General features: G+C 39.4%; 1 protein-coding gene across 1 annotated transcript; it reads left to right on the plus strand.

Moving 5' to 3' along the window:
* Positions 1-11,005: 11,005 nt before the first annotated feature.
* On the plus strand, positions 11,006-73,464 carry AKAIN1 (A-kinase anchor inhibitor 1). Its single transcript, XM_055127384.1, has 2 exons — positions 11,006-11,268; positions 71,516-73,464. Exons 1-2 carry the CDS (start codon positions 11,253-11,255, stop codon positions 71,707-71,709), a joined length of 210 nt encoding a protein of 69 aa, XP_054983359.1. The 5' UTR covers positions 11,006-11,252; the 3' UTR covers positions 71,710-73,464.
* The last annotated feature ends 70,715 nt before the right edge of the window (positions 73,465-144,179 follow it).

Here is a 144,179-nt window from a genome sequence, read left to right on the forward strand (position 1 = left end):
ACTCATAAAGCAAAAAAAAAAAAAAAAAAAAGAGAAAAGAAAAAACCATAAAATTCAGGATTTTATTTTATTTTATTTTTATTTTATTTAATTTATTCTTTTGTTGAATCACCATGTGGAAAGTTACAAAGCTTTCAGATTTAAGTTTCAGTTATACAATGCTTGAACACCCATCCCTTCACCAGTGCACATATTCCACCACCAAGAATCATAGTATACCTCCCCCCTCCCCCCCACTTCCCCAGCCCCCCACCCGGCATGTGTAACTGGTAAATTTCACTTTACTTTCACTTTACTTTGATTACATTCAATATTTCAACAAAAAACTCACTATTATTGATTTGGAGTTTCTCCCCCCTAAAGTCGATCTACTGAAAAGAAAGCATTTGATAATTTGTTTTCCATTGCCGAGAATGAAGAGATATGAGGTCGAGAGGCCGCACTAGCAGCCACACGGTTTTGGATTTCTGTATTTTAGTAACTAAGTCCAGAGAAATATCTGTCAGAAATTGCAACATTGTAAGCTTGTACCTCTCAGCTACTTTATATTCCACATATGAGTGTGATCTTTCTATGTCTGTCTCTTTCTTTCTGACTCATTTCACTCAGCATGATACTTTCCATGTTGATCCACTTATATGCAAATTTCATGACTTCATGTTTTCTGACAGCTACGTAGTATTCCATTGTGTAAATATACCAGAGTTTCTTTAGCCAGTCATCTGTTTTTGGGCACTCTGTTTTTTTTCCATATTGTGGCTATTGTAAACAGTGCAGCAATGAACATAGAAATGCAGATGTCATCTCTACTATACCTTTTTGCCTCTCCGGGATATATTCCCAGGAGTGATATTGCTGGGTCAAATGGAAGCTCTATTTCTAACTTTTTGAGAATCATCCATATTGTTTTCCAAAAGGGCTGAACCAGCCGGCATTCCCACCAGCAGTGAAGGAGAGTCCCTTTCTCCCCACATCCACGCCAACACCGGTTGCTTTTGTTTTTTGGGATGTGGGCTAGTCTCTGTGGTGTGAGATGATATCTCATTGTTGTTTTGATCTGCATCTTCCTGATGATTAGTGATGTGGAGCATTTTCTCATATGTCTCTCAGCCATTCGGATTTCTTCTTTGGGAAAGTTTCTGTTCATTTCATCACCCCATTTTTTGATCGGGTTGGCAGTTTTCTTCTTGTGAAGTTCAACCAGTGCATTGTATATCCTTGTTATCAACCCTTTATCGGATGGGTACTGCATAAATATCCTTTCCCATTCTGTAGATTGTCTTTGTATTTTGGTCACTGTTTCTTTTGAGGTGCAGAAGCTTCTTAGTTTGAGATAGTCCCATTTATTTATCTCTGTTTTCACTTACTTGACCAGTGGCGTGTCAGCTTTGAAGATAACTTTGGCTTCAAAGTCGTGGAGGGTTTTACCGACCTTGTCTTCAATGTACCTTAGGGATTCTGGTCTGATGTTGAGCTCTTTAATCCATTTTGATCTGACTTTTGTACATGGTGATAGGTGGAGGTCTAAGCCCATTTTTTTGCATGTAGCTGTCCAGTTTTGCCAGCACAATTTGTTAAACATGCTTTCCTTGCTCCACTTCACATTTCCTGCTCCCTTATCAAAGATTAGATGATCATATATTTGGGTGTGTGTGTCAGAGTATTCAACCCTGTTCCACTGGTCTGCAGGTCTGCCTTTGTTCCAGTACCATGCTGTTTTAATGACTACCGCTTTGTAGTAGAGTTGGAAGCTGGGGAGGTTGATTCCTCCCATTTTCTTTTCCACAAGAATTGCTTTAGCTATATGTGGGGGCTTATTGTTCCATATGAAATTCAGGATTTTAAATTTGCTAATATAGGACTTTTTACTTGGATCAGAGCTTGAGGGGATTGAGTTTCTCTTGGCAGGTACCAGAAGGTACTGATATGACTTTCTTCTTTGCTTGTGGGACTTAATTCTTTATCCATTATCTTAGGTGGCTATGTATTCCCATAGCCTCTGATCTCTTTGGAGTCTTCCTTGTTCTAATAATTCTATTGGTTGCATATTCAAGACTTCTCACATGAAGGATAGGCCTCTTCAAAATGTTCAAGGCTAGCATTCCTATAATGTATCATTTTGGCATATAGATTTTTTTAAATGTCTGACTGAGGCCCTTCAGGCTCACCAGAAACTTTTAATACTCCCTTAACTATCTCAGAGAGTGAAAATTGGTGTTATTATCCCACATTAGGATGTTTACCAGAAATGATCTTTCTATCGGAGAAATATATCTACCTGGCAGGACTAACGTGAAATTACAGTGAGTCTAGTTTCTTCATGAGCTAGTCACTTCATCATGTGAGCCTTCTTTCGACAAACCCGTCTCCTCTCATATTTCTTTAATCAGAATGAATAGATCAAGATACATACCCTCATTTACTATGGGACCTGCATCATTGTAGATTCCCAGTATGAATATACATTTGTTATTTTACTAATATTTCTGATGTTTATTCAATGTAATTTTTGAGAACCTGGAGGAGTTGGATGGTAAATTTCCTCTTTCCCTACACACCAATGCCTGAGTTTTTTGGAATTGGGAAGGACCTATAAGATGACTCTCAATTTTATCCACTCCAGCAACTTATTCTGTTATTGGTATTTTACCATCTTCAACATTAGCATGGAAAGTGACCAGTGGCTTTCCTGAGCTGTTAATACACTTGTGATCTAGGTGAAGTTTTGGGAGTTCTCTGAATTCATCTGTGTTCTCTGTGATTTCCTCTGTGAGAATCCATTATCCGTGGACAGACCATGGTTGGGACATAATCATGGGACACAGTCTCTTTTTGAGACCCTACTTAATCTATAGCTCTTTTAAAGAATTTATTCTCACAAAAAATTCTTGACCCAAAGCCCAGAATGATTTTTCAAATATGATAAAATGGATTCAAAAGATTTTCCTTGAGGAATGGGTAGACAAGCAAGATTTGCTTGATTTTTCTTGATGCAAGTCTAATATTCATAGGAACATTTTTGAGCTCTTGAGGCTAGAGCTCAAATAATAAGTTTTCCTCTCTGAGGTGGTAATGAATGGAAAACTTGGACTTTTTGGAATATCAGTTTCTTCTTTGCATTTCAAATGTTTATTTTAAAATCGAATGCTAAGAACTTATATTTCCTAAATTCAGTTCAGTAGAAGCAGTAAGATTCAGTCTAAGTGTCTACTATTGTTACTTAAAGTGACATCAACAGGAATTACTGATTATGAAAATTATTAATTTCAATTTCTAAGTGTTATGCTATAAACATTATCAGCATATTCAAAGATGTTTGTATTATTCTATCAGATTATCTGGCAATAGTGCACTGTTTCTAACTATACATCTCCCTACCCCCACCGGTGGAAAGCAGGCCCTGTAATTCATCCACCTTCCCTCTCACATCTATCTCCACCCAACGTGATGGATCACTTGGATATCTCTTCCCAGGGTTCTGTCAATGACAAATCCACACTCCAGAATTGTTGGCACCAGCAAATACTTACAGTGGATCTTTAGCTCAGAGATTCTGATTCTAGTTCTGCCAACTTTCTAACTCTTACCATTTCAGCATCCCAATTTCTAGTCTAGAATGACCTATTTCCTTTTATCTTAGAGAGATTTTTGCTATTGTTGCAGAATTTGCTCTGAATAGGTCTCCCTAAATATGTCACTTTGGCACGTGGTTGTTTCCAATGCTGTAATCTTCACAGCATTCATTAGTGTAGGATATATACCCTCATGCCTTATTCCCTATGCGTTTCTTCTGTAGGTATATGACTAAGTCATCTTCATTGAATTCATCTTTTTCTAATTTTCCTGATGTCTTGATTCATTGGTTAGTTCGAGAGCCTGGGATGGAAGCTTTGTAGCCCGAGAACCCAGGATGTAGGCTCCGTAGACTGAGAGCCCAGGATGGAGGCCCTGTCCTCTGCCCCTACTTGACTTTGTTTCTTTTCCTTCTACATTTGAATACCGTAGGTTTAGTTCCTTTCTCATATGTACCCTGATTTCACATGATTTGTAAAATCCTGTACCACCTGATACCTATGCACATATATATTTGCCTAACTCAACTGGGGCTCTGTGTTCTTCTCTCCCTTTCCCTCTATCTATAGCTTTTCCTTATCTCTTCTCTTCTGGGATACTGGGGAATATGCCGCTCTCTTCTCTGACTCTCCTGTATCCAACTGTTCTTACTATATAATAGGACACTGATCGATCTCTTCAAGATGTGACAAAGGGCTTGTGGAGTATATTTTTAGGGGTCTCCCCAGTAGTGCTCAGGAATCTGGGCCACTCCCTAGTGACACTCAGCCTGACAGTGCAGGGTCTGAGATTTAGGTGATTGCCCCAGACATGGTACTGCTCAAGTCCAGGAGTGCTGGGGGCCATTCAGTTTACCCTGGCACTAATTGGGGTCCAAGCATTGCCAAGGATTGAATTTGTGACCTGGCACATGTGCCAACTGTCAGCCTTTTTAATTATCTCAAAACAATTCATACTTTGGGGCTGGAGCAATAGCATAGCGGGTAGGGCATTTGCCTTGCATGCGGCTGACCCGGGTTCGATTCCCAGCATCCCATATGGTCCCCTGAGCACCTCCGAGGGTGATTCCTGAGTGCAGAGCCAGAAATGACCCCTGTGCATCGCCAGGTGTGACCCAAAGAGCAAAATAAAAAAACCCATAAAACAACAACAAAAAAAAACAATTCATACTTCGTGTGAATTGTTTTGAACTTAGAGTAATCAAGGCCCTTCAGACTCAGGAAACTTTTCACCACTCCCTTCATTGTCTTAAAGAATTAAAACTGGGGCCTCACATTATTAGGACTTTTTTTTTCTTTTTGGGTCACACCCGATGATGCTCAGGGATTACTCCTGGCTCTGCACTTAGGAATTACTCCTGGTGGTGCTTGGGGGACCATATGGGATGCTGGATTGGTTGCGTGAAAGGCAAATGCCCTACTCGCTGTGCTATCACTCCAGTCCTTATTAGGACTTTTTTTTTTTTTTACCAGAAATGACCTTTCAGGGGCTGGAGTGATAGCACAGCGGGTAGGGTGTTTGCCTTGCACGCGACCGACCCGGGTTCAAATCCCAGCATCCCATATGGTCCCCTGAGCACCGCCAGGGATGATTCCTGAGTGCATGAGCCAGGAGTGACCCCTGTGCATTGCTGGGTGTGACCCAAAAAGCAAAAAAAAAAAAAAAAAGAAAAAAAAGAAATGACCTTTCAGTCTGAGAAGTCTATCAGTGGCAGGGAAGGTATCTAATTAAAGAGCGTTTTGTCTTCATCCTATGAATCATCTATCTCCTTGAGGTTCCAGACCTACTTCTCTTCAGTCCACTAGAGCATGCATATGTCAATTGTTTGAATGTCCCGAGGCCCCTCATACAGAGCATTTCTGTATTTGTATCATTGTATTTTTATTCTGTTTAATGTCATTTTAATAATTTGACCAATGAAATTAATTAGAAGAGTAGAAGGAAATTTGAGGGCAGAGGGTCACCTCTGGCAGTTTCAGGAGGCTACTTCTGTGTTTGTGCTCAGGAGACCAACTGGTGCTAACCTCTTATTCCTCCTCACAAAACATGTACTTCAGACCTTTGAATCATCTCTCGAAAATATTTTTCTGCCCTACATATTCCTTTTACTCAGTCCTTATGTTTTAGACAATCTCTGATCTGCTTTCTGTCACTATAGCTGGAACTTCACAGATTAGATTTCAGTGTTGTTGACTCTATGGTTTGGATATTTAGCTCTCTCATTCCTTAACATCACCAATTTATGGGTCTTCTTAACCCCAACCCCAATTCTTTCCTATCTCTCTCTCTCCCCTTTCCCCTTTACTCCTTTTTTCCCACTTAAATCATTGCATTTCCTCATGCAGTTACTCTCATTACTACATATAAGTGATATCATCCTGTGTTTGTCCTCTTCTTCTGGATTACTTCATTTAACATGATTCTGTGCCTTTCTTTAGGGCTCACTCAATACTTTTTAGCATTTCTCAGTTGAAGAGTTGTAGCATTTTCTTTAGTCATTTGAAACTAGTAAGCCAAAACATTGAAATCCTTTAATACTTCATAACAAAAATTCTTCTTTTCAATCTACCTGTAACTGTCCTCCAGGCTTCTAAAATATGTTGAGATTTTTTATTGATTTGACAATATACTTAAAATAAGTACAGAATGGGAAGAATCAGGATATGGCTGGGATGAAATGATTAGCAAATATTAGAAGTGGTGGCAATACTTTAGAACCAGTTTTCAAACTTTTATGTTTGCTAAAGTTGTAAAGACAAAATAGGATAAATAAATGCCTATATAAAGAGGAAATGGATAGGGACTTTCTGGCACTTAAGAATTATGACTCTAATTTGAGTATGGAAATTTGGGGGAAGTTTTCAATTTAATATTTATATGACATTTCACAGTGTATCCATGTTACTTTTTCTTTCCCTTTTCAGTTTTTGAGTCCTCAGGCTTTACTCCTGGGTCTGGTCTCAGGGATCACTGCTGGTGGGCTCAGGGGACCATGGGAGGTGCTGGGGATTTAACCTGTGTTGGCTGCTTGCAAGGCAAGTGTCCTGCCCACTGTGCTATCACTCAGGGTGCCTATCTCTGTTCTTTTTAATAAAAAACTCTTCCAGATTTCTGAGTAAAATAGTTAATATAGTTGGTTCTATTAAGTGCCGTTCCCCCACCCACCACCCCTGCAGCCTCCTCCCTTTATACCCTGCCCTGCGCTTTCTGGGTCATTAGCATCCTGATGAGTCTCTCTAAGGATAGGAGTGTCCAGTTTGATAAGATCTGCACCACAACATGAAAGCTAGGCCATCTAGTCTAATTGCCTGCTCTCTCACTTCCTATTACTAATCTCATAATTGATAAGAAAGTTCTAGAATGAGTGACAGTGGCAGTGGCATTGCTATCTCTTTGATAAACATCTTTCTCATAAGGCAATGAATTGCTTGAGTAGAGTTGAGATGAAAAAGAGACAAAATGAGACTTTAATGAGAATTTTTTTAAAATAATTTGGGGATGGTGTTTGGAGTCTTACCTATTGGTGTTCAGGGACTATTCCTTGTTCTGGGCTCAGGAAATGGCTGACAGCTGATTGTATTCAACGGACCATATGTGCTCCTGGGAATTCCAGGCAGGATTGGTCAGATGCAAGGCAAGCATCGTAACCTTTGTGCTATCTCTGTCGCCCCTACATTGAAAATTTAAGTCTCAGGTGTAGGTAAGATTTAATAACTGGTCTTAAGGTAGTGTAAAGGGAAGACATAATTTTTATATCAGATATGTGATTATTAAATTTATAACAAAATAAAATAATGATAGGGGGCTAGAGCAATAGTACAGCGGGTAGGGCATTTGCCTTGCATGTGACCGACCCGGGTTCAATCCCCAGCATCCTATATGGTCCCCTGAACACTGCTAGGAGTAATTCCTGAGTGCAGAGCCAGAAGTAACCCTTGTTCACCACCGGGTGTGACCCAAAAAAACAAAAAAAAATGATATACAAATCTAGTAGCATCATTAAGGCATTTCAGCAAACCAATGGAATTTACTCTGGAAGTAGTAAAAATTGGAAATAATTGTATATTGTTCTCTGGCAGAGAGTCTCTTGCCCATGGCCTCTTGGAGGGGATGTGCTCCAGCTTCCCTCCCCGCCCCAAGCAGAGCCCCCGGCAGCTGAAGACCTCCGGAACCTAGCTACAGCCATGCTCAAGGCCCCTCTACACACGTTTGGACAAGCCTCATGCATGATGGTATCGGCAGAGGAACCCAGGTGTGTGTAATCCCATCAACGGCCAACATCCGGAGACTTAAAAGCAAGCTCCCAGAAGTGCACAGCCGCAAAGCGGCCACACTATCTTATAACCTACTTCTCCCTCTGGGAGAAACTGGGAAGCTACTGAGACTTTCCTGCCCACATGGGAGAGCCTCGCAAGCTTCCCATGGTGTATTCATATGCCAAAGCCAGTAACAAGCTGGGTTTCATTTCCCTGACCCTAAAAGAGCCTCCAATGTGGCATTGTTAGGAAGGCCGAGTAGAGAGAGGCTTCTAAAATCTCAGGGATAGGATGAATGGAGAGGTTACTAAGACTGCTTGAGAAATTTGACAATCAATGGGATGATGATGATGATGATGATGATGATGATGATGATGATGATGATGATGTTCTCTGGCTAGGTAGGAGTAGTGTATAGGGTAGCAAAAGTAAAGAAATGATAGAAGAGAAAAGGAGAGCTGAAGAAGACCCAGGAAGAATTTTTCCATTTGTCTTTGACCTGTGTCATTGGTTTCTACTAAATCAAGTTACCATATATTACTACAGCAAGTAAATCCAAGGAGCTATGAGACTATTTACAGATATTTTTAACTTTTCTATTTCTATCTTGGCCTCTGTCTAGTTTGAAAGCCTATAAGAATCCATCTTGGTGCACTCCTTATTTAATATATAGAAAGATATGCTCTGTTATTGAAGGAGTAAAGAGAGGCTTCTAAAATCTCAGGGCTAGGACGAATAGAGACGTTACTGAGACCGCTTGAAAAATTCGAAGATTAATGGGATGATGATGATGATGATGATGATGATTGAAGGAGTTATAGTGGTTTATTTATTTTTCAAATAGTGATACATCTAGTAGCATGCCACTCAAGTATTGTTTGAGAGCTAGTAGCACCAAAGGCTACTTGTTAGAAATTTGTTAGAAATCTCAGGCAGTGCCTTGATGTGCAGAATTAGAATCTGCTTTCAAGAAGATCTCCATAAGATTCATGTGCACATTAGAATTTGAGAGTACCAAGTTAACTTCTTAAGTTGGCATTCCTTTGGAACATCATCTATTCCCAGATGACAGATTTCCTAAAATTTGTTTAATTGGGGGTAGTGCTGTTGTTTCACTGTTAATCCACTATCATTTAATCCTCACAAGAAATCTTTGAGAAACCTTATACTTCTATTGCAGCTGACATTAGTTAAGTAAAATATCCAGGGTCACACAGCTGGTAAATGGTGAAGACTTTCTACTTCAGTTTGTCCATTCCAAAATCTGTTTTATGTTTTGCCCTGCCCTTCTTGGTGGTGGGGATACACTTGGCAGTGTTCACATTTTCTAGGCTGGTGTGTATGGGTTGCTCCCAGTAGTGCTTAGGGGACCATGTGGCACTTCAACCTAGGTCTCCTGCACACAAAGCATGTACTCCAGCTCACTGAACTGTCACTGACCCCAAAGTCTTTTTTTCTCTACCTTTGTTATTATTTCTTTTTTCTTGAGTTTCATCACGAGCAATTGTCTAAGCATTAAATGAGTAAAACATATTTTTAAAAAGTAAGGCTGTGAGGCCAGAAAGATAGTACAGTAGGTAGGACTCATGCAGCTGACCGGGGTTCGACACTTTGCATCCCATATATTCTCTTCCACCTTCCCTCCAACCCACCAGGAGTAATTCCTGAGTGCAGAGTCAGGAGTAACCCCTGGGCTTACTTCTGAGTGTGAACCAAAGCAAACAAACAAACAAACAAAAGTAAGGTTGTAAAAGAGAACCTTTTTGGATTATTTTAAGAGAAAGAAGTTTTCCTATAATTTTTTCAGATAATCTTTAATGCTTGATGAAAAAGGCAAGATGACAGAGTCCAGTTTTATTGGTTCTTGACTTTTGGTGTAGCTGCAAGAAATGAAAAGATTGTATCTTGTCATGCACACACTTCATCCTGACCATCAGCCAACTTGCATTTTGTTGCTTCTGAGGCAGGACCCATCTGTTCCAACCTATGCTGAACCAGGTGCTAAGAGCAGTACTGATTATGTTATGCTGAGGTTGCCCATATGCCTCCATGCAAACTGTAGTTTGAGAGCTGTGAAACTATTTGCATTTTCAATCTCTCAGATGGCTTTGTACAAAAGCAGTGCCAATAGGCTGTTATGAATGCTTTATAGTTGCCAGAAGAATATAGACCTTATCAGTCAAATTACTAAGGAATTATTGTGTTTTCAGGATAGCTGTATATTTTTTTCCAGGAGGGGTACAAATGAAGAAAGTTCACAGAACACTTAAAATGAGTCAGCTTATCATTTGTTCGTGGAAAAACTCATTCAGAAAAAAAGGGATAAAAGCCAAAGCAACTGAATCTGAGGCTGAAAGATCCTGTCACCTTGGCTCTGACATTGTATCAGATTGGTTAGTTTCCAGTCAAGTAATGCCCAGTGGCAGTCTCCCCTGAAGGAGCGCTACTAGCGGAACTGGACCAAACATTAACTGAGAGTGGGGCATGTTCCAGTATCCTTTAGAGTAGAAGTGAGTGTGTATGAAGGAGGAGGCATCTTTTTCAGTTGTTAGGGGAAGCATTAAGGTTTCTTGAGTGACCTGATCACTATTTTTATACTTGGTTGGTTCATACATTTTAAGAAGACTGAATTTGTTGTTGGAGGAAACCTGATTCTTGCAGATCTCTTTTATATTGGCGAGATAAATTATATTTATCTCTTATATTGACCAGTCATTACACACACACACACACACACACACACACACACACACACACACATATATATACATATATATATATTTAAGTGAGGGGTTTGGAAACCTTTAGCTTAGAAGCTTCTAGAAGAAGATTGGTCACATCCTCTTCTAGTGACAATCTCTGCACACGCCCCTTGTTACCCTATCCTAACCGTTCCTCGGAGTCCCAGAGTGGCCTCATGCTCCCCAACGACCCATTAACTTGGAAGCCCCACCCTTCAGTCCAACTTGGGGGACTCAGAGTCCGTCTTCAGAGTTAAGACTCTTGGAGTTGAAAAAAACGAGAGAAAAGGAAAGGTTGGGGGTGGGGTGGGGTGGGGTGGGGAGGCAAACTCATCCCAAATGTCAGTCTAATATCCAGCAGGCGAGCGACAGCAGGTAATTAGAGGCAATTAGCGCCGTCTCCCGCGGGGAGCCAGGCAATTACCTTTCCCTGCCTTCCCCGCGTCCTTCCTCCCGAGGCAGCGGTCAGAGTGCGCTGCTCCCGGGGCAGGCTCGCGGCGTCTCCTCCTCCCGCGGCGCGTGGTGGAGGCCGAGCGCGCGGCCGCGGCCGAGCCGGGAGCTGTCCGCGGTGCTGAGCGCCTCGCCGGCGGCCCGCGCGGACGCCCCCGACACCGGCCTTCCTCCGCCCCGCGCGCGTCCGCCCGCGTCGCTGCATCTCGGGGCGCTGCGGCCGGACGAGATCATGGTCTTCGCTCCAGGTACCCCTACACTTTTCTTCTTCCCTAGTGGCCATCGGGGGCGGAGAGGCGGAGGGCGCGGGTGGGAAAAAGGGCCTCTCCCGAAGTCCCCCTGACACGTCTACGAGTGAGGAGTCGGCGTGCGAGGGGAGGGAGTTTCTTTGTGCGTCTTCGACCCTCCGCCGCGTCTGCCCTAGGTGTCCTCTAAGCAGTTTCCGTTACTATCCTGTAGCTGCTCCTCGGGAGCCCCGGCGCCGACGCGGTGGTCTGCAGGGTGGAGAGGTGGAGCTGGAGGCTCTTTCGGTGGGATTCTCCATCTCGGCCATCCCCCCCGCCGCCCGCTGCAGAAGTGGCTGCATGACCCAGTTCCTCCCGAGAAGAGTGTTCTGAGCCCAGGGGGGTGGGTTTCGAGGGCCAGAGGAGCAGCACTCTTCCAAGAATTAGATCCGAAACTCCCGCTGGACGCTGCAGCTTTGAGGCTGCTGCTGCGGCGGCGCCACTGGCAGTTGCAGTGTCCTTTTCCCTTTTTTCTTTGAACTGGCAGTAAAGCACTTTAGTGCCTTTGCTGCTAACCGAGTTACAAGTTGGAAGACAGTCAGAATTGTCTGTGTTTGACCAGCTTATTATCACGTGCTTGCGTTTGAGTTCGCCTCCCTCCATCCCCCAGCGAGGACCTAGTGGTGCTAGTTTCAGGTACGGTCAGGTGCAATGAGGGAGTAGCAGGGAAAAGCAGCATCACTGGCAATGAATGATGTTGTCTTTAGGGGTAGATAGTCTTCTTCATCTCCAACACCTCCCCTTTTAAATTTCAGGCTATTCTTATTCAAGAACACTGAGTATTGGGCTAATTTAGAACTCTTTCATTTGTTTTGGTTCTTTAACTGGAAAGGTCGCATTACATTTCCATTACATTTACTGTGTCCACATGGCTGGGGGATGGGAGATCTAATGCATTTCGGGACATTAAAAAATTGAGTCTAGGCTTCAAAAATGTTAACAGGACTTGGGAAATGGAAGTCACAAACCAGAGTATGAGGTGGGGAGGTAGGAAAAAATTTCATCTCTGATACTCCTTACAGGCAGTAACTGGGAGCAACACCTTAGAGAAAAGCCCTGAGTACACAGCTGCTGATCCCAAGCAACTCAAAAGGGGGAAATTGTTCTGTACAGTGAAGAGTATTCAATCAGCATAGGGTGTGTGGAGTTGGAAAATAACAATTCTTTGTTGCAGTTACAAATCACTTAACACTTTACACAAAGCACTTCACATGCTGTTTCCTTAATTTCAGCTTCAAATTACCCTGTGAAGTAAGCAATGTTTTTCTGTTGTACCACCCCAGGGAGACTGGCTTCAGTGTCAGCCCCAACCATCTTTAGCTAAACACCTTCAATTTTTGCCCTATCCCATAGAGCCAGGGCAAAATGAGCCATTTGGCGAAATGTCTCTGCTCAGTCTGAGCGTGTAAGGCAGATTTTGGTTCAAGGTTAGACGCAGATAAAGGGAAGTCCTTCCCTTGGAAAGGTGGAGCATGTGTTGGTGTTGTTCAGAGTTAGAGTTGTTGGATGACGTTAACTAGGTATTTCCTAGGAATGTGAATATGGGTGTAGGGTTTTCTTATGTGTGGTTAGGAACATTGGGGATTGACTTAAACTCCTCACTCTTTGGATGGGGTATATTTTTCCATATTTCTTCCAACTTTTGCTTTCATATTTACCCCATAACAACAGTAGTTGTTATTCATAGAAACAACGTAAATTAACCTGAGTAGATTTAGATAGGAGATGTGGAGAGACACATGTTGGACCATTTCTTCAATTTTGAGATATTTTAAATAATATCTCATGAGCACTTTGGGTCAGTAAGAACAGTTTTTTTTTTCTTTTTGAGTCACACGCGGCAATGTACAGGGGTTACTCCTGGCTTTGCACTCTGGAATTACTCCTGGCAGTGCTTGGGGGACCATTTTGGATGCTGGGAATTGAACTCGGGTCGGCTGCATATAAGGCCAATGCCCTGCCCACTGTACAATGGCTCCAGCCTCAATTAGAACAGTTTCAAGTAAATCGGTTTACCTCTTGCTGATTTTCTATCTTGCAACTCATTTAGTGATATTCTGAAAGAAAATCAGAACAATGAATTATTTTTAAAATTTAAAGAATTTAATCTCATTTTGAGGACTGTTGTTACCCAGAGCTCTATATTATAGGGATCGAGATGTTTTGTAAGAGTTCCTGGAAATACACCCCACTCCTTTCTTCAGGTCTAACTCAGGAAGGGAGGGAACAGACAAATATACAATTATTATTCCCAATTAAATAAATAAAGTTAAATACTCCAAGGTGAATGTAACAATGAATTTAAAAGGACCTATTTATATAATTGGGTCATTGCTTTTCAAAACCAATGATTACTTTTTGGATTTTGATGAAGAGAAACAGGCAGTCAAGTTGTAGTTCTGGACTTGCCTCTATGTATTGGGCTGCCTTTGAAGAATTATGCTACATTTTTGCTTATCTTTGAGATAAACATAAAAAGGTGATTAATTCATAAAACAATTTTGAGTCCAAAAGTATAAGGGAAAGTAGAGGAAATGGAGCTGGACTTTATATCGTCCTAATTAGGATAAGCTTTATATTGTATAAAATGCCCTTATATTCTTTTATGTTGATTAGTGTTAGATTATAAGAAATAGGGCTTAGGTAATGGCAAGTTATTTTGATGTAGTCTCATAATTATCTTATATAGGACAGATAATCCAGTCCTATGCCTTATCTCTTTCTTGTACCATTACTTATATATTTTGACATTTTGGAAGGACTTTAACTTAGGAAATATAAATTTTTAAATCTCTTAAAAGCAAGGGACCACAAAAACTAATTACTTAAGAACTTAGTTGTCTGTAGTCCTTTACTTATTTATTCTTTTCACTAAAGGACTGATAAAAATTATTAATAAACAAAATCTTTAAGTATCATGCTTCTCTAAATACAGATAGAATTAAGCTAGGGCAAAATAAGGCCTCCTGTTTTCTAGATCTTGTATTTAGCTCTTTCTGCCTTCTGTAACCCCAAACTGAAGGCACGATCTTTCTTTCTAGGAGGTCAGTGCCTTATCCATCAGGCCACTGGGGCCTGCAGGATCTTTCTAGATCAGTATGAGATTTTAGTGACATACCCCCAAGGCCAAAATAATGAGAGAGATAAAACCAATATGCAAATTATTATTGATAATTATTAAATCATTAGTCATTTAATCATTATTTAATTATTATTCTCATAATTAATTATTTAAAAATGTTTTTGTTCCTGCATATAGAAGAGGCCCAGCAGAGTCCATTGTTCTAGCCAAAAGCTTTCATTTTGCAGGGGAAAATAAAGTTTCTTGAAGGAGAGTTTTTTTTTTTATTTTTTAAATTTTTAAATTTTTTAAAATTTTTAATTAGTGAATCACCGTGAGGGTACAGTTACAGATTTATACATTTTTGTGCTCATGTTTCCCCCATACAAAGTTCGAGAACCCATCCCTTCACCAGTGCCCATTCTCCACCACCAGTAAACCCAGCATCCCTCCCACCCTCCCCAGTCCCGTCTCCCCCCACCCCACACTGCCACTATGGCAGGGTATTCTCTTTCGTTCTCTCTCTCTGATTAGGTGTTGTGGTTTGCAATAAAGGTGTTGAGCAGCCATTGTGTTCAGTCTCTAGACTACATTCGGCACGCATCACCCCTCCCCTGCATGACCTCCGACCACATTTTACTTGATGTTCCCTTCTCTGAGTTGCCCAGAATGAGAGAACAGCCTCCAAGCCATGGAGTCAACTACTATTCTTGGATGTTAGACTCCTAGTCTATTATTTTATATTCCACAGATGAGTGCAATCTTTCTATGTCTGTCTCTCTCTTTCTGACTCATTTCACTTAGCATGATACTTTCCATGCTGATCCACTTATATGCAAACTTCATGACCTCATTTTTTCTAACAGCTGCATAGTATTCCATTGTATAGATGTACCAAAGTTTCTTCAGCCAGTCATCTGTTCTAGGGCACTTGGGTTTTTTCCAGATTCTGGCTATTGTAAACAGTGCTGCAATGAACATATAAGTGCAGATGTCATTTCGACTATACTTTTTTGCTCCTCTGGGATATATTCTCAGCAGTGGTATTGCTGGGTCAAATGGGAGCTCAGAAGGAGAGTTTTTGATTTCCATATGGTACTATTGCATTTGTGAGGGCACAAATAAGATAGGAACGTCAAGGCATTCTTATCAGTCAAGGCATTCTTAATCCATAGAAGGAAAAGGAGAGAAGAAACTAAACTAAACTACTGGAATGGTTATTGGGTGAAAAAAAACAACACAAGAGAATGTGAGGAGATTCCTTAATCTGTTGCTGGGAGTAAAAAAGGATATGATTACAAATACATTTGTCTTTACAATATTATATTTTTATCCAAAGAATTACAAACTATGAAAAATCAGATTTGCAATGCCTCCTCCTTTGAGGAAGAGCTAATAAAGAATAAAGTGGATAGTGAGGACAGACTTTTTTTTTTAGCTTTGGATCACTCCCACATTCATTCCTCAGTGATTAGTGTGTCCTTTAGGAATTAATGGACCTCTTTATGGTTGTGCCTAATATATACTTGTTTGGATAGCCTCCAAGCATTACATATTGTTCACAAAGATATTTATCTTCTTTTGCAAATGATCTGAGCAAGAGATGATGGCAATGATTTCTGGAGGGAATAGTAATGGAATAGTTGTATGCAATTAGAAAACCAAGCCTTGGCTTTTAAGAGTACTTTGAAAATGTTTGAGCACAGTAAATAAGTATTTAGCAACAGTAGAGATAGCTGTCAAAAATACTTAGGAAAATATCTTAGTTGTTGAAAGGTAGTTATAGCTTTTATTTGTAAACTTGTTACTCATTTATGACAGATCAATGAAAAAATAAATTATGTAAGACTATATTAAATGTAGGATCTATAACTTGTAAACCCTAAAGATTCTCTTTTCATGTGAGTGTACTGAACTACATCTTGAGCTCTAGATTTTTAAAATTTTTATTAATTATTGTTATTTTTTTATTTTGCCTTTTGGGTCACACCTGGAGATGCACAGGGGTCACTCCTGGCTCTGCACTCAGGAATTACCCCTGGTGGTAAACAGGGGACCATATGGAATGCTGGGAATCGAACCCGGGTCAGCCTCATGCAAGGGAATCACCCTATCTGCTGTGCTATCACTCCAGCCTCTTTATTAATATTTAAACAAAATTCATACATAATTTTCAGGCATACAATTTTATGAATATTAATACATGTATAGAGTTGTATAATGATCACAGAATAGTCTATTGTATCAAACAAGTAAGCTATGCAATTTGTGGTTATTTATTTCCTCTTACCCTTAGTCCTTGGTGACTATTGATTTGTTATCTATCCTTGCAGATTTGCCTATTCCAAATTTTAGGTAAATAAAATTATGCAGTGTTTAACATTTTGAAACTGACTTTTTCAAACCTCAGCGTAGTGTTATGAAGATTCATCCATGTTGACAGATTCATGTATCAAAAATTAATATAATACTTTGCATTGTATAAGTCAAAAATTACTATAATATATTGCATTGTATAACTCCACCCCTAATTGTTTATCTCTTTCACAGTAAAAGTATTTAAATTGCTTTAGATTTTTCTTGTTATTATCAGTAAAGTTGTATTAAGCATTCATATGTATTGATACATGAGCATAAATTTTCCTTTGTTTCCTTAAGTACTCAGGCTTGAAACTATTGAATTTTACTATGGAATCTGCTTTACTGTTCTCTGGAAGGGCTAACTATCTATCTCTTCATCTGTAATGTCCAAGAATCCTAGTTGACCTGCATCCTTGTACTTGTGATAAATGCATAGAGGTACTCACTTGTTATTTTAATTTTCATTTCCCCAGTGGCTAAATTTGGATGTTTTAGGAGCTTATTTATCACATGTATATCTTTGGTTCTATCAAAAATCTTGGTCCAGCTCTTCAGACAGTTTTTGTTTGTTTATGTTTTGAGTCTCATCCAATGGTGCTTGGAGCTACTCCTGGCCTTGTAAGCAGGAGCTGCTTTTGGGGGTGATCAGGGGATCATATGGTGCTGGGATTGAACTTGGCTTCTAGCATGCAAAGCATGAACTCATCATTAGATCTCCAGCCCAGCTCATATTTTCGGAGGGGTGTTTGTCTTTTTATTGTTGAGTTTTGAGATTTTTTAAAAAAATATATTCAGGATAGAAATATGTTGTTGATATGTGATTTGCAAATATTCATCCTCTTTTTGTATCACTTTACTTTTCATTCCTTTAACCAACTCTTTTCACAGTAAAGGTATAGTTTTCAGTTTTCTTCTATAGGTTTTATTTTTTCCCATTTTTGTTTAGGCACTCTTTATTTACAATATTGTTAATAACAGACTTTCATGTTTCCACACACGAGTGTCAGCATCATTCCATCAGTGTCCCAAGGTTCCCCTTACATGCCCTTATCATATCCTCCTAAGCCAATTAATTGTTTTTAAAAGCTTAATTATTATAGATTGGGTTACATGCATTCCTTTCACACTAAAAGTATTTAAATTGTTTTAGATTTTTTTTTAGTTTTTTGGGTCACAGCTGGCAATGCTCAGGGGTTACTCCTAGCACTGCACTCAGGAATTCCTCCTGGCGGTGCTTGCTGGGAATCAAACCTGGGTCGGCCGAGTGCAAGGCAAATGTCCTAGCCGCTGTGTTATTGCTCCAGCCCCTGTTTTAGATTTTTTAAACCTTAATTATTATAGTTTGGGTTACATGGAAAATAATACTACCATAGTACTCAATTAACTCAGTTCTCTACCATCAAGGTGGACTCTAACATCACCCTCTTCTTACTTGGCATTCTCAGTTCTATAGGAACTCAGTTCTGTAAACCAGGGCCAAAGGATTCCTATAATTTTTCACTCTCCATTCCCGTATCGTATTACTTGTCTTATTACATATATCCACAGACAAGTGAGATCATCTAGTCCTTCTCCCTGTGACTTACTTCACTTCACTTGATATCCTCCAGTTTCATCCAAGTTGTAACAAATTGCAAGATTCCATCTTCAGATGGCTGCATAGTATTCCATTATGCATATATACCACAACTTTATCCATTCATCTGCCATTAGACATTTGGGTTATTTCCATATTCTAGCTTGATTTGCAGTTCCTTGATAGTAAGTGATGGTGAACATGTTTACATATGCCCATTGGCTAGCCATGTGTCTTTAAGCAGACATATCCAGGATATGGACCTCAGAGGTATTTCCTATGCTTTATTGGTATTTTGTTGCCAGAGAAAACAAAAACAAAAATAGACAAATGGGACTAGATCAACTTAACATTTTTACCCCTTTTTTATTGATTCACCATGAGGTACAGTAACAAAGCTTTCATGTTTGAGCTTCAATCATGCAATCATCAAACACCAACCCCTTCACCAGTGCACGTTTTCCACCACCAAAATCCCCAGTATCCCCCCCGCCTACCCCATTCCACATCTTTCCCTGCCTGCGTGGCAGATAATTTGCACAATATTCTCTTTACTTTGGTTATATTAGATATTTTGACACCAATTCCATCACCATCACTCATTCCTGCTGAAAAGGCAATGCTAGACAATTTGTTTTGTATTGCTTGTTATGGATAAAATATAATATCGCATAGCCATAAGAGAAGCCATGCACTCTAGGAATTCTAAAATTTTAATAATTAGGATCTGCAGAGATGGCTGCAGCAAGTTGGTTGGGTTTGAGATTTCAGTGTGTATCTCTGCATTGTGGCTGTGTGGGAACTTAAGTAGATGGTGGCCGTATGTGGGTGTCATCTCAGAGTCCCATAGGGTCTGGGGAGTGGGGAGAAGGGAAGGACCGACTCCTCCCCTGGTGGCCACCGGGATTCCTAGGGGGCAGGCTGAGGGATGACACCTGCTCCTGTCTGGAATGGCCCGGTTAAAGTGGCCTATTGCAAAGTCTAGAGTCATCTCTGCAGCAAGTTGCTCGGGTCCGAGTTTCCTGTGTGTGTGTGTCTCTTCAAATTAACGTTTTAATGCAAAGGGTTTTTTTTGTTTTGTTTTTTGGGGGGAGCCACACCCTGGCCATGCTCCAGGCTTACTCCGGATTCTATGCTCAGGGATAACTCCTGTGGGGCTTGGAAGATGATATGTGACGCCAGGGACCAAACCTAAGTCAGCCATGTGCAAGGCAAGCACCTTCCCCAATACTGTCTCTCATTTGTCCCCCTCCTCTGCCCCCCAAACTTATTTTAGCAAGAGAAACCAGGGCTAAAATGAAAAAAACATTCAATTGAATGGGAGAAACAGTACGTCTGATAAAGGAGCTAATATCTCCAAAACCTAAGGGGTAATCATCTCAGCAATAATTAAACTAATAACTCCATCCAAAAATGAGGAGAGGGGATGAATAGATTTTGTTTTTAATGTCATGGTTAATATTTTTACAACCTGCTTAGGAGTGTTTCTTCATTTTTTCCCTACATGTTTACAATTTTACAATTAGATCTAATCGTGGGATTAGATACATACTGATATGACTTCATTAAATCTAACTATTTTTTTAAAGATCTCACTTCTAGTATTATAACATCGGGGAGGTTAGGGCATTAGCATATAAATTTTGGGGGCACACTTTTGGAAAACAGTATGGACGATTCTCAGAAAACTAGAGGTTGAGCTCCCATTTGACCCAGCAATACCACTGCTGGGAATATATCCCAGAGAGGCAAAAAAGTACAATCGATACAACATCTGCACATGTATGTTCATCGCAGCACTGTTTACAATAGCCAGAATCTGGAAAAAACCCGAATGCCCCAAAACGGATGACTGGTTGAGGAAACTTTGGTACATCTATACAATGGAATACTATGCAGCTGTTAGAAAAAAGGAAGTCAAGAATTTTGTAGTTAAGTGGATGGGCATGAAAAGTTTCATGCTGAGTGAAATGAGTCAGAAAGAGAGAGACAGACATAGAAAGACTGCACTCATCTATGGTATATAGAATATCAGAGTGGGAGACTAATACCCAAGAACTGTAGAAATAAGTACCAGGAGGTTGACCCCATGGCTTCGCGGCTGGCCTCACGTTCCGGGGAAAGGGCAACTCAGAGAAGCGATCACCAACTACATTGTAGTCGAAGGCCATGTGGGGGAAGGGAGTTGCGGGCTGAATGAGGGCTAGAGACCGAGCACAGCGGCCACTGAACACCTTTATTGCAAACCACAACAGCTAATTAGAGAGAGAGAACAGAAGGGAATGCCCTGCCACAGTGGCAGGGTGGGGTGGGGGGGAGATGGGATTGGGGAGGGTGGGAGGGACGCCGGGTTTACGGGTGGTGGAGAATGGGCACTGGTGAAGGGATGGGTTCCCGAACTTTGTATGAGGGAAGTATAAGCACAAAAGTGTATAAATCTGTAACTGTACCCTCACGGTGATTCTCTAATTAAAAATAAATAAATTATAAAAAAAAAAGGTCATTAGTTAGTTGAATAATTATTTTGGCAGGTTCCTACTTCCATCCTTGTCATCAAATTGGGTGGTCATGACAGATTTGTCACTTCATGATTTGAAAATAAATAAAATGATTTTAGTTTCTAAAAATAAATAAATAAATAAATAAATAAATTTTGGGGGCACATTTAGTGCATAGCAAGTGATAATAAATTTAGTTTATAGCAAACTATAAGTCAGGATTAGTTCATTATTACATTTTAATGTACATTTGTTCTAATACTATTTGTTAAATCGATTGAATTAACTTTGCAACTTATTCAAAATTAATTATATTTGCATAAATCTATTTTTGTATTCTATTTATTTTATCTATATGTTTATATTTTCCCACAAGTGTCACACCATTTTAATCGCTTTAGTTTAATAGTACAGCTACTTACTTTTCTTCCTATATCTTGAAACTCAAAGCATTTTATTTCAAACCAGCAATTTTATTTTATATAAGGACTGGAGCGATAGTACAGCGGTTAGGGCCTTTGCCTTACACTTGGCCGACCCGTGTTCAATTCCTCCATCCCTCTCGGAGAGCCTGGCAAGCTACCAAGAGTATCCAACTTGCATGGCAGAATCTGGCAAGCTATTCTATATGCCAAAACCAGTAACATCAAGTCTCACAATGGCGACGTTACTGGTGCCCGCTTGAGCAAATTCATGAACAATGGGATGACAGTGCTACAGTGCAGTTTAATAGTAATCAAATTAAATAGTAGTGTTCTTTCATCTTTGCTCTTTTCCAAACTGTTTTGATCATTGTAGTTCCTTTGCCTTTCCTTACAAATTTTAGAATCAGTTTGCTTATATTATACTGAATCCTACTATGATTTTGATTGATTTTTGCATGTTAATATTACTTTCTATGATGTTAGTTTGCCCTCTAATTAGTTTTTTTATAGGAATTTTTGTGTAAGCAATCATGTTATCTATAAATAAGTATCGTTTTATTTCCTTTCCCACTCCCCACAAGCTTTATGCTTTTCTCTCTTTTTGCACTGAGTAGGGCTTATAGCATAATAAGAGTAGTGAGAATGGAAATTTTTGCTTTGTTCCAGTCTTAGGGGCAAGAATGAATTATTTACCTCCAAGTATGTTATTATCTGTATATCTTTTGTAGTTGTTCTTTATTAGCTTGAGGAAAATTTTTAAAAAATTCTAATTGGGTGAGTTTTTTTTATCATTGTAGCTTATTGAATATCAACAAGCCATAAAATGTTCTCTATACTTGTAATGGTATAAATGTGTATGTTTCCTTTTCTAGGCTATTATATGTGACTTGTATCAATTTTTAAATTTTGAACTATCCTTACATTCACTTGATTGGATATATTAAACTTTTTACATACTGACATTAACATTCAATTTGTTAATTCTTTATTGAGGATTTATTTTGTTCAATGTTTATGAGTTTTTACATAGTTTTCTGTGGTTTTATGTATTATCATTATCTTGTTTTGGTTTGGTATCAGTATTCTGAAAAATGTCCCATCAATGAGATAAGTGTTTCCTCCTCCTTAAATTTCTGTAAATGATGGTATAGAATGATAAATTTTTTTGAGCAGCGTTCTTTTATTTCTTTTATTTAAATATTTGGTAGAATTAATCAAACCATCTGAGCTCAGACTTTTCTTTATAGATAGCTTTTAAACGATAAATTTAATTTATCTTAGATGAATGTTCTGATCGTGTTTTAAGAAACTGCTCAATTTCACCTAATTTGTTAAATTTTTGAATACATTTGTATGTAATATTTAATTATCTGGTAAATATGTGTAAGGTTTATGTGAACATCTTCTTTTGTTTCTGACACTGGTGGTTTTGTGCGTATGTGTGTGTGTGTGTGTATACAATATTTTGTTTATTTGTTTTTGTGGGTCAAATCTTCAATCCGGCATTGCTTTTGGACTTTCAGGGCTGCAATACTTAGGTGATCTGGTGGTGCTGGGAATTGAACCTGGGTTTGGTACATGCAGGCATGTATATTGTCTATATTTTTCTAGGCACATGATTTGTTTTTAAATTTATCTTTCTTTGTCAATTTGACTCAAGTTTAACTTTTTTTAATCTTTTGAAATAGACATCCTTGTTTACTTCATTTTTCCCCCTTTCTTTCTTTTTTGGGGAGTCGGGGGAAGCACACCCGGAAGTGCTTAGGGATTACACCTGGCTCTGTCTTCAGGCATCACTCCTGGTCAGGCTCGGGGGACAATATGCGGTACTGAGGATCAAACTGGGTCTACTAACTGCAAACCAGCCTCCTTACTCGCTGTACCCTTTCTCTGGCTCCATTTACTATTACGGTGCTGTTGTCTATGATTTCCTTGTTGATTCAACAATATACAACATATAATGTGTCTTTAAAAAAACATACATAAGACAAGGTTTGTGTTGATCAACTGACAAAAATGTGTGATCAGTGGTTCAAAGGAATATAAGCCTGTATGTCTTTAGGAGAAATAATTTTATAGTTGCTAAGTCAGTGTTTGTAGTGGCTTAATAGAACTTTACTACAAACAAGTGCATTATTGTTTGTAGTAAATAATGAGCAGAGAATCAACTGCATTATTGTTTCTAACATCTTATTTTTAAATTACCTTTGTCATTGTATTCAACATGTGTTTCTTGGAGATAACATACTGTTTTCTTTTTTTATTTATTTCTATTTCTGTTCGCGGCATGCCTGGTGCTGCACAGGGGCTACTCCTGGATTGGTGTATAGGGATTGCTCCTGGTGGTGCTCAAAGGATGCGCCTCGCTTTTTAATCAAATGTACATTGTTTCAAAGGTAGAATCAACTACTAACTGCCCAAAACTCTCTCTTCTGTAACTACATTTTGTAATTCACTATTCTCATTTAAGTTAAATAACCCATGGCTTGAACTCTTGCTATTATAGTTTCATACATTTTAGCAAGCATTCATAGTCAATAAAGAAAATAAAAATTCCATTTACAGCTTTAAACCCAAGTTATGCCACAGTATATAGTCTAGAGCAGAAAATGAAATCTTTCCAAAGACTATACTAGAAATTGTAGTAAGTTAAGATGTTTCCTTTCTCTGTCAGGAGGAAGTTATTACAGCTGTTTTACAGTCTGTTATGCACTGATACGTCCAAGAAGACAAACAGGGTTTAGCCCACCTGAGACAAGCATAACTCATTCACCCCATGTTAAGGCACAGGTTTTGTGATTCAAATCACTTTTCACTTCTGAGCCAATTGGTTCATTTTTTTGCTCACAAAATAAAAAATTGTTTTCTTTGACAGTATTATCTGGTTTATGAGTTTTCATCTTAAGCCTTATGCTTTCTAAGCAGTCAGTGCTTGATCTGATCTTCCTCAGACTTACCAGAGGCCTAGCACCCTTTGCTCAACTTGCTCAAGCTCCAACACATTGGCTGACATCAATATTTTATGTATATTTCCTTAGACCATATCTCTGAATTTGTCTCTGACTTTTTAAAACAAAGGTTACTAAGCACACACTCAATTTTTGACATAATTATTTACACAATGCGTGGTCATCATTCCATGCCATGCTATGCTTTTCATGTCTGTTGTGTATATTTACACCCTACCTCCCTTCTTTGCTGTTATTGATGTTACAATCACCTTAGGTCATATGCATGACTTGCTGTGGTGGTCACCATGGTCATGCATCAGGTTATGCTGCTTGCACACTCGACGTTGGTGCTCCCTGAGAACTGAACTTCCTTACTTTCGGTGTTTGCAGGAATCTTACTCTTTGTATTACTCTCTAGTACTGCTGCAAGCTCACAGAAGTGTCTGATGAGGGTCACACCCCTTTGTTGTGGTGATCACACACTTCTGGCTCTGTGCTGGAGATAAAGAGAGTAGAGATTCCCAATTTAAAAGCAGAGCTGCCAGGATTGTGCTCATTTCCATGTGGTTGCACTGGAGCTTGAACTTGTCACCTTATGCCATAAAGTTAGGAGCTCTAAGCCATTGTACTATTTCGGGCTCTACATCCTATTAAAAATTTAGAACAAAAGTGTCATTTTTCACAGAGATAAAAGTAAGATTTGCAAAAGCTGACCAGTATACTATAGAATCAAGATTTGACATTAAAACTACCTACTTGAAAGTGAAAGTAAAGTGAAATTTACCAGTTACACATGCGGGGTGGGGGGCTGGGGAGGTGGGGGGAGGGGGGAGGTATATCGTGATTCTTGGTGGTGGAATATGTGCACTGGTGAAGGGATGGATGTTTGAGCATTGTATAACTGAGACTTTAACCTGAAAGCTTTGTAACTTTCCACATGGTGAATCAATAAAAGAATTAAAACAATATTTAAAAACTGGAATGTAATAAAAATAAATAAATAAATAAAACTACCTACTTGCTCTTCACTACACAGAATACTACAAGGACTAGAGCAGTAACACAGTGGGTAGGGCATTTGCCTTGCACACAGCTGACCCGGGTTTGATTCGTCTGTCCCTCTCGGAGATACTGGCAAGTTACCAAGAGTATCTCACCCACATGGCAGAGCCTGGCAAGCTACCTGTGGCGTATTCAATATGCCAAAAACATAACAACAAGTCTCATGATGGAGACGTTACTGGTGCCCGCTCAAGCAAATCGATGAACAATGGGACGACAGTGCGACAGTCCTACTTCCTCTACACAACATAGATTTTAAATAAGTTGGAAACTTTGTACACTAGAATTGGAGACAGAAAAAAAAAGAGACACAATCAATCTCCTTTCAAGAAAATCTGTGTATTGACTACTTCATCTCTCAATTTAGAGTATACATGGTTCTCTTTCATATTCTGCCTATTCATACTTTGATACTTAATCTTCTCAAGGATTCTGGTCAGTAATAGAGAGTGAAAAAATTTTGGATAGTCAATATTACTAAAAGTTAATCACTTGAGTAAAAATATCTAACACATTTACCTTGTGCTTTATACTTTTTCAGGCATTTATATTGACTGAATACTATATAAAATATTTCTTGAATTGAGAAATAGCTTCTATATATATCTAGGATATTCAATTATTCTACTGCAGTTCAAATATAGAGCATTGATTTCTACTACAGAATCCAGGATTTGGGGAGCAGATAGGCCAGGGTACAAGTAGCTTTGCCATATCACGTTTGTTGGGCCTGCGGGTGTCATCCAATCTCGCTGATTTGCTCATTTATAAAGTGAAAGGCATAGCATCTACTTGGCAGAGTGGTGATGAAGGTAAAGATGGCATGCTTGAACTATGGTGGTAGCTATTCTAATGTTATTATATTAAAGGGGAATGTCTAGATATGTGGTTTCTGTATATCAAATTAAGTACACTTACATTATTTCAATATTGGATTGTCAGTGTTGGGGACTCTACATTTGATTATTTCTGTAGCTGACTTACATGTTCACTGTATTACCCGAATAGAGATTATGAAACTTTAAAGCAAAATGCTATAACAAGCTGAATTGATGCTAAAGCAGATGTCTGAGTACATCCTGGGATGAATAAGTCATGAATCATGGAAAGTTGCTGTTTGAGGCCAGCAGCTGTGTGCTCAGAAGCAGATGGCTATCTCGCTGAGCCGAATCATTCTGATCTGCCTAAATTTAAAAGCTCAGTGATGATTTTTCTGGTGAGTGTATATTGCATTATGTTTTTAATATTTAACTAGTTTGTAAGAGTTGGTTTGTATTTTGGGATTTGAGATATTGCTTCACATCCTCTAATGTGAATCTTTGTGCTCAATTGCAGTATCTTATTCTGATTACTGGGCGGGGGAGATGACTGGAAGAAAAGGCAAGGGAGTTACGTTTGTAGAAGAGCTACAGTGAGCTAGGTGTGAGGTATGGACATTTTTTAAAGTAAGGAGCAACTTTATAAAGTAACGTAAAAAGTTTTAAACGTGGCTAAACCACTACTTCATGTTACAAATAGTCACTGGTATGTTGAAAATACTAGACAAAAATAAAATGCCTCTCCTAGTTCTTTAAATAATTTTTGTTTAAAATGACAATAATAGTGATTTGGTACTCAAGAAACACATTCAAATTTGAGTGTAATATCTCTATTCTGAAGACCTCTCATAAAGCACATATGTGGTTGTTTGGTATTTAGACAGGAGGGCTCTGTGGAATACACTCTTGGGTTGTTTGGCACAGTTGTTAATTTTTATCTCTATAAAATTTATTTCTAATATGCTTATTTCTATCTTTAGATTTAAATTTTAGATTTTTTTCTTTTTGGGTCACATCGGTGATGATCAGGGGTTACTCCTGGCTCTGCACTCAGGAATTACTCCTAGCTGTGCTCAGGGGACCATATGGGATGCTGGGAATTGAACCCATGTTGGCCGAATGCAAGGCAAATGCCCTACCCGCTGTGCTATCGCTCCAGCCCCAAGATTTTAATTTTAGATTTTATGAGAATAAAAAATATGCTTGCTACTATATTGTAGATGATATTTTTTATCACTTTTAACCAGGTAATTAAGAGTGAAATTTTCTGTAGCCTTCATTATAATCTGATCCATGCTTCAGAATGGATTATTTCATCACACAATTGGGCCAGGCTGTACAGTCAATAAATATTAGTTGTTTGTTTCTAATTCTCGTCTATCATTCTCTTTCTTGGAGGGGTATGCCTGGCAATGATCAGGGACTGCTTCTGGCTCTGTGTTCAGGAGTTATCCCCAATATGATTAAGGGGACCACATGGTGCCAGGGATTAAGTCTGGGCAAAGAATGAATTTAACCCATTGAGCTATCTCTCCTGCCTTCATGTCATTGTTTCTGTGCCTACATGGCATGATTCTTGTGTTGAGATGTTGGCCACTAAAGTGGAACTCTGTGGAGAGAAGAGGCAGGCAGGGGTTGGGGGTTGACTTGAAGGGGTGGGAGGGAAACTGGGGACACTAATGCTGGGAAATTACACGGGTAGAGAGATGAGTGTTGGAACATTGTATGGCTGAAACACAAACACTTTGTAATGCTCTATCTCACAGTGATTCAAAGAAAAATATAAATAAGGTGGAACTCTGTAAAAATGAATAAAAATATAAATAAGGTGGAACTCTGTAAAAATGAATAAAATTTTGATTTTAGTGAAGATACATGCAGCCTTGAGGAAATACGTGGTGGTCGTCTTGATAGGAATGTCCAAAAAGGCCATAAGTTTAGTTGTTAAATGGGGAAAGGCATAAATATTTTATAGAATTTCATTCATTTATTTAATAAGTGAATAGAATTCTTTAGTTGAAGAGCAGAGAATAAAGAAGAATAAAGAAGAGGAAAGGGTCAACTGAGAGGGAAGAAGTCCCAGCCTTGCCTGGATCTGATTTCTCCCCGAAAATTTTCCCTAATGAATAAAAGTTTTTCTCTTGTAAAGAGACTCTCTTGTATTGCCCACTGTTTAATGTTGATGATCCATATTTAGGTACATGTGTATGACCACTGAAGTGTCATGGGGGAGGGGTTGGAATACGAAGGGAGAACAAGTTATTTTTTGTTTGTTCTTTATAAATCACTTGTATCACTTGTGTCCCATTGATCTTCGATTTGCTCGAGTGGGTGCCAGTAACGTCGCCATTTGTCCCTGTTGCGTGCTAGTGCAGCCCAATGATATCTGCCTGCTCCAGGAACAGGAAGAGCCTCTAATCATTCATTCAGGGTTTTGACGAAGAAATATGACCATCTAGTTGGTGAGCGGTCACGGGATCTTCTGACATCCCGTGGAATCCAGTCGGTAACAGATCTAGTCCAGTGGTTGTCTGTGAACCACATTACATGACCGGCCCATCTGATTTTTGATGCCTTGGCAAACAAGACAGGATCCACGATTCTTGACCGTTGACAGAGGTCAGAACTCCGGATTCCTTCTCTCACTTGAGTGAGACGTGATACTCCTAGCTCTTTTGATTCCTCTTTGGGATACCCGAATAGCATTCTCATCCTATTTGCATAGGGCCCTGGTCTCTGAGGCGTATGTTAGTGCAGGAAGAATGGTGGAATCGAAAAGATGTCCCCGGAGTCAGAGGTTCTCCTTCCTCTTAACCACTTCTTCGATGCTTTTGAAGGCATTCCACGCTGCTCTCTTCCTCCTGCACAGTTCTGGCACCAAGTCGTTCCTCAGGTTGAGTTCTCGACCCAGGTACACGTAGCTGCTGCATTCGGAGATGTTCGTTCCATTGAGAGCAAATGGAGCTTCAGAGACCAGTTAGTTTTTCATGAGCATCATCTTGTTGAGATTCAGCTGCAATCCAACCTTTCCACACTCATCGGCCAGCATTTGTGCTTCTTGGCTAATGTTTGGCGTTAGAAGAACGATGTCATCAGTGAAGCGGAGGTGGTGTAATTGCCGACCATCTATCTTCACTCCCATTCCTTCCCATTCCAGTTGTCACATGATGTTCTCGAGGGTGGCACTGAAGAGTTTCAGTGAAATGGTATCACCCTGCTGTACCCCTCTCTTTACATCAATGATTACTTCCTTATAGAAAGGTGAGATCCTGATGGTGAATCCGCAATACAGCTCTCAGAGGATTTTGATATACTGAGTTTGAACGCCCTGTTTTACTAGGGCTTTAATGACCGCTTCAATCTCAACAGAATCAAAGGCCTTCTTTAAGTCAATGAACTCTGTCAATGACAAAGTGGCATCTTGAACTCTCTCGAAACTTCAGTGAGTTTGGTCACTGTGTGGATATGGTCTATTGTGCTGAATCCCCTTTCGAACCTGGCTTGATTGCATGGTTGTCCGTCGTCTAGTGTTCTGCCTATTCTATTCAGGATCACACGAGTGAACAACTTGTAGACAACAGACAGCATGCAGATTGCGTGATAGTTGCTGATGTCGTGGATGTCACCCTTCTTGTACAACAGAACGGTCCTATTGGTTTTCCACTGAGACAGAACCTTGCATTCAGACAGGTAGCGTGTAAAGAGCCGAGCCAGTAGTACTACATCCACTACCCAGTCACTGCTATGCTCCAGGCCGCTCTTTGGACACTTGGGCCAAAACACACGCATGAATGAAGCCCCACAAAATCAGGTAAGCAGAACTTTGCGACCTTGAACTCTAGATTCAAGGAGACCCGGAAACAAGATCCTCCGTCTGCCTCCTCCAATCTCTGGCATCTGAGGGAAGGGGTCAAACCCAGACCCCACCCTACCCAAGCTAGAGAACTGAAAGATAGTCTCTAAGGAGATCTGAGCTTGACTCTAGGCCCTGGAGTTTATCTTTTGCTTGAAGTTTTCTCCTTTTACTGACCATGACCACTATCAGAACTGGGTGAGAATGTGCTTTAAGTCACATTCACAAGCTCAGATAGATATTCTTTTCCTGTTTCTCAAAGTAAAGCCAAGGTGGACTTTTATTAAACACTAAAGGGAAAGCTCGGGGAAGTTAGTGTGTAACATTTAAAAGTTTTTGATCTGAGATTTTACTTCTTGGTACCTGCCCCGGACTGCTCCGTTATATGTGTGCTTTCATTTAGAGGTTATCAGTACTGGCTACACATTAAACTCACATGGGCAGCTATTACTTTATTCTGTTTTTGTGGTGTCTGGAATTGAACACAGCGCCTTATACATGCAGGGAAAGTAGTGTATCAGTGAGCTACCAAAGCTTTTCTTTGGGCCACACCTGACTGTTCTCAGGACTTATTCCTGGATTTTTGTGCTTAAGGATCACTCCTGGTGGGGCCTGGGGACAATTTGTGATGCTGAGAATGAGCCTGGGTCTTCTGTGTGCTAGGCAAGTGCCTTACCCATTGCTTTATCTCTCTGCTTTTACACCAAGACATTTAAACTTGGGTCCAGCCCAAGTTGGTAAAATTAAAAATCCTTAATGCTCTATATTAAGCAGAACTGTTTATAAAAAGCTCACCAGGTGGTTGATTGTGTATTTGAACTGAAGACTACTGACATAAATTCACAGGGGAAACACACTAGAGAGGCAGTTCACTTGATTCCTTACACTCCTCAGAATAGAGCACATATGAATGCTTGGTGCACGTTGATAGATGAATGAATGAATGAATGAATGAATGAATGAATGAATGAATGAATGAACAAATGGCCATCTTCCCTTTATTCTAGAGGCTTTGGAACACACCAGTGGTTCTCAGTGGTTATGCCTAGCTGCATGCTCAGGAGTAAACATGGTAAAGTGTTTTTATTTTCACTTTAGTCGTTCCATTAAAACTATAAAACAGATGAAACCCTGATTGTCCTCATTGGTCTTGATCTTGCTCTTGTTGGAGGAAGAAAATAATGACTCTTCTGATCATTGGCAGGACTACAGGAATGTCATTCTTGGTACCGGGAGTGTCTTGCCCTACTTTGTTCGTGGTGACATCTCAATTACCTAATGAGCAGTAGTCATTCAACCAATATTACACATATCAGTTAATAAGAGGCTTCAGATGCTTTTGGAAGATATCTTTTCATTGTATGATTTTATTCATTTTTCAAAAATAAATTATTATAATTTTGGTTACATATTAAAAATCATGTTAATATTTACTGTTTTGATGTACACAGTTACTTACCACTACTAAGGCATCCAAGACTCTTCTTCAGTGCCCTTAGTTACTTCCAGTCCACTTCATCACATCCCTTCAGTTCCCCCATCTTGTTTGTTATCCTCAGAGCCAAGTGTTTGGTATCATTTGGTACTGCTTAATCCCTTTTTGTCTTTCTCTATATACCAGAGAAGTGAGACTGTGTAGTACGTGTCTTCCTTCTGGTTTATTTTGCTGAAGATGATACCCTCCCATCCATCCAGATTTCAGCAAGTAGTATGGTTTCCCTCTTATATCACAGCTGCATAGTATTCCATTGTGTGTATATCCCACAACTTCTTAATCCTATCCTCTGTTGTTGGACATTTGGATTGCTTCCAGATCCTTGCCATTGTATAAAGTGTTGCAATGAACATGAGAGTGCCTATATATTTTTGAATTAGTGTTTTTTTGTTTGGGGGATAGATGTCAAGAAATGTAACTACTGGGTCACCTGGAAACTCTATTCTTACTTTTTTGGTGAAATTTCCGTATTTTCTATAGATTCTGATCCAGACATCATTCCCACTCACTGTGGAACAGTTTACAATGGCTAGCCCTCTTGTTGCATCCCCGAAAGGCAGTTTTGCTGTTTGTGTGCTGAGGAGGCCAAATTTTCCAAGGTAGAATTTGGTCGCCCCTAGATGTGGTTTGTAAACTACCAAGTCCCTGTAAGACTCTGAAAGAGAATTCTCATGAGTTCTGTCTTTCCTTGTGGACTCTGTATTGAAAAAGGCTGCCCTCAAGTGCTTGGACCTTCTTGTGGTCATTCCCTGGGTTGTTCTTGTCATTTTGGATTGTCTCCATCACCAGAGACCATAGAACTATTACAACTTCTTTGAAAGGCAAAAAAGTATGTGGGGTAAAATCTGACTTTGGGAGCTAGGAAACTTAGGTAGGGAGCAAAAGTCATTTGTTTCCGGAATGACTGCAGGGAGAAGGATTCAGAGCAAGTGCTTAGAGTATCCCTTTTAGATTCTGGTTCTCACATACCAGGAAGCATACTGGGATGTGTGACCGAAGATCCCAGACACAGATTCACTCCCATATCCTCTTAGGGGGCTTTGGAGAATGTAATTCCATTTCTAGTTCTCTAACTATGCATTACAGATGGCATGGGGGATCAGGCCAAAAAAGACCCAGGTGGAATAAGTGTTTGCAAGGCATCTGTTGTTGCTGCTGCTTATTGATCAACATCCACGTGATCAGTGTTTAATTGTCAGTAAACACTATTTCATAACCCCAGCATACTTCAGCCATCATGGAGTTCAAGATTTTTCCTTGAACTTGATCTCTGAACTCCTAACCTATATAACAGATTCTGGATAACATGAATTAATTTTTCAGGCTAGTGTTCTGTGACAGACCTGGGTTCGCGTTAAATCTGGGTTAAACTAACCAGGGTTAGTAAGCAGGTTTAGACACAGGCGAGACAAATGACTACCAGTTGTCCTATTTTCTCTTTCATAGGAAAGCATGTAATTTTATTCCAGCAAGAAAATAACCAAAAACAGCCCCTAATTTTCTGTTTTGGCTCATGTTAGTGTTGCCAGCTGTCTTTTCATGTCACTGATGACTGTCCTTCTTTTTGGTTATGGGGAAAATGTCAGTATCTTCAATCAGTGATTTGGAAAACAAAAAAATACAGAAAATGGGAAAGCCACAAAATAAAATACAATACGGATACACAAACATCCACAATGTCCCATGATTTGATATTATTTTTTTGTTTAATCTGACAGAAGATTTTCAGCAATTTGCAGTAGTGTTATGGTCAGTAAAAGCAAGTTCTCTCCTGGGAAGGGATATGAGCATTTTAATACTTAGTAGTAATTATAATGATTTAGTTAGCTGTTTATTTTGATATTATAATATCAACTTGCAGGTTTTAATGATGCTTTTACTTAAGCCAATTGTGAAATGAGAGTTTCTCATATATTATTATCCAGTAAGACTACTTTAAATAAGTTTAAAGAATATTTTATGAGGTCCTTAAGACTTCATATTTTTATGAGTATTTCTAAGAATACCTAATTATGTGGTCAACTTTAAAATAAAAGGGCAATTTAGATTTCATTTCTGTTTTTTTCTTCCATTATAACTCTTTTCTTCATTAGCAGAACCCTGATCTTTGTGGTCTTAATATGTTCCTCAGAGGAGATTTTATAGAGATAGTATAAATGAACTGAGTCAAGCTCCTTAGAAATTTCTCTTCCCAACAGTAGAATTTGGACCTCATGTTCCTAGGAAGCATAAATAGAATATGCCAAGAAAAACTTTTCTGATAGATGTTTTCTCCCCTAAATATTTGTTAATCATTGTAACTTTGATAATAAGGAAAATATCTATAAGAAAAAAATTTTATAATTATAAAGCACAGCAGTAAGGTGTTTGCCTTGCACGTGGCCAACCTGGGTTCGAGCCCTCTGCCCCTCTCCGAGAGCCCAGCAAGCTACCAAGAGTATCTCGCCCACACGACAGAGCCTGGCAGGCTACCTGTGGCGTATTCGATATGCCAAAAACAGTAACAAATAGTCTCACAATGGAGACGTTACTGGTGCCCGCTCAAGCAAAATTGATGAGCAACATGATGACAGTGTTACAGTGATAATTATAAAACACATAGTAAATAATTTAGTTAGGCTGTGAAATAAAATGACTATGAATCAACGACTATTCTTTTATTAGTAATTGTTTATTAAGTGAGAATATAACACAAAGTTTATCAACCCAGCTTGTGCTGCTGAACTGCCTGGATTCAAATTTTACTTACAAGCAGTTTGACCTTTAGCAACTTACATAGTCTTTTATGGCCTTCATGTGTAAAATGAAGATAAAGCACTGCTGCCAACCTTGTAAATTATCTGTTACTACATAATAAACCACCATAGGAGCTGGTGGCATAACAACATGACAGTATTTGTTTTGGTCATGAATTTTCAATTTGGTTGAGGGGTGTTTGGCAGGAATAGTTTGTCTCTGCTCCAAATGACATTTCTGGCATAACTTGAGTGCTGGCAACCGAATCATCTGAAGGTGCATTTGCTCTGTGACTGATTGGTTGATATTGACTGTCAGCTGAGATCGAGCTGGGTATTGTTTTTTTGAATAATCCTCTGTGACCCCTCTGTGTGGTCTTCTTACAGCATAGCGCAAGGACTCCATGGTAAGGCTCCTAAGGCAGAAAAATCCAGGTCAGAGTTGTATTGTTAATCTTAGAATTTATACCAGGTATTTTCTACCCAATTATGGTTTTATTAATTGAAGCAATCACAAATGTTTACATAAGTTTAAGGGAAAGGGAAAAGAGTCTCTTAATGAATAGGTGGCAAATTCTGAAGAATGTGTGGGACTAGAGATATTACTGTCGTCCTTTTTGAAAAATAAAACCTTCTAAGTATTTACTATGCCATTTGGGTTAAGTGAATCTATTAATTAACAAAATGTTTAGCATGTGTTTAAACAGTAAATACAATTGTACTTTTGTTACTGTTGAACACATATAATGTCCTAGAGAGCTCTACAAATTCTTTGGTTGGCAGAAACTCGAAATTCTAACAGTTTTAGTATAACCCCTAATTTAAAATAAAATTTGACTTCCCATTCAGTGAAAAAATAAAACATGGGGCCAAACAATTTGTGAGTGCTTATTGCTTAAGATTTGTCTATGGAATAATGATGATGATGATGATGATGATGATGATGGTTACTATTTGCAGTGCTGGAGCAGAACGTAGGGCATCACCACATAGGAAATGAGGGCTCCCCTTCTGAGCCAATGCAGGCGCCCTTTGGCAGTTTCCCAAGACTCTAATCAAGAGTTAGGATTCAGCTTTTGGTTCTGGCGTTCTCCAGGCATCTAGCCCTTTGCCTTTCCCTTTACTCTGGACATTGTTGATGGCATCTGCATACCACCCTCCTTAGCCCCCCTGGGAGCCCTGTCTAATGGGTTTCAATTGAGATATTTATTTTGTTGGCAAGAACGTGCCTCTCTGGATCATGCTGAATTGCCTGGACAAGGCTCTGGGGTCTGTCATTTGAAAATAACGTCCATGATCGGTAAAAAAAAAAAAAAAAAAAAAAAAATTTGTCTATGGAAAACTGAAACATAGCTGGAAATCATAAAAATAGACTTTTAGTTAATGAAGATAGGTAATGAATGCCCTCTCTATACATCTTTAGAATCTGATTAGAATATAAAACTATATAAAAGAACAAGGTCTTCTTTCTAATTTTCAGTATATTGTGTTCAGTTCCACAATTGGCTTTTAGTCTTTATTTTGTGATTGACAGGATCAAATGAGTTCTGCCAAAAGTGCTAGTAGCACATAAGGCATAATTGGAAGTATTTTTGTTAAAAATCAGGATATTTTGAGTATCCTAAATGTGTGAATTAGCAATCCAAAAAGTATGCCAGTCTTATCTTAATACAGTTGTACCCAATGTAAACTCCAAATGGTTCTACTGATAAAAACTCTAGATTCAGAATAGGATGAAAGGGTGCAGACAAAGAATCACTCTAGTTGCTGGACACTTATAGTGGAAGAGCACGAATAATAAGCAGGTATTAATGAGAACATCATCCTTTATTTCCTATGATAGAATTATGTGTACGTAGTTTATTATAAAACTTTATCTTTTTATAAGAAATGTGTTACTGAAGGAACTACTTTTCTTTGAGTTTTTCTGATAGACATCTAGGAACTACAGAGGACCCAGGAGCTTCCAAGTTATTTGGGGATGGGAACATTAAATGTGATTCAAGGTCATGGTGCTGCTGTCTCATGTTCTAATTTAGCCTTTCTTTCTGCTTTTCTGGCGCTAAGCTTTCTAGAACTCATGCGCAAAGGAGCCCTTCCCAAATAAATGGAAATGGTATCTGCAGTGGTTTCCAGTCAAGGTCACACTGCATGACATGCTATGTTTTTGTTGTCCCTGAACTTTTTTTGCTTTATGGTAATAGTCAACTTGACCTGGTGATATTGTCTAAACTTTCATCAAATATCAGTCTAGATTTTTCTTGGAAGCTATTATTTAAATGGAATTTATACTTAAATTTGTAGGTTTTTGGTATATCAAATGACTCTGTATTGTAAGTCATCTTCCTTTGGTGGAACACCTTAATAGAAAAGACTGAAATTCCCTGAGGATGAATTTCATCTTCCTCCAGACTGCCTTTGGGAATGGAAGCTGCAACATTAACTGTTCCATCAATCATCAACTTGCTGTCCTGCCCTGCAAATTTTGTGAACAAAATCACAAACACCCTACCCCCCTTCCCTTGTTCTCTGTTCCTATCTTCCTCTTCATCTTCATCATCTTCAAACAAATCTACCATTATTTTATTCTGTATGCCCCTTCCTCTCCCTCCCTACTGGTTATTTCCTAGGGACATTTCTGATTAACAGTTTTCTTGGGTCCCATACATAGATTTCCCCACCCCTCCTTTATTTTTAAAGAATTGCTCTTGTAAAAAATTGAATATATATTTTCATTATATATGTTATCCAAAGGTCACATTTCTAGAGAATTTAGATTTGGAGGCAAAAACCATAAGGAAGCATCACATTAAGATACACAGGAAGTTGGTATTAGGTGCCATGAAAAAGTAGCATTTTTAAACAATGTAAGATGTGGAAATGTAGAGACAGCAGGGTTCTGAGGAAGAATGGAAATCTATTTTGATACTGGTTGCTTAATTTCCTTGGTTGGGTTGTGCCTAGAAAGTATCAGGAGCTATTTCCAAATACTTGCTCAGGGGGACCAGACAGTGCCAGAGATGAAACCCTTAGGCAAGGCAAGGATATTAATTTATTATACACTTTGATTCTGCTTTCCTTTTTCTTTTATTTTTGACCTCAGATGTACATAACTTTGTTTACAGAACTCCATTATTAGGATCCAGGCTTTTGATTTATATCCTTTTAGCTTCTGTGCCATTTTGGTCCATTTCATTTCTCTATCCATAAGCATTTAGTTTATTTAATGTATGTTTTTTATTAAGAAGAATGTCCCTCTTCTTGTTCCCCACCTCTCGGAGTTTGAGATTCAAAATTTTTTACAGCTACATCCACTTTCTGCAGTAACGTTTTTTACTCATTTGATGGCCATCTCTGTACTTAATTTGTATCCACCAATTCTAGGTACCAGACTTCTAGTCTTGTTCCATTCACCCACTGTATGTTTGGGGTTAGGGTCATATGACTCTTTTTTACAAGTGCAGAAGTACAAAGATCACATGTCATGTCTTTCATGTTTTATTTCATTCCTTTCTCAATTTTAATATGATGGAGAAGAAAGTTTTCTTTATTAATAAGCACATCTCTGTTGGTTAGCATTGCAAGTTATTGTCACCTAGCCAAGCATGCGCTACATTTTATAGATGGTGATAAACATGGAAGATGTGACCTTAGGAGCAGAAACATTCTTTAAAAAATCACATATAACTGTCTGAAAAGGAAACATGCTCATATATTTCTGTGAACTCTAGAGCACATTTTTACAGCCTTAAATCATGCTCCTCCAACTTCTAAGAAAATAACTTCAAATGCTTTTTTAACAATGCAAAAGTAGGAAAAAAGGGACTATATATTTTAATCTATGTTTCGTCTTCTATCTGCAATCATTTTTTTATCTAGTTTTTTTTTCTTTGCTCTTTGTCATGATTGACATGTAGTTCAGATATGGGTCTTGATCTGTGAAGTTTGTGGAAGTAGCATGGAGTACCTGAGAATTTGATTTTCTGCCTTTGAACTAAAAAATAGTGCCTTGTTTTCTAAAATATCACTGGATGGTGTATCTATGTGCCTAATGTGGGGGGAAGAGAAAGGAAGATTGTGCATGGCAATGGTGTTTTTCTTAGGAAAATGGAAAGTAAAGGTTGAAAACTTACTAGTGCCTAAAATGTCAAGCTCATTAAGTCAGAAAAAAAACACTAGCCAATTTGTGAAAGAGCAAAAACAAAATGCATTAGCATATAACACCTGAGCATTTTAATTCTTATTAATAATTGATATTATTAATCAATTATTAATGATCATGAATAATCATTGAGTTGGATGAGGACTTATATTGGGATAATAACAGGTTATCTAGTTCAGGAAACCCCATTAATAGATGCTTATGATCTTTTTGATATTATCTACATTTTAACTATCTTTCTTAAAATCAGGTATTTAAAACTATAACAATAATTGCATAGCATATTTTAGAACATCATTTACTAGAGGGATTGTTCTTTTTTAGAAAAGGAGAGTTAAATCTAGACAGAGGAGGAAGGGCTGGAGATATAACCTAGTTTACTTTTCACAAGTGTTGTGAAAGGTTGTCAGTGCCTGCCTTAGCAGAAGGGCAAGATATGAGACCTACATCTGTGTTATCATTTCTTTTACTTTGAGATACACATTTGTAGATAAGCTTATCTGCAAAGAATTTCACTTAGGTCATACTGGAAGAATGGGTGAAGTTTCCTGTTACCTGATTTAAGGGACAGGCATGAAGGCAGAACAAATGCTCACATAGAGCCCTTAGCACCTTGTCTTCAAAGTTCTTCTTTATCTAAAAACTGAGTATGGCCCTTGAGTGTCCATATTCTCATATTGACTAAATTGTTTGTGTTCATACTATAGTTTGAGAGAAGAGATAGAATAAAAGAAGTGAAGTGCTTTGTTACTACTGTTTCTTCTTGCACCTGAATCATTATTTTCTCCTCTCTTGCAGTATCAATAGGTATATTTTTGGGCCGCGTAGGAAAAGTGACCAGTAATTGAAGGTGTTTAACCTGATTTTATTAGATGCCAATTAGTACATCTCTTCTTGATTATTGAAACATAGTTTGAAACACTTATTTAAGAGAATGTTTTACTAGTTTCAGGTGTGTGTGTGTGTCTATGTGTGTGTGTGTGTGTGTCTGTGTCTGTGTCTGTGTGTCTGTATATGCGCACGTGTGTGCTTGTTTTTTGGACACTGGGATTAAACCCGGGGTCTTATGCATGCACATCTCAGCTGTTTAGCAGTTTTAAATAATCACGTGAGAAGCACCAACTTTATACAACAGAAAATGAAACAATGAGCTGAAAATCATTCAGTGTATGAGGCTAGCAAGGTAGAGAATAATTTATTCTAATCATTGAGGATAATGATAATATTTTTGACATAATAGAATTAAAAGTAGTAAAAACACCCCAAACTCTTTAAAACAGAATTATAGTGAGGGATATTTCCTTACCTATCACCACTGGAGGTGCATTATCACATCAGTTCATTTATTTGTTACAAGTGGGTAATGTGTGTATGTGTTTTGTTTTTGTTTTTTGCTTTTTGGGTCACACCCGGCAATGCTCAGGGGTTACTCCTGGCTTATGCACTCAGGAATTACTCCTGGAGGTGCTCAGAGGACCATATTGGATGCTGGGAATCGAACCCGGGTCGGCTATGTGCAAGGCAAACGCCCTACCTGCTATGCTATTGCTCCAGCCCCTAAAAGTGGGTAATGTAAGTGTGGTGAGCTACACTTTGTGAAAGCAGTTTACTGCTTATTGAAATCACCTGAACAACTAAACAGAGTTAAGCTTGGGTCCTGCCCTCAGAGATTATTTTGATGTAATTGTTCTGGCTGTGGATCTGGTGCTCAGTCGTACTATATGGAATATTAGAAAGACATTAGGAATTTTAAAAGCTCTCCAAATAATTCAAATAAGACTGTGTAAGAACTGCTGGTGTGAAGAATGACAGTAATGTTCTATATATGTATTACTTATAAGGCAGGTGCTGTATATATTCTTCAATAGGAGGAAATTTTATTAAGCTTCATTTGGCCCTTTATCATGACCATTGGCTATTTTGATGAAGTTTATATGATGAGAAATGCCCTCTGTATTCTTGGTAGAAACTGAAACCTGTGCTTCTTTTTGGATTGTAGGTGACTGAATCTTTTTAGTGTATGTAACCTTGATCTTAGCTCTATGCAAAAATAATTGAGTTCATTGGATTAGAGATAATGAAGCAGAAACTGTATTTCTATATTTATGTTATGCCACATTTTATTTTGTTTTCTATAGATATTGTTTCAGTGACTGAAAAATCCATTTGGTAAGATGCAATGTTGTTATATATACATAATATGAGGACAAGTCATGAGATCTATGTCTGTGTTATCATTTCTTTTACTTTGAAATACACATTAGTTATCTGCAAAGAATTTCACTTTGGCCATACTGGGAGAATAAGTGGTTTCCTGTTACAAATTTTCCAAGTTATCAAGTTTCCCTTAGGGACAGAGGGATAGTACAGGGGTAAAGTACTTGTCTTGCACATGTCTGATCTTAGTTCAATACTCTGCACTACATATGGTCCTCTAAGGGTTGCTAGGAGTGATTCCTGATTGCAGAGTCAGGTGTGGGCAACCCTTAACCAAAGACAATTTCTTAGTATCTAAAATTGTGTTAACCATGCCCCAAATTAAAGTCTGAATTTCTTATTACTCTTTTATTCTAGCCTGTTAAAGGCAAATAAGTTGTGTAATAAAGTGGGCTCTAATAGAAGGGTTTTTTTTCCATTTTTAATCATCTTGATGTAACTTCATTTATCTCCTTTTTGGGTCAACACAGGTTTGATTTTTGGATTTGTTTTTAGGCCACACTTAGTGGTACTAGTGGTACTCGGGTACCCCTTGTGGTGGGGCACGGGGGATCTTAGACCATACCAGATCAGACACTTGCAAGGCAAGCACCTTACCCTGTACTCTCTGGTTCTTAGTAAGTTTTTATATACAATTATTTATTTTAAATTTAAATGCAAGTTGTTTTTTCACAATAGTCCAGATATTCTGTGCACAGAGAATATTTTCCAAGTGCAGGTGTGATATCTGCCTATGGTATGTAAATGTGTAAACTATCTTTTATGTGCATCTAATAGAACTATAATCCACTTCCTCAATTTTATAAAAATGCATAATATTGTACTACTGGGTTTTTAAAGTAAACTGCCCAGTACATTATGTGATTCTCAAAAATAGACCAGATGGATCCAAAAGATACTGACTCATATTGCTCAGCTTCTGAACACATGTTGATAGCATTATCTGCCAGAACTTCCTTTAATCATTTGGGATTGTTCTACATTGATTCACCTGTTAATGCTCTGTAATATTTTGAAGTGTATCTCTAGTTTTCTTATGTATTTATAGGATGTCACTTTAATTCATAATTGTTAACTCACAGTTAAATATAAGAATAGTTTTAAGGCTGCCAAGAAGACTACATAACTTTGACTTAACGTGCAAAGAATCTGATGCGCAAATATGAAAGGATAAATTTAAAGCATACCTTTTCAAGGTAAGAACTTATATTTTGAGGTAATGATGCCTTTGACCTCACAACAAATGAAATATATTTCCAAATGATATGTTTTCATCTCTCATGATTCAAAATTTATTATAAAATCATTTGCCCTAGACAAAAGATCATTTCTGATGTTGCCCACAAACCTGACTACTTTGACAAATGTAAACTATAAAGAAGAACGCCTGGAAATGAAGATAATTTCTATAATTCTAGTTTGAGATCTAAATTATATATAGATGACCTAACATGATTTTGAAAATGACAATTTGAGCTTGGTTGAAGATTAATGGTTGATTAGTGTTTACCAAAGTACAGTAAAATTTGGCATTTAAAAAAATTGGGTAATGGAAAAGGCATGCCATGAACTTTAGAACTTGAATTACCTGCATGGATGATTGCTCCCATTTATTACATAAAATGTGAAATGGTCACTCATCCACTGAATTTCTTCATGCTCCCTGCATATAGACCAAAAGAGAGCTTTAAATATCAGTGGTTCATCTAAAACTTGCAACGGAATTATGAGCAGTCACAGCAAATGTATAAATTTCTTACCTGCAGGCTATATAATCTTTACTGTATTATTCATCCATCTTTGGTAGTTCTTATAATGCCGTATTTTGAGAATCACGAACTAACCAGAAGCTTGTTTACCTGCCTGAGGCTTTAGATGTCACCCAAATATTATACTTTCTGTAACATATGTTCCTCCTTTTGAATTTTTCCCTTTGTTTCCTGATTTTACCAAAACCAAACACCACAGCCACTTACAGATAATATAATTTCACCAAGTAAGTTTTTCTAAATAGTCAATGAACAAATAAAACAATTTCTTTGCTCTTTCATGTAAAATCAAGAGACAAAGCATTGTGAAGCTTATTTAATAAAGCTATCAAATTCTGTCAAGTATTGAATAAAAGAGGAAATTGTAGGTAATGTTGAATCATCTGAGTAGATGCAAAAGTTCTAAATGAGTTATTAGTAAACAAATTTAAGATGTTGAAAAAGTAATATATTACTACTTAGTGGGCTTAACCAAGAATAAAATATTGGCTAACATTAGAAATTAGACCAAGGTAATTTGCAACATTAATAGGCTCAATGAGAAAAAAGTAGAAGTTTCTCTCAATGAATGCAGGGAAATGTTTGACAAATATTTTTTGGGGGGGTCACTCCCGGTGATGCACAGGGGTTAACTCCTGGCTCTGCACTCAGAAATATCTCCTGGTGGTGCTCAGGGGACCATGTGGGATGCTGGGAATTGAACCCGGGTCAGCCACGTGCAAGGCAAATGCCCTATCTGCTGTGCTATCACTCCAGCTCCCGTGTTTGACAAAATTTGATGTACATTCTTGGTAAAAAGTCTTAGCTCTCTGGAAAAAACCCTAGTGCCCAAGAACAGATGACTGGTCAAAGAAACTTTGGTACATCTCCACAATGGAATACTATGCAGCTGTTAGAAAAGATGAAGTCATGAAATTTTCATATTAGGTGGGTCAACATGGAAAGTATCATGTTAAGTGAAATGAGTCAGAAAGAGAAGGAGAGACATAGAAAGATTACATTCATTTATGGAATATAAAGCAACAGAATGGGAGACTAACACCCAAGAATAGTAGAGATAAGTACGAGGAGAATTACTCCACAGCTTAGAAGCTGGCCTCACATGCTGGGGGAAATGGCAGCTCAGATAGAGAAGGGACTATCAAATAAAGGGTGCTAGGAGGGCCCACTGGGGATGGGAGATGGGGGCTGAAAGTAGACTATAGACCGAACATGATGGCCACTTAATACCTCTACTGCAAACCACAGCACCCAAAAGGATAGAGAGAGCAAAAGGGAATGCCCTGCCACAGAGGTGGGGTGGGATGGAGGAGATGGAATGGGTGTGGTGGGAGGGATGCTGGGACCACTGGTGGTGGAAAATGGGCACTGATGGAGGGATGGGTACTCGATCATTTTATGACTGAAATGCAGGCACTTTTGTAAGTCAGTAACTGTACCTCACGGTGATTCACTAATAAAAAATTTTTAAAAAACCATAGGCATTTTGAAATATTTTAAACTCTAATTTTTCATTGATGAATATAATCTTACAAAATATTGATAGAAATAATTTCATGTTATAAATCTGGGAACTGTTATAAACTCACCAATATTTAAGTTGTTTAATGATTCTTAGGACTGGAGTGATTGCACAGTGGGTAGGGCCTTTGCCTTGCATGCTGCCGACCCATGTTCGATTCCTCTGTCCCTCTCCGAGAGCCCAGAAAGCTACTGAGAGTATCCTTCCCTCATACCAGAGCCTGGCAAGCCATCCATGACATATTCAATATGCCCAAAACAGTAATGACAAGTCTCACAATGGAGACATTACTGGTGCCTGCTTGAGCAAATCGATGAACAATGGGACGACAGTGCTACAGTGCAATAATTCATAGAGTATAGGAGATTTATTAAATAATAGCAATGCTAATTTCCTAGTAACTATTATCCAAAACTCTTATTCTCTATATATTATCTGTATTAGTAGTTACTCAGAAGTAGAATATTATTTTTGTTCACTACATGAATAAATAAGTTAAATACATTTTTTAAAAATTCTTAGCTCTCTAGACATAAAAAGAAAACTCTTTCAGTTAATAGATGGTACTTACAGATACTTCAGCAGATATCGGGATAGATAATATTGGGATAGAGAAATTCTTTTCTGGCAAAAATTACCATGTACCATATCTAAAAAGGGAACAGGCTAAACATGGGAAGGAATTTGAGGATATTGATGGAGGAATTGGTGTTGGAATATTGCATGCCTGAAACAACTCTGTAAATCCTGATGTCTTAATAGACATTCCTGGAAAAAATAAAAGATTTCCAAAGGTCCTCTGTAGTCAGTTTGGCCAAAACCAACATTAAGAATTGGTGGCTTGAGGCTGGAGTGATAGCACAGCAGGAAGGGAGTTTGCCTTGCACGCCACTGACCTGGGTTCAATTCCCAGCATCCCATATGGTCCCCCGAACACCACCAGGAGTGATTCCTGAGTGAAGAGCCAGGCGTCAGCCCTGAGCATCTCTGGGTGTGACCCAAAAGGTCAAAAAAATAAAAAAAAAGAATTGGTGGCTTAACTTCTCAGTTCTCTAACTGTATATCAGAGATACTATCAACAAATGTCCATACTACTATTGAATACTTTTTTAAATTTAATTTTATTTTTATAAAGTTGTTTACAATAATTTATTACATTCAGTATTTCAGCATTAATCCACTACAATTACAACTTCCTATCACCATTATTTTGAGTTTTCCCACTACCACCTAAGCCTTCCCCAAAGGCAGATACTAAATAATTTATTTTGTATTGCTTGTTTATGAATAATCCACTAAAAATGATCCAAAAAGCTTTCCTTAGAGGAAAGTGTGTGAAAATTGTTGTATCTATTAAGTCCCTGTATAAGAGATCATTAATATGTTGTTACAAGTTGAGTCTTGTGTGCTAATATACATGTATTTATATACATATATGTGTAGATCTACATATATATTTATCAAGATTGGTTGCCTTCTTTACACCCCATCAAATGAGGTGTGCTACTCTTGTTATATCAGTGGCATAAAGTATGAGATGTCACTCCAAGAATTCTAAAATTTTAAATAGGGTGCTAGAACTGGAGTTAAATTTTTAACTGGATGTTGATTTTGGGGTCCAGAGACATCTCTGCAGTGTGTTGCTCACTTCCAAGGTTTATTTGTGAGTCTCTGGATCATGGCCGTTACTGAGTTTATATGGTGCTTGGAGGCAGTTTGTAGGTAGCCGGAAGCACAAGAGATGCGGTGGGAGCACCCATCCCTGACTCTGTGCTAGCCTAGAAGTTTCAGTCACCAGACCCACACAGTGGGAATTTTCAGTGGATTCATTCTCATGCATGAGGGGCTCATCCGGAGCCTATGAAGATCAGCCTTGAGAGGATTGGGTTCCGGGGTTTGTGGCTGCCGGGATTCTGTTGGGTCAGGTGGAGGTACTCACCTACCCACATCTGAGGTTCCCTGGATGAAATCAGCCTGGTGTGGGGTGAGGAGGTATCTCTGCAGGTATCTCTTCCGAGATTTATTGGTGTGCCCTATTGAATTCTTTAACAGTCAAAATGCATCTGTTTTAAACTGCCCTTTCCATGTGTTATCTCATCAAATCTTCAACCAATTATCGGAGGAAAAAAATTACAACATACCAAAATCAGTTCTGTATGGATTGAAGTCCTAAATGTAAAAAAGCCAGACTGTGAGGTTTTCAGAATACAATAGCAGAGGATAATTTCATAACCTCAGAAGGAAAAGTTCATTATCACAGCAAATCATTGACTAGAAATAGGTGGGGGGAAGAGTGTGACTATATAAACAACTTCATTAACAGAACCAGAGAGAGGGGAGGGAAAGACAAAGGAGGAAGATATTTGTTGTACCTATAACTGGTAAAGGGGTTGTACCTAGAAATATACAAAACAGCAAGAAAAAATCAAATAAGTAGAAAATTGGGCAAATACTATAAATGGGCCTCATAATAGAAGAAATCTTAATAAATCTCTCCAAAAGATACTCCACCTCAGTGCCAGACAGATAGCACAGGGGTTAGAGCATTTGCCTTGCCATCTAACTGACCTCGGTTTGATCCTCAACATGAGTTTACCTGAGTACCACAGGAGTAATCCATGAGCACAGAGCCACGAGTATGCCCTGAGCATCAGAGGGTGTGATTCCCGCAAAAGTTGTTCTATTTCATTTGTTACCTAGGATATTTAAGTTAATTCCATCAAACATTACCTGCTAACCAGGTTGGAAAATGCAAAAAATTTAAAATACCATGCTTGATATTGACTAAAATTTTGACCAGTAGAATAATCTTTGCTTTGGAGAGTAAAATTTGTACACCTCCATTGCACAGTAATTTCACAATACTTAGTAGATTTGAGAATATTTGATCTCCATAGGTTGAAATCTACACTTACTAAGATCTCAGAAACTGCCCTAGAAAGCAAGTCCAGAAATGTTGTCAGTGGGATTATTCACAGAAGCTAAAACTTAGAGAACCGTCTACTAATAACAGTACTAAATATGAAAAAGCATTAAGCATTATGATCCATCTATTGAATGGATTGGTCTGTAACAGTAAAATTTATCAAGTGAGAGATGCAGTCAACAAATATTCTGTTTATATATGTGTGTGTATTTTAAAGCAAGATCATATAAATTTAGGAAATTAGGAAATGAGTATGAAAAATATTAAGAATTTTTTTCTTTTAGCGGGAAAGAGGGTGTGATTGGAGAGGAACATTGATATGGACCTGACAGCTTGATGCTCAGGCCCATCCGGGGATATGGTGCCACTTGAACCACAGCTGGCAGTGTGAGGAGCCACATACTCTGGGGCAGAACTCAGGGCCTCACTCTTGCACAGTATGTGCTCCGGTTCATGGAGCTATATCAACGGCCCCAAACATCGAACCTTTATGTGGAGTGATTGTTAAACGAACAAATTATAGAAGCACTTGTGACTAAGGAATTTGAAAAAAATGATAAGGACTCTAACTCTAGTTCTTAAAGTTCTCTGTGCAAATCTATGTAAGTACATTATTTTCAGAAAATAAGGTAAAAATATGACTCTCTAAAAACTGTCAACATATACTTGCATCTTAAACTGGTTATTATATGTTTTGCATAATTACTTTCTGTTTACCATAATTTTCTTGCTAGATACCTTAATAAATTAATTAATTAATTAATGTTGTTCTGATTTGGTTTTGGACCACATCTGGTGGTACTCAGGGGTTACTCCTAGGTCTGTCTGAGCCCAGGGATCACTTCTGGTTGTACTCAGGGAACCATAAGAGATGCCAGGGATCTAACGTAGGTTTGCTGCATGCAGGGCAAATGTTCCACACACTATGGTATTGTTCCAGCCTCCGTTGCTAGAAACTTTGAAAGGCAGTATCTTCAGTTAGAAGCATGTAGATGAATTTTAATTATGTCAGCATAATTTACGTCTTCAGAGATATTATATTTGCCGTATCTTCCTCTTATCCTTCTTTTTTGTTTTTCTAGTTCTCAGACAAAAATTAGTATATTTGCTCTCTTTTAACTTGCAAGTATTTTGTTGTTGTTGCTATTTTTAAAAAAATCCTGGACATCATTGCATAAATTTAATATATACAGCATAATATGATTTATATAGTAATTATTTTCATAATAGCTTAAGTCTATATTTATCATCTTACATAGATAAAATGTGAATAAAAGGAAGGAAAATATGTTCTCTTTGGATGAGAACAAGTAGAATTTATTCACTAAATTTTTCTGTGTTTTAAATAGCAATTTTAACAACATTATGGTATACATCACATCTTCCATATTTATTTATTTTGAAAGATTGTACATTTTTACAATCTTCCTCCAATTTACCTTCTCTCTATCTATGCCTCTGTAACCACAAATCTGATCTTTTTTTCCCCCTGTTATTTCAGTTTCTACATATATGTGAAATCAGAGGGTATTTTATTTTATAGTTGTTTCACTTAGCTTAATGTCTTCAAGATTTATCTATGTTTTTGCATATGGAAAAATCTTATTTTTCATATAGGAGAATAATATTCCATTGTATGTATACTATCATACCTTTTTCCATTCACCCATAAAATTCGTTCACCTAGGCTGTTTAAATATCTCGATTATCTTTTAAAATGTAGCAATGATATGGAGGTGCAGATATGGGCATGTAGTTTTTTGAGTTTGTGTTTTTGTTTTCTTTGAATTTGTCTCCAGATGTGACCTTGCTGGGCCACTCTAGTTTCAGTTTTCTTCTCTCTCTCTCTCTCTCTCTCTCTCTCTCTCTCTCTCTCTCTCTCTCTCTCTCTCCTTTTCCTACTTTCTTTTTTTTTTTTTTGCCTTTTGGGCCACACCCGGTGGTGCTCCTGGCTGTGTTCTCAGAAATTACTCCTGACATTTTTTGGGAACCATATGGGGTGGCAGGAATCAAACCCATGTTGGCTGTATGCAAGGCAAGTACCCTACCTGCTGTACTATCACTCTTGCCCCTCTATTTTTTTTAATTTTTAAAAAAACCTCTTATTGTTTCCCATGGCAGTTATATACATTTATGATACCACCATAGGTACATAATTATTTCTTTTTTTTTTCCAGTCCGTGCCTACATTTGTTACCCTTTTCTTTTTGGAGGCCATTCTACAAGTGTGAAATGAATTCTTATTGTAGTTTTGATTTTCTTTATGACAGTTACATCTATAGTAACATTATCTCCTTATGTACCGGTTGGGAACATTAATCTTCTTTGGAAAATGTCTCTTTTGGGGTCATAGAAATAGTCCAGGATGTAAGGTGCTTTCCTTGCGTGCTGCTGACCCTGATTTTATCTCTGGTACCACATGTAGTTCCTTGAATGTACCACCAGGGAGATTACTCCTGAGCACAGAGCCAGAAATAGTCCCTACACGGTAGGGTGTGGCCTGACCCTCTCCCTAACCCCCAATATATTCAAGTCTTTTGCCCATTTTCAATTGTTTTTGTTTTGTTGTTTTTTTTGAAGTCTTATGAGATCTTTGCATATTTTGGATTAGCCTCTTATCATATATATAGGGTGCAATATCTTTCCTTTTCCTGTGGAGAAATTCCTTAGTTTGATGGTTACTTTTGGTTTTGTTGCTTCCTCATTAGATGCAATATCCAGAAAATTTTTAGTAAAATCCAATCAAGGAGATTATTCCTATTTTCTTCAAATTTTAGATCTTACATTTAATTTTAAATGAATTTTGTGAGCAGTGTATGGTAGGGTTTCACTGTGATTTATTTATTTATTTTCTTATTTTTCTGCATGTGAACATCCAATTACCCCGAACCATTTACTGGAGAGATTTTCCCCCTTCAATTCTATTGAATGCTTGATACACAAAGGATTACCTCCGGCCCATACCCAAGGAATCTGATAGGAAGGCAGTTTGGGTCTGTGGATCACCGAGGCATGTTTGGAGGGCATGTTTCTACCTACTGCTCTTGCCTCCTGGGTCCTGACTTATCAATTTTTTGATGCTGGTGGCCAAAGATTCCTACAATTCAGGGTGAGATGCATAAAATTTGCCTTCTGTCACACAGTTCTAACAAACTCTTCCAAAGTCTGTGCTGATTTTCTTTTCCCTCAGCCTCTCTTTCCTTCTGAAATACCACTGGGATTTTTTTTAAAAGGACACAAACCATTTGATCTCGCTCTTCACTTCCTCTTCTATTTCCAAACACCTGTGCTTCTTTGTTAATTAATCCCCACCAGAAAGAAAGACAGCCAAGATTCTCCTGTTAATATATAAAACATAATAAAAGAAAAACCACGGATACTAGAAATTTGCCAAAAAGAAATTCATGATAAAAGGTGTTTTATATTTCTTTGTCTAATTTGTAGGTGAATTAATAGTGACTGGTCTTCTATTTCCTATACATAAAACAAAAACTGTTGAATGATTTTGCATGTATTGTGTGATTAATTTCTAAGAAAATTATTTAAACTTTTGCTGGTGACCACAGAAAGGCCTAGAGATGGACTTTGTACTCAGCTTAGAGCAAGTATTTTCTTAGTACAGGCTAAATGGCAATGGAGTCATCCAAGTTGGCAGGCTCTGATTGATTACAATCATGGTACTATTTTAGTCAGTCGTGGACTTTGTAGATGATGACAGGCCCTCTAAATAGCCCAGCATGTGTAGACTACTCCATCTGGGCTTGTGTGCGTATGCTCTATGACGTTCACACAACAGAGCTGCCTAATGACTCACTTCTCAGAACATATCCCTGCTGTTGTGTCATGCCTGTATATATCAGTGTGTGTGCAGGATTCTGGGAGTCTATAAACACATGAACAAAGTTTGCCCAATAGGAACAACATCTCTGGGCATAACACTGGACCCAACTAAAGAGAACTTGTTTTTGCATTTTCTTGTTTGGAAAGGAGTTTGAATTTCTCAGTGGGAGCTGAAAAATGACCTTTGATAGGATAAAGGAGTGTGCAAGAAAAGGAGAGAATGGAAAAAAAATAGGAAAAGAGGAAATGAGAGATTCGAACTCTATGAAATTTTACATGTGTTGACCTGGAAATGGAAGAGGCTCTTAGATAGTTTTACTCCACTGTGCTCTTGAAACTGATTTCCATAGAATGGGCCTGAACTGATGCCAAAGAAGCATCTCTTCAGCTGCTTTCTCCTGTGCTGGAACTCTAATTGCAGTAAAGCACCAGACGTAGGAAAGGAGGCCAAAAAGCAGCAAATTAATGGAAAAACAGAGATGGGCATCGGTAAGTGGTGGGGGTGGGTGAGGGAAGAAAGATAAAACTGAGCTGGGAAACCAGTTTAGCAATCATTTGCTGAACAAATACCACGTGTCTTCTGTGGACTAGTACTGTGTTATTGCTACAGAATCCAGGTTCCGGTGCTCACTGTTCAAAATCCAATGACTCATGAGATAAGGACTACTGAAAACACACAATACCCTAAATACATCTAAGGTAATAGTGGACGTGTTGTCCCACCAAACTATCATACATCTAGCTTGGAGGTAAAGGTTGATATAGGACAGATTAGAGGAGTAATGACTAATGAGTCTGGGGGATACAGGGGTCAGTCTCAAAGCAGTCCATTTGAGTTCCATAGCTTAAGGAAATCATTTAGTTGAGGTTGGGGGAGATTGTGATCTGTTTTGTGGAAAACTTTAAGATAACATTGTTAAGTAACATCCATCTCCTGAGACCTACATGACCTTTAGGAATCTTCCAGATGGCCTGTGTTTGCTCTTTTCTTTCCATTTGCAGCTGAACCTGGTTTAGTTTTAAACAAACAACGCACAAGGACAACCTTTAGGACTCAGAGATGGGGTGAAGGTCAAGAGAGAGAGAGAGAGAGGTTCTAAAAAGTGTGCGTGTGTGGAGGACAAGGTGGAGATTATGACCCTTCCTTCCTTCCTTCCTTCCTTCACCCTTCCTTCCTTCCTTCCTTCCTTCCTTCCTTCCTTCCTTCCTTCCTTCCTTCCTTCCTTCCTTCCTTCCTTCCTTCCTTCCTTCCTTCCTTCCTTCCTTCCTTCCTGAATTACCTTACAGACACTTAGCCATTGCTTACTCAGTCACAGTTAAAGTACTTTACAAAAACAAACATTAGCTTATTTAATATTCATAATAAATGTATAAGGAAGTGCTTTAACTGTGCCCGTTGTACAGGTGAGGAATCTGTTCCGCTAGATTCTAGAACTATGAACTAACTTGTGTTTTGCCTGAACCTGTATGTTGAAATCCTAATCCTTAAAGTGAGAGTGTCAGTGTAAGGAGCCTAGTATGGTCATCAGGCTTTGAGGATAGAACATCCATGAATGGGTTAGTGCCCTTATAAAGAGACTCTAGAGAACTCCCTTTTTGGTTGGAGTGATAATTCAGTGGGGAGAGTGTTTGCCTTGCAAGCTGTGGACTCAGGTTCCATTCCTGGCATCCAATATGGTCCCCCGAGTACCGCCAGGAATAATTCCTGCATACAGAACCAGGAGTAACCTCTGAACTTGACCTGGTGTATCCCCCAAACAAAAAAAAACTCCAAACAACCAAACAAAAACCCAAACAATCCCCCAGACAAATAAACAAAAAAACCCAGAGAATTCTCTTTCTTTGCTTTTTTGGGGGGGGTGGGGGCACACATCAGTGCTCATGGTTTACTCCTGGTTCTCTGCTAAGGGATCACACCTTGCAGTGCTTGGAGGACTATATATGGTTCCAAGGTTCAAATAGGTCAGCAGCATGCAAGGCAAGTGCCATACCTACCATACTATCTCCCCAACCCCAGATAGTACATTGATCTTCTATCATGCAAAGACAGAGGGGGACAACTATAAACTGTCTATAAACCTGGAAGTGGATTCTTACCAGACATAAAAATCTGTTGGTGTCTTGATCCTGATCCTGATGTCTTCAGATATGTGAGAAATAAACGTTTGATGTTTAAACCACTCAACTAATGTTATTTTTTATTATAGCAGTCTAAAATATAATAATTTATAATAAATATATACATTTAGTCTTAGTCTTTGTTTCTGACATTAGCTACTAAAACCTTTGAAAACAAATTAAGAGTTCATTGTTATGTGAATCATGTAACATTAGGAAAGCATATAGGGACAGGGACCATGTAACTGAGAATTGGAATATTTGGTCTCATTCCCAGACCTACTGGAAGGGGAGGACTAGAAATTAAATGTGATCATCAGTGATCAAATCCATGCCTATATAATGAAGTCTTCAGAAAACCTCAAAAGATAACGTTTGGGGGGCTGGAGTGATAGCACAGCGGGTAGGGCGTTTGCCTTGCACGCGGCCAACCCGGGTTCGAATCCCAGCATCCCATATGGTCCCCTGAGCACCGCCAGGGGTGATTCCTGAGTGCATGAGCCAGGAGTGACCCCTGTGCATCACCAAGTGTGACCCAAAAAGCAAAAAAAAAAAAAAAGATAACGTTTGGAGGTTTATGAGTAATCAGAGATCAGAGAAAGGGGACATGGAAGGTCTATGCCCTTTCACCACACCTTGTCATAGCCCTCTCTTCCATATTTCTGGATTATATTCTTTTATGAAAATCTGGTGATCTAATATGTAAAATGCCTCTCAGTTCTGTGAGTCAATCAAGCAAATCAATTCAATACAGGAAGGGGATCATGAGAACTTCTGATCTTTAACTTGTCAGTCAGAAGCATAGGTGACAATTTGATTTACAATTGGCTTCAGATAGTAGGGATAGTCTGATATGATGGAGTCTTTGGTATGTAGAGTCAGAGTTGAGTTGAACTGGAGGATACCCACCTGGTGCCTGAGAATTACCGCATGGGAAAATATCCCCACCCTTCTCCCTACAACACACATGCACACAAATGAATTGGGTGCAAAATTGCAAAATTGGGTGTACAACATTCCAAATGGACACACAGTAAGTGCTAATCAACTATTCATATATTCAAGATGTAATTGTATCTGTGATAAAATTGAGTATACAGCCAACAGAGGGAGGAAATGGGATATGAAGTCAGATAGGAAATAGATGTTTACTTTGCAACTGCTGATTGGTAACATGGATGGTTGAGTTTTCATTTCAAACAGTGTAAGTTTGTTGAAGATTTTGAGAAGGTGAGAGACATTGGATTCCATGAATGCTATTCACGAATATACTGTTTGAGTCAGGGGACTAAATGGAAGGACTTACAGAAAGTAATGCTAATGCTCAGGAGTGAGGGCAGGACCAGAGCAAAGTACAGTGGGTAAGGCATTTGCTTTGTGCCCAGCCCACCCAGGTTCAACCCCTTTATCGCATATGGTCTCCCAAGAACCGCCAGGTGTAATTCCTGAGTGTAGAGCCAGGAGTAAGCCCTAGCAGAGGGTATGGCCCAAAAAAACAAACAACAAAAAAAAAAAAAGGAGGGGAAAGGGAGTGAGGGCATATGTATGTATTTTGCATTTTGTACAGAAAAGGAAATAGTCTTTGGGTTCTATGACTAACTGCCAGCTCCTTGGTTTTCTCAAGAGCAGGGCACCGAAAAATGTCTTGGAGAAGATTCTAGCTATGGTTCTTTATTATGCCCTTCTACTTTGTTATAGGACTGCAGAATGGGACCGTCAGTGAGTGACTTCACACAGTATCTGTCCACATTTTCCACTTAAAAATTTGAGAATATTAGCTCTGTCATTCCTTTGTGTCTTAAACTGTTTCATGACACTGAACTAAGTAAGTAGTTCAAAGTGTTGGAGGTCATATTTTGTATCCTAGCTCCATGTAGTCCCTGAGTATTTCTAAGATCAATCCTCAAGCACTGCTCGACCCAAAGCCCCACCCCTCAAATTTGTGATTTTTAAATACTTTGCAAACTATCAGAGATTGCACTTTTCTTAATCTGAAAACTTGTCCTGTGTTGAGCAATTTAGACATTGAATAAATGTTTCTTAAGAAACTTTTTAGGAGAGGATAGAATTTAAGAATAGTTAGTGGCAGTTTTCTAGTTCCACACCATGCCCCTACCCTCATTTCATCAGTAGGAATTAAGAATTAGTTTACAACGTCAGACTGCAGTCTTTTTTTTTTTTTTAAATCACTGTGAGGTAGTCACAAGCTTTCATGTTTGGGTTACAATATGCAATGATCAAACACCCATCCCTCCACCAGTGCACATTCCCCACCACCAATATCCCGGGTATACCCCCCTTTTCCCACCCTCCCCCTGCCTCTATGGCAGACAATATTCCCCATACTCTCTACTTTTGGGAATTATGGCCTGCAACGTAGACACTGAGAGGTCATCATGTCTTAAAGGACAGGAATGCCATGTTTGTGTTCCACATAGTCTGTAGTTGGAATGCAGTGCCATTACTCCTGCAGTTTTTCAGATGTGTATGGAAATGTTGTGATTACTAGTATTCACATTATCTTGAAGTATTACTGAATTCATAGCCTATTTTTATCATTGTATCATGAGGGGATGTGTAAAATATTTTGACATTACAAAGCAATTGTCTTCAAAAAGTTGAGAGTTACTTCTTCAAGGGATGTAAAAAATATTTTACTTTATGCTCTATGTCAGAGCAAATTCTTCCTCTGGGTTTCCTCCTGAGACTCTCAGTATGTACCTTCATCCTCCAGGGACAAAGTTACTTTTGAGATGTTATTTAGTTCAGCCCTAGCTTGCACTTTCTGGTGATTACTTGTCACAACTGGGAATTTGGTTTCTTCCTTAGCAAAAAAAGAAAAAGAAAAACCTATAATTGTGAAAATGCTGCTCTTCATTTTGGAGAAGAGAGAATGAGTTTAAAATTTTTTTTAAGTAAAATTATTTAGAGGCAGTACTTCCCTCCCTCTTTCTTTCTTTCTTCCATTCTGCCCCTCTCTTCCCATGAGAGGTAGAAGGGAGATTGTGAGATTAGTTTTGCCTAGAAATTCAGAGTCTTGGTTAAGAGCTCTGGTGATTTTTTTTTTTGCTTTTTGGGTCACATCTGGCGATGCACGGGGTTATTCCTGGCTCTGCACTCAGGAATTACTCCTGGCGGTGCTCGGGGGACCATATGGGATGCTGGGAATCGAACCCGGGTCAGCTGCGTGCAAGGCAAATGCCCTACCGACTGTGCTATCACTCCAGCCCAAGCTCTGGCAATTTGGTCAAGTATATTTTCAATTTTAACAGGGATAGGCATCTCCAAGGCATTTTTCCAATCACCTCAGAGCTCTTATGAAGAATTTATAAGTTGTCTTAAATTAGTTTTTGTGGGTCGAAATACCAACTAGTTATTAAGTAGATTTGATATAAAAACAAACACACTCTTGTCTCCTGAGTCCAGAATTTTCCTTTTACTCTCACATGTTTATACAATCACAGATTAACACACACTCTTGCACACATTCTTTATTTTTCTCTATCTCTCACTGTTTAACACACACACACACACACACACACACACACACACACACACAGAGCCCAGGAATGCATCCAGGACAGCTCCCATCAGGGTGGTGTAAACTGACTCTGAGTGGAGAGATAAGTGTCTCGGCTCAGCAGAATTCAAGTGTTGAGTTGGGGAGGAAAATACATGATCCCTAGGGTTCTAAAGTTCACCATTTCCCTATGTGAAACTAGTATTTTTTTTTTCTTCACTTCTTCAATACACATCTACATTCTGTTTGTTTTAGGGCTACACCTGACAATTATTAGGGGTTACTCCTGGCTCTGCACTCAGAAATTACTCCAGGCAGCGCTTGGGAGACTCTGTGGGATGCCAGAGATCAAACCAAGGTTGGCCACATGCAAGGCAAGCATCCGACTCACTGCACTATTGCTCCAGACATATGCCTCTTTTGTTGTTGTTGTTGTTCCCTAAATTCCAGAATCCTATATCTCCAGGTTTGCCACATGGATGATTTTCCCTTTAATCTACTTTTCCTTCCTGGCAAATCCCTGGGGCAAGAGCACAGAAGTTCAGGCCAGCTGGACATGTTTGGTGGCTATGGGAGAGAAAGACAGGTAGGAGGTGACAGAGTCACTCTGGAGAAAGTGAGCTCTTCAAGAAGAGAGACAAAGCAGGTGATGACTGTCACCACCAATCCTGGTCCAGATGTCATTTCCTCGTCTCTGATATGGGAGAAGCACCTTTTATCTTAGTGGAAGAGAGATTCCACTAAACACCAAAAATTCCAGACAAAAGCAATTTTTGAGTTTCTCTCGATCACCCATTCCTAAATCTTTTGGAGTGACTCTAGAGCTGTTCTGACTCTGACTTCAGCAGACTAGGAACCTGGAGTGTTTTACCTTGTCTTCTGTGGTGAAAAGAGGGAAATCAATAGCTAAGTTTTACAGACATTCTTGTGGCGATTATCACAGCCTCTTGGGTCCCTCTGAACTTATAACCCGGTATTTATTGGCGTTTCTTTATTATCCAAGTGCCCAGAAAATACAATACTTAAAGTATTTGAGAATGGCATTTTCACATACTTTCCCTTGCCTCAGCTTTTTCAGGCAAAAACCTCCTTTCTATGGCCATATCTCCATGATAAATGCTGCTTAATTTAACAGACCTTAAGATTGATTTACCTCTTCTCTCTCTAAGGTTATTGCTTTTAGTGTCTGGTTTTAAATTCTCTGCCTACTCTTATGTTATGAGAATATTCTGTATTTTCTTCCAGAAGTTTGGTTGCTTCCTACATATATATATGTATATGTAAATATGTGTTTGTGTATATATATTATATAAAGGGTAATTTCTTTAAGAATTTTTTGCTTCACAGCACTGTTGAGGCTATAATATGGAACTTTCTCGTGCACATTCTATTTCCACACATGTATATTTTTCCTCTTAACTAATCTTTCTCACCAGAGTGAAACATTTGTCAATGGAAAATTCATTGAACTATCATCATCATTTAGAATCCATAGTTATATATAATGATGTGTATTTACCTTAATAGCATCAAGTAGAGTGCTTTCATTGTCCTAAAAATCCTATGCCCACGATTGTTTTACTTTTCAAATATAGAATTGAAATCTACCTGGGTCTTACTTTGTTTGAATTAAGAACAACTTGATTCACCTTCATTACTTAAAAATAATTTACATTCCCCACTGCAGGTGATTGCTTATGTGTAAGACTCTTTATGAACTCCTTATTCTACTTTATCAGTCATTTTTTTCTACCAGTGTGTATAACTGGCATTGATCACTGGTAAATTAGCTATTTGTTGTTCTCTTTCAAAATTACCTCTGCTATTCTTGACTAAAATAGCCAAATTTGATTTTCAGAGTGAATTACTTTCAAGTTTTATTGGTATACAGTTTTGACATGTATAAAAATTTATTGAATGACAGTGAGATACCAAGTTATAAAGTTGCTCATGATTTAGTTGAAATTGTGCAATGTTTGAGCCTCCGTCTCTTCACCAGTGCCAACTTCACTCTACCAGTGTCGCCAGTTTCTGTCTCATCCCATGCCTGCCTCAGTGACAGATACTTTTCTTTTTTCTTTTAGGCACTATGGTTTGCAATACTGTTACTGAAAGATTTATACATATCACTTTGCATATTTGTACCATCCAGGTCTGGTCCAGAATGTTTATTGTCAAATATCATTGAGTGTTCATTGCCCAGTATCATAGTCATAGTGGATCTTCAATATAATTGAACACTCAATAGGCAATACCCAGTATCATTGATTGTTCTTTGACTAAAATCATTGTCATAGTGGACCCCCTTTGACCTTAATGCTCTTTCCACATTTAGGCAAGCTTTCAGCTAGACCAATCCTTTGGGTCTTCATTTATATTAGCTGTGGGTATTATTTTCCTATTATTTTCCTTTATATCTCACATTGGGCTGGAGCAATAGCGCAGTGGGTAGGGCATTTGCCTTGCATGCAGTCAACCCGGGTTCAATTCCTCCGCCCCTCTCAGAGAGCCTGGCAAGCTACTGAGAGTATCTCATCTCTACAGCAGAGACTGGCAAGTTACCCGTGGCATATTCGATATGCCAAAAATAGTAACAACAAGTCTCACACTGAAGACGTTACTGGTGCCCACTCAAGCAAATCGATGAGCAATGGGATGACAGTGACAGTGATCTCACAAATGAGTATGATCATTCTATGTCTGTCCCTCTTCCTCTGAATAATTTCAATGAGACATGATTCTGCCCACGTTTTAGAAAATTTCATGACATTTTTTATCTAATGGTTGCATGGTATTTTATTGTGTAAATGTACCATGGCTTCTTGATTCACTCATCTCTTCCTGGGCACTTGGGTTGTTTCCAGATTTTGGCTATTGTAAGTTGTTCTGCAGTGAATAGGGAAGTGCAGATGTCTTTTATACTTTATGTCTTGGGGTCATTAGGGTATATTTCCAGAAGCTAAGTTTCTGGGTCATATGGAATTTCACTTTCTAGTTTTTTAAAAGAATGTCCATATTTTCTAAAAAGGTTGAACCAATTTACATGCCAACAGCAGTGAATGTCGATTTTTCCCACATTGACACTAACACTGATTACTTTTGTTCTTTATGATGAATGCCAGTCTCTTTAGTGTGAGGTGGTTTCTCATTTTGATTGCATTTTCCTAATGATTAGTAATTTAAGGGCCTTTCTTTGTGCCTTTTGGCCATTTGAATTTCTTATTTTTTATTATTGAGAATTTTTTATTCACAAAATATTTAATATGAGTGCATTTAACTATATTGATTTTGTGGTATTTTGAGGTGCACTCTTTTTTTTGTGTGCTTTTTGGGTCACACCCGGCAATGCACAGGGGTCATTCCTGGCTCATGCACTCAGGAATTACCCCTGACGGTGCTCAGGGGACCATATGGGATGCTGGGATTCGAACCCGGGTCGGCCTCGTGCAAGGTAAATGCCCTACCCGCTGTGTTATCACTCCAGCCCCAAGGTGCACTCTTTTTATCTTAACTTTTCACTAGTAGTAGCACAGATTCCTTTAAACATATTCACCACTGTTTATATGGTATTGAAGGAAATAGTTAAATAATTATCTGGGTTCTTTTTGCTCATTATGAAACTTCTTTGTACTTCAGCATAAGCATTTCTTTAACATCCCTCTGCCTCCCCACAACATTTTATTTAAACATTGTAGTTTACAATGTTGTTCGTGATGATTTATTACAGACTTCAATATTCCAACATCAATCCCACCACCACTGTCACCTTCTCTCCACCATTGTCTCCATTTTCCCAACCACCCCTTAAGCCTGCCACCATAGCAGGCCCACAGTTATTCTTTCTATATTGCTTGTATATTGATTTACTAAGCTGTTGTTGCAAGGTAAGTCTTCTATGTTTGTGGTTTTTTAAAAAAAATTTTATTCGTGTTTTTCTTAGTGGAGACCGGTTGGCTTCTACATTACATTTTCATCCAATAGGACATGTTACTACTGAGCTATAAGTATTATAGAGTTTGGAGATACCTTGGGCTCCAGGAAATCCAGAATATTAGTTGAGTTGTCTTGCCGGAGGCATGGTGACAACTTTAGAGCATGACTGGGACTTTGTGAGGTTGGGAGCTGATTCTCTCCCATCCCTAGGTTGCCCTGGAGGTCTCAGCTGTGACCAGGTATACAAGAAATTTTTGTGATGGTTGATCTCTTTCAAGATTTTTTTTAATGCTTTTTAATTGAGTCACCGTGAAAACAGTTACAGGGCTTTCAGGATCAAGTCTCAGTCATACAATGATCAAACACACATCCCTTCACCAGTGCACATGTTCCACCACCAAGAACCCCAGCAGACTCCCCCTTCCCCTCTGCCTGTGTGACAGATGATTTTCACTTTACTCTCTCATTACTTTGATAACATTCAATTTTTGATAGAAAACTCACTATCACTATTTGATAGTGAGTTTCCCCCCAACAGTCAGACCTGTTGGAATGGCATCATTAGATTGTATGTTTTCTATTGTTGATAACAAAGAACATATGATGTTGCATGGTCGTGAAAGTGGCCTCCTAGTTTTGGGATTCTGGTATTAAGACCAGAGGTATTTCTGTCAGCAGCCGCTGCATTCTGAGATTGGTTTGTGTGCCTCTGGGATCATGACTGTTCAGGAGCGGGGGAGCTGTTCATGGGCGGCTGTTTGGGGTCTGATTTGGGTAGGAAGCAGAGCCGGTTCTGCCCCCCTCCCTCCATCGTGAGATTCCCCATGCGTCCCATCACTGCAAGTTCCTACCTCTCTGTCCAATTGGCTCTAAGTGGTGGCAGTCACCATGTTGCCAAAAGGGGAAAAGGCTGAAGGACAAAAACCCTTCCCCTCCTGGTGCTGCACAGGGTTGTAGTTTAGTTCAAAGTCCAGGAGTGTAGCTGCCAGCAGCTGCTGGGTTTCTGTGCCTCTGGAATAATGGCCGCTCCAGGTTGGTGGAGCCGTTACTGAGCAATTTTTTTTTTGTATATCAGGAATGGCTTGGAGAGATATCCCAGTCCCACATATCAGAGCTGTGTTAGTAGAAGCTCAGTGTCGCTGGGACTCCATCTGGAGAAGGTGTGCTGGCTGCACCTTCTCCATCTGGTGCTGCAGTGTTGTTGGCCCGGTCTGGGGTCCAGAGCATTCTCTGGCTTGCGGTGCCGCTGGCCCAGATTCTTACTGCTGACTGTTGGGGCAAAGTGGCGCTGAGGGCGAGTTGAGGGCATGACTTCCGGCAGCAGGGACAGGCTGGAAACTGGGCTGGTGCCACACTATTCCAGTGCCCCCACATATTTTGGAGAGATATCCCAGTCCTGCATACCAGAGCCGTGTTAGTAGAAGCTCAGTATCGCTAGGACTCCATCTGGAGAAGGCGTGCTGGCTGCACCTTCTCTGTCTGGCACCCGGGTGTTGTTGGCCCGGTCTGGGGTCTGGAGCATTTTCCGGCTTGCGGTGCTGCTGGCCCAGATTCTTACTCTCTTTCAAGATTTTTTTATGAGTCTTTGGACAAGACTGGTAATGAGCTTACATGGTGGCATTGGTGGGACGTGGATGTGCTTGCCGGGGCTTTCGGAAGTACAGGGAGGATGTTGCCCATCCTGATTTCCAGATTTCTTCTTTGTTTTGTTTTTTCTTTTTTGGTCACTCCTGGCTCTGCACTCAGGAATTACCCCTGGTGGTGCTCAGGGGACCATATGGGATGCTGGGTATCGAACCTGGATCAGTGGCGTGCAAGGCAAAATGCCCTACCCATTGTGCTATCACTCCAGCCCCCCCAGATTTCTTCTTTAAGGAAATTTCTGTTTATCTCTTCTCCTCATTTTTTGATGGTGTTGATTTTTTTGGTAAAGTTCTACCAATGCTTTATATTCAGATCTTGGATATTAACCAAGATTTTTAATATTTATATTTAGATCTTGGATTTTAATCCTTTATTGGATGAGTGATGGGCAAATACTTTCTCCCAATCTTTGAGCTGTCTTTTAGATTGTGGTCTACATTTCCTTTGAGATGCAGAAGCTTCTTAATTTAAAGTAGTATCATTTGTTTTTTTTTAATTTTTAAAAATTTGTTTTAATGTAGACAAAAGCCACAGCTGTTGATACAGTTATAGAATTGAAATTAGATAACATGTTCCAATATAAAAATAAATAAATATAAACATCTTTTAATGTTAAAATTGTTATATCTCATCACAGGTTCGTTAAGTCCTTATCTATGACTGTACTAAGCTGTTTATCACAAGCTGAGCCTTCTGTATTATTTTTGTTTGTTGGGTTTAGTTGACTTCTGTGTTACTTTCCCATCTAAGTTGGTATGTCTGTACTGAAATTTCAGTATTGAAGGATTAGAAGGTTACAGAGACTTTAGGATCCAGGATCTGAGACAGTGAATGGACATGGCTGTGGATATGGGAGGTGGGCATGGCTGCCAGGTTTCTGGAGTGTGGGAGTTAGTGGGGAGACTGCCCACCCCAACTCTGAGAAGACACCAGAGCTCTCAGCCTGGGAGCCCAAGGACCTGACATTATTTACAGGTTGACATCTCTGTAGAGAATATTCATGAAGCAGTGAAGTAGAGCCTCGGCATGGCTGCAGCCGTCGGGTGTGGGTGGGGCTGCTGGGGCTTTGGTAGGGTGGGCACTTGGCCACCAACCTCACAAGGGAGTTTTCAGCCATAAGGACTGCAATGTCCATAAACTTTAGCTGCTTGGTTTGTATCTCCTCAGAGATTTAGTTGTGAATCAATAGAGCAGGACCAGTGGGTGAGTCACTGTGGTGGCAGCTGTGGGAGATCTGGTGGCACAGTTTCCTATGGCTTTCCTAAAAAGAGAAAATCAGCCCAGTGACATGACATACGTTAAATTATGTTAGAAAATAATGCAGGAGTGCACAGAGTAAAAGCTTTGTGAGACACGGAGGCAGTGAGCCACATATCTGTCCTGTCCTCTAAGGCCAGGGAAAGAATTACACCCTTTCTTTCACACTGACCTTCCCAAATTTTATCCATCTTTCAAGGCCTGCGCCAATCCTAGATAGTCCTACTCAGTAACATCATAATCCATCTCAGACTCCTCCTGCTGCCCTGCATAGCACAGTTTGCCCACACACTATAACTTTATTCAGAAAAAAAAAAGACTTAAACACTTCCCAGCCTACCAGGACCTTTACAGTCTCTGTTAGCCTCCTTTCTTTTATCTATCTATCTATCTATCTATCTATCTATCTATCTATCTATCTATCTATCTATCTATCTATCTATCTATCATCTATCTATCTATCATGTACCTGTATATCTATGTATCTATGTCTATGTATGTATTTATCTATCTATAAATCTTCTGTTTAATTGAATCATCATGAGATACAGTCACAAGGTTGTTCACAATTGAGTTTCAGTCATGCAGTGTCCCAATACTCATCCCTTTACCAGTGTACATTTCCCACTACCTCCCATCACCCTGCCCACCAGCCCTCCCCCGCCCCTGCCCCAGCCTGCCCTCTCTCTCTTTCTTTTTTCTTTCTCTCTCTCTCTCTCCTTTTGAACATTACAGTTTGCAATATAGACACTGAGAAATTACTGTATATATATCTTTACCTACTATCAGCACTCAGTTCTTGCCAGAGTGATCATTTCCAACTCATTGTCATACTGGTCCCTTCTCTGTACTTGACCTCCCCTTACCCTTCCACTTATGGCAAACTTCCATCTGTGCATGAGTACCACTCAGGCACTTCCCATGTTCTGAGTCAGAACTTCCTACTTCACCACCTTCCTTTTATGATAAATAAGAAAAGTCATGCCATTTGGCCAGGCAACCTTTCCTGATCTCCTGACTAGATGAGTTTCTCTAATAAAGGACTCCCTCTGCCTCCTTCATGATATTTATCTCAGCTCAACATTTTAAACCTGTCTACTAGAGTAACACCTGAGTCATCTATTAGATGACACTTGTTTATTTATTACTGTTGCCTAAGCCAGAGTTTGTCATATGGTTAAAGCTCTGTGCTTTTTGCGGGGATGGGGAGCCTCACCTAGTGGTACTCAGGGGGTACTCCCAGCTCTGTGCTAGGAGGGGTTGCCTCCCAGTGGTGTTTGGAGGATCTAGAGTTCCGAGGATTGAACTTGAGTCTCCTGTATGCAAAGCATGAATTCAGCTTTCTCTCCAGCACTGTACTCTTTTTATGAATGAATGATTAATGAAAGATATCCTTTCGTTTAGTGACCTCTGTTACTCTCCATAGAACCATGAGTATAGATGATCAGTAAATAATTTTCTTTGTATATAATTTTCTTCTTTGATCTTGCTACTTTCATTATAGTATCATTATCTATGGTGTTCGTTGTTCTGAGTCTGATATGTCTTGGAGTTGTTTTATTAAGGTTTCTTTAAGCTGGCACCCGTTGGGCTTCTAGGATCAGGATGCCTATGTTATCCAGCTCTGAGAATTTCTCAGCAATGATGTCTTTAACTGTTGCTACTTCATTGAGGTTGCCTCCCTGTCCCTTTGGGACTCCAGTGATTCTTATGTTGTTCATCAAAATTCTTCCCATAGTTCTCCCTTCTGCCCTTGAGTTATTTTGAGGACTTTTCCCATCCTCTGCTACTCCCTGGAGGTTTTCTGCATCTCATCCTCAAGCTCACTGATTCTGTCTTCAGTTGTTGTTTCTCGACTGTTAAGGGCACCTAATGAGTTTTTCATTTCATATAACAAATTTTTAATCAATACCATTTTGTTTGTGGTTTTCTTATTTCCACTCTCATTTCCTCCTATATTTTATTGACTATCCATTCCACTGTTTCTTTGAGCTCATTAAACATCCTTGCTGTTTCATGTCTGAAGTCTTTATCAGAGGGATTATGTATTCATAATTGAGGCTTCAGGTTGCCTATCTTCATCCACTCCTCGTAGTGTCATTCCACACTGTTTCCTCATAGTGCCTATGGTAGTCTGGAGGTGTGTTTCTAATACACTGTCAGCTTCTCCCCTTCACTGCCTGGAAGGAATCTGAGGGAGCTTGGGTGGTTGGTCTCTTCTTTCTCCCAAATAGTATATGGTGGGGAAAATTAACTGATGGCCACCTGAGCAGCCGCCCACTACAAAAAGCCACACAAGTCCTGGGAACAGATAAGCATTAGGGCCAGGTGACCACCATTATGGTAGATTCTGTGTCCTAAAATTCCTCCATCTTGCCAGTCCCCAGGAAACATCTTCCCACCACGCTACCAGGTCACGTCTTCTATGCTCAATAAATAACTTTCAGATCCATCTTACTTTGTTCTTTTGGGATTTTATTTTAATTTTATATTCGGGGCCACACTTTGTGGTACTCAGTGCTTACTCTTTGCTCTGTGCCAGGGGTCATTTATGGCAGGGCTCAGGGAACAATATGAGTTTCCAGGGATCAAACCCAGGTCTGTCATGTATAAGGCAATTGCACTCACTGTACTATCTCTCCAGCCCCATGCTTTAGAAATTTTGCTAAAGAACTCTATATCATTACTCATGCCTGACCATTATAGGCAAAGATGATTTTTCATGATCTGTACCTAATTTGATAGGGATGGTAATGATAACTTGGGTCTATCACTCAAATATGACTTAGAAGTATCATATTGTTGCCCATACATGCCTTGCCTTCCACATCTCAAATTACATTTTGAAACTGATATTTCAAACCTTAAAAACCTAAAAAGCATCTCAAACCTTAAACTGATGTTTCTGATTGACTCTGTTGCTTTCTGAAACTGTTTGACATGGTGGGATTTGCAGCAGCTAGACATTGAGTGCTGTGACTTTACATCACTAGCAAGTCACATAGCTCCACTTGCTTAGGGGCAAAGTAGAGCAGCCAGAGTGGCTTCATTAGCAGTTGGTGTGGATGAATGAGGTCTAACATCTGGTCTTTTATGGAAAATTCCTATAGTTACAGAGCTAGAAAATAGACTTTCAGTTCATTAATAAAGGGAACAGGATTAGTTCTTAGTCTCTGTTCCATATGTTAGTCATTGATGAATGATAATATTGGCTCCGGAGTCTTAAGCATCTAGAGTGGAAGAGAAGAAAAATGACTCCTTGTCTTCTTCAGCTCTGTGCATTGGGGAATATGGTTAGGCACAGGTGGTGGAGACATATTTTGGTTTATAAGGACATCTATAAATTACCTGTTTTGTAACCCAGTGGAAATAAATGGAAACTAGAGACACAGTTTATGATATAACCTCCATTGTGTTATCTGTGTGATGGATAGAAAAATCACTAATAAGATTCTGCCTCAAAAACTGGAGTACTGATTTTTTTCTAATCCCTACTTTATTGGAATGTAATAGAGTTAAATATATCAGGACACTGTAGAACACAGCAGAGTCTCTTGAAAACTGTCTCCAGGGTTTATATGGATGTTTGACCACAGCATTTCTATTTTTGTGTGTGCATGTATGTATGTGAATGTTTGTGCAAGTGTGTTTAGTGCATTTTTGTGTACATATGTAAAGGAGGTAATGCTCTGAGGTAGACACTAGAGATGAATATAGTTATAGCATATAACTCTATATCTTGACTTTGGTACATTTTTATTGGGCATGTAGAGTTTATAGTGAATTAAAAAGATTCATCATATTTTGTGAAATACTAAAATGATCTTGTAAATGCCAGTGAGACTAGAGGACATCTGCATTACTTAATACTAGGCAACTGGCTACCCACAGCAAGAAAAAGATTTATTAATTTCAAATATTTAATTCATTAAGTAAATGGGTAAAGTGAGGACTTATGTGGCTATTTCTGCCTTCCATAGGTTATAATCATAGCTGTATAATGTATTTATATTGTGTCTCTACCAGACTGTTCCTCCTGTTTTTTTCAGGTGAATGCCACAGTAGCAATAGTTGGTTATGGCACTGAATGAAGCCAGTTCTATGATTGCCCGCTCTATCCATGCACCATGCCAAGAGGCCCATGTGGTTTATTCTGCACAATTGAGCTGTGTTTTACCACTTGATTTCCCCTCCCCGTCCATAGATAATTGAGCTAGAATGAGTTATGAGCAGTAAATATTTAGTGAGCCTATGAGGTGACCTGGCATGGAAGCATTTTTCTAAGGGTGATATGGTAGATGTTTCACGTTCTCTCCCAAGGATTTCATCTAAAGATACAGGAAGACTCAGTAGCACACAGAATCTTAGCTGAACTGCCTTTAGAGAAATGGCATTGTATGCAGTCATGATCACTTTAAGTCATAAATAAGCAGAAACAAGAGTATGTAAATGCTAAGAAATCAGAGATGCTCTGGAAGACAAGGAGAATTCTTAGTAGTTATCATAGAGAATTGAGGATATTCTAATGGCAGAGGATATTCTAGATTATCAAATTAATGGAGCCAAACTGGATTCTACCAAAATCGGAATTGTAATGTCAGGCTCAACTAAATTTTTATGGTATCTGGCTATAAGGCATATATCCCCCTAGTAATTGTTCCAATAGCCATAGAACTTATACAACAGAAGAAACTATCATTCCTTACAAGTCAGAGAACCCAACACACAGGTCCCTCTGGTTTACATAACTTTCTTTTCCTTTATTCTTTGCTATGTGCTCTGGTGACTTCCTCCTTAATTTTCATACCTCTCTTATCTGTTCCTGCCTGTTGCCACACTTGGTGTTCCACATCCTCCACTGCAGAAAAATATGCACAGCCTGGAGTGATGGTGGCAGTGGCAGTGAAGGGTAAACAAAGCTTGCCAGTCCTCAGTGACTCACCAAGAAGCCCCAAGCTTTTAAACACAGTCTGGCACCCACTGCCTTTGACTTTTAAAAAATCCATTTCTCATTGTAATGAATGAATGAGGACATGACAGTTTAGCTCAGATGTTAAATCACAGCTAAAATTAGAGAAATTTTTCTCCTCCCTCTCTCTCTATTAAGGCATCTTAATTCTTTAGAATTAAGTTCCTAGATTATTCCATTCAAAGATGGAAAAATAGCTTCACAGAAGGACAGTTTAGAGTTAACACACATCTAGTTTAGCTAAAAACTCTTTTTAGGAACAAGCACTAACCTTCTGAACTGTGTCCATACTGTTATATCATGATAGTTGACCCAGTTCAAGGAGGATCAGATTGGACAAGTAAGAATTTTCCCTCTCTGTAGTGAAAACAAGTTTTTAAAAATATTGTTTCTTTGTTTAATACTAGAACTTTCATAAGTTTTAATAAGACACATGGCTCCCTAGTTTGCAACTGTATTTCCAGCCTCTTCTGAGCTAAATGTGGCCATGGTCTGAGCATCCCCTAATAGAATGTGAGCAGAGAAATCCTTGCAGCTGCTCAGTTGCTGTTGTAATTACTGTTCTTTGAAAGAAAAGGGCTTGCCTTCCACTTTTTCTTTGACTACCTTCTAACTGCAGATGGGATATTATTTAACAAGTTATATTCATGCTATTGCTCCAGTGGGTAGGGCTTTTGCCTTGCACACGGCTGACCCGGATTTGATTCCTCCATCCCTCTCAGAGAGCCCGGCAAGCTACTGAGAATATCCTGCCCGCATGGCAGAGCCTGGCAAGCTACCCGTGGCATATTCCATATGCCCAAAACAGTAACAAGTCTCACAATGGAGATGTTACTGGTGCCCACTCGAACAAATCAATGAACAATGGGATGACTGTGCTACAGTGCTACATTTATGCAATTAGGGTTATATAATAGGAAAAGAGTGGGAAATAGGAAATCAGGTGCAAATGAAGTTTATAGACAACTGAGTAGATCAGAGTAATATACACACAGGAGGCCTCTGGGCTATTGTGTGGTAGCATAGTAAACTTTTCTACCTATGTATCTATTTTATTTTTGTTCCTCTATTGCAAAAGTTAATGGTACTGTAACTAATACATGACAGTGTGCACTTATTAAGTGCTTAGTGTATGTCAAGGAACCACACAGCTTCTGAATATGTATTAGACAGCTCAGTTCCCTTGATTTCATCCTAAAAGAGGAGCAATAATCTTTAAAATAGACTTAGAGAGACTTTGAGGAGTGGTGAGGTGACTTGTCTGAAACATGCATGGAAGTGGCAGAAGTCTAACTTTGTCCAAAGTGGTTCCCAAGCCCAAAGTTTTTATTTCCATGACCTCCTCTTTCTTAATTAGCATTTATATTTTATATGGATAATTAAAATATTTTTGTCTGATGCACATTGTAGTTCTAAATTCTTCAATCCACTTTGGTATATATCAATCATTTAATCCTGCCTTTGGGTAGGGGGAACTTTTTGGTTCTGAATAGATTCATCTGGCTTTATTTGTTAATTTTTAAATCCCTTAGATTGTTAGACACAAATGATAATAAATTATGATTATATATAAAAGAGAATAAGAACTGTCTAGTTTTCTAGAATGACAAAATTTCTTTAGCTTTTTCTCATGAACTCCACATTTGGTTGTTAATCAATATGGGTAAAAACCACTCTCATGATATACATTTTAAATATCTTTTCAATAAGGAATGTTGCCCATTTTCTTTATCATTCTAAATATTTAAGCAGGTGGAATTTAAATTTTCCATGGTTCTACTTTAGTAAAATGTTAGGTTCATTATCATTCTGCGGTGTATAAGTTAGATTGAGTTTGCTGCATAATATATGAAAATGGAATGTGAACGTGCCTTAAATAAGACTTTTTTTAAAGACATGACAACATTTTTCTGTAGCATGAAAGGGACTATTGAAAAGGGTTTTGGGGGATGGTGGAGGGTCATACCTGGCAGTGCTTGGAGCTTACTCCTGCTCTGTGTTCAGGAAACACTCTCAGAGGGTCCATGGGACCAAGAAACCTTTAGTAGCTACATTTAAAGCCAGTGCCTTACTGGTTGTACTATCTCTCTGGTCCAGGGAAGAGGCTCTGAGTTGGGCTGTTGTAAACTGGTTTGGTGGATTCTGTGTTGTTGGATTCTAGGATTCTTTCTCCCTATCAAATTTCTGTAAATATTTTTCATCATGAAGTTTTTATCTCTTCTGGTTATTGAGCCCCTGCAAAATAAAAACCTTAGAGCCAGAGCTGCAGAATTAGGGAGTGAGCAGGCCAAGGGCCTTTATCCCCCTGTAACATGTTTTCACTAAACAGATATCCACTTCCACCTCATTAATCCAGAATTAACCACACTGAATTCCATAACTGTCATATGAAACCAAGTAGAACTGAGAAGAATCAATGTCGGGTAGACTGACTTGCTTTCCAATTAGGCAAATCTCACCATTGTAACTTGTGAACCATATCTGGCCTGCAGCCCTTAGGGTTTTTTTCAATAAAAATATTGGAACTAAGTCATATATATTTATTTATTTTCTGTAGCTCATTTCATTTTAACAGCAGAGATGAATCGTTATGACTCTTTGTTCTGCATGGTTTTGTGCATCGGACCATACTTAGTGGTGCTCGGGGGCTAATCTAGCGTAGGTGCTCTGGATTTGATCCTGGACTATGTGGTGCTGGGTATCCGACCCAAGCCTCCTGCATGCAAAGCACATGCTCCAACATTTAGCTATATTTCTGGCCCAGTTGCAGAAATTTTATGAACTGTGGGGTCTGAACTATTTGCTGTCAAGTAGGTGCTCTATAGAAAAAGTTCATGAATCCCAGATCTAGACCTTAGAAGACAGATTCTAAGAAATGAGCGGATTCTTAGGATTTATTCCTTCAGAAATGATCTACTTCTCTCCACATCAGTGAGATAATTTCTATTGTAGGCATTTGTTTGCCTACAAGTAATCTAATGGTGGACTAACCAAAAAGGAGTTCATCTCACACGCAATGACTTCTAGAATTTAGTGCTAAAGCTCAATAGGGCCTTCCAACTGGTCTCCTTTATACCCCCAACCACACTGAGAGTTGACTTTTGTTTCTGTGATTTCTATAGGGTGCTGTGGCACCTACAGCATTCAGGATTGCATCCCTTGCAGAAAGAAGAGGAAGGTACCAAAGACCAAAGGGAACAGGATTCTCTCTTCCTTTACAAAAACTTGCCCAGAGGTCCTCATTGACCAGCCAGGAATCTATTAACAGAGGAGGATTCTGAGACTCTAAATTGAGCAATAAGGGTAAATACATGGGGATTTGTCAAGAAGGAGGAGACCATGACTGGTGTTCCCAGAGAATGGCCCACCTGGCCATTCCTGCATCTTGTGCTTTCTCCTTCCCTCACTACCATCCTCCATCCTCCCTCACTACTTTTGACTGTTGTGATTCTTCAAACTAATTCTGTTCTTTTTGCCTCCCTTCCGTCTCTTTGGCTAGGTGAGAAGCCTGGAAATGAGCCTGAAGAGGTGAAGCTGCAGAATGCCAGCAGGCAGATTGTCCAGAAAGCCATCCTGCAAGCTGTGCAGCAGGTCTCCCGGGAGAGCGGGCAGGGGAGAGAGCCAGCCAGTGACCACAGGGGCAGCTTCCAGCGGGGAGTGGGGGCACTGACCAAGAAGCATGAAAAGAAATAACACTGTGGACTTGGCTCCCGTCACGCTTAGTTTCTGGCCCTTCTCTTAGCATAGGATGCATCACCAAAATGTGGCCAGCAAAGCAAACCAAAGTGTCATTGGCACCTAGAAGTAGAATGCGTTTGCCCTAGCCCTTGGCTGAGCACTGTTTGAAAAAGTGTGTTCAGTGATTTTGTTTCTATCAACACAGTGCCTCTGAGATAGAGTGGGGCCAGACAAGACATCTTACTTGCAAAAGTAGTTCTACAGTGCAATTTATTTTTAAAGTTTTTTAAAATATAAAAACCATTATCTTGTTTATTTACTTTTGCCTTTTATGCATTATTTTTTTCTGAAAATTTAACCAGCAGTCTTCTCTGTGTGTGTGTGTGTGGAGAAATACAGAATGCAATATATGTTCTTTATAATAATTTGAGAGGACATGCTGGAAAGGTGAAGTTTCTATCACCTTCAAATTTGGGATTAAGGCTTTTATAAAGTGGACTCAGGTCAAAAGTCAAATAAGGGAAGGGCATTTAGTTTTTCAAGAACCCAATCTTTTAATTTTTTCAGTTTGATGGTGTTGACTCAGTGCAGAAATTCTTTGGAAATATGACATTCTTTTTTCAAGCTCAATATTAAATGAAATAAGTACACCTATATACATGAGTTGCAAATGACTTAGTTCTTCAGTAGCCCATGAAGAGAAGCTAGAATTATAGATTCCATTCTCAAGATATACGATGCTCTGTGTGTGTGTGTGTGTGTGTGTGTGTGTGTGTGTGTGTGTGGTGCAACATCCTTGGAAGGAGAGCTGGGTCTTATAAATCTGGTGTTGCACTCTATGAATTTGAACCAGTACATTCCCCACAGCAATTTTTCCCATTCATTTGCTTTTTTGAGATTATGAAAGCCATTTGTAGAAAGCTTGAAAAGCACTTACAGAGGGAAAAGCCATATTTTTCAACTCTGATGCACAAAAACACAGTGGAAACAACAGTGGGGTGCTGTGAATGCACAGATGAGTGTTTGTGAATAAAGCCATCTCTACTGCAGCTGTAGACTTCTCTTCTGCGCCACTCCTGTGTGGGTAATTCACATATTTCTGGAGACCTTAGAGTCCCATTTCCTGGGCTTTACAACAGTTATTGAGTTGGTGCTATTGAAGACAGATAAAGAATCTTACATTTGTTAAAAAACTTTTGACTTCAGAATATTAATGTCTACGTTCAGTAATTTTTTTAAAAAGCAAACTGTCAGCAGACAACATGAACTGATATTATTGTATACTTCTATGTTTCTATTGCTTTTTCAGAATGGATGTAACTGATAAGAGATGAATAAAAGCAATTTCATATCAGCTCCATTAGACTATCTTGTACAATGCAGAGATGAAATAAATTTATATGGAGAATGGCTATAGGTGTGAAAGAGGGGGATAAAATTTGAGTAAACATTAGTCATAATTTTTTAGGAGAACTCATGGCAGTGAGGAATGAGTTTAAGTTGACTTCTAGTCATATTATGTACTGTAAAGCATGGGGCTTGAAAGGAAAATTATATAGGAAATATCTAAATAAAAAGTAAACTCAGTGCTTATAAATTTCAAGTGATCTGACTCATGTCTTACCAATATGGATACTACCAGCCTTGTATCTTGCTGTCATGTGGCAGAAACCTATAAATGTGCTACCTTTCTTTTCTGGTGTATCTGCTAATACACTAGGTTTCTTTGGGAACATCTGATTAACCTCTTTATGCAAATGTCATTTTATGAATAAAATATGCCTAGCTTATTGTAATAGAAATTTCCTGTTTCTTACTTTTTAGCTCATTTTCTATGTTGACTTAATGTTTGTACAACACGTAAAGGTGCCATACGGTTGTTTTCCCAAACATAGAGCTATTATGGCTCATAAAAGAGCCCCTTTGTGGCCTTTCATAATAGTCTAAGGAAAGTTATGTGGGATGCTGGTTCCTGGGCTTCAAATGGAAAATAACATATGCTAAGAATGGCCTTTTGATCTCAGGGAGTATAGGTAAATGGAAATGGAAAGGTGAGTGCCTCTTATGATCTTTCCTAGATGGAAAATCTGTAGCAAGGAACAGAGATATTAATAAAGCCTTGGCAAGAAAAAGGTAAATTAATCAGCCCATGTAACTTGGGATATTTCAACAAAAGCCTAAGAAGCTTAACCTTAAAGATATTTCTCAGTATCACTGTATCATTGTATTACTGTCATCCCGTTGCTCATTGATTGCTCGAATGGGCACCAGTAACGGCTCCATTTGTCCCCGTTGCGTGCTAGTGCAGCCCAATGTCATCTGCTCGCTCCAGGAACATGAAAAGCATATTGTTGTTACTGGTTTTGGCATATCAAATACGTAACAGGTAACAGGTAGCTTGCCAGGCTCTGCCATACGGGCGGGATGGTGCCACCAGCAGGTCAACCTGTACCTGTGGGGCGAGTGCATCAGCAGCCTGCTGGTGCCTTCAGACTTCTAGAGACTCCCAAATTGCTGCTGTGCCTTTGGCCAGACCCCAACAACTTGGGGCCAAGTTTACCAAGAAATTAAAGAGCCAAAAGTTAGGTATGTGGGAGCCACACCCACAGACCACCTCTGGCTCAGCTATATAAGCTCACCTCTTAGAGAGCCTAGCAAGCTACCGAGGATTTCTCAGTATAAGTTTAAATTTTATTTAATTTTATTTTTAAAACTTACTCTTTATTTAAAGCATCATGATTTACAAACTTGTTCATTATACAGTTGTTTCTAGCATTTAGTGTTCCAGCACCACCAGTGTGACCTTCCTCCACCAATATCCCCAGTTTTCCTCCCAATCCCTACCTACCCCCTCAGTACATAACAGATTTACTTTATAATGCTTATTCCAACAAAACTTTAAGAAAAGGCAAATATAAATGATCAGAAAATAAAACAGTAAGAGTCAACTTGTGACTAAGACATGATTTTGACCCCTGTGAATAAAAAAATTAAAACCATTTAATACAATATAATGACCTGCCTATTCTCATTTATATATATGTTTTCAATTCTGGAATCTAAAGTATATTATATTAAATTTTATTTTTACTTGGATCTCATTATGGTAATACTCATGTCTCACATGTCATTAATAAACCTTTTAAAGCAATTTTATATTGATATATTTTGAAATTTGCACGGAATAGGTAAGGTCTACATATGTAAATTATATGAGATACAACAGTTTCCACCTTCTAAAAATCTTTTTTGATAATTCTGTTAGCAAAATTATTGATAACAAGCAATTTAAAATAAATTATTGAGTGCCTCCATGGGGGCGAGCATATGGGGTGGTTGGGAAAATTGGAGACAATGGTGGAGGGAAGGTGTAATGGTGGTGGGATTGGTGTTGGAATATTGAATGCCTATAAAAACCATCAAGAACAACTTTGTAAATGATACTGTTTTGTAGGGGAAAAACAAGTTTGAACTTTAAAGCTATCTATGGAGCCAAGATAGACCTTAATGTGGTTGTTATCATAAACCATAGCTTTTTTGTTTTAGGACCAAATGGGAGGACTTATGTAACCTAATTTACTAAGGATAGAGCATCCATGGACCTTAAGTTCTGTATAATCAGCTATTTATCTATTGATTTGGGATAAGAGCAATGAAAAAAATCTTTTTATGTTACTTTACTTTTCTATAATCATCTATGTAGTATAAACAGTTCAGATTTAAAACAAAACAAAACAAAAAAACACTGTTTCTTAGGTATTGTCTATTTCACCTTTTTTTTTTTTTAAAGCTGCTTATTCCTCCCTTTTGGTGACATTTCAGATTACAAATAATTGAATCAACCATTAAAATATAATCATGAATTTAAGCTTCACAGGAATAAATGATTTATTTGTTTGTTTTTGCGGGGGAGCAGGGGATGAGCAACGCACAGCAGTGTTGAGAGCTGACTCCTGGTTCTGTGTCCAGGGGTCACTCCTGGTGGCACCGAGCACTTGAGGGAACCATACACAGTGGTGGGACTGAGCCAGGATCAGCTTAGCAGTCACATGGTGGGCAAGTGCTATACCCCTGCACTCTCTTTCCAGCCCCTGATTTTAAGATTTTTAAGGACTTAATACAAAAGCACAAAAAGAGGAACATCTTAACAGTAACAGCTATTTTATTTTATTTGGATATGGTGAAATTACAAAGTTACTCATTATTGGATTTCAGGCATAAAATGCTTCAACACTGATCCCTTCCCCCTGTCCACATCCCTTCACAACAATGCCACTCCCCAGCCCATTGGCTCCCACACAGTAGTCTGCTTCTGCTTCTACAAGATGCTCATAGACGTGTGTGGGGTCTGTGTGTGTGTGTGTGTGTGTGTGTGTGAGAGAGAGAGAGAGAGAGAGAGAGAGAGAAAGAGAGAAAGAGAGAGAGATATTCATAGTTGCCGATAGGGTTTCATACATAACTCTTTACCACCTTTTAAGCACCACTTCCTTCTCCTGGTTGAATACTTCCAACTAGGAGAAGGAAGTGTTGTTGGCCCCTCCCTGCCCCCCAAGTAGCATGAATAATAGCTATTTTAATTCTTAAAGTCGAAACTGAAAATATTTGATATCTATTTTGTCACTTGTCACTTGTCATCTCGTTGATCTTCGATTTGCTTGAGCGGGCACCAGTAACATTTCCATTTGTCCCTGTCATATGCTAGTGTAGCCCAATGATATCTGCTCGCTCCAGGAACAGGAAGAGCCTCAAATCGTTCATTCAGGGTTTTGACTAAGAAGTCTGACCATCTCTTAGGTGGGCGGCCACGTGGTCTTTTGACGTCCCGTGGAATCCAGTCAGTAACTGCTTTAGTGCAGCGGTCATCTCTGAATCGCATTATGTGTCTGGCCCGTCTGATATTTGATGCCTTGGCATACGAGAGACAGCGTCCCTGATTCTTGACCTTCGACGGAGGTCAGAACAACAGATTCCTTCTCTCACTTGAGTGAAACGTGATACTCCAAACATAGCTCTTTCCATTCCTCTTTGGAATACCAAATAGCGTTCTTGTCCTGTTTGCATAGGGCCTAGGTCTCTGAGGCGTATGTTAGTGCAGGAAGACTGGTGGAGTCAAAAAGATGTGGCCGGAGCCAGAGGTCCTTCGTCCTCTTAACCACTTCTTCGATGCTCTTGAAGGCGTTCCACGCTGCTCTCTTCCTCCTGCACAGTTCTGGCGCCAAGTCATTCCTCATGTTGAGTTCTCGACCCAGGTACACATAGCTGCTGCATTCGGAGATGTTTGTTCCATTGAGAGCAAATGGAACGTCAGGGACAAGTTCATTTTTCATGAACATTGTCTTCATGAGATTCAGCTGTAGTCTGACCTTTCCACACTCGCACTCGATATCTAATTTAGCAATTATTTTATCCAAAGAAATTAAAAGACTAAGTACTTGAGCAAATCCTTCAGGTCATGTAAGGAGAAAGTGTAGACTATAGTAATAATATCTCTCACAAATATGTTCCTTTTGCCAAAAAGTGGGCATTCTGATGTAACATGAGCTTGTGTCTCATTGCCAAGATCTCACTTGCACATATCTGACTTGGATTTGATCCCCCACACCTCTGAGTCTTCCTCAGGGAGGAGCCAGGAGAAAGCCCTGAGCATAGCTGGGCATGTCCCAAATACAACCCCCCTAAAGAAAAACAAACAAACAAACAAAAAAACAACAAATCAATAATAACTCAAACAAAAAAGACACAGAAAACAAAACAAAAACATCTTCCCTGGTCACAGCAAGAGCTTATGTTCTAGGGACCCTCACCATCTTTTTACTTACACCCTCTTCCCTGCAACTCTCTCCCCCTTCTGAAAATCCAGGTTAAAAAATCTGTTTGTGACTCTCTCTAAATTTACTGCTCCCCAAGATCTTCACAGTCCTGGTTGTTCATTTAACATCTGCTGTCATTTCACTTCATTTAGGAAATGACGCTACAGTCTCTGGTAAGGATCACCAGGTAGGGGATACTCGAGGGAAAACACATTTGCTAGTATTACCAGATGTTCAATAGCAACACTTTCAGAAAGGAAAAGAAAAAACAATTCTTGAAATGTGAGTGTGAGAGCAAGTCATTTCCCATATTGAAGCTGTTTTCTTCAGAGCAACATTCAGTTCCTTCACACAAGTTGGGGGCAGGGACTGGAAAGTAACTCAAGTAACTCAGAATGAAGGAAAGTGTGAAGTAAGGTTATTTCCAGAGAAGTCTCATGCAAGAATGAAAGCAAGCATTAAAAACAAAACACACCAAAAATAAAAACAAAAAAGAAGAAAAATCCTTAAGCATTACAGTATTTAAAGACCTTTTTAATTGATTATTTCTTTTCATGTAGGCATCCTCATTCACAAAACTTCGACTAATAGCGTTTCAGGCATAAATGTTACAACTCCAATCCTACCACCAGTGTTGGTGTTTCTCCACTCTTGCCCCCAGGTGCCCCTGTATACACCCGCCCTGCTTTCTTAACAGACACATTTTAGGTGTAGTTACTGTAAACTGAGTCCTCTGCTTAGAGTGGTGTTGATGCTAGTGTTGCTTTTTAAAGTTAGGTAACGTGGTTGACTAAACTCTTAATGTTTATGCTTTTGACTTAACAATCTTCCTACAGCTTTACCCAGCCATCAAGTATATGAGAACCCTTCACTTCTCTCTCTAGTCTCAAAGGCACTTCTTGAAAAAACAACAACAACAATTGCTTGACCATGAACTACAGCCAACTAAAATATATTAAAAAAAAAGATAGCTAATGCAAATAGTCTCATTGCTCTGTACCTAAACTTATTGGATTAAGTTCTGTATCCTTATTCTTGGGAGAGGTGACTAGGTCCTGTGATACAGAGATGCCAATGCAGGGAGAATAGGACTACAGTACTGCCAGTAAGGGTTGCTCCTGAGCCTCCAGGGGGAGGAGGTATGTAGGATACTTGAATAAAAGTTAAAAAAGCAGTGTTCTGAGTGATACAGAATACAGAGATCTCACGTGTGTGTTTTTTTTCTTTTTGGGTCACACCTGGCAATGCACAGGGGTGTTACTCCTGGCTCTGCACTCAGGGATCACTCCTGGCGGTGCTCGGGACCATATGGGATGCTGGGAATCGAATACAGGTCCGCTGTGTGCAAGGCAAATGCACTACCCACTGTGCTATTATCACTGCAGCCTCTCTCATGTGTTTTTTGTGTGTTGATTTTTCACTCTGTTTGCAGCCTGCAGCACTGCCTTGCTGCATTGTTCTTTTGTTTCTAATAGTTTATTTTTGTGTGTGGAGACCATAGTATTTTCTGTGCATATTATCATGTCATCTGCAAATAGCAATAGTTTAACTTTTTTCCAATTTGGATTCCTCTGCTTTTTTTCTTCTTTTCCTAATTTCTGTGGAAAGGACCTCCAAATTTATATTGAAAAAAATGGAGACAGTGTGTTTTCTTGCCTTGTGCCTACACTCAGGGGAAAAAGCTTTCAATTTTTCACGTACTCAGACACTATTGAGTATGATACTGGTTGTGGGTTTATAGTAGATGGCCTCTACTAACCTGAGGTATGTTCCTCCTATTCCTATTTTTTGAGTTTTTTTTTATCATGAATGAATGTTGACACTTATCAAACCCTACCAAGCCATGGGGAAGGTGTGGAGGAAAGAGAGACTAGGAGCACCACAGGATCATGGGCACTTCAGTGGCAGTGGGCATTGCCATAATACCATACACTTTAACATTATTATATCTACCTAAACTATAAAAGTAAGTTAAAAGTTCAGTGTTACAAAGTAAAAATGAAAGGTGTTAGGCCTTATCTGACACCATGCCCAAAGTTTAATTAAAATGCATTAAAAACCTTGATGTCGGGCTGGAGCAATAGCACAGCTGGCAGGGCGTTTGCCTTGCACTCAGCCAACCCGGGTTCGATTCCCAACATCCCATATGGTCCTCTGAGCACGGCCAGGAGTAATTCCTGAGTGCATGAGCCAGGAGTAACCCCTGTGCATTGCCGGGTGTGACCCAAAAAGCAAAAAAAAAAAACAAAAAACAAACAAACAAAAAACCCTTGATGTCAGACCCATAAAGTACATTGAGGAAAATGTAGGCAGAACTCTCTCTGATATTAATGCCAGAGGAGTCTTCAACATGATAATCCCACTGGGCCAGGAAACAAAAGCAGAAATAAACCAATGAACCACATTGCTGATAGGAAACATGATTCACACATCATAAATATGACAAAGAATTAATATCCAAGATGTAGAAAGCACTCACAAAACTCAACATCATAACAGAAAACAATCCCATCAGTAATGGGGACAAAAGCTGAACCTACCTTTCCTCAAAGACAGTGATGGCCAAGAGACATATGAACAAGTGTTCGTAATTACTGATTATAAGGGAAACGTAAATCAAAATGAGGAAGACACATCACCATAACCAGCAGGAGAGTTTGATATGAAAGGTCCAAGAAAAGAGTCAGTGCTGCCAGGATGAGCTGGAAAAATGAATTTTCATTTACTAGTGGTGTGATTGTTGACTAGGTCAGACTTTGTATGGAAATGATATGGAAATTTCTCAAAAAATTAAAAAAATTAATTCCATATGTCCCAGAAATTTTACATCTTTGTATTCCAAGAACACAAAGACATTAATTTGTAAAGATATATGCATACCTATACTCATATCAGTGCTATTTGTAAGAGCCAAGATCTAGAACAGCCCAAGAGCTCAAGATGAGTAGGTAAATAATGAGAAACAGATGAAATGTTGTTTTTCATTTCAGCTTGGGTGGAACTGAATGTGTCATGCTAAGTGAAATGATTCAGAAGAAGGCAAATCCTCAGTTTTTATGCAGATCATGGAGTAGAGAGAGAAAAAAACTTTGAGATATTGCCAACAGAACTGAGAACTAAGGCTGTTAAAGGACCCAGGATTAGGTAGCTCTCTACTAGGATACCTGAGGAGAGATATTAACACCTTGGTGGTGGGTGTGCTGTGGTAACCACTGGCATGGTGTTGTAGGGAATGAAACAACAATATTTATACTATTTCAAACCATATCTCCTGCACAGTAAAGGCCTTAGAGTTGGCTGCTTCTGTAGACAGTCTGAGTTTATGATCAAAGGAAATGCACCTGTTGTTTCCAAGGTACTGATGGGTCTCCAGATCAAAACCTTAACAGTTTTCAAGCGAAGTTATTTTTAGAGATGATTCCTCTCAGGTTAGGTGCCTCATCATCAGCAAAGCTAGGGGGTCTGTCAGATGTCAGGGGCCGTGTTTTTTGTTGGGCTTTCGCCAAGTCATGTTTATATGCCTTCACCCTGACCTTCAGGCTAGACCCTCACCCAACCTCTGCAGTTCTGAAGTAGCCATCTTCTTATAGCACCTTTGATTTTATTAATAAGGATAATACCTCCCCTGCATTTCTCTTTGTGCCAGATAGTCTGTGTTCTAATGTGGGGTAGAAATATTGACGATTCAGAGTCTGGTTCTGAGCTGGGATAAGCCCTAAAATAGGACTGACTTTAAGTTTTCCTATGGTTCGTCTGAGTTCTTTTTTCTCTCTCTCCTTACCCCACTTTTATTTACATGTCAGAATTGTGAGCTCATCCTCATTGTTTTGTTTTTCAGTCTAGTCAAAAGACTGACCCCATTCATATTCTGGTCTGAAATCTCTATGGCCAGGCAAGCACAGACAGGTATAGCCTCAGTTTCTATTGAGATTTTGCCACTATACTTTTTATTGCTTGGAAAATTGGGTTTTCCCAATTTTACACATTTAAATAAACTTAATTTTTTAATTTTAGGAGATATTCTGTTCTTAGCTTTAGGTTTATTTCTTTTATCATCTCTGATTGTCCATTTTAGAGATAAGATTTGCCTTTGGCCAAGTTCTGGTATTATTTTCTTTTCAATAGGGATGTGTAGTTTTCCTAAATTTTCTCCATGTGAATTTCTGTAAGTACTGTTTGTTAGTTATCATTCAAATGCATACCATATATACCATATTGTTATGGATGTATGTTTTCAAATATTTTGTGTCTCTCAGATGGTCTCCATGGAAAGTTCTATATAAAACTCACTGTCATGCTGTGTTCCTCACTTCCTCACTCACCGCTGATAAGTCTTCTCCTTTTGTTTTTTCTCCCATTGCTGTGATTAGAACTCTCCACCCCCATCCTCCCTTCTTAGGAGGGTCCAATGCAGGGGGAAAGAGTATTTATGGGCTCTTTTACGCAAAGAACAGCTCCTTGAGCCAACATGGAGGAAGAACTTATGGCTTATTTTAGTGAGAAACTGCTAGAATTTAATGCTTTGATAATAATTCTGTGAGTCTCTTGACCCCGAGCCTGGCTGTCTTCACCGGGGGGGCCCTTCGGAGGGGTTGGGTTGAGTTTCCCTCCCTGCCCTGAGCAGAGCCCCAGCAGTTGAAGACCTTCAGAACCCAGCCACAGCCATGCTCAAGCCCCCTCTTCACCTGTTTGGACGAGCCTCACGCATGAAGGAACCAGCAGAGGAACCTAGGTGTGCAGTATCGGGGGCCAAGCTCTCCAAGGCTGCTTGGATCGGGACTGGGCCTCTTTCACCCAGATTCCTCATTTTCCAGTAGCAAGGAAGTCACACCCAGAAACTGCCCCTGGCACTGTGCAATCCCATCAAAGGCCAACATCCAGAGACTATAAAACCAAGTTCCCGGAAATGACATCTGGTAGCCTAGTTCTCTCTCTTGGAGAACCTGGCAAGCTACTGAGAGTTTACTGCCTGAATGAGAGAGCCTGGCAAGCTCCCTGTGGCATGTTCAATATGCCAAATACAGTAACAATGATGGGTCTCATTCCCCTGAACTTGAAGAGCCTCTAATGCAGCACAGTTGGGAAGGATGAGTACAAAGAGACAGCTAAAATCTCAGGGCTAGGGTGAATGGAGATGTTACTGGGCCCGCTGGAGCAAATTGTTGATCAACGGGATGACAGTCATTTCAAACCATGATACACAAATAAAAATGTTTCTATATAAAGTTTAATGTTTATCAAAAAATAGTATTTTTGGAGTCAAGATAGTTCTAATGTAAGATGAATAGAATTCCAACCACTGGTGCCATAATTAAAATTTCTTTAGCCACTCCTTCATAGCATTTGTCCCAATATGCAATTATATACCGATTCTTTAGATTATTTGTTTTTATTTTGTTTTTGTAATCAAATTTTAGTATTCTTAAAAGCATTTATACTTCTTTATATATTACTATGTCTCAGTAAAGAATAAGTACTCAGGAATTGTTGAAAACAAATAAATTACATGCCTGACACTAAAGTTTTCTGAGGGTCAGTTTACTAAATTGTAAATAGAAGCTGGCTAAAAGGGTTACTTAACTTCTTTCTAGCTTTGAAATTAAACAATATTGGGCCTGGATAGAGAGTATAGAGGTGAAGTCACTTTGCATGTGATTCACTGCTAGTTTGTCTCTCCTATATCTATCTAGTTCTTATTCAGTAGATAATCACTGTATCTCTGTCATCCCGTTGCTCATCGATTTGTTCGAGTGGGCACCAGTAACGTCTCTCATTGAGAGACTTATTGTTACTGTTTTGGGCATATCCAATACGCATGGGTAGCTTGCCAGTCTCTCCCGTGTGGGCTCGATATTCTCGGTAGCTTGCCAGGCTCTCCGAGAGGGGCGGAGGAATCGAACTGGGGTCGGGAGCGTGAAAGGCGAATGCCCAACCGCTGTGCAGTAGATAATTCTTTGTTTTATTTAAAGTTTGAATTTTATAATTTATCTGCTTTTCCCTCAGCTGTTGCACTGGGAAGTTTGAGCCATATCTATCTTCTGAAGTAAAAAAAAATATTATTTCATTAATTATTAGTCCAGACATATGGGTGTTATTGATATCATGTCATAGATCGCATTTATGATATTGACATCAAATATAGGAACAGAACCCATTTTCACTTTTATTTGTTTTATATATACCACATTGGCAGCATCCTTTAGCAACAAAGTGATATAGCAGAGAGGAAATTTTGATAAAGTCAGAGTTACCAAAATTATGCCTAAGGTGGTAGGATCCAATAGTATTGGTTAACTCTTAATTTTGTCTTTTTTGTTTAACTTTCTGAAAACCGTCTTGTCCCCCTCTACAAATATCCTTTACTTCCATGAAGCTTCTGCCTCATCATTGTTCCTTAGATATTTTGAGTCTATCTATGAAAGGAGAATAAGTGAGGAAGAGAAAGACTAATAAAAAGTTTGAAAGGGGTAAACTTTATGCTCAATGTAAAAATGTACATATATGTACATGCATATATGTGTTAGTGATATATTTGTGTTGTAAGTTCAAACTTACATTTAGGATTATATTAAGTAATTTCAATGATCTTATTTATGAATGAAAAGTATGTCTGTATTGTAGGAGCAGTTCACATAATATTAGGAAAAATAATTTGCCAGAAAAGTGGATAGCTTAGATTTCTGTAGTTTTTCAGAGAATATAGCTCTATGGCAGTTGGTAAAAATCATACTCTTTATACATATTATCCCATAAATTCATGGAAACTTGAAACCAGTCTTTCAAAGAGAAATCTTTCATTTGACTTGAGTAGTGAAGTTAGAATCTACTTACTGTTTTAGAAGAAACAAAAGGGAAAATTCCCTACATAAAACAAATAACTCATCATTATCTTTGTAAGAATAGTTTTAAAAATGATCTTGATATCCTAATTTGTTTGTAATAGCATTTTAAATTTTTGTTAAGTTAAGATTTTACTAAAAATTAGAGCTCAGGTTGAAATAATATAATATAATAATATAAAATAATATAATTATTTTTAATTGAGACTGTGAATTTGAGTACTGTTAATGCACATAATTCTACATCATAAAAATAACATAATTATTGATCTATTATAAATTTTCTGATTTCAATATTCAAAATGAATTCGAACTGTGACCTTTAGCAAATGAGTTTTATCTTTCTGGTGCTTATTTTCACTATTTCCAAGATAAAGCATCACCATATTAGTTATATTTGTTAACAGGCACGTTGGTATGTGATAGGTATGAGAATGTTGCAAAGTCTTCAGGGGATGTAAAGAACTAAATGATTAGTTTCAGGGTTAATGCATCTTTAGTACTGACTAGACCTTACAGCTAAGTCACTGTATGGTCTCTAAACCTGATGGAACAAATTAAACATACATTTTACCTCTATCAATGGGATCCCTAATCCAGTTCTGTTGTACACCTGCTTTGTGCTTTACTCTGGTTTTTATTTGTTTTGGGGGTTCTGGGTTGCTGCACCTGTTTTACCCACTGTATCATCTCACTAGCTCCCAAGCTCTGTGTTTTACTCTTAATTCCTTCCTTTCCATTTTTTCTTGCTTTCCAAGGGTAGTGTGATTCTTGGCAACATCTTTACATACAATGTACTGGAGATGGTATGACCCATTAAAATGTCAGTCACATGCAGATACATTCCAAGAAAATAAGTTTTACCCAGCTCAGTTCTACTTATACTAATAAAAGTCACACCCAGTCTCTAAAAAGCTATATCCTATGGTTAATGGTTTAGTTATACAATATATGTCCTTGACTTGCAAATTCTTGAGCTTGGAGTGAAAGTCAGTGCCTTGCACTCCCTCTAGAGGGGAAAGTGCGTTATTAAATTATTGTTCTACCTCATAGGGATGGATTAGTTAAAACCTGAATGAATATTCTTAGTGTAAAACTTTAAAGTTCCACACACATACATTCAGTTGAGAACCTATGACACCGCCTAAAAAATTTGCAAGACATTTTTAAGGTGTAGGAAAGGGAATGATGAAAATTATTTATTGGAATGCTTATGGAGAACTAAGATTTACTAAGATAGATCCAGAATGATGGAGAAAAGGCTATTGAGAAAGATATCCTTGGGAAAAAAGGATATCTTGAGAAAAATTAAAAATTAAAAAAATAATAAAAGTTACTGTGAGCTTGGGATTTGAGTGCCACAGCCCTGCAGACTCCCTAGGTGCGTCTTGGTCTTCGCCTCAGGCTGGAGAGTGGTGGGAGACCTCTGAGCTTGGGTACCCCACTTTTCCCTTCTCTCTTTCCCCCTTTTCCACTGTCTTCTTCTTAGACTGTTGTTCAGACTTACATAACCTAAACCATGGCTGGTGGTGTTCCAGTGTTCGCGCTTGTTTGGTGAATCGACCTTTCATGTCCATCCTGAGTCAGGCCATCAGCTGCTGCTTGGTAGCTAACACGGCTGTGTGGAGAATCCCCCTCTAGTGCTGGGCCAGGAGCTGGGCCAGTGGTGCCATGATGTGCCTGCCCTAGGGTCCATTCCCAGAACCACCAGGTACAACACTCCTGGGGTGGCCTCGGGATCCCTGGCACCACAGGAGCCGAGCAGCATCACATCTCCTGGTCCTTGCATGAAACCACCCTGGGAGGGGGGGGCATGACCTCCTGAGCATTTGGGAAGCCCTGACCTCCCAGGTGAACCATCTCATGGGGAGAGGAGACATGAATATAACTTAGATGGTTGGTTTTTGTTTTGGATCCACACCTGGCAGTGTTCAGAGATCACTCCTGGTGGGGCTTAGGGAAACCTATGGGTTTGCAAGGTGAGCACCTGCACCCCTCTACTGTCTCTCCAGCCCGCCTTCAGGAATTTTCTGGACAGATTTGGGAATATGAGATCTGTTGGTCATACAGATCTTTTGAAACATTGTGTGTACAACTGATCAACCAAATGGAAACAGAGATAAACAAATGGGACTATATTAAACTAAGAAGCTTCTGCACCGCAAAAGATATAGTGACCAGAATACAAAGACAATCTACAGAATGGGAAAGGATATTCACCCAATACCCATCTGATAAGGGGTTGATATCAAGGGTATATAAGGCACTGGTTGAACTCTACAAGAAGAAAACATCCAACCCCATCAGAAAATGGGCTGAAGAAATGAACAGAAACTTTCCCAAAGAAGAGATATGAATGGCCAAAAGGCACATGAAAAAATGCTCTTTGTCACGAATTATCAGGGAGATGCAAATCAAAACAACTATGAGATACCACTTCACACCACAGAGAATGGCACACATCCAAAAAGAACAAAAGCAACTGCTGTTGGAAGGGATGTGGGGAGAAAGGGACCCTTCTACACTGTTGGTGGGAATGCCAACTTGTTCAGCCCTTCTGTAAAACAATATGGACCCTCCTCAAAAAATTATAAATTGATCTCTCATTTGACCCAGCAATACCAATGCTGGGAATATATCCTGGAGAAGCAAAAAAGTATAGTCAAAATGATATCTGCACTTATATGTTCATTGCAGCACTGTTTACAATAGCCAGAACCTGGAAAAAAAAACAAGTGCCTAAGAACAGATGACTGGTTAAAGAAACACTGGTACATCTATACAATGGAATACTGTGCAGCTGTTAGAAAAGATGAAGTCATGAATTTTGCATATAAGTGGATCAACATGGAAAGTATCATGCTAAGTGAAATGAGTCAGAAAGAGAGATAGAAAGATTGAGCTCATCTGTGGAATATAAAATAACAGAGTAGGAGACTAACACCCAAGAATATTAGAAATAAGTACCAGGAGTTTGGCTCCATGGCTTGGAAGCTGGCCTCACATGCTGGGGGAAAAGGCAGTTCAGATAGAGAAGGGAATATCAAGTAAACTGTGGTTGGAGGACCCGCTCGGGAGGGGAGATGCATGCTGAAAGTACACTATAGATTGAACACGATGGCCACTCAGTACCCCTATTACAGACCATAACCCCCAAAAGGAGAGAGAGAACAAAAGGGAATGCCCTGCCACAATGGCGGAGGGGGGGATGGGATGGAGGGTGGGGGGGATGGGATTGGGGGTGGGAGGGATACTGGATTCACTGATGGTGGAGAACAGACACTGTAGAGGGATGGGTGCTCGAACATTGTATGAGGGAAACACAAGTACTAAAATGTGTAAATCTGTTACTGTACCCTGATGGTGATTCACTAATTAAAAAAGAAAAAAAAAGAAGAAAAAACATCGTGTGTATTTTGGAGATTTTAGTTCATTCAGCCTGGCAAGTTCCCCAGGGCGTGTTAGTTATGCCAAAAACAGTAACAATAACAGGTCTCATTCCCCTGATCCTGAAAGAACCTCCAATCCTTGGGAAAGACGAGTAAGGAGAGGCTGCTAAAATCTCAGCGCTTGGGGACTAGAGAATAGCACAGGGGATAGGGCGTTTGCCTTGCATGCAGCCAACCCAGGTTTGATTCCCATATGGTACCCTGAGCACCACCAGGAGTAATTCCTGAGTGCAGAGACAGGAGTAACCCCTGTGCATCGCCGGGTGTGATCCAAAAAGAAAAAACAATTAAAATCTCAGGGCTGGAACAAATGGAGATGTTATTTGTGCCCGCTTGAGTAAATCGATGAACAATAGGATGACAGTGATACTGTTTTAAATAATGTTTTCTTAATTTTTTTCTACTTTGAAAATATTTTTCTTATGCAAAAATAGTTTGTAAATTGTAGGCATTACCTCATATTCTTTACTTGTTGATGCCACCACCTGCCTAATCCTTTGCACTGTACTAATTCCCAAATACTCTTTCTTTCTACTGATTTCATGCCCTAGCATCTGTGATTTTGTAGTCCATTCTGCCTGGAACACTTTACTCTCCGAAAAGTGTTTCTTATGTCTCTACATTTTTATACATTAAACCAATAAGATTAGTTTAACCTTGGTCTTTTGGGTGCCTAAAGCTCTTAAGCTTTGGACTTGGAGGCATTGTGCAGTCTGTAGAATGTTTGCCTTGCACATGGCCCAACCTGGATTCGATCCCCAGCACAACATATGGTCCCTTAAGCCCCACCAGGAGTGACCCTTGAATGCAAATTCCCTAAGCATTGTCTAACTCATATTCTATTTTTTAAAAAATTATTAGTGAATCACCATGAGGTATAGTTACAAACTTATCAACTTTCGTGTCTGCATTTCAGTCATACAGTGATCATTTACCCATCCCTCCACCAGTGCCCTTTCTCCTCCACCAATGTTCCCATTATCCCTCCCACCATCCCCACTCCATCCCCCAACACCCCAACACCCCACCCTGCCTCTGTGGCAGGGCATTCCCTTTTGTTCTCTCTTCTTTTGGGTGTTGTAGTTTGCAATAGAACTAATTTATATTTTTGCAATTATTTACTTGTGTCTGTTTTGCTGCATTAAATATATTTCCAGGACAGGGACCAGGTCTTAGTTATTTTTATCATCTCATGGTAGAACAGTGTTCTGAAACAGGTTCATATTTAATAGATTTAGAATAGAGCTATATTTTTAAACTTGAGCTCTTTTGCATTTTCAGGGATGCAGCACAGTTGAAGGGAGACCCTTGACAGTCTGTCATTCCTTTATTTTTATGTGTAATGAAACTTGTGCAGGAATGTTATTGCCTCTAACATGATGATTTTTGGCACCTATTTTTAAGGTATATGAAGACTCTAATTTATATTGACTTGTGACAGGAATTACCAGTGTCAAAGGGTTATTCAAAATCAACACACACTTCACATCAATGCATCGGAAAACTGTTAGGCATAATGCCAATATTTATTCTGTTGGGAAGCAAATAACCATGTTGACGTATTGTTGCAGTTTAGATTGATCTACTTTCAGTCACAGATGTGCTTAGAGAGACCCTCAGATCACTGCTTCATGTTTTAATCCCCAGTTATTTTAGTACTGCCTATATTGCTAAGTTCCCTCAACTCTCTACCGTTAAAAATAAGACCTTATGTGTGCCCTAAACATTTCTAAATCAAAGAGAAAATATGACTCCTGATCATCACTTGTATCACTTGTCATCCCGTTGATCTTCAATGTGCTCAAGCGGCCGCCAGTAACGTCTCCATTCGTCCCTGTCGTATGCTAGTGTAGCCCAAACTCTTCTCATTTGCCATCTCAAAGACTCCTGATCATAAAAGGTAAAAATTGCTTGGGAGGAAAAGTATCAATTGTGATTTAAAAACAGTTCACCAAGGTAGAAGCGGAATTAAAATGTTTGTGCATCCTTCAGGAAAACTCTTTCACATTCAAGATCTCTTTAAGTTTTTAAATACCATTGCTTTTTTTCCCTCTCTATCTAGAACAGTTAAGATAGTGGTTTAAGTGACTTTTTGATATAATGGTATGATAAAATTTTTGTTTCTAAAGCACCAGATGGAAGAGTTGCATGGGCATTTTGGAAAGCAGAGGAATGTGTTCTGCTAGAAAATTTTTAATAAGCTTAATTTTAGATTTATCATATTTTAAAATACGTTGATCTACCTAAATAGATTGATTACCCCCCTCCCTGAAACTAAGCCTAGCCATTTTGATGGAAACCCTCTTAGTATATCTCAGGTCCTGACCAGATCCAGTCTGCCTTTAAAGTGCAGGAAAAATAAAAGGGAATATTGAAAAAATCTCATGGAAAACTCTCTCTCTCTCTCTCCTCACACCTAGCTGTGCTCAAGGTTTACTCCAGGCTCTGTAGTCAAGGATCACTCCTGGTGAGCTTGGGGCACTATATGGGGTGCCAGGGGTTGAACCAGGTCAGCCGTGTGCAAAGCAAGCGCTATCACCCTGGCCCAAAATGGTTCTTTTTCTTGCCATGTCAAATTATTTTATTCCAATTTCCCACATTGCCCCTATTTAATAAGACACTGGCACATTTGACTCAATGTTTCAAATTCCATAAAAATGAAAGGAAAAAATGGCAATGGTGATCAAACTGGTATATAAGCATTTGGCTGAATTCAAAATTAAAAACCAGTAGCTCTTCTGGCCAGGGAACCCCGTTCTTAATCTTGTTTTTCTCCAAAAGCCTAAGGTTACAGGACAGTTTGAACCTTACATAGAAATGCTTGTTTAGGCTTGCAGAAAGATTGAATGCACCTTATGGATCAGGGGTTTATTGATTACTCTGGCACCCACTAGTATGCATCCCACCCTTGATAAATCATTGCTTTTGTCTTCTCTACCATGACTACAGACACACATACTTGCTTTGTGGACAAAGCACCTTGTTCCAAACTGCCAGCTTGTCGTCAATAAATCTACTTCTCAATCTCTCACCATGTTTGGATTGATAAACTCTCAAATGGCAGTGGAACCAGACTTTCATGGTTACAAGTGCTCAATATATATATATATATTTGATGAATAGAGTAATTAATATATATTAATATAAAATATATAGTATATAATAAAATGGATGAGTGCATTTATTATGTACCTGGCTCTGCATTCAGCATTCAGGAGTTACTCCTGGTGGTGTTCAGGAGACCATATGGGATGCTGGGAATCGAACCTGGGTCTGCCGCGTGCAAGGCAAATGCCCTACCCGCTGTATTATCACTCCAGTCCCATATGCACGGTTTCTTAAACACGCTAATATCTGATCTTTCTATAAAGTATGTTATAATATACATATTCACTGAGATAAGGAGATGTTAGATTATTTGTCCCACACCCTACTAATCGGTGAGATGAGAATCCAAAGGCTTGTGACTAGTGACTACAGCCTTGTCATAGAGCCACATGGCCAAGTAGGGATCACTAAGGAGCTATAGAAGAATTCCCAATTTATTTCTTTACTGAGTATATGTTCTTTCCTGGTGTGACTTTTGTAAATGTGGAGGGTAACAGCTTACTCCCAGTCTTTTTGCCAGGTATTGGTAGGCATTATATTTTGCTCAACATGATTCTAATACATCTGGCAAAAACAAGTCCAATTTTGAAATTGGCAGATGAGAATGGAATGCTTACCTGCTCTCAATGTCAAGTGAACAGAGAGGTCTGAAAATTGGGGAGCTTTAGAATTCCTTGGAAATCTTCAGATTCAAGGGCACAAGGAGTGAGGGGAAATCTTTTTTTTCTGAAATCAAATGATTGGTACTTGCCAATCTTTTGTCTATCTATATGTATAGGTAATACATCTATCTATATGTATAGGTATATACATATAGTCTATCTATATGTATAGGTAATTATATACATATAGTCTATCTATATGTATAGGTAATACATGTATATTGAATTTTTGTCAGAACTATAACTATAAAGTATTTATCATCTAATTATTTATAAGATACCCTTTTTTGGAGTGAGGGGTTTTTTAAACTATGTCACTTGTCACTTATCATCCTATTGCTCATCGATTTGCTCTAGCGGGCACCAGTAATGTCTCCATTCATCCCTATCATGTGCTAGTGTAGCCCAATGTTGTCTGCTCACTCCAAGAACATGAAAAGCCTCAAACCACTCACTTGAGGTCTTGACAAAGACGTCTGACCTCGTTGGTGGGCAGCCAGGCATTCTTTTGACGTTCCGTGGAATCCAGTCGGTAATGGCTCTAGTTTAGTGGTTGTTTCCAAGTCACAGTACGTGTCCGGCTCTTCTGATTTTTGACTTGTTGGCAAATGAGGCAGCGTCCCTGATCCTTGATCATCGACAGAGGAAATTGAGTTAAAGGATATCTAGTTCAGCATAGTAGTTTTGCAGAAGTATCTTCTTGTAGATGCTCTGGAAAAAATCTGTGTACCATGCATTCAGGTGGAAACATTGCAGATCACATATAATTCACTCTAGGAAATGGACAGCACATATGAACTTATTATAGATGCTGAGAAGTTCTGCAATAATGAAACATATAGATTTCAGCTTAATTTTTTTTTGTAGAGTATGTTACCATGGAAACTTTCTATTCAAACACCTATTAGTAGCTTGCAGGAGAAAGACTATAGTATATTTAGCCCCAGATCAAGTGACTTACCCATGGCTGCAAAGATCCAGGATGTTGATTCTTATTCTACAATGACTAGTGAAAATTTTTTTTTACAAAATAATAAGAAAAAAGTGCTTCTTATGCATATTTTCAGAAAATATGTGCTCACTAATGATTATATTTTTAATATTTACAGTTCATCTAAAATTTTAACTCACATTACACTGTTTTATAAGGTTATACATTTTTCAGATATCCATCATTATAAATCAACATGTGCAGTGTGTATTCACCACTGTGTTTAATATCAAGTTTTACCATAAATGAAATTAACTTATCTTCTGTATTCTATTCTCCTAACCACATATTTGGCTTTATCTAACAGTTTAACAAACTATCTCTGCAACAACCTGTTCTGAAATATTACTAGTTATTAATATCTAGTTTATCAATCTATAATTGCTACATTTATAAAACCTGAAATATTTTCAAGTTTTTAATATATGCTATTTTAAAAATCATTTTGTTTTATTAAAATATTATTGGTTCTATAAATGCATATTAGAGTTCCATGATATAATTTTTGTGGTTTGAATAGTTAAAATCTTTGGGAGTAACAAGTTACTTTAATACAATTACCTTATAAGGTAAGGTCTCATATACATTGGTCTCTTCTCTCCTATAATTTTTTATTATGCCCTAATTATCATTCTCAAAGGGAAAAAGTGGAACATCACCTTGATTTCTCCTAATTACTAGTTTTATATGGGCTGGAGCAATAGCACAGTGGTAGGGCGTTCACCTTTCATGCGGCTGACCCGTTTGATTCCTCCACCCTTCTCGGAGAGCCCGGCAAGCCACTGAGAGTATCGAGCCCCAATGGCAGAGCCTGGAAAACTACCCATGGTGTATTGGATATGCCAAAAACAGTAACAATAAGTCTCAATGAGAGACTTACTGGTGCCCGCTTGAACAAATCCATGAGCAACGGGATGACAGTGACAGTGATTTAGTTTTTTTTATTGTGTGCTCATAATTTTAATTTAACTTCATAGTACTCCTAGACTTTATCTCCCCCTGAATCAACTCATCCATTTATATTAACTCTTATTAGTTGAACACATTCGTTTCCCACACCCCATCAAAAAAAGGGAAGATTTCCTTGACTAGAAACAGAAAATATTATAGTAGTAGGTTGTTCATAGTGGTACAACTTGGGGTACTTGAGGAATTGTTAGTTTCCCTAAAGACATAGAAGAGATGAGAGTTCAACCAATGGGGGAAAATGGAGAGAATTGGTGGTAACAGCCTCAAATAACATCTACCATTGAGGAACATAAGTCTGAAACCAGCAGGGGAATGAATACCAGTCATGGAGCTCTACGGATAAAACAGGTGCATTCTGCTCTGCCGTAGCACGGAAACTCCTGCTGGAGTAATTTTGAGGAACAGAAGCCTAATACTGGTACTAAAAAGTTTCAGATACTGAAAGGTTATCAAGTATATCTCTTTACCTATTTTCAACACTCAGTTCTTGTTCTGAGTGATTATTTGTAATGAAATAACATTTTCTAAGCTTCTCCTATGTCCAAGAAATTCCAAGGTGTAATTTTAGTTAATCTTAAGTACACAAATGTTATCTTTCCCTCCTTTCACTGGTTGGAATACTGAAGTTTAAGGATAGTAAAGAAGATTCTAGAAATGTTGAAGATTCCAGAAAATGGCAGGGCTGGAATGAGTAGTGTTGCCTTTGCAGTTCTAATCAGAACAGGACTATTTTGTCAACTGATAAAAATATTCCAGGAAAGCATTTGACCCTTAGTAGAATATCATACAATTTAGAACAGCAGTAGGGATCCTTGAAAAGACTTTCCCTGTTTCCCTGTTTTGGCTTAATGGTATATTGCTAAGCACCAGGGTCATAAAACTGTCTGTACACTAGGTGGTGCTTTAGCGGTTGAAAAGCAGAATCAGACCATCTTCAGAAGTTCTTAAACATTTAGGATTATTCCTGCCTAAACTTTTCAGTGATGATTATTTATATGCCTTTATTATTTCTTTATTATCTTTTCTCCTCTATGACTGTCCTATAGCAACACTATTAGGCAGACTTGATCAAATGAATACATTTATGCTTTATTTTTTTTAATTTAATTTAATTTTTTTAAGTTGTTCACAATAATTCATTACATTTAGTATTAAAACACCAATCCCTGGGGTTGGAGCGATAGCACAGCGGGTAGGGCGTTTGCCTTGCACGTGGCTGACCCGGGTTCGATTCCCAGCATTCCTGAGCACTACTAGAAGTAATTCCTGAGTGCAGAGCCAGGAATAACCCCTGTGCATCGCCAGGTGTGACCCCAAAAGCAAAAAAAGATAAATAAATAAAAATAAAACACCAATCCCACTACCATTGCACCTTCCACCACATTTCGAATGTTTCCACCTCAATCCCAAACTGTGCCCCCCAAAGCAGAACTGAAACAATTACTTTTGTATTGCTTTTTATGAATAATCCATTAAAAATGGTCCAATAAAGTTTCTTCTATGCGTGTGAAGATTGTTGTATTTCATCCTGGAGCATTAAGCCTTTGTATAAGAGATTACAAACATGTTTGTTAAACCCCATCAAATAATGTGTGCTACTCTTGGTACATCAGTGGTGTAGAGTATGAGAGGTCCAGGAATTCTAAAATTTAGAATATAATTATACAGCAGATTCACTCATGGATGAGGCCTATGTTGCTATTTTCCAGGAGCTTTGTTTTTGAGTCTCTGGATCATGCCCGTTGATGAGATTACATGGTACCAGGGATGGTTTGTGGGTGTGTATGCCAAGCTACTGGGAAACTTGCGAGAGGGAGGGAGGACTTCCATCCTGCTCTGAGCGAGCTTGAAGATTTCAGTCACAGGTCCTATACACCTGGGTTTTTCTGCAGATTCACTGGAGGGTGAGGCTCGACTAAGCTTGTGGAGAGCAGCTGCGAGCATGGCGGTGGTTGGGTTCTGGAGGTTTTCAGCTACCAAGGCTCTCTCTGTTGGGGCGAGGTGGGAAACTCAACCTGCCCCCCTCTGAGTTGCCTTGGTGAAGACAGCCTGGTGTGGGGTCTGGGAGTTCACATTAATACTCTATTTAATTTGAAACAGTTCCTGAAGTATTCTTACTTTGTTAGTCTAAACTATAGCGGGAAACAACATGCATTAAGTGAAAACTCACCAACGAAAAATTCTGAATAGAAAGTGCTGTATTAGGCCTTAAGTGTAAGAAGTTTCAGTTCAGGTGTAATATGACATAAGTAAATACACCTGCCATTTAGTTTTCTATGAAATAATGAACTAAAGTTTCAAACACTGTATTGATTTTTAAAATCTGAATTATCCACGTCTTTATTAGTTGTGGGGAAGGATTCCTGTTCACTTGTTTTATGTTCATTGTATTAAGTTCTACTTTCCCTGGGTCTGTTTGTATGGAGAAGAAAATTTTCTTCAGGATACAATAAGACAGAATATACTACAATGAGTCCCTTTGTTGGTACAAATAGCTTAGTGTGTTGTCAGGTAACTTGAAGATCTTATTGAATCTCACTTACAAAAGGGTGGGGTGGATCCTTCAGAGTTGATCTGGGGGGTGTAGTCATAGCAGGTAGAGTGCTTGCCTTGCAGGAGGCTGACCCATGTTTGATCTCCGGCACACCACATGGTCCCTGAGCACCACCAGGTGTGATCCCTGAGTACAGAGCCAGGAATAAGCCCTGAGCACTACAGGGTGTGCCTCCCAATCTATGAAACAAACAAACAAAAAGAGTTGATCTCTGTATCTCATGAATCACTGTGGATAAAGTTACAGACTTACAAACTTTCATGATTACGTTTCAGTCATACAATGATCGAGTACCCATCCCTCCACCAGTGCCCATTCTCCACCACCAATGATCCCAGTATCCCTCCCACCACTCTCCCCATCCCCACCCTGCCTCTGTGGCAGGCACATTCCCTTTTATTCTCTCTCTCCTTTGGGGTATTATGGTTTGCAATACGGGTATCATGATAACTTCTTAATATAGTTCTAGATCAATTACTTGCACTATGATGATGTTAGAGATATTTGAAAGTTTTCTCTTAGTGAAAATTTATGGGATTAGATTTTCTTATTTATTGCAATTTACTATACTATGTTCATTGTCACTATCTGCAATATATTATAAAGCTTTGTTAGGTCCTTTTCTTTGTTATCTTGAGATTTGTGTCATATGGAGTTTTGATATATTTTCCAAATATCCTTGTGGGAATTTTTCTGAAGCTGATTCTGTTTGTTTTAAGTCTTCTATAAGTTCAAAAGTGTATTAAAAATATCAATAAGGGGACAAATCTTGAAATCAATCCACTTTTATTCTTTATTATTTAGTTTATAGAACTTCAGACAAAGAATTGAGGTTTTGGCTTTATTATCATCATCTTTCTGGATAGATTTTGGCAGTGATATTAATGATCACCCCAAAATTTATACCTCTTGATATTAATGATCACCCAAAATTTATACCTCTTGCAATGTGGGACTAGGAAGAGTCAAGCAAACTCCCAGACTTTGAGTCATATACTAGAGCTCTATCATGTGAAATCAAAAGTTATGCATTTGTCAATGTTGGGTTGGAAATATCTGATTTATTCTTTTGGTGCTCTGGAGGCAGTTATACAAAATATACAGGATGCTACATACATAAAATCAAAATATTTAGTGAACTAGTTATAGAGTTAGTTTTATATCAACCATAATTTTAGACTTGCTTATATCATCTTAAAAGATTTAGCTATAAATATCTGAATATTAAAACAATATATACATAAGTACAAAAATATTAGTCAAGAATTTTCTGTTAGTCTGTGACAACTCTATTAGAACTGATATGAACACAAGAAGAATTTTTTTTAATTTTTTAATTATTTAATTTTTTTGTAGTGAGTCACAGTGAGGGTACAGTTACAGATTCACACCTTTTCGTGCTTGTTTTTCCCGCATGCAATGTTCGAGAGCCCATCCCTCCACCAGTGTCCATTCTCCACCACCAATGAACGCAGTATCCCTCCCACCCCCTGATCCCACCCTTCCTCCCCCCACCCTGCCTCTGTGGCAGGGCATTCCAATTTGTTCTCTCTCTCTCTCTTTTTGGGTGTTGTGGTTAACATAAGAAGAAATTTATTGCTCACTTGAACAGAAAGTCAAGAGATTATGTTTCGGGTAAATTTGTATTTAATGATGATGTTGGATCTAATAATAATATTATCTATAGAGAGAATATTTCTTTTTTAAAAACTTTTTAAATTTTTACATGAATCACAGTGAGGTACAGTTACAGACTTACAAACTTTCGTGCTTACGTTTCAGTCATACACTAATCGAGTACCTATCCCTTCACTAGTGCCCATTCTCCACCACCAATGATCCCAGTATCCCTTCCAGCACCCCCATCCCTTCCCCCCACCCACTCCTCCTCCTCTGTGGCTTGAGAGAATATTTCTTTTTTTGTGTTTTTTTTTGTTTTTGGGTCACACCTGGAGATGCACAGGGGTTACTCCTGGCTCTACACTCAGAAATCACCCCTGGCGGTGCTCAGGGGACTATATGGGATGCTGGGAATCAAACCCGGGTGGGCCGCATGCAAGGCAAACGCCCTACCCGCTGTGCTATTGCTCCAGCCCCGAGAGAATATTTCTTAAGAGACTATTTCTTTCACTGTCTTCTTCCCTTTTTCTCCTCCCCTCCTTTCCCTCCTTTCTTTTTCCCTTTTCCTTTTCCCTTTTCCCCTTTCCTTCTTCTTATTTTCTGTGTCTTGGTTTTATAATAAAAGACTTTCTTAATGAGATGGCAAAAACATCACTAGAAAAGTTTATACTTGCAGCTCTAGGGGAATAGTGGATCTACCAGCTGATGGTGATCCACTTTCTTTGGTATTTAGTTGTGTTTTCTTTTGTGGCCACACTTCTATACTTAGGGTTTACTCCTGGCTCTGCACTTAGGGATCACTCCTGGCGGTGAGGACTATATGAGGGTCTATATGGGGCCATGAGACCCCCTAGTAGACTTCATGCAAGACACCAGAGTGCTATCACTCTGGGTCTGTGGTGACCCAACTTTTATTTGGTCTAACACTCAGTTTTTGATGGTGAATTTCATCACAGCATAGTCTTTTTCAAATGAATTATCTCACTTGATGGAATCACCCTGAAATACATTTTTTTTGGTTCTGCAAAGAGAATAAACACAAAAGTGGATATTTGAAAATGTACTTGTCTGCCGCTCTCTGCTGAGATGTGACCCGAGTGGCCGCACTTGTGTGGCCTCTTCGTTGCTGGATGACCATGATCCTGGAGGCTAGCAAAACTACTTTTGGTACCAGCAGCTTCTTGCAGAAATGTCTCTAGACTGTGAGCTAAACCACGGCCCCATGCCACCCCAGGAGGGGAAAGGGTTTTCTCTCTTTGCTTTTTCTTTCCGGGGCAGGGGGGGAAGGCATGGTGACCGCCATATTATAAGGACCACTAAAGAGAGGTACGAGCTTGCAATGATGCAATTTCTGGCAGAAATTTCCCTAGACTTAGTTACGAAAATACTAAAATACAGAAATCCAAAACCTCATATCTCTTCATTCTCAGCAATGGAAAACAAATTATCAAATGCTTCCTTTTCAGCAGGTCTGATTTTTGGAAAGAAACTCCAAACAATAATAGTGAGTTGTTTGTGGAAATATTTATGCAATCAAAGTAAAGAGAAAGTAAAGTGAAAATTATCAGTTACACAGGCGGGATGAGGAGGGGAGGTATACTGGGGTTCTTGGTGGTGGAATATGTGCACTGGTGAAGAGATGGGTGTTCGATCACTGTATAACTGAGACTTAAGCCTGAATGATTTGAAACTTTCCACATGGTGATTCAATAAAAAAATTAATAAATTAATTTAAAAAAGAATTTTTTAGAGGATTGAGGTACATATGTTAGGATTTAAATCTCATTTTTATACATTCATGATGTTTAGTCCCACCTGCTGCTTTGTATATTCTGAATAATATTTTACCTAAGTTCTAACAGTTATTTCAGTCAGTTCATTAAAGAAGTATTATGTTGGTTTGAAAAAAAGAAGAAAAGAAAACGTACTTGTCTTTGAGCTCAATAAGCATTTCAGTATTTCCATAGGATATCCCAGGTTCAGGACAAACTTGCAAAACTCTTTCTAATATTATTCTGCAATGTTGAAACCAACATTAAAAAATGAAGCATAGGAGAAAAAGAAATAATAGAAATAATAATTCCTTCAGGCAAATTTCAAACACCATGAGGAAAAGTTTTAGATAGATTAGGTGGTCACATGAACAAACTATTTCACAGGATGTGCCTAAAATGTGCCTAAAATTTTTGAAAAAGCAGACTAAAAGTTTTTTGTTGGAACCTTTGTTTTCATTTATATTCTTTGTTGAAAACTATTTTTATAACATTTTGTTTTTCATATTGTTGGAACCTTATTTCTAAAAGTGTATGATGTACCAAAGCTTCCTTAACCAGTCATCTGTTTTAGGGCATTCGGGTTTTTTCCAGATTTCAGCTATTGTGAACAGTGCTGCAATGAATATATAGATACAGATGTCATTTCTACTGTGCTCTTTTGCAAAGTCAGGATATATTCCCAGAAGTGGTATTGAGGAATCATATGGAAGCTCAATTTCTAGTTTTTGAAGGACTGTTTATATTGTTTTCCAGAAAGGCTGGACCAGTCAACATTCTCACCAACAGTGAAAGAGCGTCCCTTTCCCCCCACATCCATATTAGCACTGGTTGCTTTTGTTCTTTTGAATGTGTGCCAGTCTCTGTGGTGTGAGATGATATCTCATTGTTTCAAACAGAATTTTTATGTTTCAGCATTGAGGTAGAATTCTTTCTCAGGAAAACCTTTTTGTTTAGACCTTCGACTAATTGGGCAAGGCCCACCCACATTAAAGTCTAAGACAAATGTTAATCACATCCCACAAAATGCGTTCTCAGGGGGCTTGAGTCACAGTACAGTGGGTAGAGATAGTACAGCTGGTAGAATATGCTGCCCACCTAGGTTTGATTCCTAGCATCCCATATGGCCCCCTGAGCACTGCCAGGAGTAATTCCTGAGTGCAAAGCCAGCAGTAACCCCTGTGCATTGCCGGGTATGACCCTTCCCCTCAAAAAAGGGAATAAAAAAAGCGTTCTCAGCAACATCTAGACTGATGTTTGATCATCTTTTCTAGTATGCCCTTGCAAAAGGGATTAGGGGTTTCCTGAATAGAATCTTTCTTTTTTTTTTCTTTGGGTCACACCATGCGGTGCACAGAGATTACTCCTGGCTCATGCAGTCAGGAGTTACTTCTGGCTTCGGGGGATCATATGGGATGCTGGGAATCGAACCTGGGTTGGCCGCGTGCAAGGCAAATGCCCTATCAGCTGTGCTATTGCTCCAGCCACCTGGATAGAATCTTTCTTGAAGAAAGATTCATCCAGAAAGATATTCTTGGCAGTTGCTTTCAGTGTACAAAGAGGAACTATGGTGTGGGAGAGAATCTGGAAAATTGGTCCCTCTAGGATCCATAGAGGGAGTTGAAAGGAATAGCCTTTCACCACGTTTAATTTTTGCCCCTTAAGTAAGTGCATAGATCTTTTGAAGAAAGTAGATAACATGTACAACACAAGAGATAAAATGCTTCACTTCAGCTGTTCCGTATGCTACAACTTGATGAACTACAACCTTATGTGTGCTTGCTCTCTCTCTTTCTCTCTCTCCCTCTTTCTTTTCCTTTCTCTCCCTCTCTCTCTGTTTTGGAGCCATGCCCAGCTATGCTCAGGGTTTACTTCTAGCTCTGTGCTCACTGATGAATCCATAAGTGGTGCTGGAGATTGAGAGGGGGTCAGCCACATTCAAGGCAAGTTCCCTGACTACTGTCCTATCTCTTTGGCCCCTCTCTCTTTTTAAAATATGAATTAAGGACATAAGATCTAGGCATTCAAATTGAAATTATCCTGTAGTGGGTTTTACCATAGGTTAAGTCTTCTTGTCTTTTATGATAGAGCACCAGGTTTTGGTTGGAACCTGAAGGAAGGGTAGTTTTAATTTATTCCACACCTTAGTCTTCTTGTCCCTTAACTCTTTGTTCAGGCTCTTGTTTGTCAGGACTGTGTGCTGTGTACCTGTTTTGTGCTTCATTCCCAATATAAACTCTGAGATTGAAATTGAAACCTATTTCTTTATGCAGCAAAGTTTAAAGATAATACTTTCTTAATAAATGCTAAATACTGAAATGCTACATGATAAAATAAATATTTAAGTAAAATATTTATAGTTCAACAGACTTTGTTAACTACCTAACCAACTGCTTGTCTTTGCTGCTAGAGTGCCATTTTTTATTATTTGGATATAATAGGTTCAGTAAAGGTAGGCTTATGTCTGTGAATTAATTGTGATTAGTATAAATCCATATTGTCAACCCCATTCTTTGCTAGTTATTTGTTTAGGGATGGAATAATCTAACAATTCTGACCATTGAAACAATGTGGAAAATAGTAGGTTAAATGGGAAGTCTCTTATTTCCATGAAAAATGAAAGTAAAAGGAATGAGATTCATTTTTTCTTGTTTTTGGACCTCCTTTAATAATTCAGTTTCTTCACTAGTTCTACAGTATGTGTATGTACACACACACAACACCCCTCTAGGCATGATTAAAAAGTTATACTCCAAATTGATTCAGGAGACAAAAAATACTTGAATCTCTGAAAACAGGGTTTTTAACTTCTTGTTGTACTTCTGAATTGGATGCTTCCTTCAACCATAGAAGTGCAGCCACTCTGATTTATGGGCTCAATTGTTTCTACCCATTTCTTATTCAGGGGAATGGATCTTTACTCCGTTAGCTTTCGTGGCTTTTCTTACATTCCTGTGTAGTTTCTTTACTGTTTTGAATTACATTCCTGTTTCTTTATTGTTTTGAATTTCTAGGCGCTCTAAGCACATTGTCCTTCTAGAATCTCACAACTGTTCTCATGCAACCCCTAAGCCAGTTCCGAAAGTCGGAAGTGGACATAGGAATTGATGGGCCCAGACAATTTACCTTGGGAGGTGGTTGATTGATGTTTATGTTTGGTTTTGGGTCCACACCTGGCAGTTATCTTGTTCACTACTGAGTGATATAAATGTGGTGCTGAATGACCTGGTTATTTGGAGACAGAGGCAAAAGTGAAAATCTACTCTATCAGTTATGCTAAGCAGGGACAATAGGGCAAGGTGCGGTGGGTTAGGTTGCTAAAATCATGGCAAGTGATGTGATTCCATTCTCAGAACATGTTATATAACTTGGACCAAAGGATCATCTTCTGTAGAAACTGCCAGCAGCCTGGCCCTTTGTACATCACGCTATGAGTAATATCACACATGTGCCAAGGTGCTGTCTAACAGAGGCCTTGCTTTTTGGGTCACACCCGGAGATGCACAGGGGTTATTCCTGGCTCTGCACTCAGGAATTACTCCTGGCAGTGCTTGGGAGACCATATGGGATGCTGGGAATTAAACCCGGGTCGGCTATGTGCAAGGCAAACACCCTACCCTCTGTGCTATTGCTCCAGCCCCCAGAGGCCTTGGCTTTGAGCTGGCAGAATTCTCCTAGAGAAACTCTGTTTATCCTCTGAGTGAACCCACTCAGAACAATGGAAACTGCTAGTGATGGGTTAGCGGTGAGCACAGTTGGGCAGAATGCACATGAAATAGAAGGCTTTCCTCACAAATCTGCCCATGATTCAGCAGGAGGAAAACACAGGACAGGACTGGTAAATGTAGGCCAGATTCCCTGAAGAGTCACCATTAAGATGTTCAGGGAAATGGGAAACAGAACAGAAGCTGGGGCAGGATACTGCCTCTGACAAAAAGCCAACTAAGAGACTGTAGTTAGTCCTGGAGAGAAACAAAAGCTAGCCCTGATACCACAGTTAGCACTGGAGGGAACCCAGAGCCAGCTAAGATGCAGTAGTTAGTCCTGCAGAGAAACATATTTTAGGGGAAGTTGCTTAAAATAGCAAAAACAGCAACAAACAAGAACCTTCAAAAAAAACAGTTAAGGAGTTCAGTAAAGTGGGAGGATATAAAATCAATAACAAAAAATCTGTTGGAAGTAGTGACATTTACACATATATAGAGGTGTGATGTTTTTCCCCTGAGATGACATAGTAGTATAATCAATGATATGTTGATGAAAAAAATTTTAAATAAAGCAGCTTGCTTTTTAAGAGCAATTTTGGGTTTAGAGAAAAATGAAGGCGATAGAGATGATATAAAGGTTTCCCATAAATCTCCTGTTCCCCACATATAAATGGCAGCGTCATTTCCTTATCAACATCCCCAGTGCTTTTTGGAGAGATTCTTTTTTTTTTTTTTAAACAATTCTTTAGTAGCTTGGATGCCTTTATATCTGGAGACTGAAAAGTATGGCTAGCTTTTTTCTTCCTAGCCTATTCTTTAAATTTGAAAGATATTTCATCACCATGATTGACAATATTAATAAAATAAGGTTTTGTGCACACCTGTCCCACTCTCCACTAGTGTCCACGGCATCAGGTGCCCCTCAGACACCCCCCAAAGAGAAAAAAGCAAAAATAAAAACCACCATGTCCCTTCCCTCCCCTGCCACCCCCATGAGAAGCTCAGTTTTGTAGACCAGTTTGCATATCTCAATGCCTTTGACTGTTTGTTATTCTCTTAGTCCTCTATATTTGATGTTCCTTTACTTGACGGCTTAATCACTGAAGGACCCGAAGAATCTGTGAGGTGTCACTGTTGAGAGCAGTTCCCCTGTAACCTATAGGCCTGCTGCTTCACGGAGAATCGAGACAATGTTCATTGCTGTTCTCCGTGCGTTTGCCTCAGGTTTTCAGAGAATGTGGGCTCTTTGAGGCCAGAGACATTTTTTTTAAAAATGTGTTCATCATAAAACACATAATACTAGACTGGAGAGAGTAAAGGGGTGAAGGCATTTGCCTTGCATGTGGCGGATCAGTTTAGTCCTTGCCTCAGAGCGAGAATAGTCCTCTGAGCTCTGCTGGGGACAATCCCTGAGCACAGAGCCAGAGGGGAGCTCTGAGCACTGCAAAGTGTGGGTCCAAACCCAAACATAAAACATAAAAATTTAGAAGTCTGAATTTGGGGGAGGATAACCAACAGAGTTTCCCCAAATCTTGGATAGTTTAAAATAATTTAGTTATTTTGTAATTAAACTGCTATAGTAATGAAAGCAGAGTTTGCTTTCCAATGTGAAAGTGATGTAACATGCCAGACTGTGGAAGTGACAGGGTGTGGGGGAGAAACATCCCAGTGCCCCGAGCTACATGATTCAGTGAGTGTGCTGTGGCTTGTAATAGATCTATGAAAAATGACCCTGTCAGGAATTGTTCAATGTTATGAAAATCTTCTAAGTTACACAAAACAAAGGTCATTTACTTCAGAGCAAGGCATATTCCCGGTGCACAGACAAGCAAAATTTATAAAGGGGATGTAGCTAGTACAGGCAGGATGTTGATGTATCTTTTCAAAGACCACTTCTGATGCTGAGGAATTATTTTTTTGCCATACTTCTAGGGATCCTTCAATAAGAAATTTTGAAAAACAAAATTTTCATACATATTTTATTGTTTAAAAATGATTTTAAAAAATGAATATATTATATGAATTTTGTGACCCCCCCAAAAAAAAAGCAAAAAAAAAAATCTGGAGTACTCCTTGCTAGCTCTGTAGTGCCAGGAATCAAACCGTAGGGTAGCCCCATGCAAGGAAAGCATGCTATCCACTATCCTATTGCTCTGGTCCCAATATTCTATTATTCTTGAGTGAAGAATTATAAATTTCAGAAATTTCACTAACCTGGAAGTAGAAATTTTCCGGATGTCATAATTAAACTTTCTCCTATGTTTCTATGTTTGGCAACAAATTTAGAATCATCATCTTCTTTTTTTCTTTTAGTTTTTGGGCCACACCCAGCTGTGCTCAAATTACTGCTAGCTTTGAGCTCAGGGATTACTCCTGGTGGGCTCAGGGGACCATGTGGCATGCTAGATTAACATCCTGCAAAGTAAATGCCCCCTGCCTTGAATAAAAGCTCTGGTCCCAAACTTAAAACCATCTTAAAGGTCATAATTTTTTTTTAAGTCTCAGTCATATAATGGTTAACCCCCCATCCCTTCACCAGTGCACATGTTCCACCACCAAGAACCCCAATATACCTCCTTTCACCACCCCCACCTAAATAGTTAATGATCTTCACTTTATTCTCTCTATACTTCGAATACATTCAATATTTCAATAGAGAACTCACTATTATTGTTTGGAATTTCCCCCCAACAATCAGGCCTGCTGAAAAGGCATCATTTAATAATTTGTTTTCATTGCTGAGAATGAAGACTCTATGAGCTCTCGGGGCCGCGGCAGCGGCCGCACGGTTTTGGATTTCTGATATTTTTAGCTCAGTTCACAGTCTAGATACATTTCTGTAAGAAGCCGGTCTACGTGCCAAAATGGGTTAGAAGACCTCTCGGATCATAGTCTTTAGGAGCAGAGGGTTTCACGAGTGGCAGCTCCGGATCTTATTTAGGCGGAGAGCGTGCTGGTAACGCCCCCCCTCCCATGATTGCCTACGAGCCACATCACTGCAAACTCATACCTCTGGGTTGGGAGTCTTAGGGGGTGGCTCTTGCCACGTGGATGTTGCCACCACCGCCATCTTCCATGCAGAAAAACAGGGTAGAGAGGAAAAATCCCTCCCCGGGAGGCACAGGGTTGTAGCACATTTCATAGTCTAGATGCATTTCTGTAAGAAGCTGCTCTGGGTGCCAAAATGGGTTAGAAAACCTCTCAGATCATAGTCTTTAGGAGCAGAGGGTCCATTTCACGCGAGGCAGCTCTGGATCTTATCTGGGCGGAGAGTGAAAGGTCATAAATTGATAGTCACTATGTCTACGTTAATTTTGCAGTCAATTTAATTAAATAAGCTAGCTAAGAAATTAGAACTTGTTCTTGATACATTCTGAAGATATATCCAATTGCCAAGGACTGCCATCTCGTATTTCAAAATATTTCTCATGTCTACCCAACTTCCTAATCTTCCATGAGGCCGCCCTTTTATCATCCTGTGAAGAAGCTTTTCTCCCCCATCTTCCTGCATGTTTGCTTCAGACCAGAGACAGTACTGATGCAAATGGCCATGGGGTTAGTTGACTATTTTGTTCTTCATTTCTAGCAGAGTGCCAGACAAATACATAATATTGGATGTAGCACTGTAGCACTATGGTCCTGTCCCATTGTTCATCTATTTGCTCGAGCGGGGACCAGTAATGTCTACATTGTGAGACTTGTTGTTACTGTTTTTGGTATAACGAATATGCCACGGGTAACTTGCCAGGCTCTGCTGTGAGGGCAGGATACTCTCAGTAGCTTGCCAGGCTCCCCGTGAGGGACGAAGGAGTCAAACCCGGGTCTGCCATGTGCAAGGCAAATGCCCTACCCGCTGTGCTATCACTCCAGTCCAATGTTGGATGAAAGAATAAAAATCCTATGCAGTTTGAATGATCAGGCATTCTCAATTTATCTAGAGCATAAGGTTGTATTAAGCTCAATAAACAATCTACATCAGGCAGTGTCTGTCTAGGTTGCAAGCAATTCTCTGAAATTGTTTCATCCTTCCCAATACCGGTCCCTTTGGCATGCTGATTGTTTCATGCTGAGGTCAATCGATGTCTTGAACTTTGACCACTCCCTTAAGTAGAAGAATGAAATTGAGGCTAATACTAAGAATAGGACTCTTAATGGAAAAACATCTCTACTGAGGAAATATGTCTAAGTTGCAGAGTGAACACCCAGGTGATGAACCTCTTTATTGTGTGATTACCCCTCATATCTCCTTAAACCCCAGGCCCCCATCCTGTTCCCTAGCCTGGGAAATTTTACCCCATTGGTTTTGCAATACAAAACCATGAGGATTTTTCCATGTGGATTTAACTCAAATTGTTTATATCTTCTGTTAATCTGATGTGATCTAGTGCTCTCCCAGCCCAAGAATCCAGAGTGATAAGAGGAAATATTTGTCTATCCTTATGATTCATTTTTTAGTCTTTGTTTAGACTGGATCAGGGCATGTATCTTTAGAAACAAGTGAACATGTTGGCTTGGACATTATTGTGGGTATATCGTACTTTCTCCAAAAATGGAGAGTAATAATTGATAGTCAAAAACAGGTAAAATAAATAAATAAATAAATAAATAAATAAATAAATAAATAAATATAAAAAACAGGCAATAATATCATAGCTGTGTGATCTGTAGTCTAGGAAAGAAGTAATAATAAATTAAATGTGAGTGAGCTAGAGTTGTGAAAAATACACTGCAGGTCAGGTCAAGCCAAAGACAGAGCAAAGACACGTTATGGGAATTTCAGTACTCATTTGCTTTCTGCCTTTCTAGGAAGAGTAGCTCTGAGACAGTTTTGTTTTTTTTTTGCTTTTTTTTAAATTTATTTATTTTTAATTAGAGAATCACCGTGAGGGTACAGTTACAGATTTATACACTTTTGTGCTTATACTTCCCTCATACAAAGTTTGGGAACCCATCCCTTCACCAGTGCCCATTCTCCACCACCCGTAAACCCAGTGTCCCTCCCATCCTCCCCAATCCCATCTCCCCCCCACCCCACCCTGCCACTGTGGCAAGGCATTCCCTTCTGTTTTCTCTCTCTAATTAGCTGTTGTGGTTTGCAATAAAGGTGTTGAGTGGCCGCTGTGCTCAGTCTCTAGCCCTCATTCAGCCCGCAACTCCCTTCCCCCACATGGCCTTCGACTACAATGTAGTTGGTGATCGCTTCTCTGAGTTGCCCTTTCCCCGGAACGTGAGGCCAGCCTCGAAGCCATGGAGTCAACCTCCTGGTACTTATTTCTACAGTTCTTGGGTGTTAGTCTCCCACTCTGTTATTCTATATACCATAGATGAGTGCAATCTTTCTATGTCTGTCTCTCTCTTTCTGACTCATTTCACTCAGCATGAAACTTTTCATGCCCATCCACTTAACTACAAAATTCTTGACCTCCTTTTTTCTAACAGCTGCATAGTATTCCATTGTATAGATGTACCAAAGTTTCCTCAACCAGTCATCCGTTCTGGGGCATTCGGGTTTTTTCCAGATTCTGGCTATTGTAAACAGTGCTGCGATGAACATACATGTGCAGATGTTGTTTCGATTGTACTTTTTTGCCTCTCTGGGATATATTCCCAGCAGTGGTATTGCTGGGTAAAAACAGAGATCAACAAATGGGACTACATTAAACTAAAAAGCTTCTGCACCGCAAGAGATACAGTGACCAGAATACAAAGACTATCCACAGAATGGGAAAGGATATTTACACAATACCCATCAGATAAGGGGTTGATATCAATGGTATATAAAGCACTGGTTGAGCTCTACAAGAAGAAAACATCCAACCCCATCAAAAAATGGGGCAAAGAAATGAACAGAAACTTTACCAAGGAAGAAATACGAATGGCCAAAAGGCACATGAAAAAGTGCTCTACATCACTAATCATCAGAGAGATGCAGATCAAAACAACCATGAGATACCACCTCACACCACAGAGACTAGCACACATCCAAAAGAACAAAAGCAACCGCTGTTGGAGAGGATGTGGGGAGAAAGGGACCCTTCTTCACTGCTGGTGGGAATGCCGACTGGTTCAGCCCTTCTGGAAAACAATTTGGAGGACTCTCGAAGCTCTGAGACAGTTTTAAAATGCAAAGTAGGGGCCAGAGCGATAGCACAGCAGGTAGGGCGTTTGCCTTGCATGCGGCCGACCCGGGTTCGATCCCCGGCATCCCATATGGTCCCCCAAGCACTGCCAGGAGTAATTCCTGAGTGCAAAGCCAGGAGTAACCCCTGACATCGCTGGGTGTGACCCAAAAAGCAAAAAAAAATGCAAAGTAAAAAACAAATAAATGAAGTTTTCTATTGTACATTTTGAATATTTGTGATTTAAATGAGGGTCTGGAGCTGTTAGAAATAACATGCTACTGTCATTTCTAATTTTTATTGCCTTTCTGTTTTTTTGTTTCTTTTGTTTGTTTTCTTTTTTTTAAATATTTATGGTTTTTTATGTGACTTTTCTCAGTATATAGGTCTCCTTTATATTTTTGTTGTGAACCTCCTCAAATTTTTTTTTTTCTTTTTGGGTCACACCCAGAGATGCTCAGGGGTTACTCCTGGCTCTGCACTCAGGAATTACTCCTGGCAGTACTTGGGGGACCATATGGGATGCTGGGAATTGAACCCTGGTCGGCTGCTTGCAAGGCAAACGCCTTACCTGCTGTGCCATCGCTCCAACCCCCTTTGGTTGCCTTATTGAAATAAAATTTGAGATTATGAAATGATACTTTGTGCTCATGGCTCTTCGTAGGTTAGGTAAATTATCTTCTTTCCATTTAATAACATCACTTGCATCGTTACATGCACATTATCAGCTCATGGTCACTTACATTTTTCAGCAGAGAAATGTCGACAAGGTTTTATTTCCCTTCTAGTTACAGAAATCCCACAGCATCTGAGTCTACAATCACAGTGGGAAGTTTTCTGCATCATTAATCTCGGGTTCACTTCTTCCTGGCATCGGGGTTGGGGTGGCGCCTGTTAACTTTGTGTGGTCTCCGCAGGCGCAGTTGCTGTCTTCATGCAGGGTGAACCCAGCTGAAATGCAAGAGCATCTAAGAAATACTTCTCTCTATTGGAAGGACTAGGAGCCACCCCCAACGCTCAGGTGCTACTCCAGACTTTGTTCTCAGTATTCTCCAGGTGGTGCTCGGGGCACAGACTGGCGCTTTATATCCGGGTCTCCCACGGACAGAGTCACCCCGCAAGTTGAGCTTTTCCTCTTGCTCTGAAATCTTTGTTTATGTGGAAGTTGCTTCAGCTCAGAGGCTGAGGGTCAAGCCTCGGAACTGGAAACAGGCAGAATAATTGAAGGGTGTTAAGATGTGACTGCTTGGTGAAATGAGTTCACAGCGGGTAGAAAGTTGTGAACATTTAAGAGCAAGGATTAAGAATCTAGGTCAAGAAAAAGGTGTTTTCACAGTTATGAATGCATAAGGTTGAGAAGGTCCCCGATTTGAAATAATAAGCCATCAAGTTTTATTGTAAAAGTAGTTGCTGCAAACACGATGGCCACTTAATACCTCTATTGCAAACCACAACACCCAAAAGGAGAGTAAGAACAAAAGGGAATGCCCTGCCACAGAGGTGGGGTGGGGTGCGGGGATAGGATGTGGAGGGGAGGGATACTGGGATCATCGGTGGTGGAGAATGGGCACTGGTGGGTGGAGGGATGGGTACTCGAGCATTGTATGACTGAAACACAAGCACGAAAAATTGTAAGTCTGTAACTGTACCTCATGATGATTCACTAATAATAATAATAATAAAAAAAAGTAGTCTGTTTCTGAAAGAACCACTCATTGACATAGAAAGGAGGCACTGTACTTTGTCTCCATGACTGGCTCCGACTACCACGGCCTCTAGAGACGCTAAACAGTAAAACATTTCCATATCCAACCTTAATATATTTGTTTAAAAAGAATTCAGTTTTAAGTGGTAGAATTAATATAGAAAAGCCAACATCTGACATTTTTTTTAGAATTACTAATCTCAGATTTTCTTTTGTAATGTGAATGATCATATTATTTACAAATAATTAGAGAAGAGCTTGCCTTAAACATATATGCTCTGCTAACTTATATACGTTTTGCTTGTGGGTAATTCTGTTTTTCTAAATTAAAGACATTTATTTTTATATACTTATTTAGGGACTGGAGCAATAGCACAGCAGGTAGGGCATTTGCTTTGCACGTGACTGACCCAGGTTCGATTCCTCCATCCCTCTCGGAGAGCCTGGCAAACTACCCAGAGCATCCCACCCGCATTGCAGAACCTGGCAAGCTACCTGTGGCGTATTCGATATGCCAAAAACAGTAACAAAAAGTTTCACAATGGAGACGTTACTGGTGCCCGCTCGAGCAAATCGATGAACAATGGGATGACAGTACTACAGTGCTATGTACTTATTTAGGGATTTGAGGCCACCTCTCACAGTGCTCAGGGGCTATGCCTGGCTCTGTGTTTAAGGTTCATCCCTGACAGTGCTCAATGCTCAGTGGTAGGATTGAACCTGGATCATGCTCGATAACTCTGTGCTAGAGAGCCAAAGACATGTTTTTGTTGAAGAGAATGATTAATGTCGTATTTCACTCTGCTTTTGTATTACGCAACATCAAATTCTAGTATGCACTTATTTTTATTACGTTATCAACAGAGAAAAATTGAATAAATGCTTTATTTCAGAGACTATTAAAATTCATGTTTGAACATTTTCTGTAGTCTAGGCAATTGCTATTAAAATTGTTGAAATAAGCCTAAGTGTTCTTTCACGATTTTCCTTTTTCTAAATATAATAACTACTTTTTGCTACTTTTCATCAATTAGAAGCTTTTGAGAAAAAATAGATTTAAGGTTTTGGCTCAGAATTAATAGTGTACACAGGCAATTTTCTAGCTTAGACATTATTCAATAGGAAATACAAACATGAAATTCAGTTATGTATCCAAGTGTGTCTCTAGATATTTTCATATGGTATACGCGCACAAGAGGAAAAAGGACTTAAGATTCCTAATGCATGCATGCATGCATGTATTTATAATTGGAGTCATTTTTATAGAAGGATGGTACATAGAATACCTCCTTATTTAGATTTTTAGATTGACAGGAAGATATACTAGAAAAGAAAATCAGACTTAACACAAAAAACCATTGCTGAGTTAATTTTATACTTTGAAGCATCAGCATAAATAGGTGCACAGAAATAAAAACAAAACTGTAATTCACATTTCTTTCATTTTTGGATTGTATCGTTGAATCATTTCTGGGTGAAAAAACAACCATGATAGAAAAGATTTGGGGGCAATCACTTCGCCCTCCCATGCATGCACATTTAAACTGACCAGTCAGAGAAATGTCACATATTAAAACTTCCCATTCTTCAGGAAGCTCCAGAGTATCATTTCAACCTGATGGAACATGGTTATCTCTGTTTTTCCAACTGAAGACACTTATTTTTCTTAACAGGCATATGGACAGTACTTGTTGGCAAAATCTGTCCTTCAGAATTATATAAAAACAAAGCACAATGCTGTCACCTGGTGACACATTCTGAAATTACAATAGTATCATTCTCCAAGGCCTTCCTTTTCTATAGCCTCTCCCTCATGCTTAGTCCTATCATAACTTTTAGACCCAGAGCAGTGGTAGAACAAAATTCTAGAACTTAAGGAGTTGAAGTGAAGTGACACAGATGTACTGGGTATCACTGTATCACTGTCATCCTATTGCTCCTTGATTTGCTTGAGTGGGCACCAGTAAGGTCTCCACTGTGAGAATTTTTGTTACTGTTTTTGGCATGTCGAATATGCCATGGGTAGCTTGCCAGGCTCTGCCCTGCGGGTGGGATATTCTTGGTAGCTTGCTGGGCTCTCTGAGAGGGATGGAAGAATCTAACCCCTACCGACCACGTGCAAGGCAAACGCCCTACTTGCTGTGCCATCGCTCCAGCCCTGTACTGGGTATATTCCTATTTAATAGGATATCAGTGGTAAAAGTAACCGTTTAAACTAGTGAAGGTGAATTTAAACGTCAGCTTTGCAATTAGTTGTGTGAGATCTGGGGCAAATAATCAAGCCTTACAGAACCTGTGTTCTCTTATAAATTAAGAATTTCACTAGAATATATTTCAAGAAGCAATTGGGAAGATTCAACAGCATAATATATATAATCTGACAGCTTTGTGATACATGCAATTTGTAAGCTTGATTGAGATATGTCCAGTGGAGGAAAGAACATTGTCAGAATAAATGTGATAATTTATAAGTAATTGTGATAAGACTCAAGTGTGCCATGAAAATTTACCAAACTGTAAAACTAAAGGTTGGCATGATTCACGGAGAGTTGAAATCAAATGATAGAGAATGAAAACAGCATACAATTTTCTCATTTTATTCTTCCCCTTTGGCAAGATACCACATTGCTCTTGATTCATTCTGTAGCTTCATCCTACCATCTTTCCTCTAAATTCTAAAGCTGTGCTTTGCTGACTGGCTTTTGATTTTTTTTTTTGGCAGAGTCTCAATCCTTCAGAGAATCTAGGCTTGTAATTTGTAACCATTGTCTAAACTGAAATCCTTGTGAACTAATTTGTTTTGGATGCTGAAGTGTTGAGACACTTAATTTGTCGATGCTGGATTTAGCAGCTCACTCAGCCACTGGCCATGTTAGCACATCAAGTCTAACCAGCCGTGGCCTGACAGTCTGCTTTCCCTGCACTCTGTGAGCCTGGAGAGGTCAACTATGGGAAAATCTAATCTAGCCATCTGAGCACGACAAGCATTGCCTTTCTGGGGTCAATTTGTTTCAAAAATTGGCCAGGCAACTGACTTAATGTGTTTTATTCCTTTTCTACATGTCAAGTCATCATGGAGTATATCAAGACTTAAGTTTTTTAAAAAAAAACTTAATGCTATGTTTAGTGGTTGACTCTAATGCCTGAAATGAGAATGGTCTCATTTTGTGATAAGCCTGTTAATCCAGGCGTGTGGGGAATACATTGTGCGTGACTGCCTCTGATTCAACTATATTTATTAAGCACCTGTTGCATATTAGACATGGGCTTGTTCCATTTCATCTATTACCTGGAGGTGGATATGGATCTGATAACAGAGTCTGATAACAAGAGTCTGAGAACACCTATATTGCATCTACTTGAGCTAGAGTATTTTAGTTTCTGTTGCCGTAAAGCCCTAAAAGCAGACCTCAGTCAAGATTTGATGACACCAACTATTTATTGGTGAGGTGAAAGAAGTAGCAGAAAGGACTACTATATTACTTCCCTAGGGAGGATAAAAATGCTGATAAAGTCTGTATAATCGAGCAAGTTTCTTCTTTGGGCAAATGGAGCTTAATTTTGCCAGGAGAACTCTAAGAAACTGGGAAAGCGTGTGCCTTTGAATTAGCTCACCACTTGTCAGCAAACCATAGACCTCTAATAGCCTCTCTACAAGCACATCATAGATTTATTTTATTTATTTTGGTTTAACTGGAGCGATAGCATAGCAGGTAGGGCATTTGCTTTGCATGCAGCCAACCCAGGTTTGATTCCTCCATTCCTCTCGGAGAGCCCAGCAAGCTACCGAGAGTATTTTGCCCGCATGGCGGAGCCTGGCAAGCTATCTGTGGCGTATTTGATATGCTAAAAACAGTAACAACCAGTCTCACAATGGAGACGTTACTGGTGCCCGCTTGAGCAAATTGATGAGCAACGGGATGACAGTGATATAGTGATACAGTTATTTATCTATTGTCAGGGATCACTTCGGATGGAGTTTGGGAACCATTTGGTATACTAGGGATTGAACCGAGGTCAGCTCTGTGCAAAGCAAGCACCCCTACCCACACCCACTGTTCTATTTCCCCAGTCACTTACTTATTAAAAAAAATCATTTACTTTTCATTTAGTCACCATGGTTTACAAAGTTGTTCATAGTTGTTCACTTTATAAGGCCACTAAAGAGAGGTACGAGCTTGCAGTGATGGAACTTGAGGGAGATCTCAGGATGTGGGGGCATTACAGGCACCGTTCTCTGCCCAGAAGTGACCCCGAGCAGCTGCACCTGAATGAACAACTCTTCCGTTCCTGAACGCCCATGATCCCGGAGGCCAACTAACTACTTTCAGTACCCAGTAGCTTCTTGCAGAAATGCTTCTAGACTATGAACTAAGCTACAGTCCCATGCTGCCCTGGGTGGGAAAAGATTTTTCTCTCTCGGCCTTTCCTTTCCCGGTAGTGTGGTGACCGCTATCTTATAAGGCTCACTAAACAGAGGTACGAGCTTGCAATGATGCAACTTCTGGCAGAAATTTCTCTGGACTTAATAAGAAAAATACCAGAAATCCAAAACCATGCAGCCGCTGTTGCTATTGTGGCTGAGCGACCTCATATACTCTTCATTCTCAGCAGTGAAAAACAAATTATCAAATGATGCCTTTTCAGAAGATCTGATTGTTGGGGGGAAATTCCAAATAATAATAGTGAGTTTTCTGTTGAAATATTGAACGTAATCAAAGTAAAGAGAAAGTAAAGTGAAAATCACCAGCCACACAGGCAGGGGGTGGGTGGGATGGGAGGTATACTGGGGTTCTTGGTGGTGGAACATGTGCACTGGTGAAAGAATGGTGTTTGATCATTGTATGACTGAGACTTAAGCCTGAAAGCTTTGTAACTTTTCACATGGTGATTCAATAAAAAATTTTAAAAAAACACTAACAAAAATGTTATTCATAGTAGGGTTTCAGGAATATAATGTTCCAACACCAATCCTACCTCCTGAGTCAACTTCCTACCACCAAGTCATAGATTTTATACCTCTGATGGTTGGGACTGGTGGCTAAGGAAAATAAGTGAAGAATGCCTTGCACACAATGCCTAGAGCTAAGCAGAGGCAACACAAGGTAGGGCTGTGATTGGTTCTAACCCTGCCCTAACATCAAGTGGTATTAAAATGTCGAGCTCACTGTAGCTTGATTTCCTCATTATTTTGGTGTATGCTTATTTGTTTGGTCACACCCAGAGGTGCTCAGGGCTGACTCCTGATTCTGTGCTCAGAGATCACTCCTGGAGGGACTCAGAGACCATATGCAGTATTGGGGATCAAACCCAAATATATATACATTAGGAGGATATCATAAAAAGAGAGAGGAGGACCCAGTAAGTCTCTTAGAAGAAAATGGATCCCATTTCCCAAATATGAGGGTAAAAAGAGACATATACTTTTTTTGGGGGGAGGTCTTTTGGGTCACACCCGGCTATGCACAGAGGTTACTCCTGGCTCATGCTCAGGGGACCATATGGGATGCTAGGAATCGAACCCGGGTCGGCTGCATGTAAGGCAAATGCCCTACCCTCTGTGCTATTGCTCCAGCCCAGAGACATACTTTTAAGAAGCTTTACAAACTCTGACTAGAAAGCAATCTTAAGTAACCAATACCCAGGCAGACACATTATAGTAAAATTGTTAGAAGTCACAGACAGGGCTGGAAAGACAACTTAGGTGGCACACATACAACTTGAGTTTGGTCGTCAACATTGCATGGTCCACAGAGTACACAGTACCACACCATTGGTGTGGGCCAAGCATTGCCGGGAGGGACACCATCTTCCCTCCAAACATGGCACTATTCTTAGAGTCACAATAGAATTGTGAAGCCTAAAAGATAAAAGTGATTCATTACAGATTTACTAGAAATCTTGCAGGTCATAACAGACAGGAAATCCATATTCAAAATTTTAAGAGAAGTAAACCAAGAATAATATTATTGACAAGTTGTCATTTTAAAATGAAGAAGAAAATTAAGGCTTTCCAAGATAAACCAAGATAAACAAAAGCTGAAAGTTCATCACCTCTAGTCTTGCACCGTAAGAAATGCCTTAAATAAAAGCATACTATAAAGGAAAAACTAAATAGAAGTCCTAAAAGTCACTGTCACTGTTATCCCGTTGCCCATTGATTTGCTCGAGCAGGCACCAGTAACTTCTCCATTGTGAGACTTGTTACTGTTTTTGGCATATTGAATACGCCACAGGTAGTTTGCCAGGCTCTGCCATGGGGGCAAGATACTCTCAGGAGCTTGCCGGGCTCTCCGAAAGGGGCGGAAGAATCGAACCTGTGTTGCCCGCGTGCAAGGTGAACACCCTACCGGCTGCGCTATCGCTCCAGCCTGTCCTAAAAGTATCCTGTGAAAAACAGATATTTAAGCAAGCATGCATAAATAGAAAGGAAATCCTAAAATCCTAAAATACATATAAAAACTCAAAGAATACCACTTAACCAAAATAATCTTAAAGAAAAAAAAATGAAGATTTTTTACTTCAAAACATATTACAAAACTGCAGTGACTTAAACAATATGATATTCACAATAGCCAGAATCTGGAAACAACCTGAGTGACTGAGACAACTGGTTAAAGAAACTTTGGTACATCTACACAATGGAATACTATGCAGCTGTAAGGAAATATGAAGTTATGAAATTCGCTTATAAGTGGATGATCATGGAGAGTATCATGCTAAGTGAAATGAGTTAGAAAGAGAGGGACAGACATAGAATGACTTCACTCATTTGTGTAATATAAAATAACATAATATGAGATGGACACTTAAGGACAGTAGCAACAAGGGCTAGGAATATTGCTCCTAGCTTCCATGTTTGGAAGCCTGCCTCATGAACTGGGGAAGAAGGCAGCGGGGATAGAGAAGGGATTATTAATTCAAGGATGGTTGGAGGGATCGCTTGGGATAGGAAATGTGTGCTGAAAGTAGAAAAAGGTCCAAATGTGATAGTTTCTTAATATCTATATTGCAAACCATAATGCCCAAAAGCAGAGAGAGAAGTATGAGGGAAATTGTCTGCCATAGAGGCAGGGAGAAGGGGTAGTACTTGGGACATTGGTGGTGGAGAATGTGCACTGGTGGAGGGATGGGTGTTTGATCATCATGTGACTGAAACTCAAACATGAAAGTTTTGTAACTGTGTCTCATGGTGACTCAAAAAAAAATCCAAATTATCATAAAAAGACAAATAATGTGGCATTGCATAGACAGATAAATAGAACATTAAAACAGAACAGAGTCCATAATTAAACCCATGTGTTTACATATATATGACAAAGGATCTTTGACAGAAATGCAAGACTACACAAATGTATATATACCTGTGCTAAAGCATACATGCCTGTTGTATGTATGCAGATTTATATGCATGTCTGTATCCATACACAGAAATAATCATTCAATGTATGTATATAATTTAATAGTCATGAGATAACTAATATTCTTAGCTTATGATATAGCAGAAGAAATGTGATTTCCTAAGGGAGATATGAAAGGGAAACGTGGGGTCAGAGTAATAGTACAGGGATAGGGCGTTTGCCTTACACTCAACCATTGTGGGTCCAATCCCCAGCACGCTATAGGATCCCTCTTGTCAGCCAGGAGTGATTCCTGAATGCAGAGCCAGGAGCAGGTATTCTGCATCACTGGGTATGACCAAAAGACCAAAAAAAAAAAAAAAAAGGAAAGAAAAAAAAAGCAGAGGCAAGCCAGTGAGACAGTACAGTGGTAATGCTTGCTGCTGACCAGTTTTGACCTTACATACCCCTATCAAGACCTGAGCACCTGCACCTCTGGAAGTGATCCCTGAGTGCAGTCAGGAGGAAGCCCTCAGTATCACCAGGTGTGGCCCAGAAACCGAAAAAAGAAAATTAAAAAGGTAAACAAGTTATATATGTGCCTGAGGACTCTGTTCACAATCCTACTAACCTTAGGAAGCAATGAACTGAATTAATTGTATGTAAGTTAAATGCATGTACTTGCAGAATTTGGTGGAAAATATGCCCTTTCACTCAGGAGAACATAGTGTTGTTGTTGCTTTTTTAAAAATTTGCTATGTTTTTGGCCTCCATTTAAAGAAATTTTGTGAGGTAACATTTGCTTAACCCCTTTATAAGTAGACTTTATGGTGGAAGAAAAGATTTCTTTGAAGTAAATATTCTCCTGAAAAAACAGTCCTGTTTAACTCCCTAAAGATTGCATTTGAAAGCAGCCATTAGGAAACCCACTTAGGACAAAGGTTACTCAATCACTTGCCAGAGGCATTGAAATCCTTTTAAAAGTGGTGAAGGATAAACTGCATTTGCACAGCTATTGCAGTCCTCTGCTGAAAGCCTGTGGTTTCCTTTTTTTTTTTTAATAACTTTATTGTCATCAGTTTAGTTACATTCAATATTCTGACACCAATCCCACCACATTGCATCTTCCTACCACCGTTATCTTCAATATTTTGTTAAAGAATGAATGCTTTCTACATTATATCCCAGCCAATCTGGTGTGATACTCCTGATTTATCAGTGTTGTAGTGTTTGAGGTGTCACTCCAGGGTTTCCAAAAATTTTAATTGATGATACAGCTGGCGTTAAATTTTTAACTGGGTGGCAGCTCTGGGGTATGTACTTCACTCCCAGGGCTTCTGGAAGTACTCAACTTTCCCGCATTTTCATGGCCAATAACAGCATTCTCATGCATGAAAGAGAGAGTGGGATGAGCAGGAGTATTTAGTAGTCTTCAAAATCTGTGACTAAATACTTGAGTTTGACAAACTTCACAAAAGTATACTACTTTGTAGAAGATCTTTCTTGGGACAGTGAAGGGTGGGTACAAATGTGGGGTGCCAAAGTGTAATTAGTTTTTTAGCAAATCCACTTCGAATTACCCAGGCATGTAGGGAATCCTAGAGATGATTCTAAAATAGTATTTATTTTTTATTTATTTTTTTAAGTGTTGAATAAGTTTCCTGTTTTTGCCAGACTAATAAATAGTGATTGCTGCAATGGACATGGTCTTCCTGGATGAAGGGGCCACGCTATTATAATTTTTGATAAATGGATGTAACCATATTAAAATTCTTATTATTTGTAATGTATTTTGCCTTGAAATTAAAAGCTGTTCATGAACTATTTCTCCTATTTTCAGTGGCCCACAGGTATTAAAAGGTTAAAAAATAACATAACTGTTCTAAAGAACAGTTCTAAAAACAGTTCTAAAATAACATAAATTGTTCTAAAGAACACTGAACAAATCACGTGAGGAATGAAAAGTGCATATTCATGTTTTAAATTGTAAAAGGCAAGAACCAGGGACCTAGGGCAGGAGATTAGAAAAACAAAAGACCTTTTTGTGTTGTAAACTGGGCTTGACTCACATTACCAGTTATCATTGCTAATATTGTGTGTTTATTTACCCAATGTCAATTCAAGACAAGGTAAGGAGTTTATTTCAGATTTTTGTTTTATATAAGGACCTATTGATGTTTTGTCACAAACTTAGAAATAGAGGGCTTTGCTGCTTTAAAACACCTCTATTTTGCATCAAAATCAATTGTAAGTGGGTAGACAGGGTTCTTAACAGGACTTGAAAACTTGAGAAAAATCTGTAATGCCATCTACTTTTGTAGTTCAAGTTTTACTGCATAATACCATCTTCACTCATTTAAATGTTTTCTGTGGATGTTTTTGAACTACAGCTCATCTGTTCACATGCCTACTGAATAATTGTAGCAGAGATTTCTATTTTGCAAAACCTAAAATAGTTACAGAAAAAAATAACCACAAAAAAATGAATGAACAACAACAACAAAAACATGGCCAGTTCCTCTTCCAGAGGAAACAGAAGGTACCTCCAAAGGTTTAATGGAAATTGTTGAATGATGGAGCTAGGTACACAGGTGTGAAACAGTATGAGAACCACAAGGATAGTAAGGTGCAAGACTACTAAGATCTGAAGCATTTACTGCCTCTAGTTTGTACAGGGCCAGGATAAAATGGTGTTACCTGGTTTCAGAGCAGCTCCTGTAGACAGAAAGCACTGTCCTGCCTGAGTTGTGATGAGCCAGGGAGGCTGACCAGCAATCTGAACTCTTCATTCCTGTTCTAGGCAGAGTTGTGTTGCCTCAAATCCACAGGTTAATGTCTTAGCCCCAAGTACTTCATTATGTGCCTGTTGTTTGGAGAGAGGGCATTTAAAATAATAATTAAGCCCAAAGGAGGTCACTTGGATTGGCACTACTCCATTATGATTGGTGCCTTTGTATATGAAAAGATTAGGACACAGACACACAGGAGGGTCACGTGAGTTCATGGGAAGAACTGAAGGTGGCCATCTGAAGGTCAAGGGGAAAGACTCAGAAAGAACCAAACCTGCAAGCACCACCTAGGAACTTTCAGCCTCCAGAATTTTAAGAGTCAAGTTTCCATTGTTGATGCCACACAGTTTGTGGTTCTATGTTACTGCAGCTCTAGTAAACTCATTTATCCCAAACCCTTCTCATGAGTCCAACCCCACAGGAAGTCAGAGACAGGGAGCCCAGAGGAGTCTTATTTGCACATAATGGTTTCTGACTACAGAGTAAGGAAGAGCAAGATGTATAGGAATGGAAGGTGTGGCTTGGTAGGAGAAATGGTGGGGGGGGTGGAAGAGGGGGAAGGAGATAGAGAGACCAGTGATCAGTAGGAGAAGGGTAAGTGCAGAAAATGTAACTAAGGGAATAAAATCTCCCTACAGCACATAAACTCTGAAGAAAAATATTATGTCCCTTGTTCTGTAACTTTAAAGATGAACACTCTAGTGGAAATATATAGAGAGATTAGAAACTGACATTTCAAAACACGTAAATCTAATAAAAGCCTTTGGGTAGGCAGAGTTCTGGCACTTGACTTACAATTAAGATGTCTCAAAATTAATTATAGGTCCATGGTTTGAAACACTGGGTTAAAAAATGTCCAATATCTATTAAGTGCTCATTTTTTAAAAGCATGATGTTAAGTATTGTGCTGGAGAGAGGCTTTTATGTAAGATGCTTTATGAGCTCTCCATCTCTACCTCTACCAGGGACAGTGTTTGAGCAGTTTCAGAAATTTCACTGGGCTAGGCAAGTGAACATTCCAGTCCAGTGAAAGTTCTGGAAACTGCAAAGACTTCATGCCTGTGGCTATATTTTAGCTGCTTTGTTTTCCTCAAAGAGAATAAAGTCTCTTTGGTCCTTAGGTGGGCATTAAGTCCAGCCGAGTGTAGTTAATATTGATGTCCACAAGATGGCAGACATGACCAGAAAGAGTCTCCACATGTGACTGGTAATGGACCTCCTGACTCAAGTAGTCTTAGCAGTGTCTAGTGAGTAATGGATTGAAGACTGGATCCCGCAAAATCATGAGTAGGCAAAAGGATCATTTTAGAGAATAGTGGATTATCTGGGAGGCATCATGGGGAGGGGAGGACGCCCCATCATGTGAAAGGAAGATATTCCTGTTTTGTTAGGACTTGGGGTAAAGTAGGGCCAGGAAGCTATTGCCATTAATAGAGAAAAACAATACGAGCATATCCAATGAATAGCTCCAAGTCATACCAGAATAGGCACATCTAATGTTTGATACTGGGGGAAAACTGTAATAAATTTTAGGCCAAATGTTTGGAATGGAAAAAGGTAAGAAGGTAGTTGGTTAGCAGCAAGTAAAGAAGTGAGGAATGGAATTCATAATGCTGAACTGAGACTCCAATCTATGTTTCTTGGTGATCCCAGAGAAAGGACTATGAAGATTCTGACTTAGAGTCTTAACGGGGGACCAGGTGACAGAACAAAGTGAATGAACCCTACTCACTGCCAGTTCGAGAAATAGAAATACCTCTAACAGGCTAGCATAGAGCTTTGTGAAGAGGGGCAAGGAATTAAATCTAAAAATGTGGGTGGCTGGATGGGAATTTCCAGTTCCAGCAGAGCTTTGAATGTTCTACTAAGCAGTGTGAAATATTTGTTTCATCGGAAAGAGGAAGCCAATAAAGGTTTTATATGAGAAATGATATATACTGGTGCTTTGGAAAGACAAATTGTATTTGTAGCTGTATACAAAACTGATTTAAAAGTGAATGATCTCAGACAGTGAAGAGTGGATACAAAACTGTGAAAGTAATTTAGAGTTCAACATGGCCACGATTTTTATTTGGAAGAGGGAACGGTAAAAGGATTTGTAGCTTCTGTGTAACAAAGAGGAAAATTTGCAAGTGTTTTTATGTTGATTCATAGAGAACTATGAATATATTTGTATTAAACAATCACAAATTTAGAATAAAAGTTAAAGAAATGCTAGATCTAGGGATTGATGGAACTGCTGTGCTGTGGGTTAGTACTTGATTTGCATGCAGCTGACCTAGGTTCCATCTCCGGCATCTCATATGGTCTGTCAAGCACGGCCAGGAGTAACCCCTGAGCATCGCCAGAGAGTCCAAAAAACCCAAACCAAAATCAAACCAAACCAAACCAAAAAAAGAAGTGCTAGATCCAAACATATTTAGATATTTTGCCTTATTTAGCTATATTATCTGCCTCTGTCAACCCCCCATGAAGAAGAATATTACATAGGGTGATCTCGAAGATCTACTTTAGCAGGTCAAGATAGCCTTGACTCACTTTAGGTTTTCGAGGTTAACTGAATTGTGTCTGCATCCTTAGGATTTGCCAGAGATCCTGGATACCTGTCTATACAATTGTACATAAAAGAATCCCACCTAGACTGAGAACACTGCTCCCATCCCTTCACTTTAAAGGTTGTGCTAAAACAAATTTATTGGGAAGCCCCTTTCATTTCTCCCAAGGCTTAAGCAGGACTTCCATGCTTCCTAGGAACTGCTTTAACTCGATTATAAACTAGAGTTCACTGTCATCACTGTCATCCCGTTGCTCATCGATTTGCTGAGCGGGCACCCGTAACGTCTCCATTGTGAGACTTGTTGTTACTGTTTTTGGCATATCGAATACACCAAGGGTAGCTTGCCAGGCTCTGCTGGGTGGGCGGGATACTTTCGGTAGCTTGCTGGGCTCTCCGAGAGGGACAGAGGAATTGAACCCGGGTTGGCTGCATGCAAGACAAACGCCCTACCCACTGTGCTATGTCTCTTGTTTATATATATGTTTTAACCGATTCCACTGAATCCTTTCTGAAATAGAAAAAGTCTGATAGCTTTCCTTTGGACACACAAAAACCCAGGAACTCAACTGATTAGGGATCTTGATATTTATTAGTCTTTTTATATCTTGACCTTCAGAATTTTGTTTGGGTGGGAAAAGGACATCCCAGGCTGTGCTCAGGAGGCCCAAGGACCAATCAGTTTTCAGCCAAGTGGGCAAAAGCTAGTGGCTCTGTGCAGGGGCCTCAGAATGTTATGCTGCTTGGGCCCCGCAGAAACGGGGGTCTCCTTGGCAGTGCCTGGTGGTGCTCAGTGGGGCCTCCTGCACCCTACAATGCTTAGGGTGCAGTGCCGGGAATCAAAGCCAGGCTAGCTGCATGCTTAGCACTGTGTTATCTTTTAACCCCGTGATTCAGAATTTTTAAATGCAACTTGGTTTAAAAAAAAAGTGAAGAGGGGGCCGGAGTGATAGCACAGCGGGTAGGGCGTTTGCCTTGCACGCGGCCGACCTGGGTTCGATCCCCGGCATCCCATATGTTCCCCCAAGCACCGCCAGGAGTAATTCCTGAGTGAAAAGCCAGGAGTAACCCCTGTGCATTGCTGGGTGTGACCCAAAAAGCAAAAAAAAAAAAAAAAAAAAAAAAGTGAAGATTTTTCTTCAAGAAATCAATTATCATACTAGTACATAACATGATCAATGTCTTTTTCTAATGAGAAGTACATTTATCATTTTTCTCAATGGGATTGCCATTATTAACTGGGAGCAGGGTAAGCAAGTAATAGTAATTTCAGGAGTTGTAAAGAGCCGTCATGGCATCGTGTTAAACACACATCTAAAATCTGTATGATTTTTATCTTGATTTTTCTTCTGGGATTACCTAGCATAGTAAAGTTCCTCAAAATGCTCTTGTTTACCAAAAGGGTCAACATTTATTGGGTGGGAGAATTAGGGGTAATGGTAGTTCGGGTTTGTTACATCTTAACTTAGAGCAAATGCTTCAGAAGGACAGTTTCTTGGTAGTTGATGTGAAGAACAAAATGCAGTTTTTTTCTTCATGGGCTAACAGAGGCCTCCAATTTATTTGCCCTGTGCCCCTTCTGAGAAATTAAAAAAAAAATAACTAGTGCCACCTGGAAATCTAGAGCTAATAAAGAAAATGTGCTCCCCATCTGCACTCCAACTCCACCCAAGACAACTACTCCTTTAAGTTATTCCAGCACCCCAGGGGTGGTGTTACCCCTTCTGGGAAACATTGGTTAGGGGTTGAAAATGGATTCATTTATGAATCATCTTAAAAATCAGTAGGTACACTTGTTGTGTTACATTGTCTAGAAAACAAAAGTAGTTTTAGTCCTATAAGGTTTAGATTGCCTTGGACTGTTTCTGACTTAGTCTTGGAAAATGGTCATCAGTTTGCTTTGCCCCATTCATAATTCAATTTTGAACACACGGATGGACCCTTACGCAAAATGGTGGTGTTCTGCCTGTCTGTGTGTTTTGAGTACCAGGAACACAAGAGATTCTGTTCACAAGTTTGTTAGATTATAGAACATTTTACACAATTCCCAACCCAACTGTTAATTACCCAAACAGAATATGGCTCTTATTACCATAGTTTCATTCAAAGAGGAATTATTTTGAAGGGCTTCGTCAATGCAATTTTTTTTTTCTTTTTGGGTCACACCTGGCAACTCACAGGGGTTACTCCTGGCTCTGCACTCAGGAATCATCCCTGGCGGTGCTCAGGGGACCATATGGGATGCTGGGAATCGAAACCGGGTCGGCTACTTGCAAGGCAAACGCCCTACCTGTTGTTCTATTGCTCCAGCCCCAATGCAATTGTTAAAATACATCATTATTCACTATATAAACAAACATTTTCACTACAAATGCCCTATCCTCTGTGCTATTACAAGCCCCTAAATTTTTTATTTTTTAATGAATCACATGAGGTACAGTTACAGACTTACAAACTTTTATGCTTACTGTTTCAGTCATACAATGATCTAGTACCCATCCCTCCACCAATGCCCGTCCTCCACCACCAATGTTCTCAATGTTCCTCCCATCCCCCCCAAATCTTTTTTGAAACATAATTATAAATATATGGCTTAGTATTTATAGCAGTTTCACATTTCAGTATACCTAAGGGAAAAGATATTTTTTAAAATAAGGAAGTAGAATTGATTTTACATGAGTTCCCTGCATCTCTTCAAAGATGAAAATATGCAATAATACATTCATGTCCTATAGCTACTGAGGGATAATTTTTTCATGTGCTTGTTTATTTCATCAAACCGCATCCCTAAATTGAAGATACATGCCTGGGTAGGAATTTGACACACCCACTATTGAATGTGCAGAGAATTTTATAAATACTATTTTTTTTTTAACCAGCGGAATATCTTTATTGTAGAAATTGGGCTTCCTTTTCATGTTCTTAAGTTTTTCCCTTATCCTTATTGTCACCATTGCTTTCTTTTCTGATTTTCTCTTGTAGCTTTTAAAATTTCTGCCAAATTCTTACTACTATATCAATATATGAATATTCATACCAGTCTATTTTTCACTGAGATATATCTGCAATTTATTTTGACCTTTCTCTGCTCTGGGGTTTTCATATCCTGCTTGAAATTTAGTGCCATGGATTATATTAGCAAAGGGATCATTTCTTCACATCCAGTTCCTGGCTGAGTATGAACATATTACATAGATATATCATAATGAATCTGTCTTAAAGTCAACAAAACAGAAATAACTAGAAGAGCTTAAATGGAAGACTAATTTTAGATCAGCCCAAGAGAGCTGCGTATTGCCACAGTAGTGCTCTCTCATCAACCTTCTTAGTGACTGCTCAATCCTTTATTTTGTTTTAACTTTGCTGATGTTAAATTTTCCATCTGGGATTTCTATAGTGGAGTAGGAGATTAGAGCAGGAGATGGTTATCTTTGTAGTGTTGCCAAGAAAGAAAGGGTAAAAAACCACAGTAATCCTTAGTATAAAAGTCGGCACTGATCACTTGTTTTTATACTTCTAATTAATTTTCCATGAGGAATTTTTTATGTTATTTAAAAGAAAAACAAAGGATAAAATTTGGGAAAAACACTAATAATGAAGATGAGGGAAAGTTGAGAAACATTTTAAAGATAGTAAAACTTCACATGTGCGAGGGTTGGAGCAATATGTAAAGTGGGTAGGGCATTTTCTTTGCACACGGCTGACCCGGGTTCAATTCCCAGCATCCCCTATGATCCCCCGAGCACCTCCAGGAAAAATTCCTGAGTGCAAAGCCAGGAGTAACCCCTGTGCATCACTGGGTGTGACCCAAAAAGCAAAAAATCACCCCAACCAACCAACCAAAAAAAAAAAGCCAAAAAACCCCAAACTTTACATGTGACTGGACTATTCCTTGTTTTTTGGGGGGAGGGGCTTTTGGCTTAACACCTGGTGATGTTCAGGAGTTACTCCTGACTCTGTACTCAGGAATTACTCCTGGTGGTGCTCAGGGGACCGTATTGGATGCTGAGGATCAAACCCGGGTCAGCAGTGTGCAAGGCAAATGCCCTTCCTGCTGTACTATTGCTCCAGTTCCTGGATTGATTCCAATGTTGTGATAATTCCCATGGAATTTGCCTGAATTTCTTTTACATCATTCATTTGTCTGGTTAACCAGTCATTCATGGTTGTGTAAGGGCGAAACTGTTGCCATGATAGGCTGTAACTAACATTAAGTCTCAACTAGGCCTCAGTTTTTGTTTCCTTTGGAGCAGGACTTGCAGTTTCTGGTAAACTCTCAATTAAGTAGTTCACATAGGTAAGAAACTGGGTAGTTGGATCTGGCTAGTTATGAGGGATCACCGCATCCTTCTTGGAAAGAACCCCAAACCGTTACTGGTACCTGCTGTCTAATTGCTGACCACTGTTGTAATAGGGCAATGCTAAAAAATAGACCAGCATATAAACTGCTTCTTAACTGAACCCTATATAAACTGCTTGTGATTTGGAGTCAGGATCCTTGTCAAGACTCCACCATGTTGGATGAGACTTGAACCCTAGTTCGAGTGAGCAATAAAGTTTCTTTGCTTTTGCGTTAGCGTGTGTACTTGGTCTCTCTGCAAGTGGGTGCCTGACACTCGGGCACAACAGTTGACAAAGTCTCAGTGTTGTTTAAAAGCAGGTCATTTCATATGTGATTGACAAATGCTAATCATAAAGGCCTATAGGCCTAGTTATTGCAGAGGCTTTCTTAAAGAACCAGTAACTTCCCCCCCTCCCCCTGTAGTTTCAGTTGTATGTATCTGAAAATTCTAGTTGATGTTCTTGAAAATATAGAGACAGTAATGAAGAGTCTTCAACAATTTGGTGGTGGGATGCAAACTCTGTACTGATGCTGGGGTGGTGGTGTCGGAAAGTAACTGGGGTTGGTGTTTTTGTATCAATAGCATAAACATTAAATTGTTATTACCATGCACAAACAGTAACAATAAGTCTCACAATGGAGACATTACTGGTGCCTGCTCGAGCAAATTGATGAACAACAGGATGACAGTGCTACAGTGCTACCATGTACTTAAACTATTATAGAGATCATTTGTTTTTGATATGTTATTATTCTACGAAACATTTGCCTACCCATAAATTTATTCTTATTGCATGTGTATGGTGCCAGGAATCATACCCAAGGACTCACATGCAAAGCAAGGACTCTGCAATGAGCTGCATCACTGGTCCCTTAAGTTATTATTGCTTATTAAGCAAAATTTTTTTAGTTTATGAATTTCATGAGAATGCAGTGAAAAGCAATATATTTAAATAGTAGTATAAGATAAAAAAATACACTCTGTGTTCTTGTACTTATTCATTGCAGTTTACAGTGAGTTGCGGTTAAGAGCCTTCTTTCACACAGGTGAATGTACTCTTTTTTTTTAGGTGAGCGAAGGCAAGTCACCATATTAGTTACAAACTCACTTGTAAAGGTTTTTTTTTTTTTTTTTTTTTTTGCTTTTTGGGTCACACCCGGCGATGCACAGGAGTTACTCCTGGCTCTGCACTCAGGAATCACTCCTGGCGGTGCTCAGGGGACCATATGGGATGCTGGGAATCGAACCCGGGTCAGCCTCTTGCAAGGCAAACGCCCTACCCACTGTGGTATTGCTCCAGCCCCTCACTTGTAAAGTTTTGGCAAGGATATGGTGGAATGGAGCTGGAGCCATAGCACAGCAGGGAGGGCATTTGCCTTGCACGTGGCTGGCCTGTGTTCGATTCCTAGCATCCCATATGGTCCCCTGAACACCACCAGGAGTAATTCCTGTGCATCACCGGGTGTGACCCCAAAAGCAAAAATGGTGGAATAAGTTGTGTAATCATTGTTAAATTTTTCTTTGTTTTAATTTTGGGGCCACAACTGGCTGTTTTTCGGGTTTATCCTGGCTCGGGGTCTCTTCTCACTGTGCTTGAGGGTTATTATGGCCTTGGAGCGACTGTATATTCTTTCTGTTTTATACTGCCAACTCCTAGAGTCTCTTTCTGACACAGTGGGTAGAAATTCCAAAGTCCTAAGTAACCCATAATGGGACCTAGTTTGGATCCCTTGTGTTAGATGTCCAACTGAGTTTTGTTCTGGTGCACCCAGAGAGAGCCCCCACTGACTTTGAGCTGGTTACCCGTAGATTGGCCAATAGCTGGAACCTACTGGGGCAGAGCTGAAGCTGTGAGCCTGTTGGACAGGTACAAGACTGGCAGCTTTCAGGGCTGGAACTGTGTCTAGGTCCAACTCTACTGTGCTCACCTTCACAGTGACTCCCCAGTCAGCTCCCTTTTAGATTCATATACGGTTATACCACCCTTCTAGGTGGCTTAAGAAGTCCCGAGGCTTTGGAATTTCTAAGAGCAATACAGAGATAAATCCCTCAAAAAGCCTGATCATTTTTGTTTGTTTGTTTTTTGTTTAGGGGCCACACCTAGTGGTGTCCAGAGGTTACTCCTGGCTCTGCATTCAGAAATTACTCCTGGCAGGCCCAGGGGGCCATATGGGATGCGGGGAGTTGAACTCGAGTTGGTAGCAGGAAAAGCAAGCCTTTTACCTGCTGTCCTATCACTCCAGCCTTGAAAAGCCTAATCTTCAGCAGAAATCTACCTGGTTGGGGGGCAAAGGGGGGTGGGGCTGCTCAGAATGCAAGCCCTTTTGGGGTGGAGCAGGAAATGCAATCCTACTGGGCAAGGCTCACCTCAAGAATAGTGAATTTCCACTCAAGCCAGGAGAGTCAGCCTATCCTGTTGTTCTGCTGAGATCAAGTCTATCTGCAACTTAGCAAGCTGCAGTATAAACTGATGTTCTGCAAGTCTTTTGTGCCTGGCTCCCTTCCGCCCTAGATTAGCATTTTTGTCATGTACTGAACCTCTAGTCCTTATTTTCCTTTTGCTTCAGACTCTGCTTCTCTTCTCCCCTAACCCAGAGGAAGCATTCCTGATCTCTGAATTTTTCTAGCTCAACCTTCCTCAGCATAGAATACCCCTGATGCAATGACCACTTTTTTTTTAATTGAATTCTTAGCGAGACCTCTCATGTTACTGTCTTGCTCTCAGGTCTTAATCATTTGTTAAGTAGATGCCATAGCACAGAAATATTTTATTATTTTTTTCCAGTCATCTTGTGACTTCCCTCTTATGTCCAATTCTTTTAACATGTTGTTGAAACTAGTTAAGTTACTGTGGATGGGGGCTGGAGTGATAGCACAGTGGGTAGGACATTTGCCTTGCACACGGCTGACTCAGGTTCGATTCCCAGCATCTCATATGGTCCCCCGACCACTGCCAGTGCATGAGAACATAAGCCAGGAGTAACCCCTGTACATCGCCGGGTGTGACCCCCCCAAAAAAAGGCAAAAAAAAGTTACTGTGGATGCTCATTGCATCTATATTCATCAGGATATTGGTGTGTTGGAGCTCACTGATTCTCTGCTCCGCAGATGTTAGTCTGCTGCTGAGGCCGTTCAGTGAGTTTCATTTCACCTACCAAGTTTTTCAGATCTGTCATCTCTGTTTGTAGTTGCCTCATTTCTCATAACCTCTGCGTTTGGTTGGCAGTTCCACTGTTTCTTTGAGTTCCTTATACATAGTCAACAATTTCTCTCTAAATTCCTTATCAGAGAGGTTTTACGCTCATGATTGCTGGTTGAGTCAACATGGCGAGCATCTTCCCTCAGTTTCCGTGTTGTTTTACCATGTGACCTTTGCAGTCTGGAGTTGTTTCTTGGCTGTTGTTGTGTGGTTAAGTGCCTATACTTAGGATGCCTGTCTGCATCCCAGGAACAATGGAGAAGTGAAGGAAAACACTGCCATAGGGCAGTCCTGAACTTAGGGGCAAAATGGCATTCCTGAGTAAAGGCAGGGCACCAGACTTCATGCTGCTGAGCTTCCTCTTGGTTTTCCAGGACTGGACCTAGGTTTCCTCAGGCTATGTTTGCAAGAGACTCCTTGACTTCAGTGATGTATATAGAATTTAAGTAGAACATTATAAAATAATTTTATATGTGAAACATACTTAAATCTGACAGAATAGATTTAAGATTTAAAAAGGTAATTAGAGACAGGTGTGAACATTATAAAATACTTAAGGAATGAAATGAAAAAATGATCCAGAAATCAATACAGAATATTTAACACTCATTAACATGTAGACCTCAAATCAAAATACATAAAGCAACTACTAAAATATATGAAAAGAGACATTCACAGCAACATAAGAATAGTAGTAGACTTTAGCATACCACTAGAGAGTCCGTTTAGAAAATCAACAAGGAAACATCTTTAATAAGGGACTAAAAATACAGTGATTAATAAACATTTATAGGAATCCCCCCTTCTCTCAAAGCCTATTATTCTATTATTCTATAGTAAACATGGACAATTCTACAGGATAGACCACATGCTAAGCTGCAAAACATGGTAGCACTGTCTGTAGCACTGTAGTCCTGGTTGTTCATCAATTTGCTCGAGTGAGCAACAGTAACGTCTCCATTGTGAGACTTGTTATTACTGTTTTTGGCATATTGAATATGCCACAGTAGCTTGCCAGGCTCTTTCGTGCGGACAGAATACTCTTGGTAGCTTGCCGGGCTCTCCGAGAGGGACGGAGGAACCAAACCTGGATTGGCGGTGTGCAAGACAAACACCCTACCTGCTGTGCTATTGCTCCAGTCCAGCAGCTGAGCTGGAAAACAAGTGTTTCTAAAATCATGAAGCCTGAAATCATATTAGGTATTTTATATCATAATACCATACTATTGAATAGCTATTGGTAAATAATGAAGAAAGAGAATTCCTAAAAAATATTCCACTTTCATGGTTTGGATAATTACCATTACTACAATGACCACTTGGGACCTGGTACAAGGGTTAGAGCACATGTAAGGTATATTCCATACCTGAGTTTTATCCTTAATACTGCCTGTTCTCCAAAGCAGTTTTGGGTATAGCCCTGGAAGCACCCTGAGCACCACTCGAGTTTCCCTGGTGCTCCCTGGTACCAAAAGGCTTGTACAGCACCACATCTTTCAATGCTACCAATAAAACTTATGCTGGTCAATTATTATGGGTACTCAACCCCAGGTACCCTTAACACTACTTAGGAGTCTCCCCAAAATAGATAAATAAATAAATAATAATAAATAAATAAATAAATAATAAATAAATAATAATAAAATGACCATCTTACCCCCAAATTACCCAAAATTGCAATGACAGTTTTTAAGAACATGGCCCAAATGCTGCCAAAATGTGTATGGAATCATAAATACTTCCAAGTAGTGCAATCCTGAGCAAAAAGAAGGCAGGCAATACACTTTCTGAAGTTAAATTAAAATACACTTTAAAGCTATTGGGTATTGGACAAAAAGCAGAGAAGCCAATGGGATAGAAACTAGAACCCAGACATCAAACTCTCCTATAGTTGAATAATTAATTTATGATGAAGACCCAAAAACATAAAATGGAGGACAGAAAGCTTCTCTAATCAATATTGTTGAAAAACTGGAAAGCCACATCCAAAGAATCAAAATTGGACTATAGTCACCCATACTTCACTATCATTAACTCAAAATGGATTATACTTATATGTTAATCCTGAATCCACAAAATATGGTGATGAAAATCTATTGAGAAAATTGAAAATTGGAACTGAGCAATTGCTAGCAAGAACAGGTAGAATCCTTCATATTCTTGTCATCAATGGTGACTTCAATTAGACTCAATTATCAAGGAAAACAAAAAAAACCTCAAAAATAAACACATGGGAATATAACAAACTGAAATGACTTTTCTTTCTTTTTTTTTTGAAATGATTTTTCACAGTGAAAGGAACTCTGGTCAAGACAAAAAGGTCCTACTCAATGAGAAAAGAACATTTCCATACTCTTGACAAAGAGTTTATATCCAAGATATATTAAATACTCACAGAACTTGCCAGCAGCAACAGAGCAATCAACCCCAACAAAAAATGAGAAGAAATGCTAAGCAAACCTTTTTCCATAGAAGACTTCCAGTGGTCAACAGGTGAAAAATTCTTCATCATCACTGATTATCAGAAAAATGAAAATGAAAATAGCAATGATATACCTATGAGAATGGCTTATATCTCAAAATGTCAGAAACAAGAAGTGCTGGTGAGGATGTGGAGGAAAAGATCCTCATTCACTGTTGGTGGGAATGTAAACTCATTCAGTCTCTACGGAAACAGTACAGAATTTCTCAAAAATTAAACAATCCACCTACCATATGATCCAGTAATTCCACTCCTAAGTATTTATTCCAAGAATACAAAATCACAAATTTTGATATTTATAGACATACCTCATTTATTGCAATATTGTTTATCAGGCTTAAATCTGGAAACAACCAAGTACCCAAAGACAATTGAGTAGATTTTAGTGCATCATTAAAAAATAATGGAAGGAGGTGGGTGTCACCAGCTGATCAACTTGTACCCTCAGGGATGGGTTCATCAGCAGCTTGATGGTACCTTCAGGATTCCTGAGACCCCCAAATTGCAGTTGTGCCTCTGGCTGGGACCAAGTTTCCTGAGAAATTAAAAGGCCAAAAGTTAAGTGTGTGGGAGTCACAGCCACAAACCACCTCTGGTTCAGCTATGCAAGCTCATTTATTGGTCTGCCTTCAGAAGCCTATAAATAAATCTTGAAAGAGATCAAAAACCAAAGTTAACCTAGGACCTGAACAAGGTTGGACAAACCAGGGTAAATCTGAGAGGGGAGGGTTAGCCTGGTGCCTGCCTGAGCAGAATCTTTGGCAGCCACTTGCTCCCACAATCCCAAATTGTTGCCATGTTCCCAGCTGAACTCTACAATTTCGAGACAGATCTTAGCGAGAGACTAACCTGCTGAAAATTTGGGTATGCGGGTTGTGACTGAAATCTCCAGGCTTTTTCAGAGTTGGGGTGGGCTACTTCCCCCCACTTCCCAATACACATGGGAGCACTTGCAGTCACTCCCAGGAACTGACTCCAGCACCAGCATATAAGCTTTTCTACCAGCCTTGCTTCAGAGACCCAGAAATAAATCTCCAAAGACATCAAAAGCTGAAATTAATCTCAGACCTGTGCAAAACTGAACAGACCAGGGCAAATCAGTGAAAGAAAAGTCAGCCTGGTGCCCAGCCAAGCAGAGCCCCTGGCAGCTGCTTGCTTCCACAATCCTAAATCACTACCATGCGCCCCGCCCAGACTCCACTGTCTCAGGATGGATCTCCCCAAGATATAATCTGCTGAAAATTCAGAGTAATAATGAAATTTCACAGTATGCAAATGGAAGAAATCAATAAAATTATTTGTGACCTTTGGCAAAGCACCTATTGGGGCAAGATATTGAATACGTAGAAATTCAATTTGATGCTGATGAAAATGTAGCAGCTTTAGATAAAAGGTGGAATTACAACTTCCAAGTAGTGATGCTAAAGGGAGATACAGCCTTTTAAAAAATTTACCATAAGATACAGCTACAGACTTACAAAGCTTCATGATTATGTTTTAGTCATACAATGATAAGCACCCATCCCTCCACCAGTGCACATTCTTCACCCCCAATGTTTTCAGTATCCCTCCGACCACCCCCACCACTTCCCACCCCCTGCCTCTGTGGCAGGCATATTCCCTCTTACTCTCTCTCTGCTTTTGGGTATTATGGTTTGCAATACAGGTACTAAGAGGCCATCATGTTTGGTCCATAGTCTACTTTCAGCACACATCTCCCATCCCAAGTAATCCCTCCAACTAAGTAATCCATTTACTTAGTGGTCCTTTCTCTATCCCAGTTGCCATTTCCTCTAGCATGTGAGGCTGGTTTCCAAGCCATGGTGCAATCCTCCTGGCCCTTATCTCTACTGTCCTGAGGTGTTAGTTTCCTATTATGTTACTTTATATTCCACAAATAAGTGCAATTATTCTGTGTCTGTCCCTCTCTTTCTGACTCATTTCACTTAGCATGATACTCTCCATGCTTGTTATATGCAAATTTCATGATTTGCTCTTTTTAACAGCTGCATAGTATACCATTGTGTAGATGTACCACAGTTTCTTTAACCAGTCATCTGTTTTAGGGTACTCGGGTTTTTTTTCAGATACTGGCTATTGTAAATAGTGCTGGAACAACCATACAAGTACAGGTATCATTTCTACTGTATTTTTTTGCATCTCCAGGATATATTCCCACAAGTTGTATTGCTGGGTCACATGGGAGCTCAATTTCTAGATTTTGGAGGAATGTCCATATTGTTTTCCAAAAAGATTGAACCAGTCAGTATTCCCAGGAACAATGAATGTGAGTCCCTTTCTCCCTGAGTTTCCAGCAGCACCGGTTGCTCTTGTTCTTTTTGATGTGTGCTAGTCTCTGTGGTCTGAGATGATATCTCATTATTGTTTTGATTTTCATAATCTGATGATTAGAGATGTAGAGCATTTTTCCATATGTCTTTTGGCCATTTGAATTTCTTTTCTGAGGAAGTTTCTGTTCATTTTTTCTCCCTTTTTTTTTTTGATGGGGTTGGGGTTTTTTCTTGTAAAGTTCTACCTGTGTCTTGTATATTCTTGATATTAAGGCCCTATCTGATGGATAATTTTTCCCATTCGGTGGGCTCTTTCTGTATTTAGGTCACTGTTTCTTTTGAAGTGCAGAAGCTTCTTAGTTTAATATAATCCCATGTGTTTATATTTGTTTCCTCTTGCTTTGTCAGTGGTATTTCATCCTTGAAGATGCTTTTAGCTTCAATATCATGGAGGGTTCTGCCTGCATTTCCCTCCATGTACCTTATGGATTCAGGTCTGATATTGAGGTCTTTAATCCACTTTGATCTTAGTTCTATTCATGCATATAATTAATTAGATAAAATTCACTCACATTGCAAAAGGCAGACTGCTTAACTCAAAGTCCCCTCATATCCTTATAAAATCTCATAAAAGATATCTTCATAGGGCTGGAGTGATAGCATAGTGGGTAGGGCGTTTGCTTTGCATGCGGCCGACCCGGGTTCAAATCCCAGCATCCCATATGGTACCCTGAGCACCGCCAGGAGTAATTCCTGAGTGCAGAGCCAGGAGTAACCCCTGTGAGTCGCCAGGTGTGACCCAAAAACCAAAAAAAAAAAAGATATCTTCATAGGAGCATCCATAATAATATTTCACCAAAATATCTGGAGCCATGTGGCCCTACCTGACATGTACAATCAGTCATCTCTTGTATAAGTGGTAAAATGTTTATATTGTTCTTATTATTTTTAGTATACCTAATTCTGTTGGGACATTCTAATCTCTAATAGCTGTAGGAGCATTCACAATAATATTTCACCAAAATATCTGGAGCTATGTGGCCCTACCTGACATGTACAATCAGTCATTTCTTGTATAAGAGGTGAAATGTTTATGTTGTTCTTATTATATTTAGTCTACCTAATTTTATCGGGACATTCTAATCTCTAATAGCTGCTTTGAGATAAACATTGACAGGATGGCATCAAGGTTTTCAATAAGAAGGCAATGGCTGAGAGTACAATTGTGCTCTCAACCACTTGTCAGTGACAAAATGTCTAAAACAAAATGCTTGTAAGGTGTGCACATGAAACTTGACCCAGGATGATTTGCGGTCCTTTGAAATTTCCATGAACAAAACTGAGAACAAGAAACATTGCTTAAATGTGGTGTGAAATAAAATTAACCAGATTGCAAAGCAACTTTTACAGTGACATTGTCTCCCCTTGGTATTTTACTCAAAGGAATTAGGAGAGTTCTTGTGAGTTTTGTTAGGGAATTTCTTCTGCTTTTTACTTAGAGATGGTTATTTAGAAGTTAGACTGAGTTTACTTAGAACCCATTTGCCCTCACTTAGGCACATGCATATGTTCTGAGCTAGATGTTGAATGCACTATAGAAATCTCAGTACTAAATATAATCACGAAGAGAGGAAATCAGCATTTAATCCTGCTGTCTGTGTTACAAAGTAATGTGATCCTATACAAGATTAAATGCCACCCTATTTTTTGCTTTTGGAATGCTTGGTTTGGAGAGTCTAGGTGACGATGTGCACAGGAAGGATAGGGGTTATCAGAGAAACTATGAAGCATGTTTTTAATATAGATCTATAAGTGTCTTTTAGTCTCAGTTCCCTTCATGCTATTTATGTCTTACCTGGTTTGTGTCCTCTGCTATATTTATTTGAATATATGCTTTCATAAATTTATATTTGTGGACACATATTCATGAATAGGTTTTCATATTTAGTTACTTGCAGTATTATATGTTGTGATATTAAAGAATATCCCAATCTAAAGATTTAATAAAAATGTATGTTTTTCAACAAAATATCACTTTTATATTGCAAAAGTTTATAAAAATACAGAAAGTTGTTTTAAATAAGGCTCCAGGTCCTATGTTTAGAGTTGAGAATCCTAGATATTCTAAATGTTTTTTATTATTATAATTGGGATAACCATTACAGTTATTTATATAAATTGTAGCAGTGTCGTCCCGTTGTTCATAAATTTGCTCAAGCGGGCACCAGTAACGTCTTCATTGTGAGACTTGTTGTTACTGTTTTTGGCATATCGAATATGTTACAGGTAGCTCTGCTGGGCTGGAGAGATACTCTCGGCAGCTTGCTGGGCTCTCCTAGAGGGACTGAGGAATTGAACCCCAGTCGGCTGCGTGCAAGGCAAATGCCCTACCAGCTGTGCTATTGTTCCAGTCCTGTTTAAATAAATTAAAAATAAATATTAATATTTATATATATTTAACTGTAATAGTATAAATATGCATAAAACTTATATATGTGTAAAATGTGATATGCATAATTTATATATATGCATATATATGTGTGGTTGTATTAAAGTGTTTTGGACCTAATTTTTTTTTATTTTTATTGAATCACTGTGAGATAGTTACAAGTTCTTATGTTTGGGTTACAATCACACAATGACCAAACACCCATCCCTCCACCAGTGCACATTTCCCACCACCAATATCCTCGGTATAACCCCCCTTCTCACCCTCCCCCTGCCTCTATGGTAGACAATATTCCTCATACTCTCTTGGGCATTATGGCTTGTAACACAGACACTGAGAGGTCATCATGTTCGGTCCATTATCAACTTTCGGCACACATCTCCCATCCTGACTGATTCTTCCAGCCATCATTTTCTTAGTGATCCCTTCTCTATTCCATCTGCCTTCTCCCCTCTGCTCATGAAGCAGGCTTCCAGCTATGGGGCAATCCTCCTGGCCCTTGTATCTATTGTTGGACCTAATTCTTGATGCCAGAAAGAGTCAGGCAGCCTGGTGCTGTGAGGCCAACACAAAACTTTGTAGAATATCTGGCACCTACCAAATCTGTGGTTGGATAACCTAAAGCAATAATTATGGTGCTTACAGAATAGTAAAAAATGCCTATATAATATGTTTGTCTAGCTCATGTTGGCATGTGTGCTTTAGGGTTTGTTTTCAATCTAATATTATTCACTATTCTAATACTATGCAATGTAATAATAGTTTTAATCTAATATTACACCTAATCAAATATCTAATATTAACAATCTAAGTTGTGGAGAAGGAACCAAATCTTGGGAATTATTTTCTATTAAACCTGTGATATTTTTTCAAGGTAGCTGTCTGTCACCACCTGCAGGGATCATAAGCTGCACACTCAGCTGACATTGGTTATGAGTCACTTGATATTCTGCTGCTATTTTAGAATCCCTAAATATTTTTGTTCTCATAAAATCCAGTGGAATCATATCTTCATGGGAAACATCCCTGTGTAGTCACATTGGTCATGAGAAGTGCTTAAACATGTCAGAACTCAGTCATGCATCTTTTGAGGCAATAAATGCAAGTAGTTGTCTTCCTTTTCCCCCCCATTTATAGGCCCAACACATCATATGTCTGAATATTTACAAGTTATAGATCAAGATTTCTTTCAAATAAAATATTTATATATATTCCTTTTTCTTTAACAGCACTTGGACCTTCAAAGTGATTAAGGAGTCTCTGGTGGAAGTGTTGGACTTTGGAGTTTGTTTGTTTGGTTTTTGCTTTTGGGTCACACCTGGCGATGCACAGGGGTTACTCCTGGCTCATGCACTCAGGAATTACTCCTGGCAGTGCTCAGGGGACCATATGGGATACTGGGAATCGAATCTGGGTGGGTCCCGTGCAAAGCAAATGCCCTACCCGCTGCGCTATTGCTCCAGCCCCTCCTCTTTTCAAAGTCTCCTATGAGTGAGATCACCAAGTTCATACCTCACAGCTCAAGCTGCACCCCAGGACCGATACCAGCTTAATCCACCCGCTTTGCACGGAGAATGTGTAATCCGGGCCAGGCACTGCTGTTGAGGCTGTTTGCGCAGGTGCGGCAGGCTGGGCTAAACTGACCGAGGTGTGGGTTACTGTGCATGATACAGACTGCTCTAGGGATCACCTGCTGTGGCCAGGAAGAGCAGGAAGCAGGATCAGGCACCAGGAGAAGGCGGACCGCAGCGCAGTCACAGCCAAGGACTCACAGAGCCCTGAGAGATGCTTTGGAATTAGAGTGGCTTCAGAAAATTGGGACAGGAGATGGCATGTTTTAGTTGAAATTTTCCATTTCATTTACTTTTATTGTTTCTGTTTCCCTCTGAGAACATCTTTCATCAAGACAGTTTACCTCACAGTGCAGACTTACAATATATTTGCTTTAATGCCCTATCTGCAAATTCTAACATCAGGGTTACCATCAACTATCTTTTTACATGTGAATGTGAATTACTCCCACTCACTTCCTTAGGCTTTTATCTGTTGAGTGATTGGGGATTGTATCCTGGACATTTTTGGAGTACTATGATATAAAATCCTGAGTTCCATTAACCCCCTAAGAGATGTTGAATTTTTCAACATGGTAAGGGCACATTGTGTGTCCTTTCTCTCCTGTGGCTGGTGGCTCCAATGTCACTTTAGTCTTAAAAGCTTTTTAATAAATATTGTCTCATGAAGTGTGTAGAGTGGCCTTGGATGGTGGTTTATTTTTAGCCCGTTCACATATATTTAAATTTTTAATTCCACATATATGCAACCCTCAGTTTCTTCATTTATCTGTCAAAAAATTTAGATTCTTTCTATATTGTGGCTATTATAATTTTTTTCAAAGAATATGGGTACTTTTTGAAGAAAAAATTATCAAAGAATATTGGTATTTAATATACCAATTTTAATCTCTTACTCTTGATTGATAACAATGGTCTAGTCTCAAAATCTTTGCTCTGTTACTTTGAGTCTTTCCCAGACATGTCTCCAGAATGAGCATAGGACTTGTGCCATTTCATGCATAGATGTCGGTAGTATGGCCATTCAGTACAGAAGACAAAGCTGTAGGTATTATAATGGTACACAGGGATAAGTGCTGCAACTATAAACAGATTAACAAATTAGAATGTGATGCTTATACTTTAAACCAGGTATTTGGAGATTTTCTGATAAAATAACTGATACAGTGAACTGGACAAAAGGGAAGAAACCAGAAAGAAATGTGATAAAAAAAATTCCAAGCAAAGAGACTAAGTGTGTCAGTGTACAAGTATCTTCTCCATGAAACTTAGTGTATTTAAACAAGTCTTTCTAGAATACATACCTAGAAGTTAAATTGTATTTCACGATCACGATCACGATATCCCGTTAATCACTGATTTCTCTGGCGGGCTCAGTAACATCTTATTTCGTCCTTTCCCTGAGATCTTAGAAGTCTATCTCAACTCAGCCCTCCTAAGATGTTGGACTGGGGTCACTTCAGGGTCAGGGGAATGAGATCTAGCTTGTTACTGGATTTAGCATATGAATACACCATGGGAAGCTTGCAAGGCTGTCCCATGTGAGCAGGAAACTCTCAGAGGATTGCCAGTTTCTCCCAGAGGGAGAAGTAGGCTAAAGATATCTTCTGAGAGCTTGCTTTTAAGTCTCTTTGGATGTTGGCCGTTGATGGAATTACACACACCTGGGTTCCTCTGCTGGTACCTTCATGCATGAGGCCTGTCTGAACGTGTGGAGAGGGGCCTCCAGCATGGCTGCAGCTAGGTTCCGGTGGTCTTTGGCCACCGGGAGCTCTTCTTGGGGTGGGGAGGGAAGCTGGAGCCCATCCCCTCTGAGGGGCCCCGGGGAAGACAGCCAGGCGTGCGGGCAAGTGACTCTCTGCATCACTCTCTTCTGAGAGCTTGCTTTTAAGTCTCTCTGGATGTTGGCCGTTGATGGGATTATAAACACTGGTTCCTCTGCTGGTACCTTCATGCATGAGGCCTATCCAAACGTGTATTTAGTATTTACTTGTATTTAGTAATATAAATTCTAATAAAATCAGTGAATTTATGCATTTTTGAAAACAATACTTAATTTTTTTATACCTGTGAGCTTTATTGCATGGTTTAGTTTACCTGAACAACTGTGTTTTAGTTCCTCTGTACTGGGTTTAATTTTTTTTTAATTTTATTGAATCACCATGAGATAGTTACAAGCTTTCATGTTTGGATTACAATCTCACAAGGATCAAAAACCCATCCCTCCACAATTGCACATTCCCACCATCGATAACCCTGTATACCCCCGCTTCCCACCCTCTCCCTGCCTCTATGGCAGCCAATATTACCCATACTTTCTCTCTACTTTGGGGCATTATGGATTGCACACAGACACTCAGAGGTCATCATGTTTGTTCCATTATCTACTTTCAGCATGCATCTCCCATCCCAACTGGTTCCTCCAGCCATCATTTTCATAGTGATCCCTTCTCTATTCCATCTGCCTTCTCCCTCCGCTCATGAAGCAGTCTTCTAACTATGGGGCAATCCTCCTGGCCCTTGTATCTACTGTCCTTGGGTGTCAGCCTCATGTGATGTGATTCTATACTCCACAAATGAGTGCAGTCCTTCTATGTCTGTCCCTCTCTTTCTGACTCATTTCACTTAGCATGATACTCTCCATGTCTATCCATTTATAAGAAAATCTCATGATTTTATCTCTCCTAAAAGCTGCATAGAATTCCATTGTGTAGATGTACCAAAGTTTCTTTAACCAGTTATCTGTTTTAGGGCACTGTTTCCAGATTTTGGCTATTGTGAACAGTGCTGCAATGAACATATAGGTACAGATGTCATTTCTACTGTGCTTTTTTGCATCCTCGAGATATTTCCCAGAAGTGGTATTGCAGGGTCATATGGAAGCTCAATTTCTAGTTTTTGAAGGACTGTTTATATTGTTTTCCAGAAAGGCTGGACCAGTCGGTATTCCCACCAACAGTGAAGGAGCATCCCTTTTCCCCCACATCCATGCCAGCACTGGTTGCTTTTGTTCTTTTGAATGTGTGCCAGTCTCTGTGGTGTGAGATGATATCTCATTGTTGTTTTGATTTGCATCTCCCTGATGACTAGCGATGTGGAGTATTTTTTCATGTGCCTTTTGGCCATTTGTGTTTCTTTTTTGAGGAAATTTCTGTTCATTTTTTCTCCCCACTTTTTGGTGAGGTTGGAGGTTTTTTTTTCTTATACAATTCTACTAGTGGCTTGTATATCCTGGATATTAATCCATTATCAGATGGGTATTGGGTAAATATTCTTTCCCATTCTTTGGGCTCTTTCTGCCATACTTAATTTTGAAGTGATTTATGAAGCATGAAGCTGCATGCTTCCGGGACCTTGCTTTTAAGTCTCTGGATGCTGGCCGAGGATGGGATTACACGGCACTGGGGGCAGTCCCTGGGTGTGACCGCCTAGCTACTGGGAAATGGGAAATCTGGGCGGAGGAGGCCCAGTCCCGATCCGAGAAGCCTTGGAGGTCTCAGCCCCAGGTCCCACACACCTGGGTTCCTCTGCTGGTACCTTCATGCATGAGGCTCGTCTGAACGTGTGGAGAGGGGTCTTGAGCATGGCTGTGGCTAGGTTCCTGAGATCTTTGGCTGCTGGGAGCTCTGCTCGGGGTGGGGAGGGAAGCTGGAGCCCATTCCCTCCAAGGGGCCCCGGGGAAGACAGCCAATTGCGCAGACAAGAGACTCTGCATCGCTCTCTTCTGGGAGCTTGCGGGGGAGGGGGGTTGGGTGGGGGGGGGAGAAGCAAGCTTGAAATGATATAAAACTTTTTTTTTTTACTTTTTGGGTCACACCCAGCGATGCACAGGGGTTACTCCTGGCTTTGCACTCAGGATTTACTCCTAGTGGTGCTCAGAGAACCATATGGGATGCTGGGAATAGAACCTGCGTGCAAGGTAAACACCTACTCGCTGTGCTGTTGCTCCAGCCCTGATAAAAAACATTTTAACAATATTCTTCTTTATCATAGAAATGAGTAAAGGCCTTATTGTACATATTACATTCTGATCCCTTCAAAACCTAAATTTGTAAGTGACTTTTGCCTGTTAACTCAGTAAAGATTTATTCCAGAGAGAAGGATCAGAAATTCCTATGTAATGGGGAACATGGACAGTTAATTAATATTGGTTTTTATGGAA

This window comes from Sorex araneus, chromosome 2, assembly GCF_027595985.1.
Source record: "Sorex araneus isolate mSorAra2 chromosome 2, mSorAra2.pri, whole genome shotgun sequence".
NCBI classification, from domain to species: domain Eukaryota; kingdom Metazoa; phylum Chordata; class Mammalia; order Eulipotyphla; family Soricidae; genus Sorex; species Sorex araneus.